The sequence below is a fragment of the Ictalurus furcatus genome, chromosome 7, assembly GCF_023375685.1.
Source record: "Ictalurus furcatus strain D&B chromosome 7, Billie_1.0, whole genome shotgun sequence".
In the NCBI taxonomy this organism is placed as follows: domain Eukaryota; kingdom Metazoa; phylum Chordata; class Actinopteri; order Siluriformes; family Ictaluridae; genus Ictalurus; species Ictalurus furcatus.
The window spans coordinates 18,554,876-18,699,054 of NC_071261.1; the positions used below are offsets into that span (position 1 = coordinate 18,554,876).

The 144,179-nt window shown below is 40.5% G+C and overlaps 5 protein-coding genes across 12 annotated transcripts in view; 1 reads left to right on the plus strand and 4 right to left on the minus strand.

Moving 5' to 3' along the window:
• The window catches only part of cd99l2 (CD99 molecule-like 2), a 15,162-nt gene extending 4,350 nt beyond the window's left edge, over positions 1-10,812 (plus strand). For 2 of the 4 annotated variants that reach the window (XM_053629070.1, XM_053629071.1), the window contains exons 5-11: positions 1,187-1,234; positions 2,397-2,450; positions 2,950-3,021; positions 3,978-4,049; positions 4,203-4,322; positions 4,413-4,478; positions 8,093-10,812. In XM_053629070.1, the coding sequence (XP_053485045.1) occupies positions 1,187-1,234; positions 2,397-2,450; positions 2,950-3,021; positions 3,978-4,049; positions 4,203-4,322; positions 4,413-4,478; positions 8,093-8,154 (494 nt within the window). In that variant the 3' untranslated portion in view covers positions 8,155-10,812. The remainder of the gene's footprint in view (positions 1-1,186; positions 1,235-2,396; positions 2,451-2,949; positions 3,022-3,977; positions 4,050-4,202; positions 4,323-4,412; positions 4,479-8,092) is intronic. The other 2 variants (XM_053629072.1, XM_053629073.1) reach the window with 1 other exon arrangement.
• On the minus strand, positions 10,802-31,751 carry mtmr1a (myotubularin related protein 1a). Of its 4 annotated transcripts, XM_053629042.1 has the most exons (17): positions 30,919-31,751; positions 28,088-28,193; positions 27,787-27,810; positions 23,613-23,636; positions 19,431-19,509; positions 19,235-19,329; positions 19,022-19,129; positions 18,502-18,603; positions 18,318-18,401; positions 17,841-17,990; positions 17,370-17,558; positions 16,966-17,151; positions 16,484-16,690; positions 16,301-16,393; positions 15,099-15,212; positions 14,733-14,909; positions 10,802-13,967 (listed from the first exon to the last, which is right to left on the minus strand). In XM_053629042.1, the coding sequence occupies exons 1-17, from the start codon at positions 31,035-31,037 to the stop codon at positions 13,800-13,802; spliced, it is 2,025 nt and encodes a 674-aa protein (XP_053485017.1). In that variant the 5' UTR covers positions 31,038-31,751; the 3' UTR covers positions 10,802-13,799. The 4 variants fall into 4 exon arrangements, with proteins under 4 accessions (XP_053485017.1, XP_053485015.1, XP_053485014.1 ...); XM_053629040.1 differs by having other exon boundaries at positions 16,301-16,690; positions 19,431-19,506; XM_053629039.1 differs by having other exon boundaries at positions 16,301-16,690.
• Positions 31,752-39,062: 7,311 nt separating this feature from the next.
• mtm1 (myotubularin 1) lies at positions 39,063-75,125 on the minus strand. Of its 2 annotated transcripts, XM_053629047.1 has the most exons (15): positions 75,025-75,125; positions 67,031-67,122; positions 61,071-61,143; positions 55,759-55,853; positions 54,172-54,282; positions 53,721-53,822; positions 53,416-53,499; positions 51,497-51,646; positions 51,206-51,391; positions 47,103-47,288; positions 45,401-45,604; positions 45,164-45,256; positions 44,425-44,538; positions 43,524-43,700; positions 39,063-41,042 (listed from the first exon to the last, which is right to left on the minus strand). In XM_053629047.1, the coding sequence occupies exons 2-15, from the start codon at positions 67,097-67,099 to the stop codon at positions 40,863-40,865; spliced, it is 1,824 nt and encodes a 607-aa protein (XP_053485022.1). In that variant the 5' UTR covers positions 67,100-67,122; positions 75,025-75,125; the 3' UTR covers positions 39,063-40,862. The 2 variants fall into 2 exon arrangements, with proteins under 2 accessions (XP_053485022.1, XP_053485023.1); XM_053629048.1 differs by lacking the exon at positions 67,031-67,122 and having other exon boundaries at positions 75,025-75,124.
• Positions 75,126-76,732: 1,607 nt separating this feature from the next.
• si:ch73-211e3.1 (trithorax group protein osa) lies at positions 76,733-110,904 on the minus strand. Its single transcript, XM_053629050.1, has 4 exons — positions 110,465-110,904; positions 81,849-81,959; positions 81,519-81,591; positions 76,733-81,345 (listed from the first exon to the last, which is right to left on the minus strand). Exons 1-4 carry the CDS (start codon positions 110,807-110,809, stop codon positions 80,342-80,344), a joined length of 1,533 nt encoding a protein of 510 aa, XP_053485025.1. The 5' UTR covers positions 110,810-110,904; the 3' UTR covers positions 76,733-80,341.
• LOC128610701 (mastermind-like domain-containing protein 1) lies at positions 110,823-111,911 on the minus strand. The gene is made up of 2 exons (XM_053630120.1): positions 110,884-111,911; positions 110,823-110,827 (listed from the first exon to the last, which is right to left on the minus strand). Exons 1-2 carry the CDS (start codon positions 111,872-111,874, stop codon positions 110,823-110,825), a joined length of 996 nt encoding a protein of 331 aa, XP_053486095.1. The 5' UTR covers positions 111,875-111,911.
• Positions 111,912-144,179: the final 32,268 nt, after the last annotated feature.

Sequence of the window (144,179 nt, forward strand, 5' to 3'; positions counted from 1 at the left end):
CAGCTATAAAGCAACTCTTGTGTGTGTCTTTAACCTTACTAACCTGCTAGCCTTTACTGACAGAGGAGACCCTTGCTGATATCTTTACAACAACCGCGCGGCCTGCTTTGTTGCCCCGCACAACCTCCACATCCCTCCAAACCTCTGATGGTGTGTATTATGTTGTCCATGTCCCTCAGTGGAGCCACTCCTATTCCCTGAGTCTGTGTGTGTGTGTGTGTGTGTGTGTGTGTGTGTGTGTGTGTGTCCATTTGTAGTGGCAGATTCAAAGCACATGAGGAAAATCACTGTAATTCCTTGCATCATTACTTTATAATAAACCTCCCACCGTTTTTCCTTTAATGCTTTGAGTTTAAAGCTTTTTGATGGGAATCAATGTTTTGATGTTTTCAGAAAAGTGTCCAAAAAACATTCTTTCTATGTTTTGTGCCCATTGACCTTTTCCCAATGTTTCTTTCATGCCCATAAATTCGCAAGAAGTATAATCACCAGTGCTGCCTGCATGCACGTTTCACTATCTACAGGCTGCAAGCTTAAGTGCAATCTTCAGCCATCATTTCGTCTCTTTTCTGCCTTAACTGTAACCCTGCATGCCAACCTCACATCAGTATACCCATTCTTTTATACCATCCACTGTATCAAATGGTTTCATATTTTATATGAAACAGTAGGAAAGTAAGTCATGGGTAAATAAGCAATGCACCAAACATCTCAAAGTGTTTTACTTCTCTTATACCACAGCAATTTGTCCTTTTATAGTTACTAATTACAAGTATTAACAAGTTAGTTCTTGTTATAATTTTCGTTAGATCCCAGCTAACAGCTATAAAGTTTTTAACACTTTTTTAAAAATCTTATTTTTTTAGTCTTAAATTATATGAGCATCTGCCATACAAGTCCCCATGAATGAGCTGTTACTATAGAAACAATATTAGAATGAGAGGTGCTGTTATAGAAAATTCTGTAAAATGAGATTTGAGCATTCAACAGTGCTGTGATATAATCATGCATATTGATTGGCTTATTAATAGGTGTTAATATCATTGTGATATTTTTCAGGCTTAATCGATGTGGTCATATAAATACATTGTAATTGTATAATCATGATATTGTTATTATATATTTATATACGTACACGGCTGTCCTAAAAATGCACACACAATAATATATAACACGTATCTCTTAGATCCAATGGCTCTTGACCTTGCTGATGCTCTGGTCCCCGATGAAGATGGTGAGTATTTATTTCTGTAATTCTCACTGTGTTAGATTCATCTTAAAGATGAATATTGTGCAGTGTTTATGGTGCAGGTCAAAGTTCCAGTTAGGAAATTATCGGTGCTGTAAAATGTATTATATATCTGAAATCTGCTTAGTCCCAAGAAACAACAGAACATCCATTTCATTTGACATTTTATACATGTCATGCTGTCTGGGTGGGAGGGATGGCATACTGTCTCCCCTGTCATTCACAGTGACACTAGGCAATTGGGGCGTCTATGACAGTGGTTATCAAACTGGTGGGCCGCCAGATGGTGCCAGGGGGGCCGCATAGAAATTCTAGAACATTATTTTACCTGTATTTTACCTGTTACTGTTAGCCACAAGCCTATTTAAAATGGATACGTTTTTAGATAGAAGACTTAGCAAAGAAAGTTAATACAGAAGAGCCTAGTGTGGAAGAAATGAAATTTTGATGACTCTGGTGGGCCATAAAGGGATGCAAGCTACACAAGGGGGGCCTCACGCTGAAAAAGTTTGAGAACCACTGGTCTATGAGCTCACGTATGCAGAACAGGGCAGATAGCTCTTTCCTCCAAGTGCCTTGTGTGAGTTTCAGCATGAATAGCAGTTAAAAAAGATGCGTTGTTTGCCTTCACGTGTCTCGGAGGAAGCACGTGATAGCCCTCACCTTCCCTGGTTGGTACCTGTTGTATGATAGGGGAAAGCTGGCTGGTGAGTGTGGGGCAGTGGTGGCTTGGTGGTTAAGGCTCTGGGTTACTGATCGGAAAGTCGGAGGTTCAAGCCTCAGCACTGCCAAGCTGCCACTAGTGGGACCTTGAGCGACGCACTTAACCCTCTCTGCTCCAGGGATGCTGTATCATGGCTGACCCTGCACTCTGACCCCAGCTTCCTGACATGCTGGGGTATGCGAAGAACAGAATTTCCTGAGCATATAATGTTACCAATAAAGACTCATTATCATTATAAATTTAGGGGGAAAATGCAAAAAAAAAATCAATTAAAAGAAAGCTTGCTTGTTTATAGGTTACCAGCATTTGTTCTGTAGTCATTTAGCACTTGTGACATATGCCTAGAAGACAATTGTTTGATAATATGCAAGAAGTGTGAAAGTGAAATTAGAGGGGAATCCATGGCATCTTGTGTTCCTTCAGATAATGGCTTTGGAATAGGTGACAACAGGCCTGGTATCAGTGGTGGAAATGGTGGTAAGGAACGCACATTGTTTATAGGTGACGCTGTCATGGGAATGAAATCTATATCTCACTTCCTTCTGTCATCTGTCTGCTATGATGTTGAAAGGATTTTCTCTTACATCAGATTTGAAATCCGCCTTTGCCATTAATATGGATTAATCAGCAGTCTGGCTCTGATTGTGAAATGTAAAGAAGTGTATCCTACTAATAAGCCACCTATCATGATTCTGTCCTGCTGCTGTATAGGACCTATAACATATGATCAGCACACCTGCATGGTTCTTGCGTATGGTTATAGCTGCCTGGTTTGTCGATTTCCTGATATGTCTTCTGCTGGATCTTGTCCTCAGCTTTCCTTTCCTTTGGACTATCAGATCATTCTTTCCTGCTTTTGGAGGATAACTTCTCACTTTGATTCCTGTTGAGGATTTTCTATAGTGTCGGGGTATTCTGTATGTGAGAAACATTTACATGGTCCTCACAGACTAACAGTCTTCATCTAACTTCACAGGAGGTCAGTTTACAGATGATGACCTAGCCAATGTGAATAAAGATGGCACCTACCATCCTGAGAAAGGGAAAGGTAGTATGTTAGACCAATTTCTTTTTTCTTTCTTTTTTTTTTAGCACCCTTAATTCTAGAAAAAAAACAGATAAGAGGTCTATTGTATATGCACTACCTTTATACCAGTAATAATAAATTATAATAATAAACATGGTACTAGGGACGAGTCAATAATTATAAATGTCCAAAAAAATTAAAAAAAATTAATTGGTATCCCTTTATGTTAAGGCTCCGTTACTCAACATTATTTACTGGATTTCTGGAGGAAGTTCAGTGCGAAAAAACATCTGTTCAAATGTAAAGTAAAAACACCTGCATTGACTAATGGTGATTCCATCCGTGACTAAAAATCCACATAAATGAGCAAAAATTTAATTTCAGCACGTTCCTAAACAAATTACAGAACTTTGAGTGTAAATATTTAAACTTGATATTCAGTTCTGAATTTTGCCAAACATGCAATAACGAACATGGTAATTAAGGTGTTGGTTCATATTGAGCATTAAGGGCTTCATTTTGCTCATTTTAAATTTAGTGATGGTATGAGAATTGGTTATTTAGTTTATTATTAAAAAAAAAAAAAACAATTAATGCACGTGTTATATACTTGGTTAATGTTGCTTGTGGTGTATTAAAGCTGAAGTACATGCTTTATTCACGTTAAGTACTGTGTAACTAATGTCACTTATGGAAAGTCTAAAGTAACGTGTTACCAAAAATGTTATAGTGAATTAGTTGTTGTGTGAGTATTATTAATAGGTAATCACATTAATTGTGTTAATCATTCTCTATTTTAAGAACCAAGTGTCAGAACTCCATAATCCACCTGAAAGCAGCACTGTTAGGGGGAACTTTCTATGTGGGGAAAATGTCTTTTTATAATCATCACAATTAGAATTTTACTTAAGTGAAAATTCTGATCGTTCTGCTGATTTCTACCTGGTACATGATTAGGGGAATGTGTGTGTTTCTAGGAGGACGAGGAGGTTCAGGTGGTTCAGGAGGATCAGGTGGTGTTGTGGACCCTGCTGATGATGGTAATTATGGTAAGAACTATATTCCAGCATAGTGTTGGGTGAAATCATTAAGCATCGAACCTTCCTTTTCCAGTGTTATTAGAAAATATAACAAGCCAGATCAATTTCAAAGGATCCCAAACATTTCTGAGCATCCCCCCCCAAATTGTTCACCTTTTTTAGACACCATGGCAGAGACTGGCACCATCGCTGGTATTGTAAGTGCTGTTGCCATGGCGCTGGTTGGTGCAGTCAGCAGCTATATCTCTTACCAGAAGAAGAAGCTGTGCTTCAGCATACAGCGTAAGAACTAATAGCTAGCACGTTATTGCCATATGGATCGTTTGTCCTGGTTCTTCCAGTGTACTTCACTGTCACTGTCTTCCTTCACAGAGAGTCTGAATGCAGATATGGTTAAAGCAGAGAATCCAGAAGCTGTCGTGGCTCAGGAGCCTCAAGGTAGAGCTTGGATTGCTTGGATTTTTCCCATTGTTAGAAAGATGATTTAAACTATTACACAAAAGAGGGACAGACATGCTAAAAGAATTCATCAGACAGATATATTGTGGACATCAGTGGACATTGACTGGCCAGAGACATCAGTGGACATCCATCACTGAGCCAGTCTGTCCTGATTTATATCCATCAAAAGACACTGGGCCTCATTTATCAATCTTATTGTAAAGGTGTGTGTAAATGTTTTTCTAGGCCACCAGATTTATAAATAATAATAATTTTATTCATATTCGTGTGTATGATGCCCATAACACTCCATAAAAGGCTAAGCTCACTGAGAGCTAAAGACAAAACCTTAAAAGAAAATTAATTTCTCAGAGGCAGAAGGAAAAGTTATTTGGTTTGACTGTCTATGCCAATAAGAACATTATTTAACAGTGTAAAAGCACATGGAAAAGGCCCAAAATCTGGAGACAAATTACAGAAAATGGTAATTACAGTGAGGGAAAAAAGTATTTGATCCCCTGCTGATTTTGTATGTTTACCCACTGACAAAGAAATGATCAGTCTATAACTTTAATGGTAGATTTATTTGAACAGTGAGAGACAGAATAACAACAAAAAAATCCAGAAAAACGCACATCAAAAATGTTATAAATTGATTTGCATTTTAATGAGGGAAATAAGTATTTGACCCCTCTGCAAAACATGACTTAGTACTTGGTTTAAAAACCCTTGTTGGCAATCACAGAGGTCAGACGTTTCTTGTAGTTGGCCACCAGGTTTGCACACATCTCAGGAGGGATTTTGTCCCACTCCTCTTTGCAGATCTTCTCCAAATCATTAAGGTTTCGAGGCTGACGTTTGGCAACTCGAACCTTCAGCTCTCTCCACAGATTTTCTATGGGATTAAGGTCTGGAGACTGCCTAGGTCACTCCAGGACCTTAATGTGCTTCTTCTTGAGCCACTCCTTTGTTGCCTTGGCCGTGTGTTTTGGGTCATTGTCATGCTGGAATATCCATCCACAACTCATTTTCAATGCCCTGTCTGAGGGAAGGAGGTTTTCACCCAAGATTTGATGGTACATGGCCCCGTCCATCGTCCCTTTGATGCGGTGAAGTTGTCCTGTCCCCTTAGCAGAAAAAAAATCCCAAAGCATAATGTTTCCACCTCCATGTTTGACGGTGGGGATGGTGTTCCAGGGGTCATAGGCAGCATTCCTCCTCCTCCAAACACGGCGAGTTGAGTTGATGCCAAAGAGCTCCATTTTGGTCTCATCTGACCTCAACGCTTTCACCCAGTTGTCCTCAGAATCATTCAGATGTTCATTGGCAAACTTCAGACGGGCATGTATATGTGTTTTCTTGAGCAGCGGACCTTGCGCGCGCTGCAGGATTTCAGTCCTTCACGGCGTAGTGTGTTACCAATTGTTTTCTTGGTGACTATGGTCCCAGCTGCCTTGAGATCACTGACAAGATCCTCCCGTGTAGTTCTGGCCTGATTCCTCACTGTTCTCATGATCAATGCAACTCCATGAGGTGAGATCTTGCATGGAGCCCCAGGCCGAGGGAGATTGACAGTTCTTTTGTGCTTCTTCCATTTGCGAATAATCGCACCAACTGTTGTCCCCTTCTCACCAAGCTGCTTGGCAATGGTCTTGTAGCCCATTCCAGACTTGTGTAGGTCTACAATCTTGTCCCTGACATCCTTGGAGAGCTCTTTGGTCTTGGCCATGGTGGAGAGTTTGGAATATGACTGATTGATTGCTTCTGTGGACAGGTGTCTTTTATACAGGTAACAAACTGATATTAGGAGCACTCCCTTTAAGAGTGTGCTCCTAATCTCAGCTCGTTACCTGTATAAAAGACACCTGGGAGCCAGAAATCTTTCTGATTGAGAGGGGGTCAAATACTTTTTTCCCTCATTAAAATGCAAATTAATTTATAAAATTTTTGACATGCGTTTTTCTGGATTTTTTTGTTGTTATTCTGTCTCTCACTGTTCAAATACAACTACCATTAAAATTATAGACTGATCATTTCTTTGTCAGTGGGCAAACGTACAAAATCAGCAGGGGATCAAATACTTTTTTCCCTCACTGTAGGTGTATATTATGTGAGGTGAGAAAAGGAAAGGAAAAAGAAAATGGTTCATTTAACATTACATGAAAATGGAGGAAAAAGAGACCTACACTCTACCTAGGTGATTATAAGATAAAAGTTTGTTGACTGTCGGTCAGAAATTTCTCACGCTGACGTGTTATTATGCACACTAGAGATTATACGGTTCATTGTCGTTTGAAACTACAATCGGCCACTTATCTCTTTTTGAAATGTGCCAGTAGCAAGAAATATAAGCGCTGACAAAAGTTGGACATGCACAGGATTACCTCACAATCATTTTGTCACTCGAATTAGTGCTTAAAAAATCAATAATTAATCCTAAATATCTATTCTTTCTTAAACTTGGCATATATTAATCTCCTAAATACACAATTAAAATAAGTATGATGTAAACTTGACATATAAATATAAATTTGCTGTAACCAATTAATCGAGGTTCATATTAGTGAGTAAATTTGCACAAACCTCAGAAGCTCTTGTAGGATATGAACATTTTCCCGAGCTAACAGGATTTTCAGTAATACCAAATTGCTAAACGCTCCCACGAATGATTTATTTATAGTTACATTTATATAGCACTTCCCTAGACACTCGAAGCGCTAGTATGGGGGATGATGCGACGGCAACCATAGTGCGCCAGAACGCCCACCATACACCAGCTATTAGTGGAGAGGCGAGGAGAGTGATGTAGCCAATTCAGAGATTATTCAGGGGCCATGATGGAATTTCACCAGGACACCCCTACTCTTTTATGATAAGTGTCCTGGGATTTTCAATGACCACAGAGAGTCAGGACCTCTATGAAAGACAGTGCTGTTTTTATAGTATAGTGTCATTAGGCCCCACACAGACCACAGGGTGAGTGCCCCCTGCTGGCCTCACTAATACATCCAATACAATACTAACACATCCAGCAGCAACCTTAGTTTTCTCCAGGAGGTCTCCCATCCAGGTACTGTCCAGGCACAACCCTGCTTAGCTTCAGTGGGAAACCAGGCGAGAGCTGCAGAGTGATATGGCTCTGGTAGGTTTATGAATAGATCTGTTCAAATCCGGCTCGATAAATGAGGCAGACTTGTTGGTTGGTTCTGGTTTTGATTTGGTGCCTTCTTGTTTTGGTCTATATTCAGTTTGACAGTGTGTACTTGACCACAATAATAATCCTTTCTTCAAAAACACCTATTAATCATATCGACTTTGACAAAATCTTGAGATGTCACATGCACAAGTCAAGTCAAGTAATCTTTCATATGGAAGTGTCACATTCTGTAAAAACAGAATACATAGGACTAAATAACGTGCTAATAGTTTGTTACAATGCAGGACAAGAACAAATGCAGCACAATAATTGAAATATACAGGAAGTTATGGGGACTCACAAAGTATACACACAGGATACATGCATGTTGTGTATATATATCATTTTGTTGAAACTGTTGGGATTGTATGTGATTAACCAGCTGACATCTAATAAAACTATTTTCATTTTATAGTTCAACAAACTCTCCTCCAGCCCCCCAACGCTGAGCCGCCCACAGAAGACAACGTGGTGTAACCTGTGATACATCTCCCAGCCTGAAGAGGGAGCACTGCTCAACGCATACACACTCTCAGTTGGGGGGCATCTGCTTTGTGACTAAGTCAAACGTTCTGTGAATATTTATTTAACCGTTTGTCTTCATTCTCACTAATACGACTGTTTACAATATTATTCATATGAAGTTGGAAATTGTGCAGAAGTTTAATGTGTTTCTAATTGAAAGTACAAACTCTGAGACAAACAATTCATGCATTAGTGCTGCTCCCGCTTTTTAGTTTCCATCACACTTTTGTGTGAAAGCATCACTGTGTTCATCATTAATCCAGAGTCTGTGATTGGATTATCCACATCGTGTTCAAATAAATATTTCTATAGGAAACGCTTTAGAGCAGGGAAGCCTTACTGTGTTCCTGTAAAATTACAGTCCAGTGCAGTTTGGGAATTTTCCTGAATCACACCCGATTTAAGTCCTCGGGTCATCAGGTAGGAGTGTTAGATGAGAAATCATCACACTGTGCATGATTACAGGAATTCAGGGCCAGAGCCAGGCTCCCCTGCTTTATAAATTAATTGTTGATGATCACCTTAAAGTAATTCCCAGTGAAGATTTATCACCTTTTTACAAGCATCCTTTTCACATTTAAAAAAAAAAAAAAAAAGAAAGAAAAAAAATTGCAGTGATTTGTACATTTGTGCCCTGCATTTCTTTCAGAGCCGTGGAACTGAATTGTTGTGTATATAGGCAGGTTTTTTTGTGCTCTGAAATTGAACAGGACTTTTGAGAAGATATCTGCTCACGGTTTAATTTGCTTTTAAAAACAGACTGACAATTGGAGGTGAGCGTACGTGTATCAAAAGGTGGTTGTGTTGAAGAAACCTTGTTGATCAATCTTTGCTAACTTGCTCTGTGTGTGTGTGTGTGTGTGTGTGTGTTTACTGGTACAACAGTGGTAGCAGATTTTCAGAGGCAAGCTTACAGTAACGAAGACGCTCAAGTGTACTTGTTTGGAAGATGTAGAAACTCAAGTCTTACATGTTAGCACAAACATGTCTTTTTCCTTTATTAGGGAATTTGTGCTTTTGGACATTTTTGAAAGATATCGTGCTTGTGAAATGTGCTTTGCGTGTTATTCATGTTCAACTGGTTATATCGGTGTATCTTTATATACACTTGTAGCAGTGTAGCTACAGTACAATAGATTTCGTTAGCAGTCATATCAATGGTCATATGAAGTGTTTGGGCTTAGATTTGTGTCTTTTAGAATCATTTACACTCTATGGCACCTTTTTACGGTTTTGCTGTATCAGCTGTGTTTCAATTGATCTGTGTTTGATTATTTCCTCCCTTCGCTCAAACACTGTGTTTGAGAAGGCCTTCTTAGCTGAACGGTTGTTTTCCTCAGCTTTGGATTTAGCTGTAGGGCCCAGAGGTTGTTGGAGTTTGAAGAGGAGGCAATAAAAGATTTGGAACACGGCCCTGTTTTCCTTTCCGAGGTTCCCCGGCTTTTTTCCGTCACCCGTCACCTCCTAACCGAGCTCAATTCTGCTGCACCTTTTTAGCCACAAGCTGCTGGTGCTTGACTTCTTAGGCCTTATCCTGTTAAGCGGCCGCACTATCGCAAAAAGGAGAGTTCAGTATGCTGACTGTATGAGCTTCAGTTGAATGTGTATGTGGTCGAACTCTTGGTAGGACAGTCCAGTATATTACAGACGAACACAGACAAAACATCCACAACGCTTCTACTAAATATTGTTGAATGTCCGCTCGTATGCAACTTGCCAACAATGTCACGTCCTATCGAGAGTTTCAGTCGATGTTTATGATCTAACCGAATGTAATTTTTTTACTCTGGTACAATTTTCTTGACCACTTTAACGTAGCATCTCTGGTGTTACTTTTGTCACACATGTATAACACCAAAGACAAGGCAATGACGAGGTGATCTCGTTCCTTCGTGTGTTTTTGCCTCAGATTCTGGTGACTGTTCAGACTTGGTTTGTAGCGAAATTTCAAATTCACAAATGCCTTGAACAATATACATTTTCAACAATTCGTTTGAATCGACTGTTACATTTCCGCTGCACGGTGGATTTTAAGGATGCACTGTGATCAGTGTGGCGACGTCTGGGAGTCGAGTTACCGAAAAGGCCACAAATTGGAGGTTACATTTAGTCTCTAAAGGAAATCTGGGCTCTTGGTGTTTTTTGGATAGGAACTGCAAAACCTTTTCTATAAGGGTGAAAACAGATGCATGCTTAGATTCTTTAGCTGTAGACAGTTTTTCTTGCTTACTGCATTGACATATGAAGTTTGGACGGGTTCTGTAGAGAGAATTTTCTGAAGAGTTTTGGATTTGCACTGCCAGTGAAGCGACACATTTACCACCACAGATCAAATTGAAATGTCATACAGTAGGAGTTTGCATTGCTTTACCAGTGTCTGTTCACTTCAGCCCAGACTCATTGCTGAGACATACGATTCCCCATTGTGTGAAGTCAAGAAGTTAAGATCTACTGACAATCTTCACTGCTTCAATAGTCAATTTTCTACTTGTATTTGGAAACAAAGATCTGTTTTAAATCTTATCCCTCACTGGCAATACCTGATAGAAAGAGATTAACATGAAGGGAAAAAACAATAAAAAAAAAGACTGAAAACGAATTTGTCTTGGATTGTTTTATTTACTTTTTTCCATTGGAATGTCAGAAGCTTCTTCAACTTGGCCACAAATCTTACAAAGTCAGGTATATTGTCAAGTATTGTCCCAAAATACCTCTATGATGGATAGATGTGCTCACTGATCACTTGTACATGTGCTCATTCATATAATTATCCAATCAGCCAATCATATGGCAACACCACGATGTATAACATCAAGCAGGATCAGATGAAGAGCTTCAGTCAATATTCACATCAAACACCAGAATGTAATCCAGTGATTTTATCTGTGGCATGGTTGTTGATTCTAAATGGGCTGGTTTGAGTATTCCAGAAACTGCAGCTCTCCTAGGATTTCCACACACACACACACAAACACACTTGTGTGAAAAACATCCAGTAAGTGGCAGTTCTGGGGGTGGAAACACCTTGTTGATGAAAGGAGAATGGCCAGACTGGGTCAAGTTAATAGGACGGCCATAGTAACGTCAAATGACCTCTCTTAATATACATGGTGAGCAGAAAAGCATCTTGGGATGCATAGCATGCCAAACCTTGAGAACAGTAGAAAACATCATTTGATTCCACCCGTGTCACCCAATAACAGGAATGTGAGGCTACACAGACTGGAAAAAGAGCAGGTTATTCGAGTCTTCAATAGTCCAGTTTCAGTGAACCTCATACATCGTGCTGTTGTTACATGACTGGCTGATTGGATAATTGCATGAATAAACAGGCATTCGTATTATAATGACTGGTGAGGGTATAGTACAAGCATAAAAATACAGATACTAAGTGCAAAGTTTGTGAAAGGGGTGTTAATTATACATCCTTTCTTGAAGCATAATTAGATGCGTCTGGAAGACTGCGTTTTCATCAGGATGACTCTCACCATTTGTATGTATATCTGATTTGTACTTTGTCCTCTATCCCTCTAAAGCACATTGAGTTCCACTGTGATCCTTTTCTTAATTCACTGGATACATTTCATTAGTACCCTTTGCTCTGTTTGCACTAATAGATAAAAGAAGCTGTATTGGGGCATCTTGTAAGTAAGGGACGTACCTAAAATCTGGTAGCTGTTATGAGAAAGTGTAACATGCCTCCCTTTCAGTTCCATCATTGCACGGATGATTCACACTTCTCCCTTCATTACATGAAACACCAGTGCACCGTCACAACCCTTTACAGAGCAGTATGTATGGAAGCAAAACAGAGACAATAAGTGAATTCATAAATCATCAAATTTGAACTCCAATGGATTCACATCAGTGAAAAATAATACCTTGAAAACCACACATCTGTATTTTTAATGTTTTTTTAGTAACCTCCTTGAAATTCTAAGGAGTTTATATTTCAGTGTTCACATGCACAAATTCATGCTTTCAAAAAAAAGAAAATAAAGGTTTTTCAGTGTTCATTAAATCAGATATTCCATCGATCTTACACAGGGTCGCCCTGGAGTCTATCTCAGGCGAGGGGCACCGTGGACGAGGTGTGAGCCCATCACACACCTGTTCACACACTATGGACAATTTACAACGCATGTCCTTGGACTGGGGGAGGAAACCAGAGTACAACCTGGAGGTGTGAAGCTAGCAAGCTAACTACAAAGTCACTGCGCCCCCTCAGATACTCCAAAAACTATGTATTTTTATTACAGCCTCTCTTTAAACTTGATTTTGCCCATTTTCTAAAATGTAAAAGTGTAAATACAAAAACGTTTATAGGATTATATAGGATTATCGACTGGTTTAACCACAGTTAATACTTTTGCAGTCTTCTTTGAGGGTTACACATTTGGCTCCCTGAAACAGTACGAAACTCCCCATGCTCTTCAGGAAAAAAACAAAACAAATAAACCAAAATAAAACACCTTTATCCAGCACAACACATGAAGAAACAAGTAACTTCCGGGTCATAGCCAATCGAAAAAATAAATAAAATGTTCAAATGAAACCTGGACATTTGACCCATTTTCTAATTGCTTATTTTTAACTTGAGCGTGAGATTGAAAGAACGGAAATGGCTTCTTATTAGTTTTTTTTTTTTTTTCCTTTTTCATTTTGGATTTGTAAATGAATAATAAAATAACAAGCCATTTTTCCATTTTCGGATAATTGGTTCTTAATTGAATATGAAAAGAACGAACGATATGATACACGGATTCTATTAATTCAATGGTGTCGAAATTTCTTTTCCAAAATTCAATGGCTTTTCACATTCAGATCTTTATGTCTCTGTTTTGCTTCCCTATCGGTGACGATTACCAGTTCTTTTCATTACCAGTTCGATTTATTCAAACGATACCGGTGAAAAGTCCATGAAACAGGAAAGGCCGTACAACTCAACATTTTAACACCTTCATACAAAAACATGACAAACTGACTATTTATTCAGTGCTTCCATATATTAGCAAGGTGAAAGGCAGGTCTATGAGAAATGAATAATACTGACATAACTATCAAGCTTCAGTGTGATGACAGAGTGGACATAAAATGGAAAGTAACTAATAAAATACAAAAATAGAACAATGATTCACTTTGGGGGGGGGGGACACAAAAACCTTCAAGTTGCTAAAAACTGTATTGAAATATTAAAACATGAAAGGGAGTTGGCACAGAGGAGCAAATGAGGCCACAGGGAAAGATGAACATGACATGTAAGTACAAATATATTAATACTTCTTTTTTTCATATTTACAGGTCAAATACTAGATAGTAAATACTATGGATTCATGCTGCAGACATGCTGACTATCATTCCAAGATCCATTTTTCGGTTTATATAAAAAAAAAAAAAGGATTTATAAAATGTGACACTAGGTTACTTCTCTATAGTTAAAAATAAAAATGCAAACAGGAATGTGTGTGTGTGTTTGTGCCCGCTTCATACTCATCCACTCCCTACTTGTGCCTGAGAGTGTATTCATTGAGTAAAGGCAGTATGTGCTCTTAAATGTGTGTGTGTGTGTGTGTGTGTGTGTGTGTGTGTGTGTGTATTTAGACGGCAGTGTGAAGTGGTGTACCACTATGTGAGGAGGGAGAAGTATGCTCTGAGGATGAGGAGATGGAGCGGGATGACGTGGCCTCTCTCTGGAGCTCCTCCACTTTCTTCTGCAGCTCAGCACGCAAAAATAATAACTCTTTCAAATTCTGATGGACCGGCACCTACATAAGAATCAACAAAGCACACAAACATCAGTTTTGTTTTGGGACACTGATTTTCTAAATCATTACATTCGCTTTCTATTTATTTATGTATCATTATTAAAAGATCAATCATCAAGCCGGTGTAACCTTAATCTTTATCGCTAGCTACTCCTGAAGTGTTTTGGAAATCGTTTCAGCCACGTCATGTTCACTCACCGTCCACTTTATTAGGAACACCTGTACGTTCATGTAGTTTTCTAACCAGCCAATCATGAAATATACAGGAATATAGAAGAATCACTCAATTTCAACTCATTTAAAAAATAAAAAAATAAAAATCTCACATTGTTGGATTTTAGTTTGTAATGCAGTGAGCACAACCAAGGAGTGAGTGCATTTTAAAAAGAAAACTACAGTGCTGTTGAAGACTGAAACCTGTACATACAAACTAGAACTGAAAATGTAACCACTGAAGAGTCAAGTGTCAGAGATCCTCGTGTGTCCAGTTCCGCTGTGTATGGCACTTTTTATGGTTACCGACCCTTTATTCCAGCTTTTTTGTTTTTTTGTAGCTTTGTGCTGATACAAATGTTTTTGGTTTTTTTTAAAACAAACTTGATGTTAAAATCCAGAAACATTTAGAAATAAAAAGTGGCATTCGTCACTTGGTCGAAGTGACACTGTTCAGTTATCCAAGTAACTAGGTATTTTGGTATATATTGGAACCACTATTTTTGAGCATTTCCCCATAATTTCATAAAGTGTGTTTTGCAGTATAATCACCTGTGGTCTCATGCGTGGGTTCCAGCGCACATAATAACCCACCCAGAGCTCCAGATGTCTGAGACTGGCCAGTGGATACAGCACCTGGTTTTTATAGTCCACATAGAACGGGTTAGTGAAGTCCTCCGGCTGACTGTTAATGTAGGACCACAGTGACATCGTTTTACCCTGTACTTCCTAAAAACAAAAATTGGGGGGGGGGGGGGGGGGGGAGCATGAGAGAGAGCAAGAGAGAGAGGGAGGGAAGAGAGAGGGAGGGAGGAGACAGAGCAAGAGAGAGAGGTCATAATACACTTAGACAAATTAATTTCAATTCAGGAAAATAAAACAGGCTGGAAAGCCTCCCTGATGAAATGTGGAGCGTACCTTTTCCATTCTCTCCTGCTCACTGCTATAGAGGAATGTACCAAACAGGCAGCTGTAGAGGTGATCCAGAATGGTGATGAGCAAAAGCTCGTTGAACTCAAAAGCAGAAGGAAACTGAAAAAAAGAACACAGACACTGGGTTTAACAGTGTATAGTAAGATACTTAAATGTGGAGCTGCACAATAACGCCTGAACAGATAATCAGTCTTTTGTTCAGTATGGAAATTATATTTATTTCTTACAATTAGAGTCCTCTTCAAAAGTATTGGAACAGCAAGGCCAATTCTATTGTTTTTGCTATACACTGAAGACATTTGGGTTTGAGATCAAAAGACGAATATGAGATGATTTCAGCTTTCGTTTCCTCATATTTACATCGAGATGTGTTAAACAGCTTAAAACATGGCAGCTTTTTTTGAAGCCACCCTATTGATTAACTGTTCAAAAATACTGGAACGTGTGACTGATGGGGTTTTCTTGCTGCCCAGGTGTACCTTGTTAAAATGACTGTTTAAGGAATGAATAGCTCTGAATGTCTGCTCTTGGTTTGAGCCCTGGGTTTCGCCTGTGGAGACTGCATTTGTTGTTAAAAAGAACCGACATGAAGACCAGAGAGCTGTCTATGGGAGAAAAGCAAGCCATTTTGAAGCTGAGAAAAGAGGAAAAACCTGTCTGAGCCATTGCACAAACAATGCGCATAGCCAATACAACAATTTGGAATGTCCTGGAAAAGAGAGTTCGTTCTCATCATCTCTTAATTTATAACATTAAAATAAAACAATAGTTCCCTCACAAACCTCTCTTTTTTTTCCCCCCTCACTCTTGAAATTAATAAGACTTGCAATGTTACTGAGAAACTGGAAAGTGCAATGTCCTCTTTCCCGTGACACTGGAGACTACTTCCATAAAAAGATAACTTATAAATCTTAACTAGATCACAATGATTATATGTTTTTTTTCTTTAAGTAACAACATGTTTATAATATGTTTACGATTAAGCTTAGAATATGTATTGCGTACGCCATACTAGACCCTGTGAATGAGCTGTTACTATAGAAACGAGAACGTGCACATCAGTATAAAGCTGTAATTTCCCTTGCAGCTGGAATCAGAATCATGCTGTTACAGAAATGTCACCAACGCCTTCTGACCAATCAGATTGGAGAATACAAGTGTTGGGGTGTAAAGCATCAATAGCTGACCTGTCTCATCATCTGCCACACACAGTCGATGAACTGCACAAAGAGAGGGGATCGTTCCGAGTTGGCGTGATTCTCATCTCCATGGCCGACACGCTGAGAAACACAGAGAGAGAGAAAGATGGGGTTAAATATACATGCGTTCACACGCCTGCACACAACCACGCCCTCACTGCTCATACGCACCGAGGCGAACTTGTGTCCGAAGCTGATCCACTCCTTCTCGATCAGCACCTGGAAGCCCCTGAGTGTGCGGTAGTGCGAGTCCAGCATCAGCATGGCCAGAGAGGTGAGCTGAGCCGTACGGTCCCAGCCGTCACTGCAGTGCACCACCACTGAGCTCTTACTGCATTCAACCTTATCTGCTATACGCACTGCACCTGCTAATAACAGCTATACGCGCGCACACACACACACACACACACACACACACAAAGTCAGTTCAAACAACCATCACTTCACTGACTGAGTAAAACACAACACACAAGGCTTCACAAACAAGGTATCACAAATAGTTGTCTAGAACAACATGTAGATAATGAATTAAGTAAGTACTTTTGATGTGATGTTTGATGTGAACATTAACTGAAGCTCTTGATTTGTATTTGCATGATGTTATGCATTGTGTGTGTGTGTATATATATATATATGTGTGTGTGTGTGTTTACCCTGATATACTCCAGCCAGTGTGTGGCATCTATGGCAGAGTGCCAGTGAAGTTCGTCTATGGTGGGGTAGACCACATCCTTCAGCTTGCGCAGAGACTCCCGCATCACATGGATGTTGGGAATCTCCAAGAAATTCAGTTCCGCATTGGGATAGAAACTTTCGCTCTCATAGCCACCATCTTTAGCCTGGAGGGGAAAAGAGAGGAGAGAAGAGAATGCGATGCTCGAATAAACTCACCACTACAGCATGTCACATTATTATACATAAATCCCTATAAAATCTCTCTATATAATATCTTTATACCTATGCTCACAAATATATGCATTTCATTTTTACACAATAGCTATCTCTACCTGAAACCTAAACTGAACTCATGTCTGAAGACATCTCTCTCTCTCTTTACCTTATTAGTGTCAGCGACACTGCTCTGCCTTGCGTCGAATATGGTCAGCTTGTGTGACTGTGCGTTGGCGTCCATTATAGTCTGCAGGTAGCGCTCGTCCTCTTTGCAGCGGCGGTCCGAGGGGCCCACCAGCGGCTGACTGCAGCGCACAATCGTGGCCTGACTCTCAGGATGGATCCAAGAAAGGACCTGAAAGAGAGCAGGCAACAAAATGTTGTACATCAGAAATTAGAAGTGACATGGACAGCTAGTTACTACAAAGGGATAATGGTATACACTGGCATGCCTGGTTTCCTGAAAAAAATAATCACTGAGAAGCAAAGATGCTCTAGAGACAACGTGAAGCGGGCAGGACAGGCAGTCGGGTAGGGTTAAACTATGCCATTAATGCGTCTACCAGCATTAACACGACTAACAAAAAGCCTGCATTATTAGTAACTCACTCATTAAAGACCACACACACACACTGACCGGTATGCGATGCTTGGCCCTAAAAGCCGCTACTCTTTTAAGCTCGTCATCTTTGATACTAGTTGGGATGACCAGGAGAGCAGGATATGTGTCACACACTTCGTAGTTACTGTTTATCTTACTTATAGTCCAACTTTCATTGGGCAGACCCTGCACAAGAGACAAAAACAATACAAAAACAATAAACACTGTGAGTCAAATGGTTTTAAAGACAGTTTTTTTTGTTTTATTACAGGCAAATAAATAAGGAAAAAAAACCCCCAAAAAAACAAAAACAAATGCTCCATCAAATACCTCAATCTTTATTTTTATTGAGTTAGTCATTGTCCACTCTCAGATCCGAGTGGGATTTGAAATGAGTTCTTTATTAAAGTGCGTTCCACCAAAATACATGGATTTATATATATATATATATATATATATATATATATATATATATAGATAGATAGATAGATAGATAGATAGTATATGTCTCACCATTCTCTTATACTCTGATACTGGGTCATAAACCTTCCATCCATCTACTGGATACTTTTCCTTGTATTGGAAAGCAAACAGGGGCTGGGGGAAAAAAAAAAGGTCAAATCAATTATTTACAACTCCTCAACTTGTCTTGAAACAAAGGACCCAAAACTGGCAACATATTAAAGTGGACACTCACCAGATCATTGGAAAGTGGGAAGGCGCACTTGGTAAGCGTCTCCACAATTTCCAGTTTACTCTGTTCCTCCTTCTTATAGGCGAACCTCGGACTCCTCATGTCCTGACAGAGAAAAAGAGAAAGCCTGTGAGATCAAATCCCTAAAAGAGTGGCATAAGTACGTGCATGAATGCTTTTCAAAGTATTTTAGTTATGCTGTTGCTGTGGTTGAATCTCAAATGCCACTCCGAGAAGTGCCTTAGTTAATTTCTAAAACATTATGTTACACCCCAATGAGTTCGCATATGCAGTGAATACAAAATCCTTCAGAGTTCAGTCTTGCTGGGAATTATCATCTGAAGCAATTCTGAAAACTCAGTAACTGTAAATGTTCTCTTTTGGTCTTTCTCAGCTGGTCAGAAGATCCAGTTTATCAGTATTTAATGAGATCACCATCAACTTACTCAAACTACGTACACTTGCGTCTTTTGCAATAGAACATGCAGCAATGCACGCTGGACCTTATAGTGTAGTCTTTCACCTTACAGACGATCTCCATTCCCTGCGTGTTCTCCCCATGACTCTGAACACTGATGGTCTCCAACCGGCTTATCACCCCCAAATTCACATTCAGCACAAAGGGATGATCCTAAAAACAGGATGCGATTAAAACCTGATTGAATCTGGAGCCACATATGATTTTTCTGGTTAGTTTGAATAGCACAAATGGCACTGCATTAAGACCATCGCTCACCCGCTCAAGACTGACGAAGTAAAGCTTGTAGTCGGTGATCGTGAGCGTGCCTGTCACGGCTCCAGTGAACGGACAGATATACATCACATCTTTAGCTACAGATAAAGAACAGACAGATTCCTGGGTGTTACAGAAGAAGCAAGCTCATGAGAAACGTCATGTTGTGTAGTGTGAACGATTTCAGGAAAACACTCACCAGTTATTTTAATGCTCTCCCCAGGGACTAGTGGAACTTCGTCCATGGGAACTGGCCTCTGCATGTCTTTAAATGCCTGCTGCAAAAATAATATATAATACCCTTTAGAATTAAGTCTAAAGTAACGACTCCCCTAAACACAAAAATACAACAAGAAATTTGCATATAAACAATCATTTAAACTGACAAAAAAAAAACCTCACTATAATTTAAAGCCTGAGGGGATTTAAAATCTGCGATTGCTTTGTAATGTTGGTCTTATATCCGTATAATTTGCAATACAATGTAGAAGCAATTTTTTAAAATATAAATTTAGGCAGCCGTAATCTAAATGTGATGTTGCTTGTCCTACACCTTTCACAAATCAACCCATGTGTAGTTTAGGATTGACCAACTCCGATTCTTCCTGCTTGCACCAGTGTGTATTCACCCTCGTATCCAAAATAGTGCTAACAGTTGAACAATTCTGTACCCTTTAGAGGGTATCTTTTGGACACTAATGCTAATCAGTCCGTACAGGATTTATTTTTTTGTGATCGTTGCGCACAGAAACGCTCGATTTTGCTGCGGCTTTAAAAAAAAAAAAAAAATTGTGCTTTTTTTGAGGAAAACTACTTGAATTGGCAAAATTGCAATTGCAGGGAATTGTTTTGCACGGCGTTTCACAGTGAAGCCTGTCGGTAAATGAGACCTTTTAGCCGTACTTGTTCAATGCACGTGAAGGCGGTTTTGGCTCAAACAGCATGCTGAAGGCCACTGTGTCAACAACAAAAACAGCCAGAGAAAGGTAAACCCGTTTTGAACAATCAGTAATGTTACTGTATAACATTAGTATGTATTATTTTTGTGTAGGTTTTTTCCCCCTTCAGTTCAACCTATTACCCATTTTATATGTGTGAATCAGTACCTAATAAAATGTTTTCTTTCTATAGAGAGCTTTGGCTCTATAAAGCGGCTAATTAAAAATACACAATCCAGTGTTTAGTAGACCATGTTCCAGTTTTAGTGGTCTAACCTAGGTCTATCAAAACAATAACGTTACTCAAATTTTGGCTGAATGACACAAAAGACGTGTTAAATATCTCCTGAATATTTCCATGATTTTTGATTTGTGTAATTTGTCAAATATAAATAAATTCAACTCTTTAAAGAAAAGAAAAATCTAATTTCACTGTCATGTTCTTCCTGTAAATTCTATTATACAGTCATGTGAAAAATAAGTACACCCCATGGAAATTGTTGGCATTTTTGGACAAACAAGCATTTGATCCTCTTTGAAACAGTGCCTATTAATAAAGTTTATAGAGTGTATCAAATGACATATAAAATTGACATTCTGTAGTAATTTTCACAATTTAAATGAACAAAAAACAGATCAGTCACATGGAAAAAGTAAGTACACCCCTACATTTCACACACCTTCAAATCCATAAAATTAGAGTCAGGTGTTGGGTGTCAGTGATTAGAACCTGCTTAGGGAGTGCAGGTGGAACCTGTCTTATTTATACCCTCTCATATCTAGTGTCTGGTGTTCCCTTTGTTATTGAGGTGTGTGGTGTCATCATGCCAAGATCTAGGGATGATCAAATGTTTGCTTGTCCAAATATGTTTAAAAAAAAAAAAAAGCCAACATATTCCATGGGGTGTTCTTATTTATTCACATGACTGCATGTTTAACATAATGCTTAAGGTTGGTGTCATATAAACATTTTTTAAAAAAAATACTCAACACTGTTCCCTGGGACAATTTTTAACACTATGCTAGTGCCCAAGTTTATTCTGTGTTTATTCCTTATTATCAAGTGCGTTGTTATTTCAGAGTAAAATATTCACAGAAAGGCTGAACAGAAATGCACTGAGATGCAGAACTACAGCACTGCATGAGGCATAGCATGCAGGAGTGAGCTGTTATTAATACATACAACAATAATAATATCAGTCAGCGTGCAACAGTAATAGAAGAGGAAATATCCAGTAAGTGATTAGAGAAACTGCTGAGTGGAGGAAAAGCAGAGAAAAGGAGGATGATTAGGGGTTAAAGAGAGACTTGCCAGAGCATGAGGAGGCAGCTCAGTGTCACTGTCACCCTCATAGCCATGTTCCTCTCTAGAGTCCTGAGACTGAACAGACAGCCAAGCAGGAAAGAGACAGAAGTGGAAGAAGAAAACAGAGCAAGAAAAAGAGCAGAGAATTGAAACAAAATAACATTGTGAGGAAGAGTCTTAATTGAGAGAACGTAAGGATGGAAGAATGCAGAAGCCATTCAGAAGAATACATTCAGGCCAAAAGTTCAAACCTCCATACAGAGACAGGATGTGTGATATGAGGAAGACAGCACACATACCACACTCAGCACTCATGACACAAGAGTAATATCCCACAAACGCTAGATCAGATTGAGATCTGAGGAAATTGGAGGCCGAGTCAACACCTTGAACTCTTTGTCATGTCAAACCATTCCTGAACAATTGTTGCAATGTTGCAGAGCGCATTATCCCACTGAACGAGGCCACTGCCATCAGGGAATACCGTTGCCATAAAGAGGAGGTACGTGGTCTGCAACAGTGTTTAGGTAGGTGGTACTTATCAAAGTAATGTCCACATGAATGCCACATGAAAGTCGCTCAGAGCCTTACCCTTGCCCATTTTTCCTGCTTCCACTCACATCAACTTTTAAAACTGACCGTTCACCTGCTGCCTAATATTTCCCACCCCAGGTGCCATTGAAACAAGCTACTCAATCAATGTTATTCACTTCACCTGTCAGTGGTTTTAATGTCATGGCTGATCAGTGTATATATTATACAATACAACAAGCCAAGGATGTAAGGATTTTGTCCCTCAGGTACATACTTATACGTGTGATTAATATTCTGATCCATTAATTCATATGCTTACATGATTGTTTAAAATCAAGCCCAATCTCATTTTTAAATGCTCTAAAAATTGGTAATCAGTCAGGTTCTATGAGATATTTTTGTATTAAAGTATGTACCTACATTGTACATATATTAAAGTATGGTTTGATACATATATATAGTTATCTAGATAATGGTATGTCTTAACATCATTCACCAGCACTAATCCACTAGCAAAGCACAGAAAAGTCAAAGGTCACATGCTTCCCACATTCCTGCACAACATTTCTTCACCACAGTTTCTATAATAATGATAATAATAATAATAATAATAATAATAATAACACTATATCTGACAATAGCTCCACTAAGATTTACAGAAAGAAGCGAACATCTTTCACTGGGATAGCATGTAGCGACTACTAGCCTACTGTCAATGGAATTCAGTTGCATAGTTTTCCTTAATTTTATGTGCAACAACATTAAAATGAAATGAATGCAGCACTTTCCCTACTGTACACAAGATCAATAAAAGGAGATGGGGGAATTAAAAAAAGGAACTGGACCTTATAGAGCACTTTGCATGTTAAACTCTTCATGTTAAGCTTTTACTCTTCAAATTCAATGATCACACACGGATCTATTACTAAAAGCCAGTACTAGGGGAGTGAGAATAAAGACCATAGGCAGAGGGGAGTAAGAGTTTTAGTCTACACTATATGGCCAAAAGTTTGTGGACACCTGACCATTATATTCATATGTGTTTGTTGAATATGCCAGATTTAGTTCCCACTTTGCTGTTATAATAAACTCCATTCTTCTGTGAAGGTTTTCCCACTAGATTTTGAAGTGTGGCTGTGGGGATTTTGTTCTCATTCAGCCACAACAGCATTAGTGAGGTCAGGCACTGCTGTCGAGTGAGGAGGCCTGGGACACATTCAGCGTTTCAGTTCATCACAAAGATGTGCAGTAGTAGCATGGTTCAGTGCAAACCATGTCTTTATGGAGCTTGCATTGTGCACATGGGCATGGTCACGCTGGAACAGTTGTGGGCTTGACCCATTTATTACATTTACATTTATTCATTTAGCACCAAAGCGACTTACAAATGAGGACCCCTTAGTTTCAGTGAAAGGAAACTGTAATGCTATAGCAAACAAAGACATTCTAGAATGGCTCACATATGGGCGTGAAGGTCACATGTCTAGAAACTTTTAGCCAAACATTGTATGAAAAGTGGAGGTCCTTAAGAAACCAGTGAATCAGCTTGAATAGGGGTGGATAGGGGTGATTAGACACAGCCAGCTCTCGAAGACAATCTTACCCTTAAATTAGACCTCTTGGATACCTGTCGATCACAGACAAACATGGACACACACACACATATATAGATGAACATGAGTAGAGGTGACAAATATGGAATCAATTTCTTCCTCAGCACATAGTTGCAGGGGTATAGAATGAGGTTTGAAGGTGGAATTGTACATTATAAAAGATTCTTATGATAATATATATATAGGTTAAAGACAATAAAGACAATTTTTTTACAGCCTTATTTGTTCATGTGTATGTATGTATGTATATGTGTGTGTGTGTGTGTGTGTGTGTGTGTGTGTGTATATATATATATATATATACACACACACACACACACACACATATACATACATACATACACATGAACAAATAAGGCTGTAAAAAAATTGTCTTTATTGTCTTTAACCTTTTGTTAAATCTTTTGTTTAAAAAATTCACAAAATACTCTGCTCTCATGGATATCAAACAATTGCAAACAACACAGGTTTGTCAAAAAAAAAATCTTTGTTAAATATAGGTGTGCAACAATTATTGCCACCCTTTTATTCAATACTTTGCGCACCAAGATAACAGCTCTGAGCTCAGACTATAATGCCTGATGAGGTTGGAGAATACATGGCAAGGGATCTGAGACCATTCCTCCATACAGAATCTCTCCAGATTATTGCCACCCCTATGAATTCATATGAGAAAAATATATTTGAAGTATATTCCCGTTGATATTCTACATTTTAGTACACCTGGGTGACAAGAACCGGAAATTGTTCAAATATGACTTTCTGCTTCACAGGGGTATAAATACGAGGTAACACACAGGCCAAATTCCCTTATTCATTCATAACAATGGGTAAGAACAAGGAATATAGCTGTGATGTGCAGCAAAAGGTCAGATCCCTTGCCATGTATTCTCCAACCTCATCAGGCATTATAGTCTGACTCAGAGCTGTTATCTTGGCGCATAAAGTATTGACTAAAATGATGGCAATAATTGTGGCACACCTATATTTAACAAAGATTTTTTTTATAAACCTGTGTTGTGTTTGCAATTGTTTGATATCTCTGAGAGCAGAGTATTTTTTTGTTTTCGAGCCCCTCGGTATACTCAAATGTACTGTATGGGCAATATAAGAGGGCATTTCTTCTCGGCTTGTGCATCTCCTCAAACGTGTCACGATTAAACACTGATGAATAATTTTCTGAGGTAGAAAACTGTACATTATAAATGATTCTTATGATAATATTATATATATCTAAAATAAAATATAAGAGATGTCATTATAAAGCAGTAATTTGGAACTAGTCTGGCCAGAACAATACAGTCAGGAATGTGGATCAGCGACAATGAGGTTCACACACCCAAGGATTAAATCTGTTCATTTGTATTTAGGTCATATCAGTATTTTTCCATGGCATGTCTGATAGGATTTTTATACTAATTTCAAGATGAACAAAATGGTGATTTCAACAAAAGTATATGGATTCAGGAATTAGAAATTCCAACTCATATTTCTTTATACATTGCATAATAAATTTGTTCAATTTAAATTTAACTTGATTTAATATTCTATTGGTAAAGGAACCTCAGAGTGGTAACTGTAAAGGCTTGCATGTTTACAATAAACTGCTTGGCTAGCATAGCACATTTTTCAGCACATATGAATAAAAGCCTCTCACACTGTTGTGTCACTTTCTAGTTAAAAGTTTTGTGTTATAAAGCCGGGGCAAGTATACCAGTAACCAAACGCTGAGAGGACTTTCAAATGATATTGGAGTCAGATATTTACGTAATATGCACCTATTTCTGCCATTGCTTTTAAGACTGCAGGAGGATTAGGTCTCACACAGAGATGATGTCACGTCTACACAGAGAATCCTTTCAGCCTTATAAATCTAATAAAGGCTTCATAATAATACAGATAAAACATTGAGTGACTAAAGGATTTCACCTGGCTAATCTATTAATGAGACTGAAATTTAGTGTTTTGCTTGTGTAGATTTTTTGGACAGTTACCTAAACATGTTAACGCTTAACACTAATGTTTTAGCAGCAGGATAAAAGACTTTTTTAATTCAACTCAATGCTACAATAATTAGTGCTACAACACTTCAACCGTAGTGCTGCCTGATAACCTACAGCTCTCATTTTTATGATGACACTACAGTCATGTGAAAAAATAAGTACACCCATGGAAATTATTGCCTTTTTTTGACATATTTGTACAAGTAAACATTTGATCCTCTTTGAAACAGTTCCTATTCATGAAGTTGATGTACTTGAACAAAAGCACAAAGAAAATTAGCTTTTTCAATAATTTTTTCAACAGAATGTCAATAGTTGTTATATTCGTCTGTGGAAAAAGTAAGTACAGCCTTGGCCTCAGAAGCTAGTACTGCCTCCCTTAGCAGAAATAAGTTAACGTAGGCGTTTTGCATAATTGTTGACCAGGCTTGCTGGAATTTCTGACCACTCTTCCATGCAATATTCTTTTAGTTGCAAGATGTTTGAGGGTTTTCTTGCATGTTCTGCCCGTTTCAAATCCTCCCACAACATTTCAATGGGATTAAAATCTGGACTTTGACTAGGCCATTCCATAACCCTCCATTTCTTCTTTCTGAGCCGTTCCTTGGTGGATTTGCTAGTGTGCTTAGGATCATTATCCTGTTGAAAGGTCCACTTTTGGTTAAACTTCAACTTTCAGACAGATGGCCTCACATTATCTTCAAGCACTCTTTGATATGATGCAGTTGAATCAATGAGTGCAAGCTGTTCAGTCCCTGAGGCAGCAAAGCAACCCCAATATATAACATTTCCACCACCATGTTTCACAGTTGGTATGAGGTGCTTCTCCTGAAAAGCTGTCTTTGGTCTGCACCAAACATGCCTGCTGTTACTGTGGCCAAACAACTCTATCTTTGATTCGTCTGTCCAGAGCACATATTTCCAAAAGGCCTGGTCTTTGCCTATATGCTCACTGGAAAACTGTAGTCTTGCGAAAGCTTTTTCCTGGCACACCTCCCATGCAGGTCAAATTCATGCAATCTCTTTCTGATTGTAGAAGCGTGCACTTTGACACCAACAGTTGCAAGACGTACTAGCAGATCCTGTGATGAAATGTTGGGGTTCTTGGAGACTTCTGCATCGGACAGTCTGCTCTTGGTCTGAATTTGCTAGGATGAGCAGTCCTGGACAAATTGGAAGTCGTTTGAAATCTGCGCTATTTGTATATTATTATTATGTATTTCAAATAAATGTAATAATTAAAATAATTCATAATAATTTTATTTTTACATCTTTTTAAATCCCTTGCCAGACTCATAGGTATCTACAACCTTTTTTCTGAAGGCCTTACAGAACTCTTTAGATCTTGGCATGATGACACCACACACCTCTATAGCAAAGGGAACACCAGACGCTAGATATGAGAGGTGTATAAATAAGACAGGTTCCACCTGCACTCCCTAAACAGGTTCTAATCACTGGCACCCAATCCTGAACACCTGACTCTAATTTTATGGATTTGAAGGTGATAAATGTAGGGGTGTACTTACTTTTTCCATGTCACTGATCTGTTTTTTTGTTCATTTAAATTGTGAAAATTACTACAAAATGTCAATTTTATGTGTTATTTGATAGTGCATCAACTCTATTAATATGCACTGTTTCAAAGAGGATCAAATGTTTGTTTGTCCAAATATGTCAAAAAAGCCAACAATTTCCATGGAGTGTACTTATTTTTTCACATGACTGTATTTGCTTTCATACAAATTATATTATTCAGCCAAACAATGTCTTTGGAGAGTTTTAGGTATGCAATTTGTACAATTAGTTTTGTAGCTCCAGTGCACCAAACAGTTTGATTGTTACAAAGTGAAAATTGTGCAAAGATTAAAAAAAAAATTATGGCCAAACTATTCTTTTAAAGGAGCAGACAAAGCACCTGCACTCATATCTGTAATAAGCAATAACAAGAATCATATCCGATCATAGCACAAAATTACCAATAACAAAGATAATTTAAAAGCACTGTCGGACAAAAAACAAGCAAAGCAAAAGCAAACAGTCAAATATGAGTGATTCCCATCAGCAAATTACACAATTATTCACTATTGTATTATGTGCTCTATTAGTAGTTTACAGAAGCACACAGACAGCAGCACACATATCAGCACTCAGGTCTTACCCTATGCTCTAGCTTCCACCCAATCTGTTGGACAAACAATGCATGCACCACAATGACATATACAGTAAAGAAAATGGATTTTATATCTCTGTACTACACTCACTTTGAAAACCAGACTAGTTAGTAAGCAAGTAAGTAGGGTTTTTTTTGTCATTCCAGTTAACTTCATGATAAGATGAATTCACAAAGATATGTAAAATGTGTTTGTTAAAATTATGTGGGCATACAATGAAGTTAAGTGAAGCTTATTAATCATGTAACACATCTTAAGTTTGAATAATGACATGAATGATTTGCTCACCTTGCAGTCACGGCTCACAACCTCAGGAATACAGGAGCCTGAGATCTGGCTGGAGATTGTGGCAGCGATCAGCTGTTTACACCATTCAACATGAGAGCCTGTAGGGCTGAGAAACACACACACACACACACACACACACACACAGAGTAAATTCACCTGATCACTGAGACCTTATACTACCTTACTGAAATATACCAAAATATTATGCCATGCACATGGTGACATACAGTTATATCCCTATCAAGGAGACACACACTCACTGAGCACTTTATTAGGAACACTATACTAATACTGTGTAGGGCTGCCCTTTGCTCTAAAAACAGCCTCAATATTTTATGACATGGATTCCACAGGATGTTGGAAACATTCCTGTGAGATTCTGGTCCATGTTGACATGATTGCATCACGATCCTGCAGATTTTTCAGGTGCACTTTCAAGCTGTGAATCTCCCGTTCCACCATATCCCCAACGTTTTCTACTGGATTCAGATCCAGTGACTGGGAAGGCCACTGAAGAACATTGAACACATTGTCATGATCAAGAAATCAGTTTGAGACGACTTTTGCTTTGAGACATGGTGCATTATCATGCTGGAAGTAGCCATTAGAAGATGGGTCAATTGTGGCCATGAAGGCCATGAATAATGATAATAAGTCTTAATTGGGCACATATACATATCTTCGCATACCCAAGCACGTCAGGAAGCACGTCTCTGTGCAGAGCTGTGCAGGGGTCAGGGCGCATGAGACAGCGCCCCTGGAGCAAAGAGAGTAAAGGGCTCAAGGGCCCAACAGTGGCAGCACTGGGGCTTGAACCCCCGACCTTCCAATCAGTAACCCAGAACCTTAACCACCAAGCCACCACTGTGAACACTACCTGAAGCTGCTATTTTATACACTGCAGTACTACCAGAAGACTGGCTGATTAGATAACTGCATGAAGGAGTAAGTGTTCCTAATAAAGTGCTTTATTAAAAGTGCAACTTTATTGATCCCTTAGGGAAATTGTTTTGTTGTAGCAGTACAATAAACAACAGAAATTCCAAAGAGAACAGACAGAGAACCCATACTTAGTAAACTAAATAAGCAAGAATAAAATAAGATGCCATGTACCGAAAAAAGGACAACACAAGACTCAACATAAAGGAAGTAGTGCGTGTGAGGAGCATTTCAATGCAGCACTGAGATAGCCGAGATGAGAGATGCAGTTATGTGGCTATTCATAATTCATATGTAATTCAGATTAGCTGGAGTAAACCTGTTTGAACATACAAAGATACACCACCAACAACATTAACACAACAACAACAACAAGCTACTATTGCCTTCATTTGGATGTTTCCAAATCCTGAGTGAAATGAGTCAGTGACCAAACTGGCTAGAAATTCAAAATGGCTAAAGTAAAATTACCTGAATCTACATAAACAAAATATCACCTCCATAACACCACCACCACCACCAACAACAACAACAACAAGCTGGTACTGAGGTCATTTGGATGGATCAATTTTCTTGCCCTGCTGAAAAAAACCCCAATAGAAACCCTCACAGAATTTGTAATGTTTTTAATGGTTATAATGAGAATTGTATTGGTTTTAAAGGAAACTGTAATGGTCCCTGTGGGTCTCTACTGTTGCTTTCTATTGGTGGCATTTTATGTCCAGTGGATACTGTTAAGGACCTACTTCCTTAATACGTCCTACTACATAATGGAAACCAATTGGTAATGGTTTTAATTGTTAACAGCTGACAGTTTAAAATGGTATTTGTAGATTACATTAGAATTTCTGTGATGGTTTTTATTGGGGGGTTTTTCAGTAGGGTGGTGAAACCTGCAAGTAACCAAATACAAATTCGATATGGCTAGAGTATAGCTACTTGAACCTACAAAGACAAAACAACCATTGCCACAACTAATATTAATACAACCACAACTAATATTAATACTACAACTACTACTACAACTACTACAACTACTACTACAAAAACTAATATTAATACTATAACTAATATTAATACTGTAACTACTACAACAACTACTATTACTACTACTATTAATACTACTACAACTACTATTATTACTACAACAACTAATATTAGTACAACTACAACTATTAATACTATAACTACAACAACAACTACTACTACTAATATTAATACTATAACTACAACAACTACTACTATTAATACTATAACTACAACAACAACTACTACTGCTTCTACTACTAATATTAATGCTACAACTTCTACTACTACTACTACAACTAATACTAATCTACCACACCTAATAGCACTAATAACAGATGATACATGACTGGCCCAGTCCCCGGATAAGGCTGCTCTCATGTTGGTAATGAGTGTGTTGTATTATGTGTGTATTATGGTTGTATTACGTGTGTATTATGTGTGTATTATGTGTGTATTATGTGTGAAGTGAGCTAGTTTCATTGAAACTGTGTAGCTGAATGAGACTGAAGCACAGCTCTTTCCTCATCATGATGTCTCGGGTATAAAGGCCTACGTGTATGGAGATCAGTTCACGAATCGATGAGTCCTCATTAGCAGAGCTTTGACCTACATACAAGGCGATCACAACATTTCAGGACGGTTGATGTGCTGAACTTTCAAATAAAAACAGTGAGACAGAAAGCCGGGATAGATAGATAGATGGATGGACGGATAGATGTACAGATAGATGGACGAGCCCTTTCCGATGGTAGAATCGCTATGCAGTGTCGACTGTGCACCGGGTATCTAACCGAGCTATAGACCAGCCACATATATTGTTTTTATTGTTGTGTGTGTGTGTACAATGAGGAAGCCATATTCACCTGTCCGCCGAGTCGCTGCTGTCTCGTCGAGCCGCGATGTTTACTCCCAGAGTCCGCGGCTTTCTCGGTACTGTAGGTATCGCGGGATTCTCGGAGCCAGAACACGCCTGTTTCTCCATGTTTTCCGCTTCCTGTCTCCTGAAGGTTTGTCGCTATCGCTTTATCTCTCTGTGCAGAAAGCGAGGTTGGGAGTCAGTGTGTGTGTGTGTGTGTGCTCTTCTTCCCCTCCCTTATGAAGGAAACGCCGTCATCGCTTCCTGTAGTGCTTTTGCTATTATGCTGCTGAGAAATAGCGCTTCTGTTTACTTATGGCGAGGAAATCACACTTCTCTCTCTCTCTCTGTCTCTCTCTGTCTCTCTCTCTCACACACACACACACACAGACTCTCTCTCTGTCTCTCTCACATACACACACTCTCTCTGTCTCTCTCTCTCTTACACACACACACACACACACTCTCTGTCTCTCTCTCTCACACACTCTCTCTCTCTCTCTCACACACACACACACACTCTCTCTCTCTCTCTCTCTCTCTCTCTCACACACACACACACACACACACACACACACACTCCCTCTCTCACTCTCAAGTCAAAAGGTTGTTTTATTGGCATGACAAATATTAACATTTGTATTGCTAAAGCTTGGGTACGGACAAATTAGAAAATAGCTGCAGAAATAAATAAGCAGAAACAAATGTACATACAATCAACAATACAGTCAAACAGAAACACTAGTAACAAGGCTCATAGAACCTTGAGAGGAAAAAAAATAAAAAGAAAAGAGAAGGAAAAAAGAAAAATACCCATACATATAAATAAACATACACACACACACATATGCATACACAAATGCATACACAAAAAGAGAAGAGAAATATATATATATACATATATATATATATATATATATATATATATATATATATATATATATATATATATATATATTAGTGTGTGCATGCATGTATGTGTGCATATGTGTGTGTCCCTCACTGTCCCTCACCTGGTGGCAGGTGTGTGTGCAGCTCTCTCTGTGCTCCCCCAGTAGATGGGGCAGTTTGTCAGAGCTCGAGAGGCAGCTAAAGTTGGGGATGATTTTGTTCATTTTGGTGAAGAATTCAGTTCAAACATGGTTATATTTGGTGTATATTCAGTGAGGAAGTGCAGCCCTGTCTCTATTTTATTTAGTGTGCACTGCTGGCACAGTCTCTGCTCTCGGGGCAGCCAGGACTGTCTGTGTCGGCCCGTCTCGATGGCCAAGCTGTTCTCACTGTGTCTGTATTTCCTCAGTGTTTCTCAGTTTTTAATCAGTCACCCTGCTCAGAAAATCTGCCACGCTGTACTGTGTGTTTAGGGCCAGCTAACACTGCACGTTACTCTGGAGTTCAGTTTAGCTTTCCCAGTAGGCCAAATAGTTTACTTTCAGTGTTTGTGTCATTTGGTTCATTCTAATTGGGTTTGCAAAATTCTTCTGTTCCTGAGTCTTTACTGTGTTGGTGGTGTGTTGGTGTGTGTTAGGGTGTGTTGGTGGTGTGTTGGTGTTTTAGTGGTGTGTGTTAGTGGGATGGTGGTGTGTGTTGGTGGTGTGTTTTGGTGTGATGGTGGTGTGTTTTGGTGTGATGGTGGTGTGTTGGTGGTGTGCTGGTGGTGTGTTGGTGTGTGTTGGTGTGTGTTGGTGTGTGTTGGTGTGTGTTAGTGGTGTGTTAGTGGTGTGTGTTGGTGGTGTTTGCTCAGCTCTTGGTACTGCAGAGTTTTATAATGATATGAGTGTAGTTTACTCTCTTTTAGATGTGTCCAGAATTTGATTGCCCTTTTGTGTATGTTCATAATGAATGGATATCAGCATAATTCAGCTGTGCATGCATTGTTCGTGGTGTTTCTGTGCACCTTTAAAATAATTTTGCAGGACTCCGCATGCAGGGTGACAATTGGATGTTTGTCCCCTTTGTGAAATTGGTGATGTCTCCACACTTCTCTGCCATACAGGACAATTGGTTCGATCACACCAAATTCTAATTGGAATTTCTACAAATGTTTGTTGTTTTATGGTGTAGAAATCTCTGCATGCTTTTTTTCTCAGTTCACTCACTGCCACGCTGAAGTTTCCTGATGAACTCAGTGTTAGTCCGAAGTAGGTATAGTTTTCGGAATGCTAAATTTCTTGTGTACCTAATTTGAAAGTGTGTTTTGTTCCCTGAGAGCTCTCTCTCTCTCTCTCTCTCTCTCTCTCTCTCTCACACACACACACACCCACCCACCTTATTGTCTTTGTGAGGATCTTCTTTTGAAATAGTCCTTAATGTTACACCCATGCCTAAATCTAACCCTAACATTTACCTTATTAACCAAAATAAAAACATTTTGCCTTTTCCCCAAAAAAAATAAAACCTTTCCCCCCCGTCTCTTCTTCCTGCTTCCATGTATTTATAATTTCCTAAGTTAGCCGTGTTTCCATGTAACATGTTTTCTCAATGTACACTCAGTGGATATCAACTTGAGCTATGTGGCCCTGGAAGTTTCTAATGTACTGTCAGGGTGGTCTGTTATATTCACTTTGGTTATACTGCACTTTAACAATAGATTTGTTGCAAAGCAGCTTTACAGAAAACTAAACATAACTGTAGAGCCTGTCGCAACGGACCGACAGCCGGCGCACATAATAAGAAAGTCGCTCCTTCCCCAACTGCCGCACCGTCACGAAGCGGACAGCCTCGTGCCAACCACACCATCAGTCGGAAGGACCTTCACGGTGGGGCGGGACCATCGACGCTACCCCGGCCGGCGATTGGGGAGTCCGTCGGGAAAATTCCACCACTCAGGCGACGGCGGAGGAGGATAAAAGGACGCGCTTCCGGCCGTACGGGAGAAACGAAGGTGGCTAAGAGACAGACTCCGTGCGTGCTCTTCAGCGGCATATAGGCGCGCCAACATTGAGCACGACGGTATACTCTCCCCAATCGCTAATCAATCTCTCTCTCTCTCTCTCTCCTTCTCTCCCCGAAGGTGCGAGTGCGGACGAGACCGCCGGGTGGTGAGATCGCATTCAACGGTGGATGACGGCACGGGAGACCCACGCCCACGCCTCGGGAACCCGACACGCCCTCGAGAAGGTCACAACGCCAGCCACACCCCCACGAAACCCCACGCACTCTCACACCCTCACCTCCTCACGACAGACAGCTCACACTTGGACAAATAAAACACCCATTTTGACCGCAACCTGTCTCTTGTGGGTCTGTGCTCCGCCCTTCCCCCGGGCTAATTCCCTACACTGGTGGAGGATGCAGGCATAGAGTACAGACTCGCCTACAAACGAGCACCGAAGAAAAAAAAAAAAAAAAACCAGAGAGAGAAAATAAATAAATAAATAAATAATAATAATAATATAAAAAAAAAAATGGACCTCACACTGAAACACCTGCTGGAGGCTAGCATCCAGCAGCAAGCCGTGACACAGCAGCTCGCCGAAAGCCTTCAGGTCGCAACCCAGACGCTGATTGGCCTGAGGACTGAGACCCCCGCCGCCTCCATATCCCTCCCCGACCTGGGACGCGAGATCCGCTGCCTGCTTCCATACCTCGCCCCCGAAGAAGATCTTGAGGCGTACTTCGAGGCCTTCGAGGGTATTGCCCGCCGGGAGGGGTGGGACCGTGACGACTGGCCTCATGCCCTCGGCCCGCTGCTCACGGGAGAGGCGCGGACGGCCTACTATGCCCTCGAGCCGGAGGAGGCTGCCAACTACGCAGCAATGAAGGAGGGAGTCCTGGCATGGTGTGGGCGAACCCCCTACCAGGCAGCGACAGAGTTCCATCGCTGGGCTTATCGACCGGGGGCCCGACCACGCGGACAGCTGAACACCCTCATTCGGATAACTAAAAGGTGGCTCCGGCCGGATCAGCATACCGCCGCGGAGGTGGCAGAAAAAGTGGCTGCGGACCGGTTCCTGAGGGCATTACCCCGCACAGAACGCCAGGCCGTAGGGGCGCAAGCACCGACAACGCCCCAGGAGCTCCTAACCGCCCTGGAGCGAACCATGGCCACCCTTGAGCTCAGCCAAGGTGAGCAGCGGCTCCCCGACCGGCCCTCTGGTGCCCCTGACCCCCGGTCTGACCGTCGGCCCCATCCCGGCACCTAGGCCATGAGTACATCTTGGTCATTGTTGACTATGCCACCCGGTACCAAGAGGCGGTGCCGCTGCGCAAAGCCACCTCCCAGAACATCGCCAGGGAGCTGGTACTCCTGTTCAGTCGGGTGGGGATTCCAAAGGACGTGCTGACCGACCAAGGTACGCCTTTTGTGTCTAAATTAATGGCCGATTTGTGTCGACTGTTACAGGTGAAGCACCTTAAGACGTCGGTCTACCACCCGCAGACCGACGGGCTGGTCGAGAGGTTTAACCAGACGCTCAAACGGATGCTGCGCCGGGTGGTGGACGAGGAGGGGAGGAACTGGGACCTCCTCCTCCCCTACGTGCTTTTCGCCGTCCGAGAGTGCCCCCAGGCGTCCACGGGCTTCACCCCCTTTGAGCTCCTGTTCGGGCGGTGCCCGCGGGGACTGTTGGACGTGGCTCGCGAAGCCTGGGAGGAGCAACCGTCCCCCTTCCGCTCAGTCATCGAACATGTGCAGGAGATGCAAGCGAGGATCGACCGGGTAGCTCCAGTAGTCCGGGAGCACATGCACGCCGCGCAGGAGGAGCACAGAAAGGTATACAACCGCCCAGCGCAGCCCCGAGAATTCCAGCCGGGGGATCGGGTCCTCCTGTTAGTGCCCAGCAGTGCCTGTAAGTTCCTGGCCTGGTGGCAAGGCCCATATACAGTCCTCGAGCGCCGGGGCCCGGTCAATTACCGCCTGCAACAGCCCGGTAAGCGCGCGGAGGAGAAGCTCTACCACGTGAACCTGCTAAAGAAGTGGGTAGAACCGGCCCCAGTAGTGTGGGCATACGCGGCCCGGGACACGGACCATGGCAAGCGTACCTTGGTTGGTTTGGGGAGGACCTTACCCCCGCCCAGAGACAGGAGCTCACTGAGTTGATAGACCAATTCTCTGATGTGTTTTCGGCCTCCCCAGGGATGACCCAGCTGGTCCACCACGAGATCAAAACTCCTCCCGGCGTAGTGGTGAGACAAAGGCCCTACCGTGTCCCAGAGGCCCGACGCAAAGCCATCGAGGAAGAAATTAGTCGAATGCTGCGGGACCACATCATAGAGGAGTCCAGCAGCCCCTGGTCCAGCCCCATCGTCGTCGTGCCGAAGCCGGACGGGAGCATGCGGCTGTGCAACGACTTCCGGAGGCTGAACCAGGTATCGGAGTTCGACAGCTACCCCCTCCCCCGAGTGGACGACCTCGTCGAGAGACTGGGGAGGGCCCGGTTCATATCTACCTTGGACCTGACCAAGGGCTACTGGCAAGTGGCGCTAGCGCCGGAGGCAAGACCCAAGACGGCCTTTAGCACGGCCACCGGCCACTGGCAGTACCGGGTTCTCCCCTTTGGGCTACACGGGGCACCCGCCACGTTCCAGAGGTTGATGGACATCCTCCTGCAGCCCCACCGCACGTTTGCAGCTGCCTACCTGGACGACGTAGTCATCCACTCCTCCACATGGGCCGACCACCTGTTTCATCTAAGGGAGGTCCTGAAGGCGCTCCGGGAGGCCGGCCTGACGGCCAACCCCAAGAACTGCCACCTAGGGCTGACTGAGGCCCAGTACCTGGGATACCGCATTGGCCAGGGAATGCTGAAGCCACAGACAAAGAAAATCGAGGCCGTAAAGGACTACCCTCGACCAACATCGAAGAAACAGGTACGTGCCTTCTTGGGGTTGGCGGGGTACTACCAGAGGTTCGTGCCTAACTTCTCTGCTGTAGCTTCCCCCCTCTCAGATCTCACAAAGAAGGGCCAGCCAGACCGGGTCAGGTGGTCAGCCGATGCAGAGAGGGCCTTCCAAGCCCTGAAAGGTGCCCTCACCAGCGCGCCGGTACTGCGCAACCCGGACTTTGACCTCCCATTCACCGTGCACACTGATGCGTCCGAGACCGGGCTTGGCGCCGTCCTCTCGCAAACCTTCAACGGAGAAGAACACCCGGTCCTCTATATCAGCCGGAAGTTGTCCCCCGCTGAGAGGAAGTACGCAGCCGTCGAGCGAGAGGCCCTGGCAATAAAGTGGGCCATCGAGGAGCTGCGGTACTACCTGGCTGGCCGGCACTTCGTCCTCGTAACGGACCACGCCCCCCTACAGTGGATGGCCAAAGCCAAAGACACAAACGCCCGGGTAACACGCTGGTTTCTCGCCTTACAAGATTTCTTGTTTCAGGTTAAACACCGGGCGGGGGCCCAACATGGTAATGCAGATGGGCTCTCACGACGAGACGCACTCTGGGCCCACCACCGAGCGGCAGTAGGCTCGGAGCTGAGGGGGGGGTACTGTTGCGACAGACCGACAGCCGGCGCACATAATAAGAAAGTCGCTCCTTCCCCAACTGCCGCACCGGCACGAAGCGGACAGCCTCGTGCCAACCACACCATCAGCCGGAAGGACCGTCACGGTGGGACGGGACCGTTGATGCTACACTGGCCGGCGATTGGGGAGTCCGTCGGGAAAATTCCACCACTCAGGCGACGGCAGAGGACGATAAAAGGACGCGCTTCCGGCCGTACGGGAGAAACAAAGGCGGCTAAGAGACAGACTCCGTGCGTGCTCTTCAGCGGCATATAGGCGCGCCAACATTGAGCACGACGGTATACTCTCCCCGATCGCTAATCTCTCTCTCTCTCCCCGAAGGTGTGAGTGCGGACAAGACCGCCGGGTGGTGAGATCGCATTCAACGGTGGATGACGGCACGGGAGACCCACGCCCACGCCTCGGGAACCCGACACGCCCTCGAGAAGGTCACAACGCCAGCCACACCCCACGAAACCCCACGCACTCTCACACCCTCACCTCCTCACGACAGACAGCTCACACTTGGACAAATAAAACACCCATTTTGACTGCAACCTGTCTCTTGTGGGTCTGTGCGCCGCCCTTCCCCCGGGCTAATTCCCTACAAGCCTTAACGAGCAAACCAGAGGCGTCCAGGACAAAACCCTCTGAGATGACATGAGGAACCAGGCCTCAGAAAGAAACAGTACTACTACCAGAACTTGGATATCACTGCACCTGAAAAAAATAAAAACAAAAACAAAACTATAATGGCATGTGTAAATAAATAAGAGTTGCAATCATAAGGACTGCAAAAAAAGAACGCCTGCAGTGGCGTATCATTACTTAATCAACACATCAGTGACCTAATTTTCAAACTTTTTGTAGCGAGACCCCTCTAACTGTAAAATGAATACAATAGAGAATTACTTTATGGACATCCAATTATTCTACATGTAAAATGTAATCTTGTTTATTGATTTGAGCCATAGACCTTTTCATTCCTGAATTTCCAGAGACAGAACACATTGTTTTTGAGTTATTGATTGATAAATTGATTAGTATGTTCTGTTTACCTGCTGTTTGTTACTGTGCCTATTGTCCCATTTAGTAACTGTTGTACTGTCTTGCGCTGTTGCACATGTGCGCTTTATGTAATCTCATGTAGCTCTGTGTTGTTTATGTAGCGCCACGGTCCTGGAGGAATGTTGTTGTGTTTCTCTGTGTACTGTACCAGCGGTATGTGGTTGAAATGACAGTAAAGCCACTTAAACTTGATTCAATTCAGGTTACAAGTCTAACAGCCTGATAACTATAAAGACAATAATAAATAGAACAACTTTGGTAATGGTAGGCTGATTACCACTGCTGTAGCAAAACAAAAATGGACGAGGTTGTGTGTCATGGACCCCTGGAGGTCCTTTCAGGTCCACTTTGAGAACCACTGCTTTAAATAATGTTCCTCTATAGAGGTGGTGCCATACCGTCAAAAATGGTGATGAAATTTGGTGAAGTACCCGTGCTGAGATATTAGCGTTGAGTGAGACCAAGAGAACACGTAATTCACTTTGACTGTTACATTAGTTAAAGTATAACGTGCATCACTCATGGGTGTCGATTATTTTTCGACTGCATGCCTGAGCACAGGGCTTCAAACTCCAGGACAAGTGTTAAACATGTAAGAACGGAAAGGCATGTGCATGTCATTTTTAGACGTGTAAAAATCTTTAAATTAATTTAATCAGCATTATTTACAGAACAAGGGGCGGTCATCAAACAGTGGAGTATACATGAGGGAGAACAGAAACAGAAAAGATGGACCCCTAAAAAGGCCAAAGACGTCAGATTATACCCCCATGCCACAAAAAAAAAAAGAGAAAGAAACATCATATACTCCTTCACTCAGTTTTACACTCACAGCAAATAGATTGAGAACGAAAACTCCCGAGTTAAACAAAATTCGGACATTGTTCTCACATCTCTATAAATGGTATAAAGCAAATCTAAATGCCCAGTAAAGAAATATGACGTCCGCTAATTACCAGCTCAACCAATCAAAACAGATTTTCTTATTACTCTCCTTTTTATAAAACTGTCAAATTTTACACGGAATAAAATAATTATATTTTACAACAATAGAAGTTCCAACAGTAAAATAGGCTTTTGTTGAGGTAATTACATCATTATGGTGCTTGTACAAAATAAAAAATAGATTCTCCCCCCAGAACACAACCAACAGCAATGTGTTTGGTTTTTTCTTTTTTTCTTCTTCTTCTCAAAATATGGTTTAAACTTCATCTCCTCATTGAGGCCAAAGACTTCAAAAGGTCAGCTCTTCTGAGGCAGCATTAGTTATGGCACCCAGGTGCCCTGATGAGCTGCTCCTACGTGCGTTCGGTCTCCGTGCCGGGTTTTGCGACATATAGTACCGACACTGGAACAGCTCAAGAGGGCAGCTTCTCCCAAATCACTAGCTTTAGTTTCAGCTCGGATGGACTATGCTGTTTCTGTCCACAGGAAATTAACCTGAACATGAGCTGAAGACTCCGTGGCGATTGTACTTTATGTATTTTAAAACTTAACCCAAAGTCACTGGTGCATGGTGACTGGAGAGTACTGACCCTGTAGATCAGAAATGGAAGCCAGAAGAAATTTCTCCTTCATTGCCACCGATGCCGCCTGCAGAAAAACAATCGTTTTGCTTACAAAATGTCTACTTGAGGTTGCAGAACACCTCAGATAGAAAAGGCACAGAACTGGTCTTTGTAGCCCCAAAACCCTGGTTCTGTATTATAAGTGCACCCAAAGCATATTTTAGGACATGTCCTCCCAGTCTGCACACGTGAATGTTGAGCAAACAATACCCTGAATGCTTGAAATGTTAAAACACTTGCACTGTGTCTCAATTTACTCAAGACAAATGCTATGTGGTCAAACACTTTTGAGTTCATGTCACAAATTTGACCAAGTCTACGACACAGACAAATCTCTGGATGATATCGGACTGAGCGGAAATCAGACATGCAAAAGTAAACAGCTCTTCCTGAAGTGTTTGCTATGTCCCCAGGCGGTTATGCCAAGGAGAAATTAACCGTACTAAACGTACCGCCTCTCTCTCAGTAACTAAAACTAGCTCATGCTCATACCCTGTCGTTAAGTATCACCACATTTTTTCCCCAAATCCACTTCACACACTTACGGCCTTGTGACCGTAACAGACAAACGGACACCTCTGGTGTACATCGCGTTCTTATTTCTGATCCTTCATGAATGTTCTTCACCGTATGCACAGTTCAGGAAGAGCTATTACCACCAACACAAATAAAAACATACCGCTGCGTCTTTAAGGCTTCTTGTCCCCCCGACTTACATTTGCGCTATGAAGGCCGTGCTGTGACATTATTGCATAATCGCGTATTTTTCTGTTACTGGTTATCGCTGACATCACTACTAACAGCGTTATAATTATTACTATTGCTATGTACAAAACGTCCTGTGTGTTGAGTGGGTGTGTCTGCAACATCAGAAGGGCGTCTGCAGGTGCGTGAGGTGCTGATTGGGAGAGGCAGCGTTCGGAGTGGAGCTGTTAGTCAGGTGGGTGGAGGAAGGGGAGGAGTCGGAGAGCTGCAGTTCCTCCAGTTTCTTCAGGTACTGATCGCGGAGTGCCAGGAGCTCCTTGTAGCGCTGCTCAACCGGGCTTTGCTGCCAGAACACACATATAATTGGAATATAAGATGTGGTGTAGCACAATATTTTCAAAACTGTGAGCAGTAGTAGCAATATACATCACAGTAAACACACTGTTTGGGAAATGTGATTCAAACGTCTTTTTGGAAAGACTCCGTTTCAATTAAACAAGTTAGTGGTGTCTGTTACAACCTTAAATTGTGATTTATTTATTTATTTATTTAACAGTTCTGTAAACTGAAAATCAGAAGATAAACATACAAAAAACTTACTGTGCGACCAACCAGTGTAGCAAAAGTGCAAACAAAAACCAAATGCTCTTAATACCCTAATTAAAAAAAAAAAATCTGTAAACTACTGAGCATCTGTATAATGGCAGAGATTGGCCTGAAATGTTGGATGAGCATCAGTCAGATGTGATACTTTTAATAACTTAACTGGTACTTCAACCTAGACAAATAGAGCGCTTGTTGAAATACACCAGCTCTAGAGAGCACCGTGTCCTGAACAAGAAATCAGTGACACTTTTTTTGTACATAAAAAAACACACTTTTTTTGTACATTTTTTGGTACATAAAGCTATATATATTTGGAGCGGCTCAGGTGGTAGAGCGGGTTGTCCACTAATCGTAGGGTTGGCGGTTCGATTCCCGGCCCACATGACTCCACATACCAAAGTGTCCTTGAGCAAGACACTGAACCTCAAGTTGTTCCCGCTGACAAGTTAGTGCCTTGCATGGCAGCTCTGCTACCGTGAGTGTGTGAATGAGAACCAGTGTAAAGCTTTGGAACCGCTAAGGTTAAAAAAGCGCTATATAAGTGCAGACCATTTACCATTACAACAATGATACTGAAAGCATAATGCTGACCTAAAGCAGTGTGAATTAGAGGTTGACCGATTGATCGGTTTTGCCAATGAATCTGCACCGATCGCTGGAACTAGCGGGTTATTGGCAAAAATCCACACCAACAGTTTTACCCCAGGAGCGGCTGAGAAGGGTCCGCTGTCATTATCCAGCACGAGAGCGAAATAAAAAAAATAGCACTTAATGCTCGACTACACCGTGCATGGAGCGGGATACTTCAGATGTGGATTTAAAAAAAAAAAAAAAGGGGTTCTTAAGAGTGTCACTTTTTGGTTCAGTTTGGATGTATACATTTTATTTACTTCGATATTTATTAATAGTTATAGACATAATATATAAAACATGAAAATATTTCATTCAAAAAAGTACAGTTCATTTTCATGGTACAGCCAGTACTGTTCATTTTTGTAATAAAGCTCAGCATTATTTTACTTCGAGTGTTATGTTTTCATTCAGTATCAACCTTAAAAACTATCGGTTGATTACTCGGTTATCAGGTATTGCCCAACTTAGTGATCAGTATTATATTCAATTTTTTTTTTTAAAAGATGCAAGTTATCATATTATGGATGTAGTGCATATGTATATTTAAACTGTAAATGACGTGTAAATAATGTGTGAAAATGTATAAAATGCCCCATGTATAATCCTGAATACATAATATCTGTACAATGAAAAAATTATTTGTAAAAAGTGTTAAATTTATTCAACAAGGTCCAATGTGAAATCCAATATACAGACCTCTAGTGTGAATGTCCACCCTCTATAACCCTATGAGTGTAACAGCAACAGTTCTGCAACATGGCATGTTTTAAGGCACATTTTTTTCGATCAACAGCTGTAGAAGATTTCTACCCTTGTCTCATTTTTCCTGCTATATACCTTCCACCACTACCAAAGTGATTTACCCGGAACAGCTGCAACAGTCCCTTCAACCACCAGAGGGCAAAAAAACACAGCAATAGTGCATAGAAATGCAATCCATCACACCACAACTCCTTTCTGTTGCCAAAGAAGGTCAACATTGATTAACGATGCAGCATGAGAGATTGCTAAAGCACAGCAATTTCAAAACTTCATTACGGCTCAGGTTTCTAGAAAAATAAAAGAAATCGCTGACTCCAAAGACTATTGTGAAAGGTCTACATAACAATTCTCAATACTATAAACGGGTGAAAGTTAATACTAAAGAAATCAGTGAACATCATGCAAAAGAATAGTGTTTGTTCAATGTTTAGAGGTTTATATTTATATTATTGATCGTGACCACGATAGAACTATGAGACACCGAGCATGTGCATGCGTACGTCTGTATGTGTGTGCGCATGTCTGTCGTGGAGATAAGGCAGTGTGAGCGGCAGCTCTCCGTCGTGCCAGTCAGGACGTAATTAAACTGGGGAAAGAGGATTTTCTGCACCACTGAAGCTGAGAGGGTGGGACACACACTTACACACACACACTCCCAAAGGCAATAACAAAGACACAGAAAAGAGGACATGAACAAGCACGCACACAAACACACAAAGTTTGTGCCCTAAAAGCACCTTGTATACTCAGAAAAACACATTAACATGTAAATGCACTTAAGCAGCCCTTCAGCTAGCGAATTATCATATAAATATCTTCATACCTGGTGCCGTATGCGAGGGTTCCAGCGGATATAGTAATTCACCCAGAGCTCTAGGTGGCGCATGCTGGCTACAGGGTAAAGCACACGGCTGGACTCGTGTGTGTAAAACGGGTTCACGTAGGATGACACGTCACTGTTTATCAGAGACCACAGGGACACCGTCTTTGACCGGACATTCTGGGGACACAAAACAAGCACTTTTAGGAAGACATTCGCAGCTAAAATGTAGAAACAGAACAACTGAAAGTGTGGAGTACGTGTTTTGATATGACCAGCAGAATAAGATGAATACATGAGTGTGCGCTGCAATATCGGTGCTATCAGGCATAATACACGAGCATCAGTGAGCGTGGATGAGCAATGAGAGAAGCCCAGTTCTCAGACATGGAAAGCACAGCTGAAGAGCTGAGGTGTGTGAGGGTGAAGTGAACCTGCATTCTGCAACACCGTTTTTGTTGCACTTGGCTCTGTGGGCCACACAATCAATGTTTCATCTCCCTTAAGTGCACCCTGCTCTGATTTAGATGCACTGAAGCGTATCACATGCTCTACTTCACACAATGAGCAGAGAGGGAGAGAGAGAGAGAGAGAGAGCAAACAAAAGGCAAAATTGTCTCATCTCAAAACAGGCTTGTGATGGACAGCGGCTGCAATGATCTCTTTATTAGCGTGATAAACCTCTGGCCAATAAGCATCATCAAAGGACATTGACTAAATCCCCAACAAATATTTATTTCTATTTTGTGTAGAGTCATGAGAGGTAATCCGAAATAAGTTCATCTTAGTTCCAAGTTTTAAAACGATAAAAATGTTTAAAATGTTAAGGGGGTAAATACTTATGCATGATGGGTCAAAAACCACAGAACAATAGGTGACAGGATCGAACGTTTCCGTTTCTTACGAGGTTTTCGCGGACACTCTCACAGTTGTAGAGGAACGTGCCGAAGCGACAGCTGTACAAGTGATCCAGGATTGTTATGAGAAAATGCTCGTTGAACTCAAAGGCTGTCGGGAACTGCAGGAAGAACAGAAGCGTCAAATCTCTGGCAAGCGCATTTTATTAAAGCTAGATGATATGGCAAAAAAACATCATACATAATAATGATACTTGATTACATTTTATAGATACACATCAGGATCAAATTAGCATTGCTAATAGCAAAACAGCAGTGCTGCAATAAAACAATACAAAAACAAACTTGACAAGTTGAATGATAATTTTACGTGTAAAATTATACACAATTTTTTTTTTTTTTTTTTACTTTTACACGTAATAATTTTACGTGTAAAATGATCTGACTCGGAAATCCAGTTGAAAAGAAATTTCAATTATTGTTAAAATAGAATGTATCGTCCAACCAGCTACTAGTTACTGAAGTTACTAGTTACTAGTAGTTCTGTGAAAAATCTGTTATTAATTACCCTAAATTTCTCAACCCAAACCCCCCCCCCCCATGAATCTGGTGTCATTTAGGCCTCTGAGCTACTGATCATAATTCAAATCCCAATATTGTCAAGATGCCACTGCTGCTGCTTGTTTACATCCTCCTCCTGATGTAATGTATTAGTATGTGGTTTACTTGCCAGCAGTAAATAACAAACTAAATGGTAATACATTAATTTATCATGATACTGCTTACCTGTTTGGTCATCTGCCATACACAGTCTATGAACTGTAAGAATATAGGTGACCTGTCCTGATCCGCGTGGTTTTTGTCTCCGTGGCCGATTCTCTGCAAATGCGTTTACACAAACATGTGCCTTATTCTTAAATGAGCACGTAAAGCTAAAGTAAAATACAACTTTGTGGTTTTACAAAATGCACATCAAGCTAGTTCACATTTAAGTTTACTGGTACGTAGAGAACGCATACGCACCGAGGCGAACTTGTGTCCAAAGCCGATCCACTCCTTCTCGATCAGCACCTGGAAGCCCCTGAGTGTGCGGTAGTGCGAGTCCAGCATCAGCATGGCCAGAGAGGTGAGCTGAGCCGTACGGTCCCAGCCGTCACTGCAGTGCACCACCACCGAGCTGCCCGAACACACTTTATCTGCTACCTGAATTGCTCCTGACAACACCAGCTACAGCAGGATGAGAACATGTCACATAAGAGCGTTCAGATATTAACATTACGACTAACTGTCCTGCAGCACTTTTGAATCTAATTCGCAAATTGAACGTGATTGGTCCAAAGTCATCAAGCTCCTTTTCTGACAACACAAATTGTGATCATACATAATTAACCATCGAGCTTTTCTGAGACATTTTTGTGTTACATGGAAATGTTTGATTTTTAGCATGCATTAACCAAATTTGACTTAAACTCTTCTATATACAATATAATGTAATTTTTTAAAAATAAAAATCTCAATCAGCATCATGTTTTTAAGCTTTAAGTATTATTTCTAAAATAGTGATCAAGGGATAATCGGTTTTACTGATATTTTTCCTGATATTTAAGCATTTTCCCCATAATCGGTTATTGGTTTTGTACTATCGAAAAACCGATCAGTTTTGTAATATCGGGAAAAACCGATAAACGGCGCCATCTTCTGGACGGTTTAAGAATTGCGCACAGGAGCGCTATTGTAGCACTAAATCCGTGGGGAGACGAGTAAACAGGTAAAGCATACATGCTTTGCTTTAATTAATAAACGTTATTTAACATAACAGCCATTAATGCACAAATTAGAGGTGTTAAATAAATACTTGATATGTAGTTTACGCAGCTTGGTGCTAAAAAATAGAGTCACGTAATCTGTGTACCGCATCGAAGCTTTCATTCATTTATATATAAAAAAAAAAAAAAAATCACTTTAGTAACAGTGCACTTTATTTTTTTTGCACTCTTTCAGACCCCTCTATTTATTGGGGCATAAATAAGAGCTTTGTTTTTTTTTGTATACAAGGAGGAAGTGAAATCGACAAAATTGTTATAAATAAAACTGTTTGGTTCAGTGGTGGTGTTCTCATTGTGTCGAAAACAGAAGTAAAACAATAAATAAATATCGGTTCTCGGGCACATAAACACGTAAAATATTGGTATCGGTTATCAATTTAAAAAAATAAATAAATAAAGCAATATCGGTCGATCTCTATTCTAAAATACTACAAATGGCTGTCTGATGAAGAAAAAAAAATGATGTGATGGCAGCAAAAATAACAAAGAACTATCAAATAAACCCCATTTTGAAAATTGTGGTGGTGAAGTTCCCCTTTTTGTCTGAATCTCAACCTACAAAGTCATTCTGATTTTGGCGGACGTTACAGATTGAATTGATTAGACGCATATCCAAACTGACTGGCAAACTGACTGCATTTACCGCTCCACTGGTTAAACTGTCTCCTTAGTCAGCATGATCTTTGCAGGAAGACAGCCTTGGCAGGTTTTGGTGAAATATATTTATGGCTTTATGTGTCGAAGTACAGTAGGTTATAGGGAGAAAAACTCAACTTTCTCTGAAATCTTTTTGTCTTTTTTGCCAGAATTCATCCATTTGCATTTCCAGTGCAGTATATACAACATTATTCAAAACTTTCCAACAGTGGCAACAAAATTAAAGCGCGTTCTGGTTTTACCTTTATGTGCTCCAGCCAGTGAGTAGACTCCAGGCTGGACAGCCAGTGGGACTCCTCCACATTGGGGTAAACAATGTCCTTCAGCTTCTTTAGCGACTCTCTCATCACGTGGATGTTGTGGATGTCAAGGAAGACCAGTTCTGCATTCTGATAGGTGTCTTCACCCTCATAACCACCTCCTGTGGCCTTAGGGGTCACAAGTGAAAGGTCAAAGAATGAAGTCAACATTGCATAGTTGTGAGGGGACACCATGCTCACCAAGACTTCACACAGCTAAGTGAGTAACACTAATGAATCAGTGCAGATTAAATACATCAGTGCTCCAATCCAGTTTCATTTCAGGCAGTTTGTGCTTTTGCCACTCACACACACACACACACACACACACACACACACACACACACATACACAGACAGACAGTCTCACTGTTCTGTCTCCTGTTTGATCAACTCTACCTCATTTGTTACATCAGTCGACATGATGAGTAATGAATCAAGCAGACAAAACCAACACGCCTACAAATGGGATGAGAACAGAACAGAACAGAGTCCATGTCCAGGGAGTAAAATGACAAACCATCCCTACACTCATGGGTCAAATATGGATTACAACCATTTGGCGGAATCACCATGACATGGATGGAGATATATTCCAGGAAACAAGATGCACTGGTGCAAAGATCCCAAACTTTAAAAATAAATATGAAATCAACCTTTTACTACAAAACTGGTCCACCATAAATTTTGACTTCTATATAAATTACATATCTACAGGGTGTCCTAAAAGTCTCCAAACAGGTGGCGTTTAAGAACGCCTTTGACAAAAGAAGAACGTATTGAAATCATTCTCACGGCTGGATCGGGAAGCTGTCGCAAGGTTGCCATGGCTTTTAACAGGAAATATGGTAAGCACATAAACGGCACTGCTACCAAACTTATTAAGAAACTCAAAAAGACCGGAAGTGTTGCCGACCAACCGAGAAGTGGACGTCCACAAACGTCCACTGATGAAGGCGCAAGCGATGTGGTGCTGGTATACACAGTCACATATGTATAGAGAGGTTTGGGACATCCTGAATACCTGCATATCATCATCACTTACAAACATATCCTAAATATGCTGGAGCAACATAACCCTGATAAACTAGTGCATGCTTTCATAACCTCCAGATGGCCAACCTCATAATTTTTCATGATAAAAAGTAATTAAGTAAATAAAAATACATCCTCCTATTTAAAATGTAATGACCTTTCCCTCAATAAATCCTATATATATATATATATATATATATATATATATATATATATATATATATACACACACAGTGAGGGAAAAAAGTATTTGATCCCCTGCTGATTTTGTACGTTTGCCCACTGACAAAGAAATGACCAGTCTATAATTTTAATGGTAGATTTATTTGAACAGTGAGAGACAGAATAACAACAAGAAAATCCAGAAAAACGCATGTCAAAAATGTTATAAATTGATTTGCATTTTAATGAGGGAAATAAGTATTTGACCCCTCTGCAAAACATGACTTAGTACCTGGTGGCAAAACCCTTGTTGGCAATCACAGAGGTCAGACGTTTCTTGTAGTTGGCCACCAGGTTTGCACACATCTCAGGGGGGATTTTGTCCCACTCCTCTCTGCAGATCTTCTCTAAGTCATTAAGGTTTCGAGGCTGACGTTTGGCAACTCGAACCTTCAGGTCCCTCCACAGATTTTCTATGGGATTAAGGTCTGGAGACTGGCTAGGCCACTCCAGAACCTTAATGTGCTTCTTCTTGAGCCACTCCTTTGTTGCCTTGGCCGTGTGTTTTGGGTCACTGTCATGCTGGAATACCCATCCACGACCCATTTTCAATGCCCTGGCTGAGGGAAGGAGGTTCTCACCCAAGATTTGACGGTACATGGCCCCGTCCATCGTCCCTTTGATGCGGTGAAGTTGTCCTGTCCCCTTAGCACAAAAACACCCCCAAAGCATAATGTTTCCACCTCCATGTTTGACGGCGGGGATGGTGCTCTTGGGGTCATAGGCAGCATTCCTCCTCCTCCAAACGCGGCGAGTTGAGGTGATGTCAAAGAGCTCCATTTTGGTCTCATCTGACCACAACACTTTCACCCAGTTGTCCTCTGAATCATTCAGATGTTCATTGGCAAACTTCAGACGGGCATGTATATGTGCTTTCTTGAGCAGGGGGACCTTGCGGGCGCTACAGGATTTCAGTCCTTCACGGCGTAGTGTGTTACCAATTGTTTTCTTGGTGACTATGGTCCCAGCTGTCTTGAGATCATTGACAAGATCCTCCTGTGTAGTTCTGGGCTGATTCCATACTATTCTCATGATCGTTGCAACTCCACGAGGTGAGATCTTGCATGGAGCCCCAGGCCGAGGGAGATTGACAGTTCTTTTGTGTTTCTTCCATTTGCGAATAATCGCACCAACTGTTGTCACCTTCTCACCAAGCTGCTTGGCAATGGTCTTGTAGCCCATTCCAGACTTGTGTAGGTCTACAATCTTGTCCCTGACATCCTTGGAGAACTCTTTGGTCTTGGCCATGGTGGAGAGTTTGGAATCTGACTGATTGATTGCTTCTGTGGACAGGTGTCTTTTATACAGGTAACAAGCTGAGATTAGGAGCACTCCCTTTAAGAGTGTGCTCCTAATCTCAGCTCGTTACCTGTATAAAAGACACCTGGGAGCCAGAAATCTTTCTGATTGAGAGGGGTCAAATACTTATTTCCCTCATTAAAATGCAAATCAATTTATAACATTTTTGACATGCGTTTTTCTGGATTTTCTTGTTGTTATTCTGTCTCTCACTGTTCAAATAAACCTACCATTAAAATTATAGACTGACCATTTCTTTGTCAGTGGGCAAACGTACAAAATCAGCAGGGGATCAAATACTTTTTTCCCTCATTGTATATATATATATTTTAAATAAACACAAAAATGTCAGCTGTTTGATCGGACTAAGGTGAAAGAGTTTGTCCTCTCTTCTTTGTACACATACTTTGGAGAGGCAGGTTATACAAGAGAATTAACCACACACTAGCACTATAAACTTGCTGTTGCCTCTTTGGCCGCGCACACTGCTAGATACACTCGGGCGCGGTCCTCTCGGATCTGTGTTGTATGCTAATGTTAAAGCTTTGAGGCTGGAGAAACATGCTCCTTAAGCATGCCTGTAACAGCAATCTTTAATTTGGTATTCCATTTACGAAGGATTTACAACTGGGAAAATGATAGCATAAAAATAAAATATTGGGGGGAAATTGACCAAAAAACATAAAAAAAAAAAAAATTAATTTATCAAATTTCATGTAGTTCCAGTAAGTACTTCCAAGAACCAAATGACTAAAATATGAGTAATAACTGATGTAAGAGTGAAACAGAATCCATATTAGCTGTTAAAAGTGCCAACACACTGTAATGATCTGTCATGCTATTCAGTTACAATTATGCGGCATCAAATTAAGATAACTACCCAACATCATCCGCTGAGTTACAGTACTGCTGTTTGTTTTATAAATAGCTTTCCTGCATTGAAAAAGTGGAGCACAATAAGGTGTGTGAGTTGGTACAGACATTCTGAACTGTTAGAGAAATATTATAAAATTGTTAGTTAGATTGTAAGGCATGAATCGCATTGCAGAAGCACAGAATGATCACATATCAGCTCTAAAGCTCGTTACTTTCTGTAACTGAGATGAATATTTACGCTAGCTTTCTGACTATGGATATAATAAAGGCCTGTTTTTAATCCGAGGTTCACTTGCAGCTCGGTCGGTGGAAGGCATTTTTCTTATATAAACACTGGAACTTTCTATAACTCTGTGGCTATTTTAATCCAGCTGCAAAACATACTCGTTCAAACTCACCTCTGCGTAGTTATTAGCAATTTTCAGAGAATTACAACTGGTTAACATCTGTAAGTTGTTACTGATGTACATTATCATAAATCTAACCTTTTAATGCAAAGCACTTCGAATTTAGACCCAAAAGTGCTATATAAATTAACATTCATACTATTAGAAAAGTACGAATTAGTCCTGCATTCATCCCCAGTTTGTCAAGAAGCCCCTATAAACCTCTCACCTTGTTGGCCACAGCATTAACGTTAGGCCTGGCGTCATATATGGTGAGTTTGGGCGTGTTGTTGGCTTCACGGATGATGTCGATGTAGCGCTCATCGTCTTTATTGCGCTTGCCGCTCATTCCCACCAGGGGCTGACTACAGCGCATTATCACCGCCTGCTTCTCCCTGTGGATCCATGACAGCACCTGCACACGCAAGGAAAAGTCAAGCACACTGTATGGAGCTCTGAAATGAGCTTTACTAGGTCTTTTTTGCGGTCCATGTGGTGAGGACTCCAGATCCGAGCTCACCGGTATACGACAGCGGGAGCGGAACGTGGCCACTCGCCGCAAATCCTCATCTGTGGTTTGGAACGGAACAACCAGCATGGTGGGATACGTGTCACACAGATCATAGTTTGAGTTGATGAAAGAAATCCTCCACCTTTCATTAGGCAGACCCTAAAAAAGAAAAAAAAGAAAAAGAAAACAGAGGAGAATATTTTTGTAATTAGGGCTTTACAGTGCAGCAATATCTCATGTGCTAGAGGAAATTTATTATAAATTCACTTGAGTATGTGGTATACATTTCTTAATCTAATGTTTTGCTAATGGTAGTCAATTACGCAATTTGGGAACTGATAAGATAAGAGAAGATAATACTTTATTAATCCCCAGATGGAGAAATTAGGGAAATCCTGAAATACGTTCTCCACAAGTTCTCACACAAGCAAAGGAGACAATAGTGGAGGTCGAATATGACATCATTTTACATGCCGGTTATGAGAACTAAATGAAATATTATTTTTCAAACAGTCTGTGCTCAAATTCATGGATAATCTCAAATGGATCCTGTAAACCGAAGAACTGTTGCTGTAAAATGTCAAGACTGTCCCAAGACCCTCATTTACAATATGCTCATCCTCGACGTCCTTTCAACACACTTACTATTCGACTACGTAGCATACTGTTTTGGAGGAGTAATTATTTATAATCCCACTAATCAGGTGTCACCCAGACGAGAATGTGTTTCCCTTTTGAGTCTGGTTCCTCTCAAGGTTTCTTCCTCATGTCATCCCAGTAAATTTTTCCTCTCAATTGTTAACTCGGGTTTGCTCATTACCGATCGAAATCTACATCCGGACTTCTGATTTTTGTGACAATGTCTATTGTTGACGGTGCTATACAATTCAAATGGAACTGAACCATTAGAGTGACAGACCTTGAGAAGAAGGAACATGCAATACTAGCATAAAGTGACTATTTAGGGATTAACAAGAACAAGCCTGGATTGAACAAGCCTGAACATTAGATGTTCAGATGGTGTTAGGATGCAGGCGAGAAATGACCTGGCAACAATCTGTAGTTTAAAAGACTGCAAAATGAATGACCATCTTTGCATTTCGCAAAAATATACACGAAATTGACTTTCACATTCTGTACCTGTCTACAGTTAAAACGATGCACTGTACCACTCGTGGAGATTTAACACTTTTTAGCAATATTATTAACTACATTTTTATCTCGGTGCTACAATATTGCAATTTCTGCACCAATACTTGCAACGTTTCCAGAATCAATGCTAGCTGGTCAAAATGGGAAATGTACAGAGACCCGAGGCTGGATTTCTCAAACATGCTGGTAAAGTTGCAGGTTGGAGAGCAGCCATGCTTGTCCAACTCATCATATTCATAAAAGCAATAACTAATCCCATATCAGCATTCAGTCGTGAGAGGCCTGATAAATTTGACCAAACTGCACTGGAATAAAAAAAAAAAAAAATGAAAAAAAAAAAAAAAGATTACACCTCGTTCAGCAGCTTTACTGTGACAGGTCTGACGGCCACTAAGAGCATTACAGGCCAGCCACAATGTATTGTCAAATCTGCAGAGAACTGCAAAAAAAAAAAAAAAAAACCTGTAATCAATTCAAACCAATTCATCAGCACAGGTTCCAAAATAAATAAATTAATAAATAAACAGCAAAGAGGATAAGAGAGGATTTGCTGAATAAATCACAAGACCTGCTCGAAGCCCTGACCATAACGGTTTCTTCATACTGTGGAATGGAGCAAACAAGTCTGGGTAGAAATCTGCACAATCTAGGTTAATACAAAAATGTGTCTAAGACCAGAAACGAATTAAACACTGAGCAGCTGGGAGTGTCTCCACGAAGCAAAAACAGAGTGTGAGTGCTGTTTCTGAAAACAGATCGATTGTTCTGTTCCTCACCTGACGTCTGTATTCATCCATGGCTTTGTAAACTGCCCAGCCATTCTCCTCAAACTTCTCCTGACTCAAATATGAAAAGAGTGGCTATGATGGGGGGGAGAAGAAGAAGAAAGCAAAAAAAAAAAAAGACACTGTGTCAAATGCAGAGACACACAAACAAATATGGAATTACATTCTAATGAGTGGATTTGGGACGGAGCCCCTCTAAGTTAGGTGAGTATCCTGCATACTGTAAACAGATGCAAACAACAACAACAAAACAACAATATTAATACATATGTGGATGACGGTGTGTTTGAACTGACCAGGCCATGAGAGAGAGGGAATGCATATTTAAAAAGCTCTCCAAAAATGTCTCTGCGACTGTGACCCTCCTGCTTCAGAGCAAACCTCAAGTTCCTCATGTCCTGTAAACACACACACACACACACACACACACTCTGATGTTAGCTGCTGAACAAGTTTTCACTATTAAATCATAGTAATCATAGTGAATTCCTATAACTATACTCATTTTTAATGACATAAATGAAACCACGACGCCTATCCTGCACACAAATGACATTCCTAATAACATAACATTTAAATGCAAGTATGTAAAGCATTTCAAGAACCTTGTGAGAACAGGAGCTTGTGTCCGTACACGTAATTGATTTGATTACTGATTCTAGACTTGTCGAAAATCGCTTGGAAGATTTTGTTTAGTGAACATGCCTGGCCAGTGAGATATTACTGTCCTGAACCCGAGAGCGTTACCTTGCAGGTGATGTCCAGCCCGTAAGAGTTCTCCCCTCGGCTGGAGGCTCCGCCCATCTTCTCTATTCTGCTGATGACACCAAGGGGCACATCCAGCATAACCATGACCTCCTGAGATACAGACAGCAAAACTAATCAGTACTACAACTACCATTCTGTCTGGTAATCTACACCCAAGTCTCATATTAAACTTACAGCGCCTGTAACTAGGCCAAATTCTGCATGAAAATCCTCGTGTGTTATGTACAAAACGTCAACATGGCGATGAGCATATGCAATTGAGCGGGATTTAATGGAAGGGAATGGGAGGCGTGGCAGATTATACATTCTGTTTAAACGTACTAAACTTTAGACAATTAACAGTGGCCGAACTTTGTCCACTTCCCAAAACCAGGTGTAAATTAATGCCATATGAGTTGCTCTGAGCTTTACAGAATGTTGGACGGATAATCCTCAAAACTGGGATAACTGTAAACTGCTGCTTTTATCCGTGGTCATAAATATATTTTTCATTCATTCATCTTCAGTATGCGCTTCATCTTAGTCAGGGTTGCAGTGGATACAGAGTCTATCTCAGGAACATTCAGCACGTGTATACACCCTTTACACACCCTATAGCAGAATGTTTACTGTTCAACAATCTCCCTGTCTGTTTCAAAGTCTCCTCTCTGCCATTTGTGTACATCTGAAACAGACAGAACCGCAATTACATGTTCAACGTTAATAAATGGCTGTTCCTCGTAATGCATAGGGGCATTAGTACACTATTATTAGGCTTATGTTACATCAGAAAAAGTCTTAGTGTTATTATAGCAGTATGTACCAGTGCTCATGTAGAACAAGCATGCAGGTCAGGTTGTTTTTTTTAAAAATATTTTCAGAACAATTGCTGATTCGGGCAACTGTACTGATTTAAGCATTGCCACATACAGGTGAGAGAGGAAATATTAATAAAAGTTTTCCATTAGAAAAATCCAGCTCTTTTGCCTCTCCTTTCTCTCACTCCAACAGATCATGATAACAGCTGAAACTTGCAGCAGGACTGCAGGTGCCTCCTGGCCTGTGCCAACCACAGACAGTGCCAGCACATAGATGAAAGACTCCCTCATATGATATTCGTACAGCCCTCCCTTTTCTTTTTTGTGCCCATCTCCTTTTATTTTTTAAACACTTCGCTCTTGCACAAGGACAAACAGAGACATAAAGATTAGCATTCACTAAAGGGAGGAAGACAGAAAACATCTCAAGGCTGAGAGACTGACAGAGAGACACACAAAAAGAGACAAAAGAGGAAATGGAAAAAAAAAAGGGACAGATGAGAGATTTGAGAGAAACCTTTCAGACAGAGTTGGCAGGTCATCAGAAGAACGGAGAGCTGTTGGATGTTACACTGCTGAAAAGGTGGAGCAAGGTGAAGGGAGGAAACCTGACTCACACCGCCTGAAATGTCTCTGCTGAGCACATTTACCTCAAATAGAAAAGCTGGGGTGTCTGAGAGCTGCTCGGAGAGAAGAGTGCGCTGCAAGCTCTGTCTATCTTTCAATAAAACTATGTGTTGTGAAGCTAAAGATACACACAGCCTCTCACCGCATCAGTGCTCTTGAAGAACAGTCTGTAATTGGTGATGAACACTTTCCCTTTGAGCGCTCCATTGAACGGGCACATGTAGATGAGGTCTTTGTCTAAGAGAAAAGATAAATGGCTCACATGAAGGTGGAGCAACATACACATTTTATTTCAGTAAACAGTTTAGAATTTAAATGCAGCTGAATTATAACTGTGCTAAAATCTTATATTTCTAAAGTATCTGAACCCATTACCCACAGTAATGTTTCGTTAGTGATATTTAGCTACATTTCACATTTTCAATCTACCTGGAATCCATGGAAAAATTGACCATCTTTAACTTCACTACAATTTTTTAAAAACTGTTTAAGCCCCTCCATTACACAGTGAATCCCAAATGGCTTCCTATGCAAATTTCTATTCCTATACATTACTACACTTAAGCAATACAGCACGAGCAAGAGTGCAGTTACAGTCCCCTTTGAAAGTAATAGAACGGCAAGGCCAATTCATTTGTTTGTGCGATACATCAAAGACATTTGGGTCTGAGCTCAAAAGCTGGATGAGAGACATTTATTACATTTACATTTATTCATTTAGCAGACGCTTTTATCCAACGTGATTTACAAATGAGGAAATACAAGCGAAGCGATATGTCTAGCAGGGAACAATACAAGTAGTGCTACCATACAAGATTTGACATTGAGTTCTAGAGAAGCAGAGTGTGCAGTGTAAGTACAAAATGGTTTTTTTGTTTGTTTGTTTTTTATTTAAATATAAGAGGGGAGGGGCAAGTAAGGGGTTAGTTCACGGAAGAGGTGGATCTTTAGCTGTTCTTTGAAGATAGTGACAGATACTGCTGTCCGGATTGAAGTTGGTGAATTTGAAGGTTCTGGAAAGGGACCTCGGGTTTCAGGCGTCAGTCATTAACTGATCACAGGTTGTGTGAAGGAACAAAAACCTCAAGGAGAGTGTTGAGGTAGGGGGGGTACTGTTCCAGACAAGGTCTTGTAGGTGAGCAACAAGGCCTTGAATTTGATGCGGACAGCAACAGGAAGCCAGAGGAGGGAGATGAAGATGGCGTGACATGGGTTCTTTTGGGCTGGGTGAAGACGAGGCGTGCTGCTGCATTCTGAATCATATGAAGGGGTTTGATGGGAGCTGGCTGGGAGGCCCGAGAGTAGTGCATTGTCATAGTCCAGTTTTGAGATAACAAGAGCCTTGACTAGTAGCTGTGGAGCCCAATTGTCAGTTTCTTCCTTTGTGATGATTTTCCAGGCTTGTACTGCAGCATCATTCAGTTGTCACATATTTCAGAGGGTTTCTCCCTTCAGTCTCCTCTTCAGTAGGTGAAATGCTGCTCAATTGGGTTAAGGTATAGTGATTGACTTGGCCAGTCTAAAACCTTCCACTTGTCCTCCTGATGAAGTCCTTTGTTGAGTTGGCAGTGTGTTTTGGATCACTGTCTGGCTGCATGATAAAACATTCTCTCGTTTAATTTTAATTAATTTCTGTGTAAATTTGCAGACAAAATGTTCCTGTAAATTTCTAAATTCATTCTGCTGCTACTGTCATGAGTTACATCATCAATAAAGATTAGTGATCCTATTCCAGAAGCAGCCAAAGCCATGACACTACCTCCACCATGTTTCACAGATGATCTTATATGGTTTGGATCATAAGCAGATCCTTTCTTTCTCCACACTTTGGCCTTACCATCACTTTGGTAGAGGTTAATCTTGGTTCCAGAACTTTTAAGGCTCATCTCTGTATTAATTCCAATCTGGCTTTCTGATTCTTACTACTGATGAGTGGTTTGCATCTTGTGGCATGGCCTCTATATTTCTGCTCTCAAAGTCTCTTCAAATGGTGGATTGTGTTACCTTCACCCCTGCCCAATGGAGGTTGTTGGTGAGGTCAATGACTGTTGTTTTTGTGTTTTTCTTCACAGCTCTCATAATGTTTCTCTCATCAACTATTGTTGTTTTCCTTGGCCAACCTGTTTGATGTCTGGTTGTTAGTATACCAGAGGTTTCTTTCTTTTTCAGGACATTCCAAATTGTTGTATTACCTATGCCCAATGTTCGTGCAATGCCTCTGATTGATTTTCCCCTCTTTTCTCAGTTTCAAAGTGGCTTACTTTTCTAAAACCAAGAGTAGAAATTCAGCGCTATTTATTATTTAAACATTCACTTTCACAGGGCACACCTGGGTATCAAGAAACACCTGTCACACACACATTACAATATTTTTGCTCACCTACAAATTGGATGGTCTGATTTTGTATGTTTTTTAACACATCTACAGGAAATAAAAGCTGAAAATCTAAACTCTCTTCTCATATTCATCTTTTAATCTCAAACCCAAATGTCTTCAGTCTACAGCAATAAAAATGAAAAATAATTGTCCCTGCCGTTCCAATAGTTTCGGAGGGGACTGAATATGGAATATAAGCATGGCTGTGATTTGGCTGCAGGTACAAGCCCATAGGACCAACCCCGATATTCAGTATAATTGCATAATTGGGAGTACAATATTATATATACACAATAACAAAAGGGGGATAGTGCTTTATCAGTTGCTGCCCCTCGTCTATGGAATCAATTGCCACTGGACATCCGCCTTGCACCTTCTATTACCACTTTTAAAAAGAGGCTTAAAACATATCTCGTCTCCCAGGCGTTTTAATCAAATTTTTACTATTGTCTATAGTCTGTTTTTATTTGGTTTTATTCTGTTTTCTATTTTTACTTTCCTTACTCTGTTCAGCACTTTGGTCAGCTTTGCTGTGTGAAACATGCTACATAAATAAAATTTACTTACTTACTTACTTACTTAATATTGCTTTTATATAATAGTTCTATAGCCAAGAAATTAATATAAACTAAGTGACATTTCAGACACAATATGGCCAAATATTTTTATTATTTTTACTCCACTGGCAGAAACAGATCCAGAAGAAACCACACTCATTAACAGCATCTAGGCTAGCTTGCTAGTTAGCTCACATTCGTTTGTACATTCTCACTAAAGGTGTTTCTGGTAAAATTGGCCTCCCTACTTCCTTTTCATCTGACGAGCATTCATATTTAAAGTCAAACGTTATATTCCTGAAAAGTATCGTTTACCACGTCCTCTGATAATGTCACTAACGCTACTGTAGAAACAGTTTGAAACTAATTTTCCACAGACGAGTGTAGTGATACACAGTAAAACATCCCAGCAATAGGAAAATTAAGCACTCTTAGAATACTGCATGACCAAATCAATTTCATGGACCGGAACTAACCGCTGTATAAAATGATCAATAACACATGATTTGCCACAAAAAATGACTCCAATAAGTGTCCCATGGAAACTTAACTAGCTGCACGTAACATTAATTTTAGGACCTCTGGCTTGTGTTTGAAAATGAAAGTTTGTAATCCGTAATTAAAAATCACAAGAAATAATTACATGCCATAAAATGATGTGGATTTATTTATTTAGACCACTCTAACTCATCAATTGACACATCTTTAACAAAACAAAACCATTTCAAGACTCCAGACTTGCATTAGGCTAAAAGCATGGGATCTTAAACATATCAATAGTAAAATCAGAGTATGATCAATATTATGATGACACTTGTATAGCAAACTTAATTTTATTCCTAAATACTAATAAACAGAATACAAACTAACAGAATACTTTTATGTCACATGTAACCTAAATGAAATGTTGTAATGGATGTTCGAGCTACACAGAAAACGTTTATGCTCAGTAGCATTTTAGTCCTACCATGCTCCTGCTCAAACACACACACACACACACACACACACACACACACACACACACACACACAGCTTGTTAAATCCAGTGTGACTGTCTGTTTAAAGTAATGTGGTTTGATTGTACAGTGCAGTAATGCAGCTTGTCAGATCTGAGCTGGAGAACAGAGCGGCAGTCCTAAAGTTCCTTCTAAATGTAGCCTTTCTTAACAAAGATCCTGCCTAATATTTACAGTCATCATTGAAAATTCCCCAGTAATGGGCTTAAATTCTTATGATGACTAGATATTTTAATTGCTGTGAAATAATTTTCCATGTATTAGGGCTGTAAAACAATGTCCAATCTCCAAATATCTGTATCCAGATTTAAATCCGAAGTGGATGTGGCCTAAACCTATTTTTATTTATTTATTATTAAATATGAAGCCCCGGATAACACTGGGGAAAAATAAATAAAATCAGCACTGACTCTGGCAGTTCTGCATCACTCAAGCTCAGAATTTTCAATTAGACGTACACGTGCTTATTTTAAAAAAACAAAACAAAACAAAAAAACAATCTAGCTCAGTTATTTTTGTTTGTACCTACCTGTGATATTTTCTAGATTTTTCTATTATATACCCAACAAATTTAGCCGGTTCTATTTCCCAGAATATAAATAAACTAGTACTAATTGAAACCACTGGAACACAGAGACAGGTAGTTACTAAAGACCGCTGCATGTTCCTGTTAATGAATGAGGTCTTTGTTAATTTGAGATTCATATCGGACTTAATATGTGCCTGCCTGAACGTAAAAACCTATTTATGTCAGTATTTGTACCCGATTAGAGCACATTATCTGTTCAACCTGAATAATGTGTTCATATTCGGTTACATCCTTAGCATAAGATAATGTGTACATTAAAATCATTTAATGTACAGTACTGTGCAAAAGTCTTAGGCAATGATTTTGTTTAGGTACAAACTAGATTATAGATTTTTATTTTTATTTCATGGCTTCTACATTTTCAAGTCAGTACAAAAACATTTTAGACTTCCAGCACAAAATTAAATGTTACAGTAAATGCTTGTATGTCAGTAAAGAAAGCAGCATATTACGTAAGAGACCACTTTTCAGACAAAAAAACACAATGAAATGCGACAGTCAAAGTCTCCAGAAGAACTGTGGCTGGTTCTACAAGATGCTTAATAAAACTTGCAGCTCATTTCCTTATAAAACTGCACTAATTAGTAGCACCTGAGACTTTTTACACAAAGGGTCATCATACCAAATCAACTATGTTTCATTTATTACTGTTTATTGCTCTTTATAGTATTTTTTTTTTTTTTAATATAGAAACATCTAATTTCATTATTTTTGAACACATCTTTGCCCTAGAGCATTTTTTTGTATGTGCCTAAGACTTTTCTACAGTACTGTAGAAAACATTTCACCCTTACATATAGTTACATATATACCCTTACATATCTAGATATACACAATGATAAAAAAAAAAATAGTGCGGGCAATTCGTTTGTTACACACAAAAACGCACACACAAACGCACGCACATGCACTCACCTATCACTCTCTCTTCTCCTGGCAATAAGGCAACATCTGCTAGTGGCTCCATCTTCAGACTCTCCCTGGATGCCTGTCAACACAAACAGGAACATCAAGCTGACATGGGGGCGTGTGTATATCAAACACACACATATCTCACAGTGACGCTATAATAAGTTCTACACGACACAGAAACAATGTGTATTGTGTAACTCGTGCGGTATAAATGGTGGGAAAAACACTGCTACAGTTCTCACTCACTTTCATTAAAGGAGAGCGCAAGAGTCAAAGCAGGACAGTGAGAGTAGTGGAGGACAAGAACAAAGCAGAACAGCTCTCTTTCACTACAGCACCTGTGTGTGCATGTGTATGTGTGTGTGGACAGGGATCCAGATCGTCTCTCTCTGGGTCATTTTCCTGCTGGCAGCCGAAGCTCAGTGAAGTAGAATGTAACACACACACACACACACACACACACACACACACACACACACACACTTCACTCACTGCAGCCTGATAGGCATCATCAGATGACGGCTTCTGGGTTGAGCTCTGCTTTATGGAAATGAAGCAACCAAACATACACAAATATGTAGTTCCTCTCTTAAGAACGCAGGGGAACTGGGTTATCAAATTACACAATAAAGACTGTTGGCAGAAGTTGACAGGGTTTTCACACTCAAAACCCAGGACATCATGGTCATACCTTTACTTGTATAGTGACTACAGTGGTGTCCTTTCGAGCTGGTCGCTGTTCACTGGCTTAAATAACCTATCTTACATTAGTGACAGACTGAAATTTAACCCTCTACTGCATGCATCATTACTTTTATTATGGATTTTTATTACTTGATTTAGTAATAAATTAAGTAATAAAAATATATAATTAAAAAAAAAATGTTATTTAGGGTGTAGCTGGTAAATTGTTGCCACACAGCAGCAATGTGCAATGGTGGAAAGTATCATACAGTCAAAAATAACACAATGTATGAGATTACAACTACTGTATCTTCCAGACTACAAACTGCAGCGTTTTAAATGCCAAGCTGCAAAAAAATAATACTAAAAAATAAAATTATATCTTCTCTAAAGAAATTTACAATTTGGGGTTTACTCAAAATACAACCCCAATTGGAAAAAAGTTGGGACGCTGTGTAACATGTAAATAAAAACAGAATCCAATGATTTGCAAATTTCATAAACCCATATTTTATTCACAATAGAACATAGAAAACATATCAAATGTTTAAACTGAGGAAATGCACCATTTTAAGGAAAAAAAAAGGTCATTTTGAATTTGATGGCCACAACACATCTCAAAAAAGTTGGGATGGGGCAACAAAAGGGTGGAAAAGTAAGTGTTACTAAAAAGAAAGGAACATTTTGCAACTCATTAAGTTAAATGGCAACAGGTCAGTAACATGATTGGGTATCAAAAGAGTAAAGATGTGTCTCAGGAGTAAAGATGGGATGGAATCTGGAGTCAGCATATGTTCCTCTAAAACCTGTACATACCTTTCAGCATTGATGCTGCCTTTCCAGATGTGCAAGCTTCCCATTCCATAGGCACTAATGTACACCCATACCATCAGAGATGTAGGCTTTTGAACTGAGTGCTGTTAAAAAGCCGGATGGTCCCTCTCCTCTTTAGTCCTCTTTAGTTTAGGGGATGCGGCGTCCATGGATTCCAAAAAGAATTTCAATTTTCGATTCATCTGACCACAGAACAGTTTTCCACTTTGCCTCAGTCCATTTTAAATGAGCTTTGGCCCAGAGAAGACGGCAGCGTTTCTGGATCATATTCACACGTCTTGTTCTTTGCATATTAAGAGCTTTTTAACCAGCATTTGTGGACGGCATGGCTAACTGTGTTCACAGACAATGAGTTCTGGAGGTGTTTCCAAGCCCCTGCAGGGATTTCCATTACAGAATCATGCCTGTATTTAATGCAGTGCTGCCTGAGGACCCGAAGATCACAGGCATGCAATATTGATTTATGCCCTTGTCCCTTGCCCACAGAGATTTCTCCAGATTCTCTGAATGTTTTTATGATATTATGTACTGTAGATGATGAGATATTCATAGTCTTCACAATTTTATGTTGAGGAACATTATGCTGAAATTGTTCTACAAATTGTAGACGCAGTTTTTCACAGATTGGTGAACCTCTGCCCATCTTTACTTCGGAATGACTTCTGCCTCTCTAAGATCTTTTTAAACCCAATCATGTTCCTGACCTGTTGCCAATTAACCTCCAGCTGTTTCTTTTTAGTAACACTTACTCTTCCAGCCTTTTGTTGCTCCGTCCCAACTTTTTTGCAACGTGTTGCAGCCATCAAATTCAAAATTACCTTTTGTATTTCTTAAAAGGGTACATTTACTCGGTTTAAACATTTGATATGTTTTCTATGTTCTATTTACAAAAATGAGATCCAAACATATTTTGGGTGAAGTATCTTTTTAATCCTTTCTCCTGAATTCTTAATTCTTTCTCATGAATCATAAAATGTAGGGCGCAATTGCAAAGTGTCTGAAATTACAACAGTTTTTCTTACTTTGAATGTGAAAAATATAAATACACTATTAGTATATAGAATTCCAATCCTCACAATGTCACGGTCATCTGTGGCCAGGAGCGTTCTAGGTGTTAAGGAACAAAGTTTAAGCACAAAGTTGATATTTTTCTTAGGCTCTGTTCGGACTTTGTATGGCCACGGGTTATGAGAGTTACAATCGCAAGAGGATGACTAAAACAGATAGCTGTTAACACTGGTATTTTCATGTGTCTCGAATGCATCTCCTCTGACCAATGATAAAATTTCAGCAACAGCAGGATTGCCAAATCTGCCAAGAGCAAACAGATTATAATTTAAAACCAAACACTAACATACTAGCCAATACCAAACAAAACACTCAGACAAAATGTTTATCTTTAGCTGTTGGATGGCATTTCCTTACTAAATCATCAAGCGCTCACATTGTTCAAACTGTCAGCTCACATTTTGCATAGGATTAGCTCATCTCATATTTCGTGTCCTTTCAATGTTCAGACACATGAAAAGAGTGATTCACTTGCAAACTTTCTGTTCATTAATAGCTCTCAACAGCTTTGTAATGATATTTCCTTTAACAACGCCACCAGACATCTGAATATGTTTTGAGAAAGACAAAATCCACCCCAACGCCAAAACTCTTATCTCTACTACTGTCAACCATTAATTCTTAATGAAGAAGTACTAAAATTATTCACTAAACTGCTATTTCACCAAGGTACTAAATTGATCCCGTATTAGCGCATGTATTGCCATAAATAAAGAATAGCTTTGAGAGCAAGAGAACAATTTACTGACACACAAAGTCTCCATTCAGAATAACAAGCAGAGCTCATGCTGAGAACAGTCACAATATAGCAGGTGCATGCTTGAATATTTAAGTAATAATTAATGAGGTTTAATTAATATGATGTAGGCTATTCAAGATGCCTATGCTGCAGGAAACCCCCCACAAAAACAAAACAAAATCAAGCCACAGACAAATTTAGCACGTTATGTGCATCAATAGCATAGCTGGACAGTTTAAAATAAGTCAGTGATGCCTGAAAAACCGTGAACTTTGCAACCCTGGTGACTTGTTTATGTTGTCAGAGAATTACAGGACACATCACTGTTTACACTGCAAATATTAAGTGGTCACATGCGTTTAGCAAGTCTCACTTGACCCTGCTAGCACCTGTATTTAGCACCGTCCACACATAAGACAAGAACCTAATACAGATGTTAATATCAAGTGTGAATGGGGCCTCAGTAGTACTGAAACACAAGGGGGGGGGGGAGATTTTCACTTAAATTCCTCATGTAAAAGTGCATGTGGAAAAAAGCTCGATGCACTGTGCAAGAGGAAAAAGAGAATAAGGGGGAAAAAGTGTGGTCAGAGAGAGAGAGAGAGAGAGAGAGAGAGAGAGAGAAATGGATGAATGGTTTTTTGATTGTAACAGAGGTGACACACACATGCACACACACACACACACAGGGCCTGGCACTATCGAGAACTGTCACTCTCACCTGCCAGGTGTTAGGAGGAGCACTAACATATGTACAGTCCAGCAGTGGTCCAGCTAAAAGTGTACCAGCATGCCAACTCCCTGTCTGCCTGCCGTTTCCCCACACCCAGCCAAGAGGACACCGTCTGCCAACAATGCCACCGTGTGTGTGTGTGTGCTCAACAAGCTCTATTCAGCTGTAATACTGCATGTGTCCCATTCTAGTTAAAAATATAATACAGCATAAATATTTGTGTTTTTCCACATAATACAGGATTGTCCAATGGACGTCCTGAAGGCTGCACTTCTACACAAATTTGTACTTTTTTGTACTACACTCCAACACGCCTTCCACTCCAACGGAGGCCTTGCTAATCCGCTGAGGAGCAGAATCAGGCGTGTTAAATGAAGTAGAAAGACAATTAAGCCTGTTTAACTAAAAATCCCATTTTTTTTAATTGTTTGATTAGGTGACTCTTCCATTTGAGAGCTGCTAGTCAGTTCTCCGCTCTGTACGGTAGGGTTATCATTTCATACATTATTCAACTCTTTAACCTGTTTATTATAATTCTATATTGTGAAAAAAAAACAACAACAACCTTGCAGTGATTTGTACAAGTGCAACTGCGTCATCTTTCCTGCACTATCTGTTATTCACACGTTTTGAGTCACACGATCCAGACCTGTACTACATTTTTGCAAATCATCTTAACTTGTTCACTAATCGATTGACTATTACGCTCATAAGGCTCGAACTGTTTTAAGTATATTCGCCAAAAAAATAAATAAATAAATAAATAAATAAAAATTAAAAAAAATTAAAAAAAAAAATGGAATGAACAGAATCTCATCAAGATGTCCAAATGATTGTGCTTGGTAAGTAAAACTATGTAAAAGATGTACTATAATTACATCATATCGCGACAATTTGAATTCGGTAAAAATTACATCCTGATGCAGAGTACTATGGGTGTGGTCAATGCATCAATAACACGTACCAATCCCATCAGCATTATCACATTATCAAGACACTGGACATTCAAATCACTTTCACAAGATGCTCCACCCGTTTTACAAAATGGCTGCCATATATTTTCCAGTTGCTGCCCATGTTATGTCCTAAGTCAGCTGAACCAAACTTGGAGAAAAGCGGCATCTACCTTCATCATCATACATGAGCTCAAACATGCCCATGATTGGTTAGTGTCACTGTGATTGACAGCGGAGAAATAGTAATGACATCCCTCCCACCCCGAAAGCACGGCCAGTTTTGCTCTCTAGGACTCCCAACCACTGCTGCGCCATCGCCAGGATTCGAACTTGCGATTCCAGACGATAGGACTAACCTTAGGCAACTACTATTTTGCTGCCAACATTCATTCTCCCACCACTACTGTAAATGAGAAGCATATGTGCTATGCGATATACTGATGTAGTTAAAATTGATTGTCTTTATCGATTACAAGGGAGTTCAGAATACTCACACAAAAAAAATATATGCTATATCAGTACTGCAAAGTCTAATTTAGGGATACAAAAAAAACTAGTAGTGTATATACTGTGCTTGCAATTTTGGACATTTCATTACATGTAATGTAAACGTAAACCTGCCTGAATGAATACGTGGTAATCCATGTTCGCTTCTGTATAGCACTACTGCGGATCCTATATAGCATAGGATGACACTGAAGAGCGTCAATTATTAATGCAAACAGAAAGTCTAGCCCACCCAGACCGAACGGAGAAAAGACCATTGTCACTGTTCGCATTGTACACGATAACAAATTTAACCTGCAGCTTTGAAATGTGCTTTGCAAAACAAGCCACAGAAATATGAAGAGGACTCAAGACTAACTAAACCTCAACAGAAAGCAAGTGTTTATATTTGTGCAGTTGAGAGAACATAGTGATAGTGGCTGTAAAAACAGTATGCACACACGTTTTGGCTGGAGCTGTTCTTCAGAGAACTGGAGATGTAACTCGGTATAGGAGCTGGAGCTGAGGCCATTGCTGGGACTACTGCTTCCACTACTGCAAAAACAAAAACAAACAAAAAAAAAAACAATCAAACAATCAAACAAACGAAACATAACAAGGCTGGAGGAACCTTAGACATACAAATCAGATAAGCCAAAATGTAACCCAAGATAAAAATATAAAAATGTGAAAAATATGACGCATGATTCATAACTAGGCCAATATGTAACTAGACCAAAGCATTATTGACTCATTACTTGTTCTGACGATACAAAAGTTTTGTATTGATGCCACACATATTACATATCTCCTCCACAACCAAATATAGCCCTCAGCGAGAAGAGGACGTGGGGGGTAGGGGGGGGCAGGCTTGACAATAATGTGGCTTAGTCAATCATATCTGATATCCATGAGTCACAAGTTCTAGTTTGAGCCAGACAGAGGTGTTACAGTTTGAAATTTTCACTCTATGCGATCCTAGTCCAAAAATATCACAGTGTTTATCAACCTTTTGAGAGGCAGAAACTGGCCATGGTCTCTGTATGAGCTCATGTATGCGGAAGAGGGCAGATGGCGATTTCCTCTGAGAGAGTGACACAGTATAAGCAGCTGTTCAAAAACATGTGGTTGTCTGGCTTCACATGTCTCAGTGACGCATGTATTAGAGTTCATTCTCCCCGCTTGATAGGTGTCGTATGATATGGGACAGTTGGTTGGTGGGTAGGAACTGGCAGGTGATCAAACAGGGGACCAGGTATAAAAAAAATTTTTTTATTTAAATGAACGTGAAGACAGCGATAGACTGAATTAATCGGTATTGTGAAAAAGTGAAACATTAGCAGGGAAGTAGCCATTCTATCATACAGTGTGACTAACACAGAAACCATGACATTGTAACAACCATAGTGCCAGAGACAACAAACTCCAGTGCCAGAATAAACAGCAGAATTTAAGGGATGTTCATAAAACACTGCTTTAATTCAGCTCTTCACAGCAATTCGACATCACTGCTCCATATTGACAAAGTCTCATAGTTTCTGGTCACCGATTAGGAATGAGACGCATGTACTGCTGGACAAGCAGGACAGTTGAACAACAATGATTTGGAAAATTTGGGGATTTTCCTTCAGGCAGTAATAAATCAAGGGTTCTGAGGTTGGAGAAAATATAATCAGCAACACATTATTAACATATTGCAAAAAAACACAACCTGTTAAACTAATTTCTGTGGAGCTTTCGTCACATTTTATCACTTGTCTAAGGGGGTTTTACCAGTTTTATCAAAAACCCCACTATGTGATTCACAGTTCTGACATAATGAGAGTGACGTGACACCAGGGTCCAAAGGTGTGAACTGGAGTGAAACCGGTGAGGTAAACATGTCAGAACAATGTTGTGAGTATGTGAGGCGAAGTGGTTAACCCCTCTGTTCTCAGGGGCTTGTTCTGGTTTAATAGAGTTTTGTCTATACTATCTTCTCTGTAAAGAATGTGCACATTGACCTTTAGGTTGAGATAGATAGCCGAGTCCTGACCTGCGTAATTTGCCCTCTTGTGTTGGAGACACACACTTAGTACATTTTTACAGTCCTTCCACTTGTGATTGTGAAGAGTCTGAGTGTTTTGACCTGTGTTAGGAATGCCATTATCACACCAAACATGTCCCAAAGTCTTTTATTCCTCTTACACCACAAACATTTGCCAACACTTACAATTTTAATGTATTTAATGAACGACACAATATACTTTTTAAAAACCATTTATAGTTACTTTTAATGTTGTGCAAAGATCCATGAGACAAAGTGATTCCTGTTATCACTTGTGTGAGTGGTGGGAGTCAAACAGCAATCAGTCTGAACCACTTTCCAGAAAACTACTGACTAAATTCTCATTACTGATTAGCAATAATGGATAAAAATTTTCATATCGCAAGGACGTCAGCTATTGAAAGAAACTGTATGTAAAACTTTTGTTTTACATGCATGTGATTTTTTTTGTGTGAAATGTGTACACCTAAATTAACATATGCCAATTTGTTCCTTATTTTACAATCTTTGAAAAAGGTTCAGCACCCTAATGGGTTTCAGTTTGTCCCAGAGGTTCCTCTTCCATACATAGTTGTGCACTCTCACAAATAAAGGTTTTTTCAGAAAAAAAAAAAAAATTACAGAAAAAGCAAACCCTTATGGTATGTATTAGAGATGTGACGATAATCTATAGATAGTTTAAAAACATCCGATGATCAGGGCCAATTATATCCTGTCAAGTAAAAGGGCAGGAAAACACATCGTATTCATGCTGTGTGTAAAGATGATGTCTCTTATGTGGAATGACGACAAAACTGCAGTTTGTAATCTCTGTAACTCCGTACTGCTAAAATTTCACACCGGACGCTGCAGCAGTGAAGCCAGAGTTTCGGCGTAGAGTCAATTTTTTTTGCCGCACTGCTTGTGCTGAATTAAAGCACCAGTACACCACTGAAAGATTTAAATGAAGATGAGTTGACAAAAAAGTACACATACATACACACACACACACACATATATATATACACATATATATACACACACACACACACACACACACACACACACACACATACATACATACATACATATATATATATATATATATATATATAGGACAGAAAAATATATTTGTTGTAGGGATGTCACGATACCAAAAATCTAGTAGTCGGTACCGATACCACCAAAAGTACGTGATACTCGATACCAAAGTCGATACCACGTTGTGGTATAAAATTAAAATAATAAAATAAAAAACTCTCCTGGAGGACATCCTCCTCTGGCTGATACTGGCAAAGGGGGGGGGGGTATTTTAATTATCCAACACTGTCTGATAATGAGTGGACGTGCACTCTTAAATGCGCGCGCACACACACACACATGCACCTTATACTCTGAATACAAGCATTAGTTTAAATTCACTGATATGGTGGCACGCCAAAAAGATTTATTAAAAGCATGAACATTTGAATAATTATTAGTGACATTAGGCTACATTTTGCTGACAGGACACGGGCTGAATGGCGATGCATGGTGGACAATTAAGAGGTAGTTTATAACACTGCAATGTGTTAGCATCGTTAACAAATAACTGGCTATTGCTAACATTACATGGAGCATAACGTTAGCTGGTTTCACGGCCACAATGCCAGCTGCCTCAAACAAACATAATATAGGACTGTCTTTCAGCTGCTTCGCCAAATTCCAGGTGTTTCCTCGCTTTGTTTGAAATGAACGATAGCATTGGTTGCACACCGGAAACCGATACTAGCTTTCCTCTCTTTTCCTCTCAACGAGTCGGGGCGGAGCTAAACTTGTTAAGCTAAGCTAATCTTCTGTAGTTTTTCCTGTGTGCTTGTAGGCGTTCCTTTTCTTCATCTCCACTTGTGGACCGACTAAAACACTTGCGCATATTTCCTGCCCCCATCAGGTCTGGAAGAATCGCAACCTCGTTACTGTCGGTACAATCGGTACCAACGGAAATGCTGAAAAACAAGTACCGTCACGTTTTAAGAATGTTGGTACCGACTTGGTACCGAAGTACCGGTTCTCGTGACATCCCTAATTTGTAGAGTAGTATATTTCATATCCAGTTAATGTTAATATATAAAGTTGATATTATATATTACCTGTTTGATGTTCAGTGAAATGCTTTTGTTTGTGGTGAGTGAATGTGAGACTAACAGGGTTTTTTTTTTTTTTAGAATTCAGTCAATGTTAATATGAATTAATAACATTCAATAAGTTACGGAATCTTACTTTAATCTTCAGAATTTAGTTCATGTGTTAATGTTAATTAGAGTAATGTGTTTTCTGTTTATGAGACCAGTTACTGTGAAACTATGTGTTGAAATGGAGAGAATAAAGTTTTTATTAGTATTTCTTTCAGAATTGTGGAATTAATTATTATTCATTTAAAAGAAAAGGCAGAACTATCGGTATCGGCCAATATCACTCTGCATAACCGGTTATCCGTATCGGCTGAGAAATTTTGTATCAGCGAATCTCTAGTATGTATCTTTTACCTAGAAAAGTGCATGTTGTGTAACTTTATTTAGTCTTCAATGTAATGGTCTTTAAAGTCTAATCATGCATCATAAACTAGTTCCAAAGCTTCCTAAGGACATATAAAAGGTACAAAACATGTCACCTTGCTAGTACAGGGTGAAATACAATTTGGTTCCATTTGGAGTGCAAATATAACCCCTTTAGAAAGCTAAAACCATTAACCATCCAAAGCACCCATTTTTCTAATGGTGTACTTGTGGCACGTTTCACAAAAGCACACTGAAATGTGTTTTGGTGGACGTATTAACTCATTGGTCAAAGCTGAGAGTCTGAATGTCAGAGAGCCACCAATGAACACTTGAGCAACACCTCAGCTGCTTGCATTATATTCTGTCCCAAATGTAAAAAGGGTTGGATTAAAACATGTCTACCAAATAAATACATATAAAGGTAAAACTATTAAAGCACATCAACAAGTGCATGGTTTTGCAGACAAAACAAAACTGAAACATTGGGAATTATTGGAAAAGTAAACGTGAGGCAGGTCCTGAAGTGAAATTTGAACATGACACCAAATCTTGAGTGTAGCATAACACAACAACAGGAAACAACTAACACAGCTTTCTGACTGGAGAAGTATATACTCTTCACCTACGCCTAAAACCAGAAGTTTGAAGTCACCACTCATGCTAAATTTAACTTACAGCGTCTGTAATTAAAAGCAAATCCAAAGCAACTCGACACCAAACCGAATAGCTGGCTGCATTGTGTTCTCCTACTTCACAGGGAAACCACTGCACACGTCGTAATAACATGACTTCATGACTGCCATTTTGTCTATATATGTATTTTAGATCATACAGATAATTCGGACACTGAGATGCAAAGTTAGAAGACTGAAACTGATAGTGCCTTGTACTAGTTATTTATCCATGATGACATCATTAGAGAAGGTATGGCATCACCTAATGCCATCATTATATGATCTAAAAGAGGATGGATGCTGTTATGAAGGCTTATGGGTAGGCACAGAAGTTTATATTAAACTTGTGTGGACAATAATAATGATAATAATAATAATAATAATAATAATACATCTGTCTAACGTACTAGTTAACTACATTAATTCAGACCAAGGAAAGAACTAGACTATGAATTCTCAGGGAGGGGGTGATTGTGTAGACACAGTCCTTATCATCTCTGGATAAAGTGCCTGATGGAGCACCTCATGTTTGAGCCTGCAACAAAATGTCATTAAGTGACCTTTCAGCTATGAGCTGTGGTGTTCTCCCCTTGCACGGCAATTAAAAAAAGATGCTAGCCAGGCCGAATTTCTTTATTTCTTCTTGAGATGCTTATCCATAAGATGGCTGTGTACTGTGTAACAGGAAAGGTATACAACAGCTTTGAGCTGAACGTTCTACCATCAGCCTGATTGTGCGTCTGCAGATGTGTAGTACAGCGGGCGGTGGGATTCAGATCGAGCAGCTTGTTATTGCATTATACCATGAAGCTACTTTTGAACATGTACGTGTCCCAAGAGTCTCCATACATAAGAAAATTAACACTTTTTAGCAAAATGTCTTCCAAAGTTTTTCATACTTAGTGCGCATATATATATATATATATATATATATATATATATATATATATATATAAAAATCAAATAACCTTTAAGAACGCCTTTGACAAAAGAAGAACGTATTGAAATCATTCTCGTGGCTGGATCGGAAAGCCGTCTCAAGGTTGTGATGGACTTTAGCAGGAAACATGGCGAGCACATCACACACTACGCTGTTGCCAAACTTATCCACAAATTCAAAAAGACTGGAAGTGTTGCAGACCGACCGAGAAGCGGACGTCCACGAACATCCACCGATGAAGACACAACTGACGTGGTGCTGGCAAACATAGCCGCCTATTTATGGAGACTTTTGGGACACCCTGTATTGGAAAATTCATTATGAAGTTGGGTTTATATTCTTATTCTGGTTGTTGCATCGGCCAGTCAACTACTAATACAAACCAATAAGCCTAGATACAAACTCTGCTTGTGCTGGGTACCCGAGATAGAGATTTGTTCACACGTGTATCAAACTCAGAAATATATTACATAATATATTTCTCTATTAATATCACTTAGCACCATGATGGTGTGCAGCTGCATCATTATGGCTCTTAATAACAGTGCAGATCACCATCAACTACTTCTAAGTGTGATTGTTATAGTGGTTATAGCTTTTATCTACAGCTCTAACTGAGCTTACTGATTCACTGAACGAGTTTAAATGTGCTTCTTTTTCAGAAGTTACTTAAAACCCTGCTGGAAAAAACATTACAAAGCATCACACAAATTCTAACATTTTCCACTACAAACCACCAGCTATTAACCATTAAAACCATTCCCATTACTAGCCCCACTGGTATCCACTAGACATAACATGCCACCAACTGAAGGCAACAAATTACCAGTAGAGAACCACAGGGACCATTACAGTTTCCATTAAAACCAATCCAATTCCCATTATAACCAGTAAAACCATTACACATGCTATGGGGAGGGTCCTATTGTTTTGTTTTGAGCAGGGAGTAACTTAAAAAGTACAAGAACGACACTTTGTTTATACGACATAAAATGTTTTTTTGTGTGTGTAAATGCTTTCGGGGAAAAGGTTCTGATAGGTTGATTCAATAAATATGCATACAATATTTAAAAAGCTGGATTCAACTGAACAAAATAAAAAATAAAATGAACGGTCAGTGCTGTGATGTTAAGGGAGTTTTCTGGAATTTTCTTCCCACTAGAAGAATGGCACGTGCTGGTAAACAGTTCATAGACTATTAGACCATATTTATAACTTGGTGTAATAAAAGGCATATTTGTTAAAAAAATAAATAAATAAATAAAAAATAAATAAAAAAAAAAACAAGAAAAAAAACCTTCCATTAATTATGGTGTTGGTTAAAATAGTTGTCTTCTTCGTTTTGTCCTAAAGATAAGCTAAGCTTTGCACTGAACTGTTAGCGAGAGTAGAAAGATGCCTTTCATTACTCCTTAGCAAAAGAGCAAAACTCGCTTGATAGAGAGAGCTCAGAGAAAAGAGGAGAATAGGATTAGCCCTAAACTTTCTGTTCCGGGACAACAACTTAATAAAACAGCATGGCAGCTCTGGCAAGTAAAACCAGCTGTGGTTACACACCGTTTTAATGAGTCCAGAATATGAAGAAAAACACATCCAAAAGTGAAAGTTTCTCTGTTCGCCCTGACTAGCAACTCACACTGAGCTACACTCACACACATTAAGCGGCTCTCTAAACACACAGCTAGACGCCGCTACTTTGATGCGATGGAAAATTGGAGTTCAAAATAAAACATTCAAACCCCCATCTAACACGTTATACTAAATAACCCGATTATATATCAATACGCCATCAACGTGTGCACACGTGTAAAAACGGAACTTTTACAACTTCTCTCTGTTCCGTCAACAGAGTTTGGCGAACAGTCCGAGTTAGGACATGAAAGACTGTTTAGCTTGAAGAAGAAACAGTGCTGGAATGTTTTTTCCCATCCGCATTCTAACAAACCCAGCCTTCCGAGTGTGGACTGGCTAGTCGTGTCCCGCCTCCTGCACTGTGATTGGCTGTTGCTTCACTGCCCAATCAATTGCACGCATCTAACCGCGAAGTGCTAGTCAAGCTTAACGAGGAGGCGGGGTTTATCCGAAAATAGGTGGAGAAAAAAACGCGTAGGCACCGTGTTATTACCAGGAAATAGCTCGGGCCTATCTGAAAGACTGCTCCCAAGTGGCCCATTTAATCAAGACCCAAAACTCTGCAGACCAAGAATATAAAAGAAAAGCTCGTATAAAGAACACGAGTGAACCGGACACAAATTCTCGCTTGCTAACGCGTATACTCACCGGATAACTGTAATTGTCCGTTGCTGAAATGGCCAGTCTGTTTAACACCGCCGCAGGAAGCGCTCTGCCCGAGTCATGTGACCGCGCTCAGCACCCTGATTGGCTGCTTGTCAAGTCAGACACTCCGACAATTTAAAGGAGTTGAATTTTTGCTCGGACTATAAATAAGTGTCAGTATGGCGTAAAATCAAACTCAGAACCAGAACTTACTGCTGCTTCAAGTCATGTTATTGAGAATTGAATCTGAATTCCCCTGTTTTATTACACTAGCAGTTCAAAGTTCAATCAGTATGATATTGTGACTGCCTTACATGCCATGGAGAAGTAAACCTAGCTTGGATCTAGGTTATATCCAGACCTTATGTGAGTACAGTGGATATGTTCTCCTGAATTCACACAACCTGATTTTATTTACTATCATTATTATTATCATTTTTATTTAAAAAACAAACAAACAAACATCCACATGAATATGGGATGACTAATTCTAAGCATCTTATATTTTGATTCCAGTGAATCTGATTTGAAATCATAAAACAGGGGACAACATTATTTAATAGCTCCAGTTCTTTCAGAACATTTTCTGAATGCTAGACCAGTGATTCTTTCAGGACAGTACTTCATTCATAAAGCCAACAATGTAGGAACTGTGCTATTCACACGTGTTATTACATGAAGTTCTCAGTATTACAATCACGGAACTTTGACTAAAACAAGTTTACAGTTGAGCTGGGCCAGTCCTAAGGGTCTAGTTCCTAGTTTGTCATTGTTGGCATGAGAATAATATCAAAATATCTTTTGAATCTTTTCTGGTAAAGACACGTGACACAGTATAACCTTTAAAATAGCGAAACAAAATATGGACTAGAAATATATTCGAGAGTGAATGGTTATCTTGCCTGAAAACTCTCATTTTGGAATGAAAGCTTTTCTCTATAAAGCAGCATGAAGCTGTATTATATTAATATTATTAATATCTCCATCAAGCCATGGTATGGTTTACATTCCTAACAAGTTAATGTACCCGGGTTCAGCTCTGCTTGCTGTTTACATAAACCAAAGGTAGCAGAGCTCTGCTTTCCTGTGTTACATTACACACTCAAGCAAATGGTTCAACAGAGGACAGACTTAGGGTACTAGGTCTCATAAAAGTGACAACTGGGAAGCCATAAAATGTTAAGTTCCTCTGATTACACAGCAGACTATGCCCTGTTTTACCCATGTGTCCATTTGTTTCTCTCAGATGTGAAGCAGATGGATAAAATTAAAGTCTTTTACACTAAGCAAATCACTGGATTTCTATCGTGGGTTATGGCTTATGCTTCTTTAAACACACAGACACAGAATGGTCAGAAGGACATTATAGTCAGTAGTTTATCGGTCTCAGAGAGAGTTGAGTTAAGCTTGCACAGAGTACAGACGCAATCGTAGTGACTGTCAGCAGTTGCCCTACTACTGCTAAAATATGTGTCCATGAAGTATTTTGTATTTCCTGAATAACACAGGATCTAGGCTACACCCTGAGCCTGCTTTCTTTCACTTGTACTCACGCACAGTTCAGCGTACAGCGAGCTTTTATATATATATATATATATACATATATATATATATATATATATATATACAAATCGGAAGATATTTTAGAGGTGTTAATGGGCTGTCTCATTGCCATTACTGACTTCCTTCCTGTCTTAGCTATGAGGCTGTGCAGAGCTGCTGTGTCATTACTAAAGGAACACTTTGCTTTTGACTTGCTTTCTACACTATGCAATTGAGCGTGTAAATGCACTGTGTTTGCAGTTAATAATGTCACAGTGTTATAGTTTGTGGCCCATTTGACATACATTACTCTTTGTACATCTACATTTCTCATCTCTAAGGAAACAAATGCAGGTGCAACAGTGTATCAGCAAGCAATGTGGAAGCAAAACTATCATCTTGACCTCAGAGTGAAACAAATTAAACAAAAATAAAGAAGCGAGATGCAGTGGAGTGTTCAGAATGTTGATGCTATCAGGAAGATCTCACCAACTAGCAGGTCCTGTGTGATTCTTATGTATGCTATAAATGTATGCTGAATTAAGCGCAGTAAAATGTAAATATTCAGCACTATTTTACATAGATCTTCTCCAAACTCATGTCACAAAGTTGGATGCACACAATTGTATAGAATGTCTTTGTAATGATAATGAGTCTTTATTGGTCACATATACATTACAGCAAAGTGAAAGTCTTTTTCTTCGCATACCCCAGCATGTCAGGAGGTTGGGGTCAGAGCACAGGGTCAGCCATGATACAGCACCCATGGAGCAGCGAGGGTTAAAGGCCTTGCTCAAGGGCCCAACAGTGGCAGGTTAGCAGTGCTGGGGCTTGAACCCCCGACCTTCCGAGCAGTAACCAAGAACCTTAACCGCCAAGCCACCACTGCCCCTTGTATGGTGTAGCATGATAGTTTTCCACCACTAGAATTAAGGGGTCTAGACCAAACCTGTTCCAGCATGACAATGCCCCTGTACACAAAGTAATGTCCATGAATACAATGGTTTGTCAAGGTTGGAGTGGAAGAGCTCGAGTTTCCTGCACAGAGCCCTGACCACAGCCCCACTGAAACTACCTTTTGGATGAACCGAAATGTTGACTACACCCTAGGCCTCCTCACAAAACATCAGTGCCTGACCTCACTAATGCTCTTGTGGCTGAATGAGAACAAATCCCCACAGCCACGTGCCAAAATCTAGTGGAAAGCCATTTCAGAAGAGTGGAGGTTATTATAGCAGCAAAGGAGGAATAAATCTGGAATGGGATCTTCGGTAAGCACATATGGGTACGATGGTCAGGTGTCCATAAACTTCTGGCCATATAGTGTATCATAGTTGGTCTTGCAATTGTATTGAATTGTGATCGTATTTCCATTGTAATACACATTAATACACATACTTTAAGTAGATCATCATTGTTAAGGTGATGATGGATCCAGAGCATATCCTGGGGACACTGGGCACATCCCCACTGCTGAGAGTGTGCGGTGGCAACGCTACCCACTGCAGCACAGTGCTGCCCGCATAAAATATTATGAACAGGAAACAAGGTTCCTAGAAACCTGGCTGCTGCAAAAAGCCATGCTGTTTCTGTTTGCTGTGGATATATTGGAGGCTTGTTCTTACCTACAGAACAAGGTGCTTATTTAATTTTAATGCAGAATCTGAACAGTCATCTGGGATCGTGATGTAATAATAACCCAGCAAAGCTGCTCACCTTACTTGATATTAGATCAATAAATGACAGATTTGAGGTGTAAGCAATAATGTAGAATCCCCAGTGTATTTATTAAATGGCAAATGCCAATAAAACAACATAGTAGTATTTTTTAAGTAACATTAAGTAGTTAACATAAGTGGTATTTTATTTTAAAATATTACTCCATATATAGTATTTCTGAATTTAATAAGGGCGTTTGACATTTATTAACATTTCTCTGTCTAGCCTACTAGAGTACTTAAGACTTACAGGTATAATACAGTGCCGATATAGTCTTCTAGCCTCTTCTATAGCTTTCAGTATTTTAACATTTCACATGCTGTACACAGACTTCGTAACATTTAGGGAACTTGACTGGGTAATCAGTAGTAATGATATAGCAGTGATGTAATGATATTAATGATCTAACAGGACACACATGGCCTTGTCCAAACATGAACTGCATCAATCAAGGATAATGCACTATAGATCACTTCAGATCACCAATTAAACTAAATTATGATCACTTGATTCATGTCTCATTTGTTAGTTACTCTGTGATTTGTTTCTAGTGGCTACTTTGCTACTTGAAGAGCAAACACGTCCAGGGAGCCAAAATCTATTTAACAGCTTTGGATCAAAATCAGGATGTGTGCAAATAAGGATTTAAAAAAATTGCAAACTGAAATCAATATGAAAAAGCACCCATCACCCATTTTTTGCATTTATACAGTTTATTGTTCAATCTAAAAAATAACAAGACAAAATTGAATAATCACAGAGAAAGCACAAATCAGAATGGCCTAAAGTTCATGCCCTTAGCCAAAAGACCACGAACAAAGGGAAACCCAGGACTCTGGCACAAAACACTTGGGGCTAGTGTATGCAGTTTTAAGTGGTATTTGTGGCAAATCTCTTACATAATGGATGGTGGTACAGTATTTTCAAAATGCTGAAAACTTGAATAGGCTTAGTGTAGATTTTGTACACTAATGTTGACATATAGATGAGTAATGTGTACATACTTGCACCTAAAGATATAAAATCCCTATATGATGTGACCCCTTTGTCAGGCAGATATCCCCACATGATACAGATTATGACAAAGACAAGAACAATGTCTAGTGCAAAATGTGTTGGAATAGAAGACACAAATAGGGGACCACTGGACTTTTGTAGTGCAAGTAGTGTCAGAAATTGACCTCACAAATTTTCTTTAGCCACACAGGAGTACCAGAAGTCCAGTTATGTCAAAACCATAACGAATATTTCAACAATGTAATACATAGTATTACTGCAAAAACTAACAATATTGTCTTGCATATTACAAATTACAATAGAGTTTACAAGATCAATTGAATTGTTTTATTTTACAACATTGTTTTCGTCTTCTTCATATACTTATCATTTTGATTATTTACAAAGGAAATCTAAAGAATGTATTTGCACAAAAGAAGTATAAATATGTCTACTTCCCTTTTATATGTTACAGTTTACGAAAACATATTTTACAAAATAGTTTACCATGTACATAATTAAGCCCCTTTTGAAATACCACCAAACAGCTCACATGAGAAATTACTACATCAGGTGTATTTCCACGGTGATAAACAAGCCATCAAGCTTTTTGATGTGGTCCAACCATGTGAACTGCACCAGGTTATTATATTTCATGAATGAATGCCCTCATTTGCTTTGCTGTGAAAACACTGATCAGCTCATTACACAGTGTCCAAGCCCAGCGGAAGCAGATTATCAACTGTCCTTAAAGACAGTTAAAGCACAATTATTTAGAGAGCAAACCCTTGAGCAATCTTTGACATGAGAACTTTAGGGCAGCCAGCATACTAGGTGTTGACTATTATAAATGCCTTTCAGGGGCACTGTTTTCTGACCCTAGCCATGACTGCAAAATTGTTAAAAAGTAGCCCAGATCTCAGTGACCAGCTTCATTACAGGCACATAGCAGTGTCTGATTCCAACCTTTCAATTCTCACTTGTATAGGATAGTTATACAGGCTTGGTTTGGTACCTTCTCAAACAATGGATTTCTAGCTGCCCAGCAATTTTTTGACTTTCCCTATGAGTTCTGCTCTAGGTATTCATCAATCATGTTAAGGTTGTTGAGCCAGTCATCATTGGAACCCACTAAAGTGTCTATGAAGTCCACCTCGCCTCCTCCAGCTCCCACGGGTCCTTGAGGTCCTACAGTCATGCTTCCATTGCTCTGGTGCTGGGCTGGATAGTCATAGGAGGCTAGTTTACTTCCTGGATTTTGTCCAGAACTGTAGCCTTGCGTCAGACTGTGTTTGTCCACTGAGGGATAGCTTGGGGGTGCCATGCCATGAACTGGGTCCATCATAGCCGGAGCTCCAGGCTTCATGATGTCCAAAGTGGTCAGAGGACCCCGCATCCGAAGGCCCTGCTGGCTCATGGAGGGAAGAGGTTGCCCAGGGGGCATCTTTTGCATGTGTCTGCTTACCATGCCTGGAGCTAGCTGGTTTGGCGGAGGTCGAGCAGCAGCAAAGTTGGCTGGCATTCCTGGTCTCTGTGGGTACTGAGGTGCTCCACAACCTGGAGGTGCTCCTCCACTGGGGAAGAGGTGCTGGTGGTTTACAGGGTCCATGTGTGGGTGTGCCCCTTGTTGGCTCTGCCACAGCTGGGTTTGTGAATGTGGTTGCTGTTGAGAGGCACACATCATGCGTGGAGGAATAGTGGTGCCTTGATGCAAAGCTTGCCGGAGGTGGTTAGTTGGACCCCCTCCCAAGCTTGGTCCAGGAATCACCGGTCGAGCTACAACGTGTCCTGGGTGGGTAGGCTGTCTTGGAGGACCTCCCACTCCCATCAAGCTCTGGCTTGGGCGCATGGGCATCCCTAAGTCTTGTGAGGAATGGTAGAATGGTTGCTTGGGGCCAGTTGCACCCATGTAGGGACCAGAGTGGCCCACCTGGGATAAAGATCCAGGGGGAAGATTCATGCGATTGGGTAGTATGGAGCCACTGTGGGATATCATGGCGGGGTTGGGATGCTGGGGTGCACCCATAGGGTAACCACTACATTCAGGGGGTATAGTTCTACCTGGACCTGTGAGAAAAAATAGAGATGTCTTGAGGAACACCATAAGAGCTCTATCATCTCCACATCTCTATTCCTTGCCTTCTTTTTCACAACTGCACAATTTTAAGTATAAAATGAAAACAATTATAAGACAGTTTTGGTAATAATAACTACAATATGTAGGCATGTTGTATCACTACCTTGAAACGGTGCCACCTGCTGGCAATCTGGCATCTGTCCCCCATTCATTTGCTCTATCTGCCTTTGCTTTTCCTGCACAAGACAGAAATTATTACCAATATAGTCCAAAAAAAAAAACCTAAAGGCAAAAGCAGATGCTATGGGGTCACACAGTTCTAACAATTTGGAGTAAGGTAGTAAGAGTGGAATAATGGTTTACTGTATCAGATCATCAGAATGTGAGCATAATATTCAGCAAATGGTGGAAGTATATCTATGCAACCGCAATACAGACAGTCACTGGTTACAGAAAAAACACTGTTGTTACATTATTGGGTTTTTGCACTGACCTGCTTCCTCATTAGTTGAGTCCTCAGCAGCATATTATAGTTACTGGTCTGCCCTGCACGAGGCCCTGCAGAGGGGTCTTGAAGATGCGGCACCATCCCTACATTCTGTTCCTGCGTGAGAGAGAGAGAGAGAGAGAGAGAGAGAGAGAGCGTGAGCGATTCAGCTTACATTCCATTTCCATACTTGGTTATCAGTCTCACAGGGAAACATCTGATAATGTCTAAAGTATGCATGCTCTGATGGCAGAATTAAAATACAGTGTCTATCACACTCTCCTTGCTCATTTCATTTTCTAAAGGCAATCATGTACAAATGTAGTTTATATCTGAGCTTATATCTCAAAAGAATTGCCTAGATCAAGAACTCGGTTCTTGCCACCACACAACACCTCAATCATGCATGTTTGTTCATCATAGGCTTCTTCTTCCAGCTGCTTGGGCCACAAATATCTGTAAATAACCAGAGAGAACTCAAACCAGCCCCCATTTCCCAGAGCAGTGGACTGTTGTTTGCATTGGCTCTGCTTGAATGCTGCACCCATCCAGTCTTCCAGTCTGAGCAGGCATTCCCATATTCCCATACTCTGATTCCCACAACTAAACAAACAAACTCCCACCACAACCCCTTCTTTAACTATCCTGCCATGCCTGATCTAGGCTGGCTAACCGTAGTCATAGCCTAACCTTGAACAATTGTAATTGAAAATTTAATTCAAGTTGATCTCTAACAACAAATCTTACATTCGTAATTAATAGCAAACATGAGTATGAACATCACCACCATGCATGCTATCTTTCAAGGTGCTAAAATGGCCTTTTGTGTACATGAGTGTGTGCTGTGGGTAGGGGTTGTGTTGCTCTACTGAGGAAATGAATGGCCTGTGTCTGCAGCACCACTGCTGATAATTGCTATTGATCGTACACCTCACTCCTGGCAATATGCAGCTGCAACAAAGAACGGACAAATCCTCTTGTTAGAGTAACGGCTACCTACCAAGACCTGAAGACTGCCATTTCAATCAAGTGCCTAAGAGAAACAGAAGCCATTTCAGCAGCTACTTTTATTTGTCTAGGGTACAACAGATTGTCGTATGGGCTTCTCTTTATGTTCTACTAAATACATAGAGTAGTATAAAGATGTTTCTGCTTCTGCAAGAAGTATGTCATTTATTCCTGAACGAACACTAGATGGCATAAGGTGCACCCTTTCAAACAAACACAGCACATGCCTTGGAAGCTAATGTTTCCAGATTACATGGTTTACCACCCACTTAAGCTTTTTTGCAATCATATTTGGTTTATATAAAAAAGGATTTGGCATTTGGCCGAAAGAGTCATTTGGAAATCCTGTTAACTGATATCACCAAAAAACAGTGTTTCCTCAGCAATCAACCCACATTACACATTTATATGTGAGAGGGATTTTGGCATACCTCAGAAATGAGTGCTAGGTCTTGTTCACACCAGACTGTTTTGTTTATGTGGAAAGCCCGTGTCACTTATTGTATAGAAGGTTTAGGGAGACAAAAACAAATGATCTCTTTCTTGTTTGTTGCATTGGCAGCAATAAGCTATGCTAGAGTAGGGACATGACCTGATCTATTACAACCTCATAAGCAGCAAAGTTAATGCTATATCATGACAACTCTGGAATAGTTGTACAGTTAATATTTTGTTACACCAGAGGCATAACATTTGTGTGATAATGACCTAGCAAAATAAACATTATTACGAGTACAATATGTTTCTTGAAATACGCCAAAGGGGTAGGAACAACCATTTTAATCCTATCAGTTTCCCTTATTAAATAATTCAGTACAAGCCCTGCTGCTGTGGTTTTCTGTCATTCTCTTTGATAATGTTAAGTTGTAAACAAATACTATGATACTTTTGGGTTGTATGGTTACCATACTGTGAATTTTTCATATCGCTTCCTGCCTACTTACAGGCAATGGAGAGCATTCCCTGCTTGCACAAAAGGCTCAGCTTCATTATTCTAAGCTGCTGAAATGAATGCTAAAAGGAGGGGAGGAAAAAAAACAAACAAAAAAAACATGACGGTCCTTCATATGAAGATGACTTATGTTGCTGTTGTTGCAGTATTGGAACATTAAAAAAAAATCTCTATTCCTCACTCATGACAACCTCTGGCAACCTCCTTTCCTAAGTAACACACGCACATGCACACGCACACACACAAGCGCACGCCTTCTGTTTTATGCATAACAGTAAGCTTTTCATTCATTGCATTCAGGGTGCATTTAATAGGTTAGACATCACGACGGAGGTTATCGAAGCAATCCGCTCCCTTAGCTGGCAGGCACAAAGCAACTGTGGCAGAGAGAGAGAGAGAGAGAGAGAGAGAGAGAGGGAGAGAGAGTGTGTGTGTGTGTGTGTGTGTGTGTGTGTGTGTGTGTGTATAAAAAAGGAACAAAGGGAGAGATAAGTTCCCCCCTGTGGCATCCAGTGGAGCGGAGAAAATCTTGAATTTAAATAGTGTGTCTTTCTCAAAAGCCATCGTTTTATCAGCACACTGCCCTGTCATTCAGCAACTGTATACCATCAATACAGTACACATAACAACCTGAAAAGATCAAGTGTGTGCACAGTTCTTCTCTTAAAGGTGCAAATAAGATTAATAAATCAATAAGCTAAGGAAAATCGCCTACTCTTCAAGCGATATAAGAAAACAGACATTTTTTAATCTTTGTCGCATAATACCATTGTCGCATAGTGAATTGTAGCATTTACTCTCTTTGTTTGTACGCTGTTTGGCAGCTAAAGGCATTTGGATTTTGTGTAGCCCTGACCTCCTGTGTTTGACCTTGCTCCCAGCACTGTGTATTGTGCAGTGACCATGTAGCTGTACCTATCCTCACGTCCACTCGCTGACGACAGACCTTAATTGCACCAAACATATGCAGCTGATCGAGCAAAAAAAGCTTAATGGACCCATTGAGACACCCATTAAAGCCTCATGTTTCTCTTTCTGAAAAGAGTGTGTCTTTTTCTTTTTTTCTTTTCTTTTTTATATACACTGATCCCCCCCCACCCCCACCCCCCTTTTGACCACATCCCCACTTCCCAGGTCTTGGAGTGGATCTAAATGAAATCATTGACGACTCAGTATGTGTGTGTGTGTGTGTGTGTGTGTGTGTGTGTGTGTGTGTCTGACACATTTGTTGAGGCATGCTAAACTACAGCGGTGAGCCATCTGCACCATTCTTACATCTCACCATGGAAGCACACACTTATACACACCGGCACACCCAGTTGTGCTAAACATAGGCCGAGCTAAAGTTGAACTGTCATGGGAAACAGTGAGTGACAGTGATGAAGAAGACAGTGGGAAGGACAGACAAATAGAGACAGTCTTTGTGTAACCTCATCATGAGCAGGTGTGCGAGTGTGTGACAGTAAGGCATTGAGGGAGTGTAGGAAATAAAGACGGAGGGGAAAAAAAGACAAAAAGAGACAAAACATGAAATAAAAGGGTAAGGAAGTGTGTGTGTGTGTGTGTGTGTGTGTGTGTGTGTGTGAGAGAGAGAGAGAGAGAGAGAGAGAGAGAGAAAGTAGGACAGAATAATGTACTGGAGAGAACTGAGCTGTGCACTTGCGTGTGTGAGTGTGCATGTGTGGATTGGCGTGGGTCCAGCTGTTGGAGCAGAAGCAGATACTAAACACACTGATTGCCACAGCGAACAGGCTTTTATCTCCACAGTAACCACGCTTAATGGAGAGACTGGACTGAAATGATGAGCAGCAGTGCAAGCATAATGCTACAGCTAATAACTACTGACTGACCATAAGTGTAGTCTTAGTAAATAGATTATTGCATGCTCATTTTCGACAGGAACATCAACCATTATAAATCAGATTCAACACAGCCTTGCACAGTAAGCTTTTAAGCACTTGTAAGCACTTTATCCTGGTCAGGGTTGTGACAGATCCGGAGCCCATCCCAGGAACACTGGGCGTGGGGCAGGAATGCACCCGGGATGGGACGCCAGTCCATCTGACAAACTCACATTCACACACAAGAGCAATACATCGACCAACATGTTGGTTTTTTTTGAGAGGTGGGAGGAAACCAGAGAACGTAGAGGGAACCTACACAGACACTGGCAGAACATGCAGAGAAATTCCACACAGACAGTAACCTGAGCTCCCCACTGCACCACTGTGCTGCCCCAGTAAATATCTGTATACACATAATTAGTAGATTTTAGTCCAAAACAAAAACCTTCCCCACAAACCAAACTTAAATTCTCTTATATTTGTCATTTGCATATTTCCCCCGACTAAATCATCACTCTATGAATGAAAACATCATAAAGCCATCGCCGTCCACCCCACCCCCTCATCCCCTCATCCCCCCATCCCCCCGCCCCATCTAACTAAGTGTTAGTTATCCCAAGTATATTTGGTTTCAGGTGAAATAAATGTCATTTCTGTCTTAGAAAGAATGATAATGCTCTAAAGACAAAAGAAAGTTCTCTGCAGTTTAATAGGGTTAAAGGAGCAGATTGTCATGTTGATAGCCCTCTGCTGATTATAAGGAGTATTGCAGTACGTGCAGTGAAAACACTGACCACTCATCCCGTTCTGCTGAACCAACCCCACTCCCCACTCACACAAACCCACACATATGTCTCATGGTTTGCCTTTTAGGAGGAGAATCAGCATTGATTAACAGCTCTGTTCTAAACGAGGGTGGGAATCATTTCCGGGCCAGAAAAATGTAACCTGAAATGAAGAAACTGTCCATTATATTGTATGATAATACTGAGAACCACAGAGTGTTTAAGGGTCTGTTTACAATGATATGATTATTACAGGTCTAGAAACACTTTTAAAATGATAAACTGTACATTTACGTGTTGAGTATTCACTTTATATTATGTATCTGCTTGTCTCTGGCTGGTAGGCAACCAAACGCAGTGTGTGTGTGTGTGTGTGTGTGTGTGTGTGATTTATTTGAATGACTAGAACAAGTATATTTATCTAGAAAGTGACACTTTGTTTGAGCATGAATGTGTGTATATAAGAGAGAGTGAGAGAGAGAGTGAGAGAGAACAAGCGAGTGCGAGACAGGGAATGGGGGGCAAGTTGGGCGTAAGGGGATGTTAATAAATATGACGCTTGACCTACTTCCAAAACAACACACATCAACCCTCAATCTCTCGCCGTCTCTCTCTGTGTATGTGTGTGTGTGTATGTGTGTGTGTGTGTGTGTGTGTGTATGTGTGTGTGTGTGTGTGTAAGACTGCCTTTCTGTGTAGCCTGGAGTTGGCAGCTTGTGCCATCCTTTATGCCAACTATCCACTGCTGCCCAACCACATTCTGTCTAACACAGGCCGGCCGACAGACACATACACACACACACACACACACACACACACACACACACAGAAACATGTGCAGCAAAAGCCAGTGTGCATTTATTTATTAAAAATGGGATGGAGTGTGTCATTAAAAAAAAAAACAGAAAAAGAGAGCAAAGAGAAAAAGAGGAGCTGAAAAAAGTAGCGAGACGATTTGTTACACATAAAAACAATTCCTGGTAGAAGCATTTCCTTGATGAAAAATCCAGCCATAACCAGCTTATAATGCCTGGTGTTTTCCAGCATGGTTAGAATACTAACCCTGCACCATCTCTAACGCTCTCGCTCTCACACACACACACACACACACAAACACACACCTGAAAGTGTTGGTGCCAGGCCAGTGTTAACTTGGCAGTGCAGTTGGTTTATTCACCATTCATTGGAGCTGCAGCTGGGTTCAGGCATGCAGTGCTGGGAATCGAAACTCACACCGAACTTGAGCAGAACCCACACACTCATATTATCAATCCCATTCTAAACATTCATACCATTAGCACTGGCTTCATCCTATTAGTGCAGCTTACTGAGCTCAGGCTTAACAGAGCATTTGGTGAAGCACTGATTAACATTGCTGTGTGTTTAGGAAAAAAAAAAAAAGATGCAATGGTTTCACACACTGGAGATCAATTTATCTTAGTGTATCAGTTTAGTACAGCAGAGAAGTGCTACTAATCTAACGGATTTATCCATGTTTCCCCACTGGAAGCTAGTTTGTTTGTGCTGTTCCTAAAACAGCCTCTTCATCATCCTGGAACCATCTCTCATATGCCATCTGTATTCCTCCCCCTCTCCTCAGGGCAAGGTCAGCAGGGACACACACACACACACACACACACACACACACACACACACACACACACACACATCCAGTCTCATCCACTGGCCTCAACTGTGCCTGTGGTTTTAAGTCACAGAATGATAAACTACCCTGGACTCAATAACTTATATTTATTTATTGTTTTTAAATTTGTAAATGGCTAACTCTGTCTGGGTGGCAGATTTTAAAGATATAAATTCGTATTTGGCCCAAATATGTTCAAACAGAGCAAAAGTATTCAGATTTGATCAGTAATTAGCGAAGAGTTATGCTTTGAATGTCATGTCAGGAAACAAGTTCGGTGTTCTACATGCTAATTATTCGAGGTGGGAACATTTAGCCACAGAGCCCGTGCGCTATACCAGCTAGCTAATTGAGCAAAATGTGTTATAATATCTTTGACAGGTTTAGCTACTGTTACATAAATATACAGAAATGTGACTGTACACATAAAAACTCAGCTACTGAAACCCTGTTTGTGTTTACCTGTGACAAAAGCGAGAGCTAGTTTATTAGCAGTTAGCTAACTGACTAGCAAATACCAAGGACGGCTATGGGACGTCCAGTAGTTTATATAGCCTAGTATTTTAATAGTTTAATCATTTCTTGGGCATTTAAAATGAAATAGATATCTATTATTCTACGTTCTAGCTGGACCTTTAAGGTTAAACATTGCATAAAACGGCATATTATGAATACTTTATTTTCACTATAATCGTGTGCTTTATTATCATCGTTATTGATCTCTTTCCCCCTAAAAACCTGTCTGCCGCTCAGAGTGAATCCTCTCTTCCATGGTTTCCGTCCACTAGCTGGACTGACACACACACACACACACACCGCCTGTGTGACAGTTCAGGCAGCCAGCCTTTGTGTTCAAGGGTGACCACCTACAGAGGAGACGAAGAGCGTTGTTCCCATGAAGCCCTCCTGAGGGTTAGAATTGGATATGTCGCAGTAGGGTGTGTGTGTGTGTGTGTATATATATATGTATGTATGTGTGGGCCAGTATATGGGACATTGAAAGATTCAGGCTTCAAGAGAAATACAGAAAGAAATCTGTGTTCACAAAGAGTCTAATCTTACCACGAAGAGTTTTCCTAAGTGGCACTAAAAGTTCTTAACTAAGAGTTCCCTTCTTTTAAAACCTATTCAAACTGCTAAAGGAACGTTTACTAAGGAATTCCTAAACTAAGAGTGAGGGCGGAGTTGACCCCGTTGCCATGGATTCATGAATGAACAGTGGTGGTGATTGGTTGATGTGCTAGTGAGTTGTGGTAAACTCCTAGGCTGTGTCTCAATTCGCCTACTTATACTATGCACTAAAAGTATGTACTCATTTTATGGAGAAAAAGTACATACATTTGAGTGCGTAGCAAAAGAGTATGCAAGTACTGGGACAAACTAACACGTCAAGTAATGGAAGAAAAGGTTGTTGCCTAGTTACACACTGTCACGAATCGTGGCGGAGCAGAGATAGGACGGATGCAAGTGCTGGATGAACAGTTGTTTATTAGAAAGAGAGACAGGCAGACAAATCCAAAACGTGATCCAAAACGTAATCCACAAACATGCAAGAGGTCAGGCGATTGGCAAACAGGCATACACGGGGCAAGGCAGGAACCTAGGTCGATAAACAAAACAAGAAACAAACTATGACGAGGGACTGGAAGCGGATAATCCAGCGCGAACTAACTCTAAACATGGACCGTGACTATGACTATGATCCAAACTAAACTAATTCTAAACATGGACCGTGACTATGACTACGCCACGAACTAAACTAACTCTAAAGTATTACTCTTCCACGTTGTGTGCTGGGAGGCGCGCGGTATATATGCGGACATAATCAGCGTCTAAGCTGCTAGCAGCTGAGAGCAATACAGACCCACGTGAAATCCCAGCCAATGAGAGGACAGGGAGGAGACATGACAGCAACATAAACAAAACACACGTGTCCAGATGTCACTACGGTCAACAACGGAAAAACAGGTGCTCGCGCATTCGCGCTTAGAGCACGCTGCTTCAAGGGGGAATCGTGACACACACACTGTCACCCTAAACAAACACCTCCTCACATTTCAGCATTTCTTCATTCATTATTCCTTATCAAATGTATACTATATAATTCAATTGACCATTCCCTTGATTTATTTTTCATTTCATTTACACCTCTTGAATTCGGCGAAGCAAACCGTCACAAAACTCCTCCTCCAATGGGCAAGGACTTGTGGGCAATATTACCTGAAAAAAGTGTCCCCAGAGCCACACTTTGAAAATCTACCGGAAATAATAGACCATCCAGGTCCCTTTGGGATACTCATTTCAACATATTACGACTTGGGACACACTAATTCTAATCTCGGATACTATTTAGGACGGATAGTAGGCGAATTGGGGCGCAGCACTAAATTTAATTCCAATTCACTAACATATAAGGTTATAATAACATCATGTCACATAACTACACACAAACAAAAGTTCACAGACTTTTAATGCATGAGGAAAAAATGAAACAATTGTCAACATGAGTGTGTCATTTCATATATTAACAAAGGGTTCATTGACATATTGAGTAATGATTAGACAGTCCTCTTATGCAGCTGATTAAAGCAGAGACTGACTGAGAATTTCTTTCACCAACTCCACAATCACCCTCACTCTCAAGCTGAAACCTCTTTAAAAAGCTTGTCATTAAATATTTCATACAGATTAACTTGATTGCACTGATAGGATTGTTCATGATTCAGTCTGGGTCAGTACTGGTTCAGTGAACGGTTAACTTTAGGCAGATAGCTAGCTCGTTGTTAGTGAGTGAATATGTTGACTAATCTTTGTAGATTGATAAGTGCACTAGCATGTTATCTGGTTAAGTAGAATATTATTAGCCAGTTCATTTAGCTGGGGGGTGGGGGACGACGAACGGTGGCTAAGTGGGTAGCATCTTTGCCTCATGCCGCCGAGGTTGGGGGTTTGAATCCCACCTCCGCCCTGTATGTGCGGAGTTTGCAGATTCTGTCCGTGCTTCAGGGGTTTCATCCGGGTACTCCGGTTACAATCCATAGACGTGCATTGCAATCTGATTTTCATGTCTAAACTGTCTGTAGTGTGTGAATGGGTGTGTGATTGTGCCCTGCAATGAACTGGCACCCCGTCCAGGGTGTCCCCTGCCTTGTGCCCCGAGGTCCCTGGGATAGGCTCCAGAATCCCCCGCAACCCTGTATAAGCGGTACAGAAAATGGATGGATGGACGGGTTCATTGAGCGATGTGCGAGATAGATAGCCTGTTGGCTCACATTAAACAATGCTAAAATATACAGCATGTCCGGAATACTAATACTATATACTTCCAAAAAGACATGACCCCACCCAATACCCAAAATGGGCGGGTATATGAGGTTAGAGTTCATGTAGTGACTTGGCTTTTATTCACATTACGTTTTAACAGGTTCATCTGCTCTAGTGCTAAAATGCGTTGTGAATCAATCTTAGGTTGAAAAACCTAACAGACTTATAATTAGGATAAAGCTTGTAAAATATCATGTAAAATGTAAAATATCTTTATCATCCATAACCATGGGGGGAAAAAACCCCTTTCAGTACAAAAGCTTACAAACAATGCATTTGAGCAGTAAATCAGAATTGAGGACTGAGAGAAAGAAGTTTTATGTACAAGTTGTATTATATTATATTTATAACTTCTCTATTAAGCAACCATTTCAGTAGATTAAAAAAAACAAAACAAAACAATAAGGTATCTTTAGAACCTCATTTAAACCTTATTTCACTATACTGTATCTTTACTGGGTGTTTCAGTGCTTTTCACCTTCTTCATCTCCATATGATCTATGTATTCTATCACACACACACACACACACACACACACACACACACACACACACACTTCCCTGGTGTCAACGGAAAGATTAATACTCAGAGACATTTTTGCTGCAGGTAAGAAAGCATAACAGCTACACACACCCACCCACCCACACACACACACGCATACACAGACACAAAATGGACTTTAACTGAAATATTGATTACTCCACAGCACAAAAGCTGCTGAAGTACAAACACAGAAACATAATATATGCGAAGTGACAGAAATAAAACGTAGATATAATATACACACAGATGTGTTTACACTGTAATCACACAGTTATCAGAGGATTTATTGGGCTCGACAGTGATGAAGCCTGGTTTAAACAAGGGCAGTTTGCTTTTTTTCCGCTTCACATTCCTCATGTGTGAGATTATGATTGAGCAATCTTACCTGTTTTTTTTTGTTTTTTTTTAACTAATGGAATAACATGATAACATAATACATTTACACCCCTGACAGCAGCTTACAACAACTCCATCTCTATTTTCTCCTTTCTGTCTCTGGAGACAATGTGTTGTTTAAAACACTCTTTTTACAATGTGGTGATCTACACTCAATCCTCCTCTGGTTCTCACCCTGCAGGAACTATCAGCAGCACTCCAGCACTTCCTTCCTCTAAACCGGGCGTGTGTGTGTGTGTGTGTGTGGGTGTGTGTGTGTGTGTGTAAACTAGCACACAATGATGGGGATGGGGGCTAGGGGCTAAACATCACTCAGCACTACAGTGTGAGCTGCAGCATGCTTTCCCAAGAGTATATTCACACGCAGATATGTATACACAGACACACACACACACACACACACGCACACACACGGGTGAATTCGGATGTAACTCCACACATTCTGATAACGTGTCTTTTCAACATGCTGTAGACTGTCTCCAAATTTGCCGATCATTTGTCACTAATCATTTGTACATTCTGAGACATCCATCCATACCGCTTATCCTACACAGGGCTGCGGGGAGCCTGGAGCCTATCCCAGGGAGCTTGGGGCACAAGGCGGGGGACACCCTGGACAAGGTGCCAACCCATCGCAGGGCATAATCATGCACTCACTCACACACTATGGACAATTTTAGAAATGCAAATCAGCCTACAGTGCATGTCTTTGTACTGGGGGAGGAAACCTGAGTACCCATAGGAAACCCCTCAAGCCCCCCCCGCACCCAATACATACATGCTTACTATTTCCAATATTTCCATCTTCTATTATTTTTCTTTGCCTCTAATTGCCCCTGTACCCCATACACATCCCTCCCCCTTCCTGCTATCCCACTCCTCTTTCTCTTACTGTCATGCTCATATCCCCACGTTGTGCACAGACACATGCAGATGTTGTAAAAGTGTGTTAGGATTACAGCTGCCAAAATAAATCACCTCTGTAGACACACAGACACACACACACACACACACTGGAGGGATTCCAATGTTTCAGTAATCACGCATGTTATTATGGATATAACACACATGATACAGATTATTCTCATCCATCTCTCTCTCTCTCACACACACACACACATACACTCACACACACAGTGTAATAAGTATAATAATAACATACACATTGAGTCTGATGTGATCCATAGATATGAGATGATGGGACTGTAAATAAACAGCCATATCTGTCTTTATTCTTATTACCCATGCTGGTATAATGAGTATTATTATTATCATCTCACGGTTATAGATTTTGTCTTCAAACTAATCTAGAAAGTGGGTTGGAGTGTGTGATTTAAATGGATCTCACATGCTCACAGGTTGCTCACACAGCAGGATAAATGAGCTGAGCTTATCACAAAGCTCATGTGGACTGAAAGGGTAAACTTATGGATGCATCAATACTAGGGTTGTCACGGTACCAAAATTTCAGTAGTTGGCACCAATACTAATAAAATTCCACGGTACTCTGTACCAATTCCGGTACCAAAGCAAAACACAAAAACATGCTAATTGAACAACACACTATTTTATTATTACATTTATTAAAGCTACTAGAGTTATCCAGACAAGAATAGAAATGTTCTTCTGACCGACTGATGTTAAAGACAAACAGTCCTAGCCACACATCTATTATTTTCTAACACATACATTTCAGATATACAGCTCATCAAAAAGCCTCTGGTGTGTAAAATTAGTGAACCCCATCATGTCCTCCTATATATTTTACCCCAATACAAGTTGTTAATAAAAGCATTAAATGGTTAATAAGGACTCCTGACCGTATTAGCTTTAAACACGCGTATGCTAACCATTATGTAAACAAAAACGAGGATGTTTACTCTCCAATTAAATAATACTCTCCAATTAAACTATGCTCCAACATTCATAATGCAACCGCTATCATCATTTTAAACTCACCTGCGTGTAAGCAGCCACTCCACCTGAAAGCACGGTTAATCTATCTGCACATAAATTATAGGGGCGCGGCATTTACACACTTAGCGGTATTAGCACTGAAAGCAAGAGAAGTCAGTGTACTTCGCCTACTATATAGTAGGTAAGTATGCGGTTTCGGACGCAGCCATGGTGACCAGCGGAGCTGCTGCTGCTTTGGCTGTGATGTCTTCTTGTTGCACGGTGCACCCATGAAAAGTTCCCAACTGACCACCTGTCAGGCAGCGCATCAGTACCGGAACTTTTTCCTTTTTAGTACCGACTTGGTACTGAAGTACCGGTACTTTTGACAACCCTAGTCCATACCGATGCTGGTATCGTGTATCGGTCTGATATCATGCTTATTTACATGTCCTCGATACCAGCATTCAATGCCATGTGCTCCTATATCCTGGAAGATGCAATTGATGGCACCATGTGCTCACTAGCTATGTTTCTGTCCAAGTCGTGGATTTAACTTAGGCAAAAAAAAAAAAGAAAAATCGGAATAAAACATTTGCGAATAAAGCACCGTTTCCCTCCCATGTGTTCAAGAGAACAAAATCAACACGTCCGGGGAAACTGGCGCAAAGTATCAATGGAATACAAATGGAAGTTGGTGCAACCAGGGAAGCAATCAATGTAAGACGATTCTGGGAGGTAAATATACCAAATCATTTCGATGAGAGACTTTGGCTCAGGCATTTCAGAATGACAAAAACAACATTTGAGATGCTGTGCAACGAGATTAGACCGCTGGTTAGTCCAGTTATGGGACCCACTTCGCCCCAGTTTCCACAGAGGATTGTATAAACTGTATAAGCTGTGGACGAGACATTTGGCATCAGCAAAACCATAGTTCACTGTTGTGTGTATTGTGTGTGTATTTCTGAGCCAATTATCCAATCACATGCTTCGTTGAGGCAAAGTCACAAACATTTTTTGATGCACATTGAGGAATTTATTCGGTAAACGTGTTTCCATCTTAGTTTATGCGCATTTCTTCTCATCGAATAAAAATCCGCCTCAATTGAGCACATACTGTACGTTTTTTTTATGCGCATTTTAGAGATTTTATTCGCATCTGGTGTTTCCGTCTAGCGTTTTTGAATGCGATATTCCAAAACTCGCATAAAAACATGTGGATGAGAACATAGCTATTTTTAATGAGCGTGCTTACTGATATTACGCTTGCTGAGTGCTTCCTCACGCTTTAAAGATAGAATTTAAGCATAACATCTTCAACATAAAACCTAGCATAAGAGGAACACACAGCACTAAATAATGTGACTCCCAAGTCACGCGAAACAATCGCGTCCGCCCTGTTATCAGCGTGGGAGGCGTGGCATTCTTTCTCTTGACAACAGCCAAGTATGTGTGTCGCTGAGCTCATTAGATTAGATTAAACTTTACTGTCATTGTACAGAGACAATGAAATGCAGTAGAATAAAATTTTCACATATCCCAGTGCAGAGCGCAGGGTCAGCCATGATACAGCACTCCTGGAGCACATAGGGTTATGGGTCTTGCTCAATAGCCCGACAGTTGCAGTGCTGGGGCTTGAACCTCCAACCTTCGCTAAACAATTTCATCGATTCAAGTAGTTTTCCATCCAGTCGCATCGCAAATTTAAAAAAAAAGCCGCAGCAAAAATCAAACGTTTTTGGCTGCAACAATCATAAAACCACTCTGTGAAATCCTGTACGGACTGAGTTACCGTCCTCAGCTGGTAGGTGGCTCCTGGGTGGGAATTAGCCAAGATTAAAATGAGGGAGAACCCCAGTGCTAAATCAAACGTTTAATGACACCTCTGATTTATTTATTTATTTATTTATTACTAAGTAGGTTACATCACTATCAGTAATGATGAGAACCAAAAACATGTATTTATACCCTGTCTGGGGAAAAAAAATGGTATTGATGCGTCCCTAGTTCAAATGGAAGCAAGCGAATCTGTTTTGTGAGACAGACGACTAAAAGACGCTTGACAGACACTTCTCTGTGTGAACTGCAAAGACTGGATTCAACACCCTGGCTGTTCATTTCACTCAGCAGTCATTAATCCAACACTGGACTTTTTTATTTTTTTGCTGTGCTGTGTAGGAAGCAAACACTATATAAAAAAACAAAAAAACAAGCACTCCATTCTAGAACTGTGTGTGTGTGTGTGTGCGCGTGTGTGTGCGTGAGTGTGTGTTTTCCATAGCCAGCAGAATCAGCAGGCACACAAATCTCTACTTGACACCTCTGTCTAATTAGTAAAGAGAAGATGAGGAAATCCTGGACCCCTCTGTTTGAGAGAGAAAAAAAGATTCCGGCCAGCACTGTAGCTTCAACTGCCCCGTCAAGATCCCCCTTCTTACTTTCTCGGTCTGTTTTGGGTGTGTTTTCACCTTCCCTCCCATTTCCTTTCTCTTGCCCCCTTTTCTCCTGCATTGTTCCTCTGGTAAAGCAAAACAGTCTTTAATGAATTAGGTTCATTGTAAAGAATGTGGCTGAAAAATATTTCTCTCTCTCTCTCTCTCTCTCTCTCTCTTGTGTCATTCAGTAATCAGCAGCACCACACACACAGATACACACACACACACACACACATGCACACACACACTTTCATTTGCTAAAATGAAAATTTGCCTGGGAGATTTTGCATGCCAGGCTCTGAGGTTTGCGCTCATGGGGTGAATGCTGACAGATGTCCAAACACACAAACACACAACACACTCCATCCTCACTTCACTTTCAGATGCTTCTCTTGTCGAGCGGAAAAGGATAAGTACTGTATCTCTGTCACTTTATTTCTCTCCATCCCATTATCGTATTAGATCCTCGTACCGAGCGCCAGAACACATCCCAGCGACTCAGCAAGCACTCCTAGACAATAAAATACGCACTTATTAGCACTCTCATCTTGAATACAGCCATTTAATGACTAAATAGGTCCTTACAGCAATTATTAAAGACAAGTGCTTGTGCTTTACTGGAGAGCGGACACGAGTAGCGTTAGATAAATCTATTTCTCCGAAGGATAAAGCACTGTGGTTTTTTGTTTTGTTTTGTTTGTTTGTTGTTGTTTTTTTGGTTGGAAACTCTAATTATGCATGGCCTACTTTTGTCCATATGCTCATAGAACAAGGGTGTGAGAAATGAACATGAGCATGCTTGTGTGATTCCTTTACACACACACACACACACATACACAGTCCTGTGTTTGACTCCCAGACCACAGACACACCCCTGTCTCCCTTTGAACCAATGAGAGTGCAGAATGGAGACTACCCACAGTCAATGACCTCACACTCGGAACTGCCAAGTACTAACCACGATGTTATGACTGAACCCTCTCCACACTGCACACGTCCTTCTCTCTCTCTCTCAACACTAGTCTTTCAGAACAATAAGTACTTGTGTGAGCGAGCACTTTGTGTTTTGACCTACAGAGCATGCTGTGTGTGTATGTGTGTGTTATCCTATGAAATTATAGCATTAGATACCTGTAAATATTACATAAATATTAAATATAAGCAAAAAAAAAGGCTGAGCAGAAAAACACAAATCACAACACTTTGTAAGTGTTATAGAATATTTTGAAGATAATAATAATAATAATAATAATAATAATAATAATGTCTTTGTATTGGGAGAGGAAACTGGAGCAGAACCCGGAGGAAATCCCTGAAGCACCTGGAGACTCATCCAAACTCCGCCCACACAGAGAGTTGAGATTCGAACCCCCAACCCTAGCGGTGCAAGTCAAACATGGCAACCACTAAGCCACTGTGCCCCCATGTTAACACACACATATAACACTGATATAACTTAGTGAACTGAAGCAGATATTAAATAATGGAAAAAAGAAGTTAATGAATTTTAAATGTTGTACATGGGTCTCATACACACACACACACACACACACACACACACACACACACACACACACATACACACACACCAGTAAATGGTCAAATATCATATCCCCAGTCCAGCATTAGTAACATTTGCATTCCCAGTAACATTCAGTAAACACACAGGCAACAAGAGATTGAAAACTCATTTACTTCCACCATTTCTCTCTCTCTCTCTCTCTCTCTCTCTCTCTCTCTCTGTCCTCTATCCATCACTCTCTCTGTGGGACGCCTGAGAAAAGGCTTCTGATGGGAAGCAAGGAAAGACAACAACAAATGAGTGCCTGTCAGGCAGAATGAAGGAAGAGTAGAAAATATGACAGCACGAGAGAGAGAGAAAGAGAGAGAGAGAGAGAGAGAGAGAGATGAAACAAACCCGCAGAAGTCCAATGAAGCATGCAGAAAAGAGACTGAATCAGGAGCTAACACAGGAGAAACTGCACAAGTGTATGTGTGCGGATATATATATATATATATATATATATATATATATATACACGTGTGTGTGTGTGTGTCTTTGAATACTGGATGGCTCCTGTCAGGAAAGTGCCTCCGTGCAGAACAAATGCAGCAGTAGAGCAATCTCAGCTCTCTGATGGATGGCCTCATAAGTATCAAGGACACACACACACACACACACACACACACACACACACACACACACTGAAAATACCATATATTTGCTCAATATTTAAAAACAAAATCAACTGAAAGGCAACTAAAGTCCAGACTACCACTAAAAAAGTGACTCAATCAAAACAGTGTAATAACAGAACACACACACACACACACACACACACACTAGATACTACTCAGACTTGCATAATATTTATCTATTCAAGGGTAAAATTGACTAATATCTCTCAGTAAATATAATTATAATTTAGGGATGCTCTGATCAGGATTTGTGCAGCTGATACCGATTACCGATTACGCAATTTCCCCTGAAACAGGAAGTCAGGGTGGGACATATCAGGCTCCAATAGTATTTAGCTTACCTCACAGCCCAGGCTAAGCCGTACTTGACAAAAAAAAAATTTAATTGGAAAAAAATTGAAAGTGAGTGAATTCAAGCCATTTTCTTCTTAACCAAACTTTAGAATGGCCAAAGACACATTTACACCCCATACTTGCTGATATCATTTCTCTCGCTCGACAACGGCAACGGAATATCCCATAAGGAACTGAATTGCAGAATGATGTCATCAAAACTGTTGATCCGTATTGGTCAAAAACTTCTATTTTGATTTCATGGGGACTTTAAATAAACAAATATTTGAAGGCTCTATCTGACCATTTTGTGATTTGGGAGCCTGAGCCATACGAGTGAGGTCAAAGCTGATAGTGAACTTTTTTTTTTTTTTCAGATCCTGTTCATTTTATAATTGATTGCAAAGTAAAACTGATCATATATGTTCAGTGGCATGTAAATAACAATTAGTCAAAACTTTCTAAACACAAGGTCTCAAAATATCTGCTACAGGAAAATAATATCGGTAAAGAAATTAAACTGAATCAGAAATAATGAAGTTCAAGATTTTTTTTTTTTTTTTTTGCTTAAGAAAAACTGTTTTTAGCTTCTGTGGTTCATGAAATATGTATGCATAGCGTAGCTCTACTGTTAATGTTAGTCCTGTCTGTGACTATAAAATGAAAGGCCTGTTAATATTCCAATACACACACACACACACACACACACACACACACACACACACACACACATCTGAGAGATACTAAACACTCCAGAGTGACTCCACTGTTGGAGTCTGGAGTCTAGACTAAACAGGAATTTGTAGTATGACGACAACAGAGAGAGAGAGAGAGAGAGAGAGAGAAGAGAGAGACAGAAGAGAGAGGGAGAAGAGAGAGTAGTAGTAGTACGACAACAGAGAGAGAGAGAAGAGAGAGGGAGAGAGAAGGAGAGAGAGAGACAAAGAGAGAGATACTGTAGATACAGTAGTACTGAGAACTGATTTCTGTATTCTTGTTTTTCTCTCACACTCACACTCTTTTTACTTCTGTTTTTAGTCGTTCATGCTTTCACATTTCTAAATCACAGACAACACACACAGAGTGTTTTTGTAATGGTAAAGCAATCCTTCTTATCCAGATCATAAAATAACAGGACCCCAGTGAATTGCAGTTTGTGTGTGTGTGTGTGTGTGTGTGTGTGTGTGTGTGTGTCTAAGAACCAGGTCCCAGAAGTCAGTCGCCGAGTTGTTCAGTCTGCCTGTCCTCTGTGAATCTCTGCACATCCGCCCCCTCTCTGTCCCTCTCTCAGCCTTTTTACTTCACACGCTCTTCTCTCTTAGCTAGGACAATTCTCTCTCTGATTCCGCCGCCCCCCCCCCCACCCCCTTCCATTTTCTTAGTTTCTTTTACAAGCAGAGAGAAACTGTATAATGACCTACAGTTCCCACCTGCCTGACACTACATCTGTTGGGTAGAGCTGTGAGATACTACCATAAAATGATATGATATGGATGTAAGTATTGATGTTATGATAAATGATGTCAAATGAAAATGGAGTTCAATCAAAACAGACACATGGCAGTGCACGAAATGTCGGAATGGGCCACCTTCCTCCACAGCCATTGGCCAGTAACAGACGTATAGAGAGGGGAAATTAGCAGGAGCTTACACTCTGTGATGAGGAAAAGACACTAAACTGGACAGTGCGTCACTACAAGGAGTGACGTTCAGGTTGTTTTTTTTTTTTATTTTTTTTTGAGGTGGTAGCATTGCAATATTGGAACATAATAGTATGCATTTCTTATCAGGTGATTGGAGTCATTTTGTTCTTTCAAGTCAACTGCACCCTGAATCACATTGAATATGTTTATACTGACATATTTGTGGTGTGTTTAGCAATTCTTGTGCTGGTTTGTTGGTTGTATTTTTGTTAATCCTGTGTAATGATAGCTGTTGTGTGCTGCTCTGAGGTCAGTTACAATGGTGTTTAATCAGAGCAAAACAACTTCAATGATTACAAACACAAGTGATAATGGTCATGTTTGGTCATGTTATCAGCAGGGTTGGGAAGGTAATTTAAAAAATGTATTCTGTTACAGTTACAAATGACTTCCTAAAAAATGTCATCAGCAACGTAATTCGAGTATCACAATGACTACGTTTACATGGACAGCAGTAATCTAATTATTGACCTTACTCTGAATAAGACAATATTGTGATTAAGGTGTTTGCATGGGTCGCTTTTAGAATACTCCTTTCATGTTGTACATGTTATAGAACATAGATCAACTAACGACACGTCATTACGTCCTCACGCCACACCGTCCTTCCAGAATTTCATGTATCAACATACAGTTGGTCTTCGTTATGGTACCGTATACAGTTTTGGGTGTTTTTATTTTTCATTTTATGAACGCTTCACGTGCAGTTAATTATTTGTCATGCTGTACGTACAAATAGACGACTGCTTGAAGCCGCGGGCTGCGTCCCAAACCGCATACTTACTGTCTATATAGTAGCCGAGATACATGTATTACACCAACTATGTACATGTATCTCACCTACTATATAGTAGGGGAGTATGCGGTTTGGGACGCAGCCATGCTCTCTTGTTTGCCGTAAAACGGTTAAGCACTGCCGTGTGTGATCGTGTCCTGTCGCAAAATGCGGTGAAAACTCTCATACAACGTTAATAGGTGATTAAGGTGTTTACATATCTGTAATACACTTTGATAATGCGACTAAAACAGGAATACTCCACGTCTTAATTCGATTTGTGTTTACTTCGAGTATGACTTTAGTTGGATTAAGGTCATCAATAATCGCTGTTTACATGCTAGTTTCTTAATCAGAGTATCGTCTTAATCGGGTTAATATCGGATTATTGTTGTCCATGTAAACGTACTGAATATGAAAGTAATGTAATCTGATTACTTTTGGATTACTTCAAGGTCACATATGTAAATAAAGTCAATAGAAACGCAATGTATTTTAGCGCTTAAAAATCTTTAAGCGCTTACTTTAGAGCTTAAAAACATGTTCAATGTTTGGATTTGTTTGAATAAAATAAAATAAATTTATCGGTCTCCTTTTATGGCGTCGGCATTTTCGTCCAAGTACACTTAAAGTGGGAACTGAACGTCTTGTAGCTCACATGCACGACACTGCTTGTGCTGACGGTGTGTTTTGTTGAGCACTCTGCGATTACGTTGTCATGAGCTTTTTATGCTTTTGACTATCGCCCTGTTTTCTCACCCTCTCTTTCTTGAAATGCTTCACCCCAATAATGAAATCCGTTGTCCTCGCTATTTCTCTGCCGCTTTGGAACAAAAGTCACAAAATATTTTCTATGTGTGCGATGATCCTACCTGAGTCATGTAAACTCTTGAATCCAAGAAGTCTTAAAATGGCCTTCTGCACTTTTACTTGTGTGTTCACTGATTGACACGGAAAGACGATCCTCTGTGTCTCTGTCGTTTTCTCTCTCTCTCATGCTGGCACAACTGGAGTCTGCCGTTTTATTAGGCATGCCATCAGCGTAGGTGCTCGACAGAGATGAGGATTGCTTGAAAAAGTCTGATAATTTTCAATATGACATGTCTTTCTGAGGCTTAAAGCTGATCCTCGCTTTCCCCATGCATATTTTGGCGCTCTGGATGAATTTGAGCTCTTTTTTCCCCCCAACTGAAACTATCATGTGCAGCGTCTTATTTAATGACGTCAATACAATAAATTATGTGATAGGCTCCTCCTCACAGAACACGAAATTAAAAACATGCACTTTTTTTTTACTCAAAACATGTCATTTCTTTGGTTTTAAATGAATAAAATTATAATACTGATAGTATTACCCTTTTTTTTATTTTTTTTTTACTGAATGTACCTGTAATCTGATTACTTTGTTTTTTTGACGTAACTTTAATGGATTAGTTACCAGTTTTTTGTATCCTGATTACGTAACACCGTTACATGTACTCCACTACTCCCCAAGCCTGGTTATTAGCTACTAAAAACAACTTAGCAACAGCGTCTTTTCACTCACTATTTTTGAGTGATGTTCAATGTCATATGAATGAGAAATCCAACTTAGAATTAAGCGAGATAAAAATCCAATAACTGATTATAGTTATCAGCAAAAAATCCACACCAATATTTGTTCCCGGTTGCGTCCGTTGCGGGAGAGGCTCAGAAGGGTCCGCTGTCATTATACAGTACGAAAGCGTATAAATTTACACTGACAAATTTTGTTGTGTTATTTGAAGTGTTTTTTTAAATTAATTTTCATGGAGTGTTATTTTTTGGTTCAGTTTAGATGCATATATTTTATTTGCTTTAATATTTATTAATAGTTAATATATATTAATATTTACATATTCATTTCTTTTTTTAAAAAAGTACAGTACATTTTCATGGTCCAGTCAGTTCTGTTTGTAGTAAAGTTCAGCAGTATTTTACTTTGAGTGTTTTGTTTTAATTCAGTATCAGTTTTAAAAGCTATTGGTTTACCGTGAATAGACTTTCTTTTACGTAAAAGTACACAGTCTTATCAATCACGGGATAGTGAGAATACCTACTAATCTATCCCTCGCTTTACCTCCCTCTCCCTCTCTCCTTCTGTCGAGCCACACATGATTTTATGGAGATGCCAGTGATCCTGACCCTTTCTGCTCTCCAGACCTGCCTGATCCATCTGGATGCCCTACCTTGAAGTACCATGAAATAGTTTTGGACCTCAATTCCACATGGACATTCTCTCTGTGGTTGCTGGGACTACGGTTGATACTATGGCCTTGAGACTGCAATTACCACATGCAATTTTGCACTCAGGTCTCCTTTAGTGAACAGTCGATTAGTTCAACAAAGACTTCATGTTAAAACCATAATGAACTTTCTTTTACTTTCACACTATCCGTTGTTACTCAGATGAGGACGGGTTCCCTTGTGAGTCTGGTTCCTTTCAAGGTTTCTTCCTCATATCATCTTAGGGAGTTTTTCCTTGCCACCATCGCCACTGGCTTGCGCAATAGGGATAAATTTCACACATATAAAATCTGTATCCTGTGCTTATATTGTTAAAAGTGCTATACAAATAAAATTGAATTGAATTGAATTAAATTAATCAGTCATCTATATCGGTAAAATCCACTATCGGTCGACCGCTAATATCAAGCACAGAGCTCATGTAGGACGGTGTATGTATATTAGTACAAGTTGAAAGTTGAAACTTCGAAGCAGAGTTCAGACTACAGATGACGAGGTGAGAGAGCTGGAACAACTAAAGGACTAAAGCACTGCTGCATCAGCCTCTTTAGATAGAGATGAAGCAAGGCACCACTATCAGCAGGTAATCGAACAAAATGATCGGTAAAATGTAGTAAACCACCTACGTTAATAAGTGAAACCAGACCAACATGTTGACATTTTGGACATCATCGGATACTAATGATAAGTATTGATTACGGAAGTGTTCATGGTATTTTTTTCCCTTTTAACGTGCTGTATGTTGAGGAAATCAGTGTTTAAACTTGTAGCTAAGTAAAGTGTGAGTTCTACATTTGTCCTCCTGACACTGAAAACTGCAATGTCCTTGTCTCCGCTGAAGCATGTTTGCCATTTTGTTTGGACATTCAACAATGAAACATGAACTTTTTCCTATTTCTCCTTACTGTTTACTACCTCACCATCCGCCCTCCCCCCTCCCCCAACACCAACCTGTTAGATTAACAGCCTACTACAACCCCAATTCCGAAAAAGTTGGTACAGTATGGAAAATGCAAAAAAACAAAGAGAGTCATTTGAAAATTCTATTCACCTTGTACTCTACTGAAAACACATTATTAATACATTATTTGATGTTTTACTTTGTGAATTTCACTTATTTTTGAAAATACACACTCATTTCAAATCTGATGACTGCAACACACTCCAAAAAAGTTGGGACAGTCGACTGTTTACCTCTGTGTAATGTCACCTTTTCTTTTAATAACACTTATTAAGTGTTTGGGCGCTGAAGACACCCTGTTGGTTATGTTTAGCAAGCGGAATTTTCCCCCATTCAATTAGTATGCATTTCTTCAGCTGTGCAACTGTACAGGACCTTCATTGCCTTACTTTGCACTTCATAATGCTCCACACATTCTCAATGGGAGACAGGTCAGGACTGCAGGCTGGCCATGCTAGCACCCGCACTCTCTGCTTATGCAACCATGCGCTTGTAATCCGGGCAAAATGTGGTTTGGCGTTGTCCTGCTCTGGATGGCAGCATATGTTGCTCCAAAATGTGTACATATCTCTCTGCATTAATGGTGCCCTCACAGATGTGCAAGTTACCCATGCCATGGGCACTGACACACCCCCGTACCATGACAGAAGCTGGCTTTTGGACCTGATGCTGATAACAGCTTGGATGGTCCTTTTCCCCTTTTGGCCCGGCGAACACGACGGATGTTTTGTCCACAAACTATTTTAAATGTTGACTCCTCTGAGCACAAAACACGATACCACTGTGCTACTGTCCATCTCAGATGAGACTGAGTCCAGAGAAGTCGGCGGTGCTTCTGGACAGTGTTGATGTATGGATTCTGCTTTGCATAGTAAAGCCTTAACTTGCATCTGTGGATGCAGCGGCGAATGGTGTTGAGTGACAAAGGTTTACCAAAGTATTCCCGAACCCATGTCAGGATCTCCATTACAGACTCATGACAGTTTTTAAGACAGTGACATCTGAGGGATCGGAGATCACGCGCATTCAGAAGTGTTTTTCGCCCTTGCCTTTTACGCACAGAGATCTGACCGGATTCCTTGAATCTTTTCATTATATTGTGCACTGTAGAAGGTGAAATGCCCAAAATCCTACCGATTTGTCTTTGGGGAATGTTGTTCTCAAAGTGTTGGATTATTCGCTGACACATTGTTGGCAGATTGGCGAGCCTCGACCCTTCCTTGCTCTTGAAAGACTAGGCCTTTTTTGGAGGCTCCTTATATACTATGATTAGACGATTGCCTCATCTGTTTCACATCACCTTCTTATTTCAACTTGTCACATCACTAAATTGCCCCTGTCCCCACTTTTTTGGAACGTGTTGCATGCATCAATTTCCACATAAACGTTTATCTTCAAAAATCTATGCAGTTGATTAGATAAAACATCACATACCTTGTCTTTATACGTTTTTTTGTTTAAATACAAGTCAAAGTACATTTACAAATCACTCCTCTTTGTTTTTATTACCATTTTCCATACTGTCCCAACTTTTTCGGAAATGGGGTTGTAATAACATAGAACCTTCTAGTGTTTAGAAAAACCATAATTGTTCCAGGAGTTCATAGACTCCGATGAAGCTTTAACCAGACTTCCGTGGAAAAGTGTTGATATTGGTGGCCAGCTAAAGTGTGCGTATTACATACCACTGAAGCCATGATTAAACTTCCTAAACACCAAGGAAGTGTGGCGCACTCCAGGTAATTACTGGATAATAAGCTGTACGAGTTTTAAATGTAAAGGAGCATCAAAGGTTAAAATGATGCCATGCAATAAACGATATATTAAGCCAAGGTTTAAACATTAATGGAGTCTTGGCAGTTAATTAATACATTCTTATTACATGTGCTGTTGTATAGGCGAGAAACCATAAAGAACATATGGTGTCCTCTGTCTGTCTGTCTGTCTGTCTGTCTCTCTCTCTCTCTCTCTCTCTCTCTCTCTCTCCACCTCCCTCTCACATACACTCGACTAAAGTTTCAAGTCCTCAAATCACTTTTCAGAGACGTTTAAAGTGCTCGAGCTGAGAGGAGCTCAAAACAAGGTTACTCTCTCAGCTCCCTGCTGAGTCGGCCCGCGTGCGTGTGAGTGTGTGTGTGTATATCTGTGTGTGCATGTGTTGTGTGTGTGTGTTAGGGGAGGGTGCAGGCATGCAATATTTTTTTCTCTCTGTCGCCATGTCTCAACCCCTCCCCCTTTTAGCCTTGGAGGAAGGGCATTGAGAGAGAGAGAGAGCAAGAGAGAGAGAGAGAGGAAAAGAATCACAGGATGGGAAGGGGGTGGGGGAGAAGGTATTAAAAATGGTGAAAGAGAACTGAGGTCAAAGTTTTATGTGTGTGTGTGTGTGTGTGTGTGTGTGTGTGTGTGTGCGCACGCACATGTGTCCTTGTTTCCTTCCTCTTCTAACTTCTATCCTCTGCACCCGAGTTAGCCTTACTTTCACTGCCTAGCACGCAAGTGCCACCTCTGCACCCAGTGCAACTGTTCTTCACTGATAGTTGGATTACAGTTGCTGCTGGTGGAATTGTGCACACACTGACTGAACACACACAGCGGATACAAACAGACCAGCAGGCACAGTCAAGGGTGGGAAGGGGCAAAAATATCTTGTGATGCTTCATAAACAGCATTAATCACACACAACCACCACCACACACACACACACACACACACACACACGTAGGCCAGTCTGTCATAACAAAAAGGAAAGGACAGCAATGAGTTAGGGGAAGAAGAACTAATAAGCCAGTGCAGGTGAAAGATGGATGCAAATATTAAAAAGCAACAAACTGTTGTTTCTGCATGGGGGCGAGAATACACATTTTATGATTCCACTCAGCCTGAAGGGATGAAGATAAACAGAAAGAGATAAAGAGAACAGATAAAGACAAGCTCACCTCTGTTCTGTTCACACAGAGGCACAGACTTCCTTTACAAACCGCTAGGCTTGACATGCAAACCTCAGCCAAAGTACACGACTGTGAGAGGAAGAGAGATAGAGAGAGAGAGAGAGAGAGAGAGAGAGAGAGAGAGAGAAAGAAATGCAGACAAAGACGTAGGGAGGAAGGGAGGGAGGAGGGGATCCCCACTTCAGTAAACAAATCCGAGAAAGCATCTCCTGCTGGGAAAACGACTGCATTCTTGTAGAGCTTTCACAAAAACACCTCAATAACGGTTCAGTTCTTCTTCATGTCCTCCTCTTACTGTAAACACATGCGGAGGTCACTGGCTTGCGATGTGCATCACTTTCAGTTTTTACAGGTAAATGTGATTGGGCTGTGTTTACACAGCGTTTATGCATGCTTTATATAAGCTGACCCAATTGAATCCCGCCGGTTACGATTTCACCATTTGTCTTGAGTTTTAAACCTCTAAGCACTTTCTTTTAACTGAAAGAGCAGCTATAATATAATTAGCAGTGTGTCTTGATTTCATGCGAACATTTTCATGTGGGTAGTGTAATTGGCCACATGGCCACATGGCATGACTATCAAACATGCATCTGTCTGCATAGGAAATCCATAATAGGAAGCAAAACCTGTAACACTCAGGACCAATGACCATATTTGGTACTCTATATGTAATCTTTAAGTGGTGAATTATTGAAATTGTAATAAGATTGTACTGCTGCAATCTTATTACAGTATATATATATATATATATATATATATATATATATATATATATATATATATACACACGAGATGTAAATATATAAACATTCACAACATAATGTGTGTGTGTGTGTGTATATATATATATATATATATATATATATATATATATATATACACACACACACACACATATATATATATATATATATATATATATATATATATATATATATATATATATATATATATATACATACATATATAGAGCACCCATTTATAACATTGACGCTATAAGTGCAACAAAACATTAACTGAATATATCACTTTATCTATTTATTTTTAAACTTCTCTTTCATTTCAAAGAGATTACAACTGTGACCAAAATCCAGAACCTAATTTTCCTACACAGTTTCTGCTGTTGACCATATGAAGAAAAACAACCCGGCATAATATTCTATTTATTTGAATCCCTTTTATAAGCATCTAAAGGACAGAAGTCCTATCAATGTGAATATGTGTATGTGTGTGTTTAGACTTAACAGGTTTGTTCTCTCTCTCCCTCCCGTCATGTCAGAGGGGCCTCTTTAAGCTTGCAGCCATTCCTGCCAAAGTGCTGCCCCCACCTCCTCTAAAATTCATTATCTTTTATTGGAGTGATGAAAGAAGGTTACTGGGCTCAAAGAGGTGGACTGTGTCTTCAAACAGAGCGCCAGCCTGCGACAGACAATGCTGTGGCGGTACTTTGAAACTCTATACACACACACACATTTACACACTCACACTCTTTCTCTCTTTAGTGCCTGTCCAACACACACACACACATTAAGAGGCACCGTGTCTTTAATGCACACAGATTATCACATCATTTCTCACATTAGTCAGTGCAAACACACGTGCAGGCATGAACACAAACACACAGGGATATAATACTTGCTAAAGAGAAACACACTTATAAACAATACAGTTTGAATGTAGACAAATATATAGGCTAACAAACAAGTTCAAGTTATTTCTATAAGTCTTTTTTCATAGAAAATGAACTGGGCCAGTATACATTACAAATGTTGCATAAAAGGTTTCTTGTCTTCTGTCTTGTCTTTCTAATCCCACCTCTGTGCTAATAAACTCTGTTTATCTTTAGAGACCATATACTGATATGAAAATGAAACACTATTGGACCAGTCCTAATTAATATAGATGCACTGTGCATGTGCATTCCATACAAAGACTCACATTCCTCTGCTCTCTGTTCTGTTGTTCGTTCAATTAACCACTGATGCTTCCTAATCCACCAGTCTCCTGTTTGACACACACACACTGCTATATACACAATCTTTAATGACCCCTTGTACAAGCAAGACACACTGCGTGGTGCCACCCTATCCCTCCCTCCCTTCATCCCTGCCTCATTTCAAATGACCTTTCCCAGTATGTATGCATTAAACAGGCATAACTAAACCTTAGCAAGCAAGTGGAAGAGTACTGAGAATTGCTTTCTCTCCCATTCTCTTCATATCATGTCCTTGGATTATCCATTGGCTACTTCCAGTCAAATGAAATGTTCATATCATGGGCATCAACTCTTCACTTAAGTCTGTAGACCTTCTAAAACAATGCTCTTGTGTATGACAAACAAGAAAAATCTGAGTTCCAAAGCCAACATCTTCAGGTAGTACTGAAGACACTTATCAAGGTTATCAGGATTGGCTTTGTAAAAATAGATGCTGCACTGGTGACCACTGGTACTGGTGACCTACTCTATTAGCAAGCCTTTGAGTTAACTATAACTTAATCTGTGGCCATTATTAAGGATATCTTGTCTGTTGTTTGTTGAAGCACTGTATACCTGCATATATTTACTTCAATAAACAAATAAAGAAAGAAAATAGAAGTACTCACCTCTCCACAATGGGGTAACATGCTATCTGCCTGCATCCCTCTCTGCATGCGTTGTTGAAGCAGATGTACATGCCCTGGGGCCGACGTAGGTGCCATGGACTGCATGCTGCCGTTGTGGAATCCACCCAAGGGAATGGTCCCCATTTTGGATGCGTGAGGTTCAGGATCAAAATGCCGCAAAGGCTTGGTGTTATTCAAAGAGAAAGTTTCTGGACCCATGTTGCAGGGGGTGCCTTTGCTCATCTGCATCTGGGCAGATTTTGTCTGTGATTGTTGCATGAGTATTTTGAGACTGTTGCTGGTAGGCTGGCTGGCTGTGATGGCTTTGTAGAGCTGACTGGACATGTTGGGTGCTTGACTATTCTGCGAGTTGAAGGGGCATCCCTGTGTGGAAGGCTGGGTTCCAGGCTGAGTTGGACCAGCTGAGCTAGGGTGTTGTTTTTCTGTTCTGTAAGGAGGCGATGGTCTTGTGGAACCTGATGTTGGGGGTATGCCACTCAGATACGTTGCTTGAGAGCCCTGGACAGCAGAATTTGAGCCTCCAGATGGAGTACTTCCAGGAAGAAGTGGGTTTTGTGGGCTAAAAGGTGGCTGAGCAAGAGCTGGACTGGCAAGCTTTTCTGGTCTATATGGAGGAGAAGGTCCAGCAGATGGGGCTGGAGTTATACTGGAGATGAGAGAGCTTTGAGGACTCTGGATGCTGCTGGCTGGGCTGAAGGGCTGCTGGTGGGGGGATGAATTGGGAAGCTTGTCCCCTGGCCGATAAGGGGGAGATGGACCAGCCCAGGAGGATCCCTGCTGGCCCAGTGACGGCAAACCTGACTGAGCTGGTGGTGGCCCTCCACTGCTGGTGGAGTGGTGCTTACTGTTTGATGCCAACTGCTGAAGTTGCTGCGCACGTGATACTTCACGCCAACTGGAAGTGGACCGATTGGAAAGTGCAGCTGAAAGCATTGGTGATCGAGCTTGATTCTGGCCCTGGGAGGAAGAAGAAGAAAGGGGTGATGCTGAAAGTGGGGAAGGGACTGGCTTGGATGGATGGGGCAGGGTATAAGGAGCACCAGTTGGACTAGGGCCCATCTGGGGAGAGCCTGCCTGGGGAAAACCAGGGGATTGGGTGAGGTGGGCTTCCAGGTGAGAAGCTCTTTGTGGGGAACGTTTGGGAGTTCTACTCCCCTCTGGGTGGGCAAAGCTTGCAGCACTACCTGTTTGCTCATCTACCTTGTTTCCTAAGATCTTCTCAATGTCCAGCTCAGGTAAAGAAGGGTCAGGGTTCTTTGTAAGCTCATCCAGAATCTCTTGAAGCTCCTGTTCTACAGAAGAAGCTGCTGAGTTCCCATTTGGATTATAGGTAGGTGCCAGACTTCCTGAGCCTACAGCTGTTGTTCCAGAGTTAGGCTTAGGAGGCATAGTGTAAGGAGAACCCAAACCATTATTGTTACTGTTCAGTCTGTTTCCTTCTAGCCCACTTCCTTGGTTACCCATCCCAGTTCCAGAGGGGAAAGGGTGGTGGGGATAGCTTGGACCCATGGTCAGGGTAACATCCTCAAGACATGGTCGCTTGCTTTGGGCCATCAAGGGATCAGAGACCCCGTTTACTGAAGAAGCACCATCCACAGCCCCAGTCAGCTTCCTCTTCACGCCTGGCAGCTTAGGGAAGAGAGAGATAACACTGTTAGAAACCACATCTGTTCTACTGGCATGTATTGTACTTGTAAAGTTCTGCACAAGGACGTTTTCGGATTACATCTGAAATATCAGACAAGGTACTGGATGAGCACAAAATGCTGTGTTACTCAAAGAGTGGAGTATCTCATTTAACCACCGAATTCAAACATTTAATATTCCATATTTACAGACAGCAATAAGTATACATGTGTGAGGTATAATCAATAACGAATAGACACTGTTCACATCAGCAAATCAGCTGCCTTTCTATTTGTGCCAGAAGAAGGATCATTCATCATACCATTTCCATGACTGCCTCAGTCATCACTTTCTCAGTCTACCACATTTCTAAATCCTGGATATTTGAAGATCCCTATGGGTGGATTAAGACTAAAATGGCACTAATCAAACAGCCTTCACTGAAAGACATTCAGAGATGTCAAGATGTTTGCAAGCATGCATACCAGGAACAAAACAGAGTGATTATACTATTTGCAGCCACACAGCCTGGAGAGGATGCCCACAGGCATAGATAAAGATGTAGCCATTGTACAAGTTGAAAAGAGAAGGTGTGCGGTCAAAATGATGATAGTGGATGAATTCAGCTGAAGACCAGTTAAAGATATCCATCCATCTTCTATACCACTTATCCTTCTCAGGGTCACAGGGAAACCTGGATCCTATCCCAGGGAGCATCGGGCACAAGGCGGGGTACACCCTGGACAGGGTGCCAATCCATCACAGGTATGGATTGGCACATACACATTCACACACCCATTCATACACTATGGACACTTTGGAAACGCCAATCCGCCTACCATGCATGTCTTTGGACTGGGGGATCTGATTACTGGGGGACGAAACCGGAGTACCCGCAGCACAGGGAGAACATGCAAACTCTGCACACACAGGGCCACGGTGGGAATCGAACCCCCAACCCTGGAGGTGTGAGGCAAACGTGCTAACCACTAAGCCACCGTGCACCCCAGTTAAATATGTGAAATTGAAAAAAATAAATGGCTTAAGCTTAAGAACATGCTTGAGTAATGTCATGCTAGAAAGTAGTGTATTTGCAGTCAGTACGTTTACATGGACAACAATAATCCACTATTAATCCGATTAAGACAAATGCTCTGATTAAGAAAATACCATGTAAACAGCAATTTTTAATTACCTTAATCAGATTAAGGTCATACTCGAAGTAAAAACAAATCGAATTAAAACATGTGGAATACTCCTGTTTTAGTTGAATTATCAACGTGTATTACAGACATGTAAACACCTTAATCACCTATTAACGTCATGTGAGAGTTTTCACCGCATTTTGCAACAGGCCACGATCACACACGGCAGTGCTCAACTGTTTTACGGCAAACAAGAGAGCACGGCTACGTCCCAAACCGCATACTTGCCTACTATAGGCCTGTAGTAGGAGAAATACATGCATCTCGGCTACTATATAGATGATAAGTACGCGGTTTGGGATGTAGCTCACGGCTTCAAGCAGTTGTCTATTTGCACGTACAGTGTGACAAATAATTAACCGCACTTAAAGCGTCCGTAAAAAAAAAAAATTAATAAAAACACCCAAAATTGTATACGGTACCATAACGAAGACGAACTGTATGTTGATATGTGAAATTCTGGAGGGACATCGGACGGCGTGGCGCGGTGATGTAATGACGTGTGCTGTTAATCCATCTATGTTCTATAACGTAAAACGGGAACATGACAGGAGTATTCTAAAAGCGACTCATGTAAACACCTTAATCACAATACTGTCTTACTCAGAGTAAGGTCAATAATTAGATTACTGCTGTCCATGTAAACGTAGTCAGAGACAACCCATAATCAAGTCTGTGTGAGAAACAGAGAAGCACAGAGAATGAGTTTATTTAATAATAGTAACCACATGATGCAATTAAAACTCAATTCCTTAGTCCTCTTAGAGAACATTTCTCGAAGAGACACATTTTCAAAAGACATTCTTAGCCATTTCCTTGACCGAAAATGTCCACGTTATGCACATACAAGTTACAGTGTATTCGTACGAGCACGGTATATTCGTCTGAATGGAAGAGGTGTGACCCATGTAATCAACTTCCTAAACACACACTCTTTCCGTTCCACTCTTCCTCCTCCACCTCTCATCACCCTGTTTTTTTTCTTCTTTTTTTCCCCTCGTAGATTCTAAAACAATAGAATCCAGTCGACACACCTTCCCTGTATCGCCAAGCTGTCTGCAGTGTCCACCCTGCTGTGCTGTGTGTGTTACGTGTGGGTGTGTGTGAGTTAGAGAGACGGGTAGCATTGTGTGGGCTAGACACGTGACAAAGGGGAAGGGTTTCTGCATGTGTAACAGAATATGAATTACTTCAGCCATTATTTCAGTGTTACTGTTCTTTCTGTTTCACTCACTTACTCACTCACACTCTCACTCACACACACATTTTTTCCTCCATGCCAATTTTACTCTAAGCAAACACATCAATACAGACACAGACACATCAATTCTCTTGCTCTCTCCTCCCCTCCTCATCCCCCCTCCTTCTGGATTGGAGGGACATCTTTCATTCGGCAGCAATCGGATTTATCTCATTATGACTGACACCACCATCTGTCACCGCTGAGAGCAGGCATGTGTATGTGCTTGTGTGTGTGTGTGTGTGTGTGTGTGTGTGTGTGTGTGTGTGTGTGTATACACATTATAAGGATAGAGAAAGTGCATAGACCTGTCATCCAAACCTTATGATCCTATGCATATACTTTACAATTACTGCTCTTGAGAGATGGCACAACAAGGTTGTTTTGAGTTCCATTATTTCTAGTGTATGTATGAAAACACATAAACGCACACTACCTCATATGTAAGCAACAGCTTACTGCCATTTTTGGTGTCAGTAATGAGTTTGGCTCTGGTTCGTTTTTGGCAAATGACTTGAAGGACACTATTTCTCTCTCTCTCTCTCTCTCTACACCAAAGTTTTAAACATGCAAACTAATACTTTTACACTCGCATCCCTTTGATTCACCTTCCAGCAGTGTGGAGTGCTGATTGGCATCTGCATGTTAATCCAAATCATGGATGCACATACCACGTACACCACTACAGTCATTGTTAATCAGATTATACGATGTATCGCAACAACGGCAGCATGTGCACGGCATACCACCGCTGCATGTGTATTTATTAAAGCCTTTCCAGGTTGTTTTTTTTTTGTGTGGGAGGGGTTGTGGGGAGGGGGGAGGGTGTTGGGTGTAGGGAGGGGGTGTGAAATGCATTTCTGTACTTCTAATATAAGGTCTAACAATTAGAAAGAGATGTCTTGGAACGCTGCTTGCTGCGTTAAGGCCGAACAATCTCAATAGATGCATCTGAATTTGTGTATTCTTGTCATGAAGATATTTCAAACATAACAGGGGTAATTAATGATTTATATCTGGTGTTTTCTCCTCATCATTCCGAAGCTATTAATCTTAGTTATAGCCTAGATCCTATTATTACTCTTACAAGTGAACCTTCCATAAAAGCCTTTATTGATCCAGCTCGGTGCAGACCAATGTGTCCTTCTCTGCTCTGTGAACTAAATCAAATCAATTTACTTGCTGAAAGCTTTTCGAACACTATCAGGCGACCCATCCCGAAGCCTTTCAGTGTATTCATCTTCATTTGAGATGTTTCTACTTGTGTTTTTCAAGCAAATGCTAAATATATTATAAATATAAATAATTTCCATATGTTTCATTGTACTGAAAAAATAACCCCCGTGGCTTAGTGGTTAACCCATTTTCCTCGCACCTCCGGGTATTGGGGGCTCGAATCCCGCCTCCACCCTGTGTCTGCAGAGTTTGCATGTTCTCCCTGTGCTTCGAGGGTTTCCTCCCGCAGTCCAAAGACATGCGTTGTAGGCTGACTGGCATTTCCAAATTGTCTGTAATGTGTGAATGTGTGTGATTGTGCTCTGCGATGGGTTGGCACCCCATCCAGGTTGCCTCCCGCCTTGTGCCCCGAGTTCCCTGGGATAGCTTCACATGTTCTTGCTGTGTTTGCGTGGGTTTCCTTTGCATTCTTGGATTTCCTCCCACGTCCCCAAAAAACATGCTGATAACTGGATTGGCTACTCTAAACTGCCTCTAGGTTTGTGTGTGTGTGTGTGTGTGTGTGTGTGTGTGTGTGTGTGTGTGTGTGCATGGGACAGGCTCGGGATCCACCACAACCATGACCAGGGTAAAGCTGTTAGTGAAGATGTGTACGGTTGTAGTTTTATATAATGATGTTATCTGCGTTAACTGCCCTGAAACATCTATTAGAGGTGATTTCAATTGAGCAAGTTTTACTTTCCTTTTTAAGTACAAGGAGGTATATTACAAAAAAAAAAAAATGCTGATCATTCATCACCTGACCAAAAACTGGAAGTTTTATACAATATAATCATTTCTTAATCATATACATTTCTGAAATCGTGAGCAGTTATGGCCATAATAGTGGCTTCACTGTAATGGAGAGCTGGAGCTTAGATTCTGTTGCCTCCCCTGGGGGCATTATGCTGTGTATTTGAGAAGTGATAGAGGGTAAGGACTTCGGTGGTTCATATGTTTTACTGTGCAAAGCGGGCAATCGAGGACAGAGCCACTCCCTCAGAGAGCACAGCAACAGGATGAGGGCCGTGTGTGTGTGTGTGTGTGTGTGTGTGTGTGTGTGTGTTTATGTATGTGTGTGAAGGAAAAGAGAGAGAGGTAGGAGGAGTTTTGATCCAAAAGAAACAATAAGGGAGGGTTTTAACCCCCACACACTCTTCAGTAGGTCTGAGCAAACAGCAATTAGTCTATATGCTGGCGTAATGTGTACAAAGAAAACAGTCATCATTAGGAATATACACAAACTCTTTCTCTCTCTCTCTCTCTCTCTCTCTCTCTCTCTCTCTCTCACACACACACAGACACACACACGTTCTGATGTTCTGAGTAAAGACTCTTCATAAGAATTTTAACAACACCCATTACATGAATTTCATGAGATCTTGTTTGCGAAAGCTTTTATACTTCAGAGAGCAACCTTCCTCAAGTAACCCTACTGTAATTTCTTCTCTCTCTCTCTCTCTCTCCCTCTCCCTCTCTCTCTCTCTCTCCCGCCCCATGGCATGTAATGGTGTGTCAATCATCATTAGGCGCACCATTGTTGTGCCCTTAATTACTGCAGTCTCTGTGCTGCCACTGTCATTTAGATATGCTAATAAACAAAGAGCCGGCCTCCAGCCACGTGCTACACATACACTCACTGCAGTCTTACACACACACACACACACACACACACACACACACACACACACACACACGCCCATGCATATGCACATACGATATAACGGTTTGGAGTGATGGCTTTCATACGGGAGCAGGGAAATGAGAGAGAAAAACAGTGCAGCCTCAACCGCTTGTGAGGCTCTAAAAATACTCTCCCTATTTCAAACAATGGAGTTCTACAAAAAAAAAAGAAAAGAAAGTATGTGGGGTCTTCTGCAATGCAGGAACCTTCAGCCGAAATGCTGATCATCATCCTGGTTAGCATTTTTACACGATAATTAAATAATCTGCCATCATTCATCAACTATAAATAAATCAGCAGTACTTTATTTTATTTTAATGTCCAATGCTGCTTTAAGAGATTAGCAAGATTAGGCTGGAACTTGGCCATAACCTTTAAATTTTGAAATGGCTCAGAAAAAGATGAATGAACCTGACCCTGATGTTGAAATGTGACCTAATTACAACATATGATCTGGTGCTCTGGATTAAATTGTTGAATATTTTTGCACCTGTTTTGGTTATTTTACCTAGGAGATTTGCCCAGCAAGGGGGTCACACCCCTCCCTTTTCCCCCACCACCACGCTCACCAGCAGCTAAACACAGAGTCAGGTACTCTACACACAGAAACACAACACTGCCCTGACTCATCTTATAACAGACCTGCGGCGAAAAAATTATTCATTTGTTTATACTGATGGAAAAGGTCAGATTAGTTGAATTTCAGTGTAGTGCTAGAAAGGGTTAATATGAAAAGGACGCTTATTTACCAAAAGCCATAAAAAAAGAAGCTCTGATCATGTGCTTTTAGGCTGAGCTTCAGCTGGTCAGTCCTTGAGTCAGACTCAGATGGTGGGTTGTGAGTGTCTGTGTTGGAAAATGAAGATATGTGTGTGTGCGTGTGTGTGTGTGTGTGTGTGTGTGTGTGTGTGTGTGTAATCATGTGTGGGAGCACAGATGTGAGCTGACATGGAACAGGTCTCAGACAGGCTAAAGAAGATTAGACGCATGCCTCCAGCCTGCACAACCACAGACAGCAAAGAGGAAATCTGTCTGAAATGCTGTACTATAACCTCATATTTAAAAACGTATGTATTATATACCCGTCTAGAAACGTATCCACAACACATGTGGGATTCTTTATGAGATTACTTCAATTCAATTAATAGCAATTTTGCATCTCTTACAAAAAAATTAAGTGATTAAAATAATAATAATAATAATAATAATAATAATAATAATAATAATAACAATAATTGCCCGATTGCTAGACTGTGTAACAATGATGTGTTTTTATTTGGACACAATTGGAGACTGCAACTGAACTGAAACATTCTGTCACTGGCAGAAGAATATAATCACCTTCTGCTCCACAGAGAAAATAAAGTGTTCAACACTCTGTACTTCTTCATCATATTACAGCCTTGTTTGTTTGTTTTTTTTTTAAGTGGGGTTCCCCTAGGGTCTGTGACATGCAGCTATTGGTCCATGATGTTATTATTTATTCGTTTTTGATTACACAGCAACGGAGAATACAATGAATTACTATCATTTACTACTGTTATAGTGTAGTTATTATCGGGTTATTACAATCGTAAGGTTACTGACTGATCAGTAACGTTTAAGAGCAAAATGCTTCAAAAGGATATTGTATTATAATGGGGGGCACAGTTGCTTAGTAGTTAGCATGTTTGCCTCACACCTCCGGGGTCGGGGTTCAATTCCCACCTCCACTTTGCGTGCATGGAGTTTGCAGTGTTTTGGTGGTTTCCTCCCCCAGTCCAAAGACATGTGTTGTAGGTTGACTGACAGCTCTAAATTGTTCACGGTGTGAATGGGTGTGTAAGTATGTGTGTGCAAAGTGGAGAATTATTCAGGGCTAAAGAAACCAATCTTCGGGACTACAGCACTGAATGCCCAGGCCAGGTTACGCCCCTGGTGTACTCTAAACCCATGGCTGAGGGGTTATTATAGTTATAAGGCTCATTGAATGGTCACTTGAATTGAAGGGGTTTAAAATGATGTCAACAAGATGTTTTTTGTAAGAGTTTGATCCTAAGATTAAGATCCTAAATTTGATCCTTAGATCAATCCTAAGATTGATAACTTACAAACAGGGATAAATAATAATAGTCAACTTGACTGTGGAAAAACTAAGAAAAGCGCTGTTAATGTGATTCAGAATGGGTTCTGGATTGTGTTCATGGATTGTGTTTAATTTTTTTTTTAATTTATTTCCGGGGGGGCTAGGGTGGCACGGTGCCTTAGTGGTTAGCACGTTTGCCTCACACCTCCGGGTTTCTGAGGGGTTCGAATACTGCTTTCACCCTGTGTGAACGGAGTTTGGATGTTCTCCCTGTGCTTCAGGGGTTTCCTCCGGGTACTCTGGTTTGCTCCCCGAGTCCAAAGACATGCGTTGTAGCCTGACTGGCATCTCTAAATTGCCTGTAGTGTGTGAATGTGCGTATTAGTGTGTGAATGTGTATAAGTGTGTGTGTGTGTGTGTGTGTGTGCGATTGTGCCCTGCGATGGTTTGGCACCCCGTCCAGAGTGTCCCCTGGAATAGGCTCCAGACTTCCCCACGACCCTGTGTAGGATAAGCGGTACAGAAAATGAATGGATGGATGGATGGATATTTCCCCAACATGCTTAATACTCGAATATTTGGAGTTATTATTATTAAAATAAATACACATCAGTTGTTGTTGGTTTGGTTTTTTTTTTACACTGAGACATTGAAGAAACCCTGTAGTATTTATCAGTGTGAACACACTACAATTACACATCATTTTGAATAGTAATATGCCATTTAAGACACAGCTAAAATGAAAGACTGAGGAGATATTGACACACAGACGGAGAGATCCTTAATGGTTACATTTCTCCTCCGAATGACTAAGAGTCTAAACACAAGGTGCCTCTTGCTACCACAAACAAATTAAAGTTGATTTAGATCTCAGTGATCATATCACCATTTTTAGGAACTAAGCTTAGGCGAAGGCGGATTCCGCTCCAGTCGTCAGCACACAGTGTGGCTACTGACCACATACGGAAGCCTCACTTTTTCCTCAGCAGCTACGTCATGGCTCTCCGTAATCCACCCCCTCCGCTGAATGTACTGGAAATCATCACTGCAGGACATCTGCACCGCTCTAATCAGAGTTAGGAAAACACGCTGACACACTCAGGCCAACTCCATACACTTGTTCACACAGATTTATGTACTTGTTAATGGTCAGGATGGAATGAAAACGTATGATAGGTGTGATTACAGAGCTGATATAAAAGCATCCCATCAGTTTCAAACTGTGCTAGAATGATTTGTGTCAACGGTGTGAAAGGAAGGAGTGCATCCGTCATCATTTTGAAGTAATGTGAACTCCTCGTACCGCTTTCCCTTGTTCCCTAGGCTTGTGGATTTTCCAAGAGCAATGTGGGTTTGAAGCAGCGGTTTAAAACAGCTCCAGAATCACTAGACAGTGTAGTCGTAGTGGCGTACTCCGCTTCTCTAAGCTTAATGATGTCTGAACACTGACCTTCTCTCTTCTGCCGTTCTTTTCACCCAGCAGTGGAAGTATAGAAGGAAAGAATGAGCGAGAGAAATGGAGAGAGTTGGAGAGGGATGTGTAGAGTTTACATAAGTTCACTGCTCTTACTTTGACTCAGCTTTGTGTTTCTGTTCTTGAGCCCTCTCACGCGTGTGTTTGTGTGGGAGTGGATTTCGGGGGTTTTTTTTTCTTTCCGGTTTGATTTCAGGAACTGACACTTCCTAGGTAAGAGAAAGAGATCTAAACAGAGGGGATCTCCTGCACGAGTGTATACACACACACACGCACGCACGCACGCACGCACGCACGCACGCACACACGCACGCACACACGCACACACGCATACACGCACTCTCAAGTCAGAAAGAATGAGTGGGCTTCAAGCAGCGTGATGATTTAACACTTTTATGCACATGTACTACAGTCTCTGAGACAAACAGTTAGAGACACACACACACATATACACACATACATACACACATATACACAGACATATACACACACACATACACATACACACATACACACACATACATATACACACACATACACACACATACACACACATACACACACATACACACATACACACATACACATATACACACACACACACACACACACACACACACACACACACACACAGTGCTTATGGGAGCAGAGTGCCGGAAGGTCTGAATCTCTAAACACTGTGTTCAATGAATGTCAATGAACTTGCAGAGAAAGACAGAAAGAGAGAGAAAGAGAGAGAGAGAGACAGAGAGACACAGAGCGAGAGAGAGAGACACACACACACACAGAGCGAGAGAGAGAGAGAAGGGAGAGAGAGACAGAGAGAGAGAGACACAGAGCGAGAGAGAGAGACAGAGAGATAGAGAGTGAGAGAGACAGAGCGAGAGAGAGAGAGACAGAGAGATAGAGAGTGAGAGAGACAGAGCGAGAGAGAGAGAGACAGAGCGAGAGAGAGAGACACAGAGCGAGAGAGAGAGACACAGAGCGAGAGAGATAGAGAGAGACACACACACAGAGCGAGAGAGAGACAGACAGAGCAAGAGAGAGAGAGACACACACACAGAGCGAGAGAGAGAGAGACACAGAGCAAAAGAGAGAGAGGGAGAGAGAGAAAGAGAGAGAGAGGATGTGTGGCCTTTTCATAACAGTCAATAAATACAGGACAAAGACAAAAGGAGAAATGAAAAGAACGACAACATGGGTCTGTGTGACTTTGTGTGTATGCATGGGTGTGTGTGTGTGTGGGGGGGGGGGGGTCTGTGTCTGCATAGATGGTAAAAATCCATTCATGTTTGCACCGTCACTTCCTGCACTGCTGTAACTAAGCAATTAGTCGGTCTGTTTGTTATTCAACTTGACTAGACACGGCAATCTCACTAGCTTTTTAACAGACACATTGACAATTTTATAAATAAGTCTGTTCCGTGTGTGTGTGTATGTGTGTGTGTGTGTGTGTGTGTGTGTGTGTGTGTGTGTGTGTGTGTCTCTATATATAAGAACAGCTGCAGGCTAGATCTAATTTAGAAGCTCCGTGAGTCTCACTGGACAGTCCAGCTGCGTCAAAGAGCCAGTGAGTCACACACACACACGCACACACACACACACACACACACACACACACAAAGAGACAGAGATGAACACACACAGATGAACTTTACTTTCATGCTCAGGCAGAGAATGACGAGACTGGAGATGAAGGTCAGAAGGAAAACTGTTGTCTAATCAGCAAAGTGAATGAGACACCGGCTGTACAATGTATCACGCACTTTAGCTGTTAATAGGAAGGATAACAGTGACATAGTTAATGCTATTTTCACTGCTACGTCATGATAGTTTGCTTTGCTAAAAATCTAGGGGGGAAAAACACTACAAGAAAAATCAATGAAATATTCCGCACAAAAACACATTTGAGCAGCTTATTAGATATCCTGATCGGAAGCGGATCCAATTGATCTGTTTACTGGAGGAAAATGTATTTGATTCAGTGTGCAGGGGGTCCGTCATCCAAAAAGCAGCATGCCCCCCCCCCCCCCCCCCACACACCAAGTACAAAAAAAAGGTAATTAATTTCACAGATATCTAAACAGCAAATAGTAGTCCTGAAGAAGACTTTTCAGTCATGTTTAATGTTAAGAGTCAGGCCGTGTGCAAACATCGTTTTTGGACAGACTCGAGTTTGGAGCAGAAAAAAAAAACTGTGATGAATTCCATCTGCTCATTCAAGAGCTTAAAAAGACTTTGTACGTCAGTATGGGTGATATCTGAAATGCTCGCACACCAAATTAGAAAACAATACACAACAGTCAGACACAACACCTCAGTCATATTTAACTCAAGGTCACGTGATTGTAATTTGAAATGTTTAATGCATATAGAAAAAATAATAATATGCAGAATTCCTTTTAGAAATAATGCACTGTGACAGAACTGCATTTTTTGGACTTGGTGTAGTTGACACAGTATTGTGCGTTTACGTACAAAAAACTTTTTTTTATTGTTATTGATAGAGCCAATATGCAGTGGTCTGATAGAGAGCTGATACAGATGTTACCAGTATAATCATTACATTTATAACTTTTCCGTGCACAATCATCCCCCACTCCCCGCTTTTCATTAGTAGGTCCTACTAAATCTCTCACAATTAGATCCTTATCTGAGTAAATCTGTGTATTACCTGCCTGTTTAATGCTAAAAGAAGCTACACACTTTGTCTGAACCGCTGACACGGTGACCTCTGACCTCAGGATAAGCACTGTGCTCTCTTTCTCTCTTATTGTATATGCGCAAAACAGAGGGGCAAACCCGTGAAAGGGTACTTAAAAGACACACACTGTCTTCTAAACTGAGAGACGGAGAGAGAGGGAGAGAGACAGAGAGAGAGACAGACAGACAGACAGACAGACAGACAAACAAACAGAGAGAGAAAGAGAGACAGAGAGAGATTGGAAAAGGCTGAACTGAAAAAACGGAGAAAGTGAAACAGTGGAGAAGCCAGACACACACACACACACACACACACACACACACACACACACACACACACACAGAACAGACACCGTATTCATTTCACACTTGTCAGCTGCAAGAACCAATATGAAACACAGCCTGAATGAGCTAAGACAGACAATAGAAAAAGCAAGAGAAAGACAGAGAGAGAGAGAGACAGAGACAGAGAGAAAGAGGGAGCGAGAGAGAGACAGAGTGAGAGTGAGAGAGAGAGAGAGAAAGAGAGAGAGAGAAAGGGAGAAAGGGAGAAAGAGAGAGAGAGAGCGAGAGAGAGAGAGTGAAAGTGAGAGAGAGAGAGGGAGAGAGAGAAAGGGAGAAAGAGAGAGTAGACAAGAAACAGGGATGGTGGGGAAGGGAAAAAGGAAAGAGGCTTTTCTGTCTCAGGAGGAAAAAGACTCCTACTATTAAAAATGAGCAACTAAAAGAGCTCCTTTGAGTAATACACACATGCTCGGAGTTTAATCGTGTTTTTCACTGTTAGACTGAATAGTGAGCTAGTTTAATTAAACAGCACTTAAATGCCTGGTTTAAATATAACATAAAACAAACAATATAACACTTGTATATATAATGCTCAGGGGGAAAAAACAACAACACTTTGTTTAATCAACATATCAATGTTATATTATAGTGACCTATTTCTCAAATCAGTAGACACTTTCTATAACTACACACCTTCCCTATTAGTTCATTCCTTCATTCATCTTCAGTTACTGCTTTATACTGGTCAGGGGTGCAATGGTCCGGGAGCCGATCCCAGGAGAACACTGGACGTGAGATGGGAATACATCCTCTATTACAGTACACCGTGCATACACACATTAACACCTCGGGGCCATAAGTGTAGCCGTTTCACCTACCAGTGTGTTTACGTGTAATAGGAGGAAACCAGAGAGCCGAGAAGAAACCCACACGGACAGAACGGAGAACGTGCACAAACTCCACACAGACAGAAACCCGAGCTCAGGATCAAACCCTGGAGCTGTGAGTTGGCAATGCCGTACTTTCCTATTAGTGCCACTATGTAAACCAGAATAACTGAATACTAATGGAGAAATAGCAACAATTGTGTTACGGCACATCAGTAACCGGTAATATTGCTTGTTTTTTATAGAATGCGCAGGTTTTTTTTTTTCCATTCATAAATGGTTTTGCTTTAATGCACATTCACTACAACGTATGAGTCAGTCCAGACTCTTCCTGTCACATGCACTAACCAACAGTAGCTGCTACGATGCCACCAATGAGTAATCTGCTTATACTGTTTTACTGTTCAGAGGGCATGTGTGCATGTGTGTCTCTTTACTGTAAGCCCTGCCCTAAAGGGTGGAGCTATATGTGAGCCTGTTCCATCCTTCCTTCCTTCCTTCCTTCCATCTCTCTCTCTCTCTCTCTCTCTCTCTCTCCACGCTGTAATGGTTTAATGTCGGATTACTGTGCCACTGCAGGCTCGTTGGGAGAGTAATAAAATAAATGGGTTTGTGATGCCCCCCCAACCCAAACACTCCCAACACAGCAATACTGTACTGTCTAAAATTAACTAATCAGCTGCTCTCAAACCAGTTCTTCCAACTTATCTCTTAGCCATACATCTAAAACAGGGGCGAATGAACTTTTTACAGCCAGGGTAGGCTTTTAGTATATATAATTGCTATAACTATAATTGGAGCATGGAAAAAATCCATCCATCCATTTTCTGTAACGCTTATCCTACACTGGGTCGCGGGGGAGTCTGGAGCATATTCCAGGGGACTCTGGGCACAAGGCGGGGGACACTCTGGACGGGGTGCCAACCCATCACAGGGCACAATCGCACACACACTTATATACACATTCACACACTACAGGCAATTTAGAGATTGCCTGAGAATGTTATTTTTTAAAATTTATTTTACCTGTATGTAAATCAATTATACACAGCACACTAAGACACACACCAAACAGAGACATCCGTTGATATACTAGTGTACCGTTAGCCACACGCTGATAAAATTGAAGACTATTTCAAATAAGTTTTAGATAGAGGACATAGTCTCTCAGCTGAAGAAGCTAATACAGAAGAGCCTAGCTTGAAAAAGAAAAAACAAGAAACTGTGAAAATGTTACGATTCTAGGGGGCCACAAAGGGATGCACCGTACACAAGGGAGGCTTCACTCTATAAAAGTACCACTGAGAACCACAGTGTTAGATAGCTAAAAAGTTTGACATTTTATCCGTCTTGTAGTCCTGCAAACAGTAACAACACCCGAGGCAAGTTTTATGCTAAAATCTAACTTTTTGTCCAATTTTCACATTTTTTAAAGCAATTAGCTCTTACATGCAGGAAAAAAAATGCATGGAAACAGTTTATTTAGAAGTACGTTTTAAAATGTTTTTTGGGGTTTTTTTGGTGGCTCAGATTTTAATGATTGACAGTCCAGCTAAGCTAACGCCCCCGAGTACACCTGAACAACCCTTGCGATATCGGTATGGATGAATGGACGCCTTAGCTAGCAGAGCCGTAAAACCAGAACAGGGTGAAAGTAAATAAGACTTAGTGGCTGGAAAAGCAGCTTCATGCATGTTGAAGGAAAGCTCATGTTTGCCTTCACTCTCCCACACGTCTGCTGCGCAACAATGGAAACTGGCTATAAAAGTACAGAAATAAATCATCATGCAATAACTGCAAGCTGGCCTTATTACCAGAAACCCCCTTCAAGCCTGCACACACACACACACACACACACACACACCAAAGCCAAAGAAAACAGTTGGTATTATTGTTCTTTTGTAGTTCCCATTTGAGGAAGTATGCGCTGCATCGTTGATGACACATTGATTATCCTGCTACGAGGACAAAGAGAATAGTGAACACTGAAGTGTCTCTGTGGAGGGATCTTTCTTTTTAGATGCTGGGTGGGGTTGGAGGATGGGGGTGGGGGGTGTATGCCATAAGACTCAGGGGCAGGACAGGTCGTCTTGGACCTGAGGAAATTCCCCTTTATAAAGGTCTCATTCATGCCACAGTAACACTATATGCCTCAGGGTCCGTGTGTGTGTGTGTGTGTGTGTGTGTGTGTGTGTGTTTGTGTGTGTGTGTAAGATCTTCTGTAGCCAACAGAAACAGTAACAGGTACACAAATACAAACACATGCTTGAACACATACACACAGACCCTGCTCGTCTTTGCAAACATTCGCAGGCAGTGTAAATACGAATGTGCCTGTTCTCATGCTTTTACCAAACTATGACTCATACCTGCTGTATGTAGGAGTAGAAAGTTCTACACAGTACTCAGCTAAATGTCTACGTGTGACACAGGTGTGATGATATATATCTGGTCGGTAATGATGAGTGCATAACACTTTGTCCTATGTAACTAGAGAGTCCTACTGTACCTCTGACCATTTAAATATACGTCTGTAGAAACTGGTATTGATGCTCAATTGGTCAGGAGGAATCAATTCATTTTCTCGAACAGCACGACTTTGACAATAGTTCTGGCTGCATTGTTTTTTATATTAATCCGCTTGTTTTTGTTTCTAAACGAACTGCTTACACAGAGACTTGGATGGCAAATGCTTCCATAAACTGATTGTCGAATTTTTTTTTTTTTTAGCGTTTCCGGAAGGAGTCTCCAGTATCAGAGCTAAACAGTCCCTCTGACTATAAAGTGAGGCTGCTGAGGGAACAGCTGTTTATAGCTGCAGTAACGTAAGGGATAACACAAACTAACATGTCTTATAGACATTCCACAACGTTATTCAGTCTGCTGAGTTTTTTTTTGCGAATGTTCTAGACAAAAATGCACGATTTTGCTGCGGCTCTTTTCAAAATGTTTCATGCGACTTGTCGAGTTTTTTGTGCTTTTTTTTTGTTGTTGTTGTTGAGGAAATCTACTTGCATTGGCGAAATTGCAATTGCATGAAATTGTTTTCGCAGTGATGCTTGTTGGTATATGAGACCATTTAGTTGTACTCACGTTCAACGCACGTGAATCGAAGAGGGGCTTTGGCTGAATGCGCGTTGGGATGATGTCACATGACCCGAATCTGTTTGATAAATTGCAAGCTCCTCAAAATATTGCGGCATTCATTTCTGTGCTTGCAAAATAATGGAATCCTGAAGGGACCGATTAAATGACTACAATAATACTACTACTACTACTACTACTAATAAAAATAATAACAACAACTACTACTATTACTACTACTACTGCTACTACTATTATTATTATTATTATTATTATTATTTAGTAATTACAAATAAATAAAATGTCAGACTTGCCATTCTGTAAGTAACAGAAATTTTTCATCTTTGGCAAATTGCTGCGGCACTAAGAGGAATAAAACAGTTCAGGATGTGCTGTTATAGGAAAACAATCGAATCAAATTAGTCGAGTTATGGAGGCATCTAACCGCATGTCAATCACATTGCCCTTCATTGCAGATTGTTTTTCGAGTGCTGTGGATTTAGAGGAAACACTGAACGCAGGGCTTTTTCCTGTTTGAATGCCGAATTTCCGAAACAACTCGCTTTAAGCAAATGCCTGTGAAATCACAGACTATACCTTGAAAAGATGAATTCATTGAGTACACCTTTTCCTTCGCTCATTTCCAAATGAGGTACATGTGATGTGTAAAAGCATAATGCGAATACAGTCAGTGAAAGACTGACTGAATGTTTGGGGTATGTTGAATAAGGTACTACTTGCTACTGTACTAGTATGACCTCTCTCAGTGTAAATCAACTCACGTTCTCAATGGAAATAGAATCACAAAGTCCAATGCTAGGGTTTTTACTCATAATGATAATGTGTGTTTGGTGTCCAAACCAGATAGCCCACTCGTTTCCATTGTATAATGAATCCTTTTTCAATGCATGCCTTTTTATTTTTTTCTGCTTACCCCCTAAATGCCTATGATTAGACAGATGGAAATAGCCCTCTGCAGTGCTTCTATGCAATACTACATATTATAACCTAGAATTTGAGGCTAAGTATGCATTGGCCTTGCTTCACTTGTGATAGCAGTTGACGTGAAAAGATTGAAAGGAAAAAACTTGGCTTAATCCGTGTTATGAAAGTTCTGTTTTGCAGTGTGCAAGAGGAACAGCTCTACTGCTCACCCACCGCTGTTACATAAACATGCTAACCTGATTTCATCTGAACTGTAGCCAAGATCATTAGTGTCAGCATGTCTATTGTGTGTGTGTGTGTGTGTGTGTGTGTGTGTGTGTGTCTCTGCTGAGCTGCCTTAATCTCACCATCACTGCACCAACAAGATCAGTAAACAGAGCTTTATAAGAGGTGAAGAAGCTTGCTACACTATTTCTCTCTCTCTGTCATGCTGTCTCTCTCTCTCTCTCTCTCTCTCTCTCTCTCTCTGAGGCCACATCAGGTAAAGCTCAAACTCATTTGCTGCATGACTGAAAAGACACAGAGATATTGCCAACTATCTAAAGAAACACACACACATACACATAGAGAGTGTGAGAGAGAGAAAGAGAGAGAGACTGAGTCTCTATTGTTTGTCCCACCTGCAGCTCTGAGGCCATTGAGAGCTCGAGGCAGCTGCTCTCTCTCCTCTTCCTCCTCCATTCCTCCTATCAGTCTATCATCCCTCATTCCTCTCCTAAATCCGAACACACTCCTCGCATTGTACACCATATCCCTTAACCCTCACCTTAACCCCCTCAAATCTTCCCAGCAAATAGCCCTGTGCTGAATTAACTCCTTAGATAAATCCAGATGAGCACTAATGGATGCTGTTGGAGTTTATTTCACACTATAGGTGTTAATTAAGAACTGTTAATGTTTGTTTAACACTGTAATTTTGGTGGAATTTGTCTCTTTCATTCATGATAATGATAATGATGATAATAATAATAATAATATCGAGAAAGTAAGGGAAAATGGGAAAGGCATGTACCGGTAATGAGATATACAATATATTGCAATATTTTGCATGCACAGTATCGAGATCATAGAAATAGGCAGCATTTAAGTGTATCGTTTGTGCTTCTGAGATAAAGAGAATATCAACAGCAGCTCATCTTCGGCTCATTATTTTGGCCATATTTGAAGGATTTGCATCATACGTATGGAATTCCATTTGTGCCGAAAGTACTGAACGTAACTTTTCAAGAAACAAACAAAACTAGACAATGAGAGAAATTTGAGAAAATGTAAACTTACAGAGCGTAATTGAAAACTCTAGCAGCACGTTCATGAACCACGATGAATGAAATTGAAGCTTTGAAAACTGTTAACAAAGAATGCTGTTTATTTGAAGACCATGTTACAGTTTTGCCACTGAGTTCACTGGTTTCAGTTTCAGGGAGTTTTTCTTCTCTCTCATTGTATATTTTCATTTGCTTCTTGAAAGGTTATGTTCAATACTTTTGGCACAAATATAATGCCATGTGTATGGATCTTTCTAAAAGAAGGCAATCTCAGAATTCCCAGCTGCTACACAAAGTGTGGAAAAACATGTCAGACAAAAAAAAAAAAAAGAAAATAAGTAAAACTTTTGCTTCAGCTGAATGTTTAATAATATAGTATTTCTAAGATACAATACTATGCAATAATATACATATTGTAAACAATTGCTACAATATGAAAATGCAATATTAGCATGTGCCCATACTAGCTTAAATACTGCTTTAACCACTACATGGTAAAAAGAAAGATAATTTCTCTTCTAATAGCTCAGATTCAGGGTCAAATAAGCAAAGACCCAATTATTATTTCAATTCCCAAATCAAAATACACGGATGAACAGGAATGAAAGAAACGCCATAAACAGAAATGAAAAGCTATAATTAACTAGAATACTGGAGGTGAGTTTTTGGTGGCAGGTGGGCTAGTGGACTGTCATGCCGGCCTCCTGAGGAAAAGTGACGCAGGCGAACTTGCTGGTGCGTCAAGCGTACCAGGACACTTCACAAACGGACAAATCAGCAGTCTACCCTGACCTTTATATGAGCCTGAGGCCTGGGAGCTGCTTGTGTGTGTGTGTGTGTGTGTGTGTGTTTTTGTGTGTTTTTGTGTGTTTGCAAGGCAAGGTCTTCAAGAGACGTCATTGTGACGGAATTAGACGTCATAGAAATTGCAACATTAATAACAAAACAAAACAAAACAAAAACAAACACACACACACACACAGAGTTTATCATTACTAGTTACCATTATGGAGATTTCCCACTGACCTACATATTACTATAGCTGCAATTCTCTGCCCAGTAGCCTTCAGTTCAGTGACGAAATCATTTCAGCTTTTCTAATCAAAGCAGCAAAACATCCTCATGGGGATTTAGCAAAATGTCTCTACAAACAGACCAAAATTGGTACACACCTGTATGACAGTATTACATTATCTGAATTATATCACAATTATTGCCTTCTATTACTGTTCATAATATTATCATGAGGTTGCATTAAGAAACCTAATTACTACTCGTTTATCTGTAGTAAATAAACGGAATGGTTTTTTTTCCACCTCTCCATAACATTTTTAAACATTCCTAAAATGCGGAGGAATCAGATTTTAGTTTTAGTCAGAGTTAAGGTTGAAAATGGAACAGTGACATTTACATAATGTTCATTTAGTAAACCTTTTAAAGTGCACCTATTATGGTTTTGAAATGGGTCTAATTTTGTTTTAAATCACAAAAAACTCCAGCAAAACCCTGTACAGATGGGAAAAAAAAGTGATATGCATAACCCTAAGCCTAACAACACTCCTAAGAGCCTTAGCTAGTAACATCTAACTAACTATTATTTTCAGTAATAAAGAATAAATAAAGATTGCTTTGGATCAGTGGTCATCAACCCTGTTCCTGGAGCTCTACCTTTCTGGAAACTTTAGTTCCAACCATAATCGTGCTCACCTGACCATCTAATCATTGCCTTAAGAAGTCCTTGATCAACTAAAACAGGTGTGTTAGATTTTGGTTGGAGATGAAACCTGCATGAAGGTAGATCTCAAGGAAGAGGGTTGGTGACTACTGTGGTAGAAGATCACATTGTGTATCAGTGCATGTCCAAAAATAGCTGCGATTTTCCATTGTATTGCGGTAGTAGAATATTTATGATGAACATCGCAAATCTCCTCCTATTCAGTCACTAACACAAGATAAAAAATTTCAATGCTACTTTGTCCTTTATTTTGTCCCGCTGATCAGGCTGAAGGTCAAAACAATGCTTGGTGTCACTCTCGGCTTTTCAGAAAACTTTTTCTTCCTTTTTTTTTTTTAAACTTTGGAACCAATTAAGCCATTTTACAAATAAAACATGTGCTGACGTTTGAGAATAAACGCCTTAATTAGCCGGGAAGGCTTGTATTGTTTGATGGTTTTCCAACTTAGTGATACTGTCTTCACAGAGAAGGACACATTAGATGCTCCTTGAACTCTGTCCATAATAAGAGATCTTAGAAGATTTCTAAATGTGAGGGGCTTGGAGCTGAAACCCTCAGGCAGACTTCTCCAGAACAAAACATGCAGTGGGAGGGACTGTATTTAACAATATCGAATATTATGATAGATCATACAACCCCAATTCCAAAAAAAGTTGGGACGCTGTGTAAAATATAAATTACATTTAAAAATAAATGTAAATATAAACAGAATGCAATGGTTTGCAAATCTCATAAACCCATATGTTATTCATAATAGAACATAGAAAACATATCAAATGTTTAAACTGAATGAAAGTACCATTTTAAGTAAAAAAAATATAGTGATTTGGAATTTGATGGACGGAACATGTCTCAAAAAAGTTGGGACGGGGCAACAAAAGGTTGGAAGAGTAAGTGTTACTAAAAAGAAACAACTGGAGGTTAATTGGCAACAGGTCAGTAACATAATTGGGTATAAAAAGATCTTAGAGAGGCAGAAGTCTTTCAGAAGTAAAGATGGGCAGAGGTTCACCAATCTGCGAAAAACTGCGTCTACAATTTGTGGAACAATTTCAGAATAATGTTCCTCAACGTAAAATTGCGAAGACTATTAATATCTCATCATCTACAGTACATAATGTTTTATATATATATATATATATATATATATATATATATATATATATTTATATATAAAAAAGGATTCAGAGAATCTGAAGAAATCTTTGTGTGCAAGGGACGAGGGCATAAATCAATATTGCATGCCTGTGATCTTCAGGTCCTCAGGCAGCACTGCATTAAATACAGGAATTATTCTGTAATGGAAATCCCTGCAGGGGCTCAGAAACACCTCCAGAACTCATTGTCTGAACACAGTTCGCCGTGCCATCCACAAATGCTGGTTAAAGCTCTAACATGCAAAGAACAAGACATGTGTGAACATGATCCAGAAACGCCGCCATCTTCTCTGGGCCAAAGCTCATTTAAAATGGACTGAGTCAAAGTGGAAAACTGTTCTGTGGTCAGACGAATCGAAAATTTAAATTCTTTTTGGAAACCATGGATGCCGCGTCCTCTAAACTAAAGAGGAATAAAGAGGAGAGGGACCATCCGGCTTTTTAACAGCGCTCAGTTCAAAAGCCTACATCTCTGATGGTATGGGTGTACATTAGTGCCTATGGAATGGGCAGCTTGCACATCTGGAAAGGCAGCATCAATGCTGAAAGGTATATACATGTTTTAGAGGAACATATGCTTCCATCCAGATTCCATCCCATCTTTACTTTTGAGAGACTCTGCTTCTCCAAAATACTCTTTTTTTTTATACCCAACCATGTTACTGACCTGTTGCCAATTAACCTAATTAGTTGCAAAATGTTCCTCCAGCTGTTTCGTTTCAGTAGCACTTACTTTTCCAGCATTTTGTTGCCCCATCCCAACTTTTTTGAGATGTGTTGTGACCATCAAATTAAAAATTACTTTATTTTTTCCTTAAAAATGGTACATTCCCTCAGTTTAAACATTTGATGTGTTTTCTATGTTCTATTGTGAATAAAATATGGGTTTTTATTTTTATTTACATTTTACACAGCGTCCCAACTTTTTTGGAATTGGGGTTGTATAACCAGTTATTGGCACAATTACACACACACACAGGTGTACATTACTTACTGAACATTATTAATTTATCTTTAAACTGCACTAGACTTTGATATTGAGGAGTATAGACACCCCATGTTCCCTTACAGTCTCGGGCCAACATGTGTCCTAAGATCCCATTACACTTGTGTGTGTTTGTTTCTGTGTATGTGTGTAAGACTCTATTTGTGCCAGGTTACTGACAATGAGGTTCTCGGGTTCCTCGTCCTTTGTCCCAGCCCAGCTTTTTTCCACTTGAATGGCCAGATGCCCACACACACACACACACACACACACACACACACACACACACACACACTATGCAGAATACATGTAACCCTGAAATAGAATATGTATGTGTACATTACAATAACGAAAACTTTGTTAATACACACAAACCTACACATATAAACACACAATACATACCCACTATACAAAAACATATATGCTACACACACATACTGTAAGTACATCAGTAATTATACATAACTTTGCAGATGTATGAATCACATACAGACAAGGTGAGGTGTGTGTATGTGTGTGTAAGTGTGTGTGTGTTTTGGGGGGGGTGGGGATAAAATAGGAAACAGGTTAGCCCAGACCAGGTTTAGTGGCACAAACCCAATACACACAGAAGAGAGCCTAGGGGCACGTGCACACACACGCATACACACACACACACACACACACACACACACACACACACACACACACACACACATATGCATATATATATATATATATATACACACACACACACATATACATACATACATACACACACACACATAAAAAGACAGCAATAACACCCAGTGGCACAATAAGAAGTGAATCAATAACCAGCACATAAACGGCAAGATTCCGGGTTTATAATCACACGCAACAAAACCCGTCATCAGTGTCTGTATTTCATATGCACTAGTAAAGCACCTCAGGTCATAATCAAAAACCTACAATAATATGAAAACTGATATTTACTTGCATCTACTCATGTTTTAAAGATAACTCACATAGAACTGAACTGTTTCTCTAAATCCCCAAAGAAAATGCAAACACAGTGCATCATATTCTATTCTAAATGTTTAAAGTTAAACCAGATTCACCAGAAACGCTTTTATATTTAATCTTAATGAAACATTTTCCACTAGAAGTCTTAGATATTCGAATAGAGGTCTGAAGAGGTCTGAATTCAGGTTTAAAAAAAAAAAAATCAAGCAGAACAAATTTTGTCAGGCACATTATAATCATGTGGTGATGAAATTTCAGGTTACAAAAAAAGTCAAGCTGTGGAATTTCAGGGATTTCAGGCTACTTAGAAAGCCTCAATTATCTCAGTGCAAATGTGTGAATGTCATGGTTGTAAAAACAGCTCTAATTTCTGAACCAAGTGACCAAATGAACCAAATGACCATTATTTCTCGAGTTAGCTACGTACAGCACTAGACTAAGATGGACCGGCCAAGAATAATCATGTTCCTACCATCAACATGAAAGCAGATTCTTGAGTCAAATTGCCTCCGACAGCAGTGGGTAAATACGCTACTGGCAACAACACTAATCCAAGATACTGACAGCAAAATGTTTGACTGTGATCATGTTTCTGATCAGCGTCAGAAGCTATAAATAGCTAACTATAGGGGCTGAGGCGTGCTGGAAAATGTGTCCATAAGGATAATGTTAGCTGGAGGAGGCCAAATAAAACTGTCCATAGTGTACATCTACAGTAAACCTGAAGTAAAACGATGCATCATGAATGGGGGAAATAAAAACCCTGGTCCATTTAAATATTTCAATAGACTGAGATTTTATTCTCTTTCTGCGAATAGAAACAATATGAAAAAGTCCGTTATGTACACTACTGGGGAAAAAAGTGGACAAAAAAATTAAGCTTTTAAGCTTTTAACTTAACAATAAATCAGTGGTCAGGAAATTAGCAAGAATTAAACATACAAATAAAGTAACTTAGTATGAGATAGCTCTTTCCTTTGATTTTTTTAAAGTCCCATTGAAGTGCCTTGAAACGTGTGGCATTATTCAGTCTATTGACGTAAATTTCCACTGAAACAGAAAGTCATGTCGGGACATATCGAGTAGCCCCGCCCCCTTTTTTAAAAAAGCCAATAGCGTTTAGCTTATCTCACAGCCAGAAAACTTACAACTGTTGGGGGCGGGACATTTCAGATTCTAGCGAGCGTTTGATTGGACAGAAAATCTGACAAGAAGCTGAAGTACAGAATGAGGTCATCAAACTTGTGTATCCGTTTCGGTGGTACAGAGAGACTGTATTATGCATTTTGATTGCATAAATCTTCGAAATGTGAATTTTGTCATTGTTTTGGAGCGCACTAGCATATAGATAACCTTAAGGCTGACATTCATATTGAAAGCCACAAAACTTCCATTTTGATTTCATGGGAAGTTCAAATGTTTAAGATTTGTGGGTAAACTTGCAGACAGTTTGAAAAATTGTATTGTTTTAGTTTATTTATTTTTACTTGTAAACCCAGACGTGTGTTAGTTGGAATTTCACAGCAAACATTTTAATCCTCATCATGAGGTTATCTTTGCGTACAAGAAGACTATATCAGTGAATTTCCCTGTTTCTAGCTTTTCTCCCCAAACGTTTCACTGCAGCAAAAGTAAACGAGTAAATTGTGCTTCATTTGCTTCATTCTTGTTAATTTTCTGACCAATAATTTATCCTTAAGACCATTAAAAGCTTAATATTTTGCAATTTTGGGCTTGGTCCTTTTTTTTTGACCCAGGAGTGTAGTTTTGGTGTGTGAGTGGTGTACCTGGAGATAGCAGGGTTCATAAACACGTTTCATTTCCAGTGGACAAGATCATTTCTATTGCTGGAAATTCTACACAATGTTTCTGTAGCATTTCTGTTTTTGTCAAGCCCAATTATATTTATGCAAACGCACGGTGTTGCTGAGGCAACGGGACTACTAACTAACGTGTACGCTCAGAAACATGTTTATAAGCACATGACCTCACAGATGTGTTGTGATTGGCCAGGAATGAGTTTGATTAATGTGGCTTCATTTTCCTTTCGGAGAAATGTCTTCCATGAGCTTCCATGGCCTGAACTTTTATAACTACGTGAATAAAAATTGGCAAATTTCCACTCATTGGAAGTTTCTAACTTAAATCTAAACAGATGTGTGTGAATTTGAAATTTAATTAGTATTTCAAATGTGACAAGTTCTTGTAATTCAAGCATCATGAATTCCGGTTAAAGTGCTGGTGAATCTGACTTAACTTCTAGCTGAAACTAGTCTCACTCTCACACACACACACACACACACACACACAAACACACACACCCTAATTAAAAACGCAGTTTGTCTTCTGCTGGCAAAGGAAAACAAGCTTTTGAGCTTCATATTAATGAGCACCACCTCATTATAGTTTAAACACACACACACACACACACACACACACACACACTGCTCTATTCCCTTTGCACACACACACATACACACACACACCTTCATAAACACACACTAGTGTGCACATGCATTCACTGAAATTCTCTGCAAACATTTACAATAATGGCACATACGCGAGAGTGTGTACACACACACACACACACACACACACACACACACACATACACACACACACACACACACAGAGAGACAGAGAGAACTATTGAAATGCATATATTTAGGGAGAAGATTGCTTGTGTATCTTTTGGAGAGAGTGTGTGAGAGAAGAAGAGACATGGGCATTCCAGGAGAGAAACAGATAGAAATATGATGAATGAAAGGAGGTGGTGAAGGATGGAGAGAAAAAGACGAAGAGCTGTTTCTCTTGCACTGCACTGCCCTCAGCCCATTATTGAGGGGATCTCCCTAAGGACACACACACACACACACACACACACACACACACTGAGAGAGAGTCAAACAAAGGACAAAATGGAGAGGTAGGAAGTGGAAAGAGAGAGAGAGAGAGAGAGAGAGAGAGAGAGAGACTAAAAGCTATGAACCTCCAAAGAAATCTATTTCACTGGATTAAACACAGTTCAGAAAAATGTGCTCTAATCGAATCCCCCTTTAATCAACACAAACTGCAAAGAGGTCAGCCATGAAATATTAATGAAGGAAGTGGTCAAGGTGTGTGTCACGAACCTTTACGCCACCTTCCAAGCTGAGACGAGACGGTGTACGAGAGAAAGATAAAAAAAAAATCATGGGTTTGTTTTATGAAATGTGGAGAGAGGTTACAAAGCCAAGGTTTCCCAAAATCCTCAAAGCAACAAACAGTGAGAGAATGCGTTAATTACCCGAGTTTGTACTGAGCAACACGCATGCGCACACACACACACACACACACACACACACACACACACACACACACACACACAGATGAATACGCACAGATACATGCTTGCTGGGCTCGGCGTCTCGTACTGGTTGTTAAAGCGGTATAAATATTCATGTGGAGGGCTGCTGCTGTCAGAGAAGCAGTTTTAAATGAATCACTCGACCTTGCTCCAGTCCACCAGCTCTCTCCTTCCTCAGGATCTGTACTTCAAGGCTGGCCTCCCTCTATTTATCATTCTTTCTTTCTTTGCTTTCCTTTTCTCTTTTCTCACCCCACATCTCCCACCTCGAATCCCCTCCTCACTGATTATAGAGACCCCCTAAGAGCCAAACTCTCTCTCTCTCTCTCTCTCTCTCTCTCTCTCTCTCTCTCTCTCTATGTATGTATCTAAGACTTCATTCACAGACATGCAAAGTCCCGCTTTGATAAAGGCGACTCTTCGGAATGAGACGACGAGGGAATCTGCCTACCTTGAACCCCCTGCATCACCCTCCTCTCCCCAAACCGTCTCAGTCTCCTTCCCTAATTAGGGCTTTTGTTTGTTATGTGGGTGAGAGAAGAATATGTGATATGCGATATGAGGTGGGAAGAAAAAGAAGAAAGAAAAAAAAAGTTCACTTTTCCTCTCCGGCATGCTGCGTCTAAAATCCCTCTTTTAGATAAGCACGGGTTCATAACTGCCTACGCTTTGTACCTTTGTTTAATCTCAAACACACTGAGCTCTCCTTCCTTCTCCCTTTTCGTTTTGCCTCAACCTCACACAGATCTCGCACTTATCTTCATTCATACTCACTGTTTCGATCTCTGTTTAACACCATCCTTCATCTCTCTCTCTCTCCCTGCTAATAAATCTCAGTACTGCCTCTTTCTCACCCAGTAGCGTTTTCCCCAACACGTCACAGCAATTAAAGCCCTCATAAAATGGCGCCATGTAGACCCAAAGTGTGTGTGCATGTGTGTATACTGTCATCCTGTATATGTGTGTGCATTAGTGTCTGTGTGTATTAACACGTCCTTGAGGGGGCAAAAGAGGAGCTAGTTATTGATTGCAAGTCCCTGTACAACACACACTGCAGGCTGTTGATTTCTCCAGCCCACTGCAATCTCTCTCTCTCTCTCGCTCGCCCCCCCCCCCAATCTGTCCTCTCCACCTCCGCTGAATGCCTTTTCATTGAACCAATATCACTCTTCGCTTGCCCTCAAACTCGCTATAACCTGAAGCCATGTTTAAAAGAACACTAGATTAGGATATAAGTGGCGTTAAAGTGCACTTGAGTAAGAATGTATACAATATACACCGGTGATATTTGCAGTTAATGAAATAACGAGAGCGGGACGCAGCACTCCATCTTAAGTGCAGAACATACCACTCAGGTCTGCTTGTACAGAGCGAAATACCCGAGGGGGTTCTCTCTTAAAGGGGCTTGTTAAGAGTGTGTGTGTGTGTGTGTGTGTGTGTGTGTGTGTGTCAAGCACCAGGTGTATGCAGGCCCCGCTCTTACAGCAGTAAAACCCGGACTCACGCAGATGTGCATATTTATATTATTTACACAGCTGTCATTCAGATTTGTCATTTACTAATGCGATGTATCCCATCGAGATTCATAAGCCTCAGCACTCGGCTCAGCGGAACGTACCTGTGTACATGATTGTTGTCATTATGAAGCTGTATGAAGCTTGAAGGTTGGCTTTTTAAACCGGAGCAGGTTTATAAAAGACACTCAGCTCTTAAACGCTTCCTCTCTAAACATGGAGTTTTAAATGTAATAAAGAAGAATAACCTGGGAAGAATAATAAACCGGTTAAGGAGATTTCAAAGCGCCAGTCTCGCAGAAACAAATTTGGCATGAAACTTATTTGCAGCACTTCCTGTACATCGAATATCAACGATCTGGACACGCATATCTTGCACAGCAACATATCAGACCTTCAGTCGAGTGAGACGTTCTGCACCAACGTATGCTAATCAATCCCACCTCTACCACTGCCGCTACGCTTTCTGAATAAACTCGATATGTAATAAATAAATGAACTCAACACTTTTTTTAAACATATTGAGCATTGCCCACTTCACACGTAAAGTCTGCGCTTTTCACAGTATATAATTATTTTCAAAACCGCAAAAAGTCTCAGTATCCTAAAGAATTTACAGGGTAATAATACCTGCGCTGACATATTGCGTTACCGGATTAATTGCAAGTCTGATTGTGTTTGCAGAGAAGGGGACAATAAGCCCGGTCTATGTCTAATCATATGCCATAAACAGCACAAACTTTATGCATGAAATGGGCAATGCTCAGTATGTAAAAAAAATTAATAAATTATTATTATTATTACATATTGATTGCATTCAAATAGCGTAGTGGGAGAGGTTACCTTGGGTTAAAGGTATCAAAACATGACATTCAGAACACTGAGTGAAAATTGATGTGTATGCTTGTGCCAAAATCATTGATATTTAACATATAGAAGGTGAGTGTGTGTGTATGTGTGTGTGTGTGTATTCAGTGAATGTTCAAATCCCAAGAAATTTGGGATTACAAATGAAACAATTTCAAAATTAAATGAACCCCCCGGCTTTTTTTTTTCTTGTCCCAGTTAATCAAGTGTGGGGTTTCAGTTTCAGACTGAATCTTGATGTTGTTTAGCACTTACATTAGCTAGGTAACTTAGCAGGCAGACGTTTGTGGCTAATAGTTTCCAGGAATCATCAGAATCAGAATCATATACATTATTCGCCATATAATGATAATGATAAGGAGTCTTTATTGGTCACGTATACATTACAACACAGTGAAATTCTGTGAAATTCAGTGAAATTTTTTTGCATCCCCCAGCATATTAGGAGGTTGGGGTCAGAGTGCAGGGTCAGCCATGATACAGCGCCCCTGGAGCAGAGAGGGTTAAGGGCCTTGCTCAAGGGCCCAACAGTGGCAGATTGGCTGGGGCTTGAACCCCCAACCTTCCGATCAGTAACCCAGAGACTTAACCGCCAAGCCACCACAGCTCGATACATTCAACACACACATCTCAGACAACACAACACAACACAATTTCCATCCTGATATACAAAGTTATGCACTTAATACACAAATATTACACCTTAAGCAGAAATGGTAGTAGTAATTGATAAGAAAAGAAAAAACACACACACTGTTGTCCGCATAACAAATTTGAGCCACAGAGTTTCTTTTCTGAGCTCCAAAACTGAGCTCACAAGTAAGATTTTCGGAATTCTTTTACAAAAGAATACATAAAGAATTTATTTACAAAAAAATTTATATATTGTTTTAAATATATAAATGTGAATTTAGCTCTGTGTTTAGACATGTATGACTTCAGTATTGCATGGATGAACATTATATAGTGACAGTATCTCTCAGATTCATCCAGGCAGGCATGATGACAAATCATCTGCACTCTTTTAAGCATTAATAACATGGCCCGCCTTCTCAGCCTCCACACACACACACACACACACACACGACTGAACCTCCAAAATAATAATCTTCTTAGTTACAGAGGAGTCAAATAATCTGGATGAAGGGGGATTTGATGGTCGGAATTAATGCATGAAGACCCTGGGTACAGGCGTCACAGTATCTGCATAGCAATGCAGGCAGGAATGTGTCTACGGCGCACCACGCTGCCAACGTGCCAAATGTTAATAATCTGCCAAGGGAGAAATCGAGCCTTATGTTCATTAGTCATTAAAAAGGAATATTTTAGCAGCAGACACTGAAGTGCTTGAGTGTCATAACAATTTAAAAGAGAGTGAGAGACACAGAGAGAGAGAGAGAGAGAGAGAGAGAGAGAGAGAGAGAGAGAGAGAGAGAGAGAAGGAGTGAGAGAGTGAATGTGATCCTTATTATCCATGTAGGCAGCCTGTCTTGAAAGGGAATTGGCTAAGGAGATCAATGCTATATCACACACACACACACACACACACACACACACACACACACACACACACCCCAATCCATTGGATTTTGCTCGGTCTTGTTTTACGTCCTCTTAGCAGTGAACAAAGTGTTAGAAGACGTAGCCATCAGCACTGCTGTGTGTATTTCTGTAGCTCTTTGTGGGGACCCCCATAGCCGTTTTTTTTATTTTTATACTTTTCTTCACAGTTCTCACACACTAGCTCACATTCTCACTATTGCATGACAGACACAGGTATGATGAAGACCATGCTTGCATTCCACTGTATTTTAAACTGGTGAAAAATGTACAATGGAATGGTCATTGTTTCCCACTGGTGAAATTTGAGGAAGGTGGTGTACATAATAACTGATAGCTACACCATAACCATTTCAATTTCATAACTGAGTAATTATGCATGACAATAATAGTTGTAATAGATGATACATTGTAGATCATGAATAATATGTCCATGATGCACTGTGGGTCCCATCTAGTATGTAGTCCTGCCTCACTAGGAGTGTTCCCAGACTAGGGTTTGGATTCACCGAACAGGATGAAGTGGCTGCTAAAGATGGAAATAATGCATAATCATACTCATGATCAGCCAATAAAAGGGTGAATGTTTAACTAGTTGCACCATTCACAAGCCTAGAAATTGCTAACTAAGGTTAAGGATATGTATCATTTATTGTCTAACTATAGTAATACATAAGTCAGTGCAAATATTCCACAAAGAAGGCAAAACAAGATGTGTGTGTGTGTGTGTGCGTGCTTGACATGATCTACTCTCAACTAGTTACTACTCTTTTAAGATGTATATTCCTGCTTGTATAGACACACACACATACACACACTCATGTACACACACACACACATATACATCGAGTGAAGTCATTTCAGCAGCTGCACAAACATGTGGAGAGAAATCATTGTGCTGTGCGTGTGCATGTGTGTGTGTGTGCCATGTTTATTAGCTCCTAATGTGGTTGGAGGGAGAAGCACAGCTGGGCTGTGAGAGCAGGAGCGTGAGGATGAAAACGGACATGACTGCCGTTCCTGTTTTTTTACCTCCCACACTCACCGGCTAGTTTTCTGCTTGCTCTCTCTCTCTCTCTCTCTCTCTCTTTCTCTCTCCATGATGTGAACATCACCTGGAAAAACACTGTCAGTTCTCTCTCTCTTTCTCTCTCTGTCTCTACTCCCTCTTCTCAAACAGATGTTTAGTTAGGAATAGTGGGTGTTTATGTGTAATGCTTGCTTGATGCAGAGTTTATCAGAAAGATCAACGGAGTAAAGATTTCAGTTTCTCAGATGTTTGGCTCTTTTCGGGAGTTGCGTGTGTCTGTGTTGTTTTGTGGGCTGACAACAACATGCACTGAACTATGCTATGCTCTTTTGGATGAACCAATACCAAACAAGAGCGCATCTGTTCTAAGGGCCAACTGCTAACAAACATCTGTCTGACTAGCAGGAGGCAGAGAGAGAGAGAGAGAGAGAGAGAGAGAGAGAGAGTAAAAAAGTAAAGAACTAGGCAAAAAAAAAAGTCAGACAAATTGCTGTTGTTACAATTATTATTATAATTCAGTTGTAATTACATTAACCTTTAAAATATTTGTGGTTTAAAGGTTAATGTAATTACACCTAAGATCACTAACTAACCCTGAACTCAAAAACTGATTTTGTAATGATTCCTTATAATATGTATGGTATGACATACTGCTATGCTAGTTAAGGCTAACGTGTTAGCATTTAAAACAGAGCTTTATTTTTGTCAGTACTTCTGTAAAAAAAAACCCAAAATAAAACAGACAAACAAACAAAAAAACTAACTCTCTGATGTATAATCTCAGTAAATCATGTCTACTTTATTAGATTTGATCTAGCTATCTAACTCAGTGTTAGC

Bases quoted from the DNA above. Each gene is read 5' to 3' on its own strand.
- mtmr1a (XM_053629039.1), bottom strand. From the start codon at position 31,037: ATGGAGAAACAGGCGTGTTCTGGCTCCGAGAATCCCGCGATACCTACA. The intron at 19,330-19,430 runs GTGAGTGTTTTC...CTTTATCTGTAG, and splicing joins GGAGAGCATTAAAATAACTG to CTAAAGATGTGATGTATATC. The intron at 15,213-16,300 runs GTCAGCTATTGA...TCTTTTTTTCAG, and splicing joins TGTGGCAGATGATGAGACAG to TTTCCTTCTGCTTTTGAGTT.
- LOC128610701 (XM_053630120.1), bottom strand. From the start codon at position 111,874: ATGCCTCCTAAGCCTAACTCTGGAACAACAGCTGTAGGCTCAGGAAGT.
- si:ch73-211e3.1 (XM_053629050.1), bottom strand. From the start codon at position 110,809: ATGTCCAGTCAGCTCTACAAAGCCATCACAGCCAGCCAGCCTACCAGC. The intron at 81,960-110,464 runs GTGAGTACTTCT...TCTCTCACGCAG, and splicing joins TGTTACCCCATTGTGGAGAG to GAACAGAATGTAGGGATGGT. The intron at 81,346-81,518 runs GTAGTGATACAA...TTTTTCTCACAG, and splicing joins GCAGGTGGCACCGTTTCAAG to GTCCAGGTAGAACTATACCC.
- mtm1 (XM_053629047.1), bottom strand. From the start codon at position 67,099: ATGGCCTCAGCTCCAGCTCCTATACCGAGTTACATCTCCAGTTCTCTG. The intron at 61,144-67,030 runs GTGTGTGCATAC...TTGTGTTGACAG, and splicing joins AGAACAGCTCCAGCCAAAAC to GCATCCAGGGAGAGTCTGAA. The intron at 44,539-45,163 runs GTAAGCAGTATC...TTCTTCCTGCAG, and splicing joins TATGGCAGATGACCAAACAG to TTCCCGACAGCCTTTGAGTT.